Source organism: Carassius auratus, chromosome 16, assembly GCF_003368295.1.
Source record: "Carassius auratus strain Wakin chromosome 16, ASM336829v1, whole genome shotgun sequence".
In the NCBI taxonomy this organism is placed as follows: Eukaryota; Metazoa; Chordata; class Actinopteri; order Cypriniformes; family Cyprinidae; genus Carassius; species Carassius auratus.
Window position 1 is genome coordinate 15,031,270 of NC_039258.1, and position 108,969 is coordinate 15,140,238.

At 37.5% G+C, this 108,969-nt stretch overlaps 9 protein-coding genes across 14 annotated transcripts in view; 1 reads left to right on the plus strand and 8 right to left on the minus strand.

Moving 5' to 3' along the window:
* The window catches only part of LOC113116260 (src kinase-associated phosphoprotein 2-like), a 15,730-nt gene extending 12,825 nt beyond the window's left edge, over nt 1-2,905 (minus strand). For all 3 annotated transcript variants that reach the window (XM_026284318.1, XM_026284317.1, XM_026284316.1), the window contains exons 1-4: nt 2,753-2,905; nt 1,896-2,001; nt 1,776-1,801; nt 145-243 (exon numbers count right to left, since the gene is read on the minus strand). In XM_026284318.1, the coding sequence (XP_026140103.1) occupies nt 145-243; nt 1,776-1,801; nt 1,896-2,001; nt 2,753-2,792 (271 nt within the window). In that variant the 5' untranslated portion in view covers nt 2,793-2,905. The remainder of the gene's footprint in view (nt 1-144; nt 244-1,775; nt 1,802-1,895; nt 2,002-2,752) is intronic.
* An 8,743-nt stretch (nt 2,906-11,648) lies between these two features.
* On the minus strand, nt 11,649-14,255 carry LOC113116261 (homeobox protein Hox-A2b). The gene is made up of 2 exons (XM_026284319.1): nt 13,261-14,255; nt 11,649-12,673 (listed from the first exon to the last, which is right to left on the minus strand). Exons 1-2 carry the CDS (start codon nt 13,622-13,624, stop codon nt 11,943-11,945), a joined length of 1,095 nt encoding a protein of 364 aa, XP_026140104.1. The 5' UTR covers nt 13,625-14,255; the 3' UTR covers nt 11,649-11,942.
* A 7,798-nt stretch (nt 14,256-22,053) lies between these two features.
* hoxa9b (homeobox A9b) lies at nt 22,054-24,467 on the minus strand. Its single transcript, XM_026284322.1, has 2 exons — nt 23,651-24,467; nt 22,054-22,887 (listed from the first exon to the last, which is right to left on the minus strand). The coding sequence occupies exons 1-2, from the start codon at nt 24,177-24,179 to the stop codon at nt 22,649-22,651; spliced, it is 768 nt and encodes a 255-aa protein (XP_026140107.1). The 5' UTR covers nt 24,180-24,467; the 3' UTR covers nt 22,054-22,648.
* A 945-nt stretch (nt 24,468-25,412) lies between these two features.
* On the minus strand, nt 25,413-29,847 carry LOC113116262 (homeobox protein Hox-A10b-like). Of its 2 annotated transcripts, none has more exons than XM_026284321.1 (2): nt 28,408-29,847; nt 25,413-27,398 (listed from the first exon to the last, which is right to left on the minus strand). In XM_026284321.1, the coding sequence occupies exons 1-2, from the start codon at nt 29,165-29,167 to the stop codon at nt 27,124-27,126; spliced, it is 1,035 nt and encodes a 344-aa protein (XP_026140106.1). In that variant the 5' UTR covers nt 29,168-29,847; the 3' UTR covers nt 25,413-27,123. The 2 variants fall into 2 exon arrangements, with proteins under 2 accessions (XP_026140106.1, XP_026140105.1); XM_026284320.1 differs by having other exon boundaries at nt 25,413-27,401.
* Nucleotides 29,848-33,068: 3,221 nt separating this feature from the next.
* Nucleotides 33,069-35,577, minus strand: LOC113116264 (homeobox protein Hox-A11b). The gene is made up of 2 exons (XM_026284323.1): nt 34,362-35,577; nt 33,069-33,602 (listed from the first exon to the last, which is right to left on the minus strand). Exons 1-2 carry the CDS (start codon nt 34,984-34,986, stop codon nt 33,370-33,372), a joined length of 858 nt encoding a protein of 285 aa, XP_026140108.1. The 5' UTR covers nt 34,987-35,577; the 3' UTR covers nt 33,069-33,369.
* A 4,508-nt stretch (nt 35,578-40,085) lies between these two features.
* hoxa13b (homeobox A13b) lies at nt 40,086-42,934 on the minus strand. Its single transcript, XM_026284324.1, has 2 exons — nt 41,926-42,934; nt 40,086-41,623 (listed from the first exon to the last, which is right to left on the minus strand). Exons 1-2 carry the CDS (start codon nt 42,551-42,553, stop codon nt 41,382-41,384), a joined length of 870 nt encoding a protein of 289 aa, XP_026140109.1. The 5' UTR covers nt 42,554-42,934; the 3' UTR covers nt 40,086-41,381.
* Nucleotides 42,935-48,264: 5,330 nt separating this feature from the next.
* On the minus strand, nt 48,265-56,943 carry hibadhb (3-hydroxyisobutyrate dehydrogenase b). Its single transcript, XM_026284325.1, has 8 exons — nt 56,803-56,943; nt 56,053-56,213; nt 55,688-55,797; nt 55,322-55,443; nt 52,148-52,281; nt 51,980-52,056; nt 51,350-51,506; nt 48,265-49,245 (listed from the first exon to the last, which is right to left on the minus strand). The coding sequence occupies exons 1-8, from the start codon at nt 56,870-56,872 to the stop codon at nt 49,087-49,089; spliced, it is 990 nt and encodes a 329-aa protein (XP_026140110.1). The 5' UTR covers nt 56,873-56,943; the 3' UTR covers nt 48,265-49,086.
* A 430-nt stretch (nt 56,944-57,373) lies between these two features.
* On the plus strand, nt 57,374-80,022 carry tax1bp1b (Tax1 (human T-cell leukemia virus type I) binding protein 1b). 3 transcript variants are annotated; one of them, XM_026284327.1, is made up of 18 exons: nt 57,374-57,526; nt 60,046-60,242; nt 67,647-67,749; nt 68,161-68,351; nt 68,468-68,626; nt 69,353-69,501; nt 69,932-70,022; nt 71,056-71,241; nt 72,356-72,607; nt 72,860-73,015; nt 73,117-73,186; nt 73,278-73,393; nt 73,477-73,602; nt 75,978-76,064; nt 76,686-76,869; nt 77,598-77,749; nt 79,188-79,267; nt 79,526-79,721. In XM_026284327.1, the coding sequence occupies exons 2-18, from the start codon at nt 60,066-60,068 to the stop codon at nt 79,719-79,721; spliced, it is 2,475 nt and encodes an 824-aa protein (XP_026140112.1). In that variant the 5' UTR covers nt 57,374-57,526; nt 60,046-60,065. The 3 variants fall into 3 exon arrangements, with proteins under 3 accessions (XP_026140112.1, XP_026140113.1, XP_026140111.1); XM_026284328.1 differs by lacking the exon at nt 75,978-76,064 and having other exon boundaries at nt 79,526-80,022; XM_026284326.1 differs by lacking the exon at nt 57,374-57,526 and having other exon boundaries at nt 60,066-60,242; nt 79,526-80,022.
* Nucleotides 80,023-82,099: 2,077 nt separating this feature from the next.
* On the minus strand, nt 82,100-101,385 carry LOC113116268 (juxtaposed with another zinc finger protein 1-like). Its single transcript, XM_026284329.1, has 5 exons — nt 101,206-101,385; nt 90,173-90,245; nt 85,621-85,817; nt 84,923-85,092; nt 82,100-82,969 (listed from the first exon to the last, which is right to left on the minus strand). Exons 1-5 carry the CDS (start codon nt 101,318-101,320, stop codon nt 82,793-82,795), a joined length of 732 nt encoding a protein of 243 aa, XP_026140114.1. The 5' UTR covers nt 101,321-101,385; the 3' UTR covers nt 82,100-82,792.
* Between the last annotated feature and the right edge of the window lie 7,584 nt (nt 101,386-108,969).

A 108,969-nucleotide genomic window follows, 5' to 3' on the forward strand; every position in this document is an offset into this window, starting at 1 on the left:
TTTACTTCCTGGAGAGAATTCAAGGGTACAGAACAATGTCACATGACATTCCTGTCTCACAAGTTCTCCTAAAACAAGTGCAGATGCTCCATGCATCTCTTCTCTGGAAACACTTTTACATAAATCACACAATTTTCCACTCACCATCATAAGCGCTTTCCTCATCTCTTTCGTTCTGCTCGGACTGCAGTGATCCTCCGTCGTTAGTGTCTGCTTCATCAGGCTCTGGAAGCTCTTCATCTCCTACACAACAGAGTCTTCATCAGCATTCTCAAAAAGGCCACATTTTCAAACCTCCACCAGAAAGACACATTAAGACTGTCTAATTCAGATAAAATGTAAGCAGATATGATATCTGACAGTGCAGGAATTTGGACATGGTGCCTTTGATTGGCACTTGCTTTGCAGAGATTTGGAACATGAAAATATTCTTCAAATATACTCCGGCCTTTCAAGATGTAGACAAGTTTGCTTCTTAAACTTAATGGATTTGGGAAAAAATTAGCATTACATCACTTGCTCACCAATGGATGTGAATGGGTGACATCAGAATGAGAGTTCAAGCTGATATAAACATCGCAATAATCCACACAATGTCAGTATTTTATTTAATGCCTGAAACAAATCCATCATAAAGTCATTTTAACTATAAATTGTCGCTTCTGGTCAAAATACTCCATTATAGTCTATTTTCTCCAGTGAGTCCATCTCCTGTTGTTCTCTCACATCCAAATCCACCAACATATTTGTTTAGAACGGTTTTGGATTGTTTTCACTAATAAAAGTGACTGATCTGTTCATATTTCCCTCCTTATTCAGACAAGATGGCTTTTCCACTGGAGTAAGCAATATTATGGATAGTATAACTAAACCAAAGTGATAAGTATACAAATAAATAAATAAATTAGTTTTTAAAAGATGGATTTGTTTGTTTAAAACATGCAGATTCACAAGACGTTAACTGATGGACTGGTGTCAGTTTCTTGTGGATTATTGTTATGTTTTCATCAGCTGTTTGGACTCTCATTCTAACGGCACCCATTCACTGCAGAGGATCCATTGGTGACCAAGTGATTTAAGACTAAACTTCTCCAAATCTGTTCCAAATATATATATATATATATATATATATATATATATATATATATATATATATTTTATAACTATTCCTTTAATAGTTATGCATATGCAGATGTTTGTGGCATCATGTTGATTTTGAGCAAATAACTTCCTGTCCCAAACTGTGATATTGTGGTAATAGTGCCGCTGTAAAGTGCCAAACCAAACGCAGTCCTCTAGCCACATCTCACACTTAAATCTGTAGTAGGAAACACGAAACTGATCTGTGAACAGCTACATGGTGTCTTAAAGGTTATTTTTAAAGCACTTTTTTCATGTGTTCCCATCAGAAGAGAAACCGTGTATGTTATGTGTATTATATATATACATATATATATGTCATGCAAAGATGTTTACATATGAATAGTTGAAGGGTTGTCAAATTCAAATCCTGGAGGGCCGGAGCCCTACAGAGTTTTGTTTCAACCCTGCTCCAACACACATACCATGTATCTTTCAAATACAAAAGCCTGATTAGTTGGATCAGGTGTGCTGAATTAGGGTTGAATCTAAACTCTGCAGGGCTGTGCCCTCCAGGAATTGAGTTTTGACACCCCTGGCCTACAACAGGGGAAGTACTAGTTTACTTCACCATGCTTCAACTTTAGCCCCTCCCCCAGACACATGCACAGACCACAAACATCATCAAAACTTACGTTTGTCCTTGAAATCTTGTGAGTAGCTGAAACACAAATAATTTGGATTTGTTGAATACTTCAGCATAGAGTCACAAACATATCATGTAGTAGCTTTTGCAGGAATACATTTCGTCGTACCTCGATTTCACATCTTTAATGCGCTTGATAAAGGCATCCTTTTTCTCTTTTGCTTTCTTGCTCAGATTCTCCCCTTTAAGGACATCGGTTAAATAAGTTTCCAGATCTGAAAACAGACACTGTTTTATGAGCATAGCTCTTTTTTTCCACCTTCATTAATTCCTCAATCCAAGTATCCTAGGTTTATGCAAACAGGTGCATGTTTGAGGAACATAGCTCTCGACTATTCCAAACTAATGACACTAATGACACTTTACTGGCAAGGCTATCCCTGCTGGAAAGTACATCAACTGGTCTTTGGCCAGAAACAACTAACGTTACATCAAACGTTTTGTTTTTTGGTAACAGCTATTCAGCCAGCTATAACAACCTTGCTCCATCTAATTTAGCTTGTTATCTGGCAACTATCTACCGTGTTCAAACATCGCAAGCATTAAGCTTGAGTCTTCCACAGGTATGTAAGGGCTCAAACTTAAAAAAAATAAATAAATACTAACTGCACTAAATAAATAAATAAATAAATATAAATTTTGTCTGCAGTTGAATCTTAGCATCATAAACTCTCATAAAACGTCATACCTATCGTTGATTTAGTAATTAAAACAACACGTTAAAGCAAAAAACATATATTCGGACCCTGCCTAAAAAAGTAAACAAAAGACCACTTTATGCTCTGAGTTAAAGGGAAATATTCTCAACGTCTGTCGGTAAACTAAACTTCCTTTGCCAGCCAAGTACGAACAGAAATGTAGAGTTTACAACTGAAGACCCAAAAAAAAACTATAATATTCTGACTGCGCTCGAGACCTAAGCGTTCGCTTCATCAACTGTTGTGTTAACAAATATTGCGATAGTACCTGAAATAAGTGTCGCCAAGTCTTCCGGGATGGACCTCATTGTGATAAGCCGCTTGACCCAGTAAGATAGCCTTCGAAACACGGAAGTTACAAGTGGACTATGAAATACGGAAGAAGCAAATAGCCTACCCTAGAGGAACCACTATTCAAATTAGACACTGTTATTCATAACGCCTGCTCCAGTAGAAACTACATTTAACTAGAGTGCTCACCCCAAACAGTGGGGAAACACACGTTTCCTCATCCAGCTTTACGTGCACGATTTGACAGGAATGATACACTTTGCATAAGTTATTCATTTTATTGCATTATTCGTTGAATTTACTTTCACCGTGATGAATATTTACTTGTTTAATGTTTTTTATTTGCATGAGAGAGGAAAAGAATACACGGGAAAGATACAGCATGCCCATATGATCTAATCTAATCTGAATCTTCAAGATTTAAGAAGCTTCACTACTTCCAAAGAGGCAATCCTCTGATACAAACTTTGGTAAGTAACTACTGAAGGTCCTGTTTTTTTATTTTATTAAATGTTTTTGCCCTCCGTACCTTGCCCTCTGTACCACTGCTGGTGCATTAGAGGGTTTTAGTGAGATGATCTAAGGACCTTTCGGCCCTTTTAGATGGGCCTGCTGTTTGGAGTGGGGCCCACTTATACTGAGGAGGGAGACAGGTGAAGAATGGGGGTGATGCACAGCTTTCATAGGAAAACACATAGCTATCCATCTCCATCTGGCTCTGTGTGCTCTCTCTGTGCTCCTCTGCTGTTTCATAGTGATTACTGCAGAGAACAGATCCCTGCCAGGAGACCTGCACTCTGTCACCTTCTCAAAATACCTCTCCTAGAAAATGATAAGGAGTGGAATTTGCTTTTTGAGTCCAAAATATTTTTTAAAGGAATACGGCAAGTTATTTTTGTACATTATAATTAGATCCATATTTTGTGAACAAGCCTTGCTGTGCTAAATCTATGAACGTAAGCAAATACAGCTATTAATAGGAATGACTTAATGAAACAATAAAAGGCTCATTTTACTTTATAAAAGTAATGGCTGATATTCAGCGCTGACATCCTGCCTGCTTGTTCGCTCGGCTTGAGCACTGCTTGAACCTCATTTGACCTGGCCACAGATCCATCTGGTGTGGAGGGGGAAAGAGAGGTGAAGTGCCCTTTGACCTTTTGAAGGAGAGCGGAGCAGCTCCATATCTCATGCTCCTCAGCCGAGTCTGTTTGATCTGGACTCACCTCAGTTCACACGTCTCAGCTTCTGGCCCCAGCCCACAAAAGGAGGAATGTGTGTGAGTGTTTAAATGCAGTTTTACATCAGTATCACAATAACCAGTGATCATCATCTTTATTAGATTAGACATATTGTACTTCTTTTCATCCCAGAGTTTTAGTATTATACTGTCATGCTTGTGCATATGACTGCCATATCCTGAATCATTCCTTTTTTCTTGCAAGCCTTGTGACTTGAACCTGTAACCTTTTCCTTTGCTTTGGTTTTGTTTCAGAGAGCTGGTTAAGAAGAATTGCTTTGTTGGCCCAAAACAATATTGAAATGTAAGGTTTATGGCAGCCACGTGAAGACATATTAGACTTGAAAACATACCTGAGATGGGTGAGGTCACCGGCAAATACTATGACATGTGACAGGTAAGTCATATCTGAATCAGACCACCTGAACAGCCTCCGAACATGAAGGAGGAACATCTGAGGGCACGCTCTTGCCACTGTAATTCACACTGCCTGCAGGGTGCAGGGCTATCTGTGAAGTTCAACTTTGTGATTGATGAGATGGTGTTTTTGCCCCTTGGCCTTTGAGGGATTAGGCTGCTCAGGTGTTGTTTTTAAAAGACTTAGAATTAGCTTACATTTAAACATTTAAACTGTCTTTTGACACCACTTTCACCACCTGTTTCTGGAGAGAGAGAAGAAAAAAGTCTGGGCTCCCTTAGATTGAACCTTGAGTTTACGTTTAATGGCAACAAAAGAATGCATCAGTCATAAGTCACCTCAGAAATGCAGGGAGTTGGTTCTTTGATTCTTAATTACTGTAGATATATTCATGAGGCTTTTGCAGTGTTTATGAGTGAACCTGTGCCTGTCATTTGATTTAACATTGCATAGTGAAGTCTCGGTTGCAGCAGCAGGAGGAGAAACACTTTATGTTGAAAAGAGATGTTTAGGAAGCAGACCACGTAAGTGCAACTAGAAGAAGAATAATTGCATACCTCAGGAATTCCATAAACGTGATCTATGAGATAATATCATGCTTCATAGAGCTAATTTGTTCATTTGTATTCTGTGGCGTTGCTGTGGTTGGCCTTCTACTCGAGCCATTCTGTTTGATTCAGATCCTATGGTTTGAACCCTTAAAGGGATATTTCTCTCAAAAATGAAAATTCTGTCATATTTATGCACCCTCGTGCCATTCCACACCCTAAAGACTTTTTTTGTCAATACAATGAAAATTTAGTGGAGCCCTAAACAACACCCAACATTTTTCCAGATATCTTCTTTTGTTTTTCACAAAAGAGAATCAGTACAAGTGAGTGGGTAAATGATAACCAATTGTAATTTTTGAGTGGAGAATTCCTAACTACATTAATGCACACTTAAAATTCATATGTTTTTTAAATTCATATTATAAGATTAGCATTTTCATGCATCTTGCAGTTTATATTTAGTGTTTCTGCTCTAATTTCACTCTACCCTCAGAATATCTGCATGAAGCCCACCTGCATAGGAATGACAAAAGGGACCACCAAGATTAAATGCAAGGTTTCCATGGAAACCAGTTGAAGGCTGGCTGCACTGAGTTTAAATGCCTGCATACAGACTGAGTGGGCTAACATTGCATACACTCTAAAAAACGCTGGGTTGTTTTTTCAACCCAACTGCTGGGTTGAGGCCGTTTGATAGGACTTTGGGATGTTTTAACCCAAGTTTGGGTTGAAAATAACTTTCTTTTTTAACCCAGCGGGGTGGGTTGAGGACGCGGACGTGAAGGAGAGCACGCACGTCACGTCAAAATCGTACGTCTCCAGTGCGAGCAGCCGCCATTTTCTCAGCGTGATAGAAGCGAGAAGCGAGTGAAAGACTATGGTAAGTAACGTTAAATATTCAAAATGTAAAGTTATCTTTTATTGTTTACCCGGTTGTATGAAAGGCGGAAGGTTTTATGAAAGGCGGAAACAAAGGAGCGTAACGTTCTATACGTTATATATAAAAAAAAACGGACGCGGTTTTCGCCTCGGACACGGAGGTCTTAACTGCCTCATGTAACGTTACTGAACGGAGGATGTACTTTTAATATAACGTCTGTGAATGTATTTTGTCATATTTACATAAGATTTTACATTATCTGTTCTCTTTGAGGCGTTAACAGACGGTTATGGTCACGGTTACGCTCATGTGAATTTGTCTTTTTTTTTCGCGGTTAAACTGAATGTATGTTTGTCTCCTTAAGGAAACGGCATTGTGTAGTAAAGACTAGCATAATTATTTAGAGGCTGTTGAAGTGGTAACTGTTAAAAGTATGTTTTACATGTAATATTTCAGACTTGTCCAGCTCCTATCTTCATTGTCCTCGCGCTGAGAGTTAAAGACACAGAACGACAGAAGCTGTTTGTGTGAGGAGTCACAGACCTGTGTGAGGATGAGGAGGAGGTGTTCTTCTGAAGAGAGGGACAGACGGTTTAAGGAGAGTAAACTTCAGAATAACATCGTTATCTTTATTTTTACTAAGACTAAAATAATGTGTGTGTTTTTTTTAGATGTTGAAATCCAGAGACAAGATAACTTCATTCTTTTGAGACTGATGTGAGTTAAATTATTATTACTTTTTTTTTAGAAAATTAATGTTTCTGTTGTGTCCTGCCTGTTAACTTCACATTTTGATGCAAAAACAGTGTGATTTTATATATGTATGTATGTATATGTTAATATTTTATTGAAACCATTGATGTCCCTCTTTGCAGAACTCAAACTAACTGGAGTTAAGGACACACAAGTCTGCTTGTGTGAGGAGGTGGTTTTCTCAGCTTCTTCTGAAGAGAGGGAAAGATCGTATAAGGCAAGTAAACTTCATAATTTCATGTTATCAGTTGTTGTTGTGTTTTACTAAGAGTAAAATAATGTTTGTTTTTTGTTTTTGTAGATGTTAAAAGCAAGAGACATGGGAGAGCATCATTCCTTTGAGATTTTATGTAAGTTATTTTTAGAAAATAAATTTTTCTGTTGTCTCCTGCCAGTTTACTTCACATTTTGATGCAACAACAGTGTGATTACGTGCTCATTTCATTAAGACCATTGATGTCTGTGTTTTTTATTGCAGAACTCAAACCAACTTTGGAGTTGTCTGATTTGGAGAGTCATTATTCTTGGTCTTCGCTCTTAGAGGTAAAGTTCACACAAAAAATCATTTACTTGCCCTCAAGTCATTCCAAACCTATAAGACTTTTGTCTGTCTTTACAACATAAATTAATATATTTTTAGTTTTCTCATAATATTTGTTAATCCATTTATAGTTTAGATAATCAGTATTTTCAAGCTTCATAACTATAGAGTTATTGTAGAAGTAAATTCTGATATTTATATATGAATACATCTTAAATTATATGATAGCAAACATGTTCAAAATAAAATACTGGTCTCCCAGACCAGCAATGGAGGACACAAAAAGAGAATATTAAATATATTCATATGTTTTCCAAAAAATGAGCAGATTTTGTATGAGTCAGGAAAAACATGAGGAGAGTAAATTATAAACATTTTAATTATTTGGTGAACTAACGGTTTGAAGAGCAGCCCTCCATGTACATGAATATTGTGAGGTATGTGAATGTCATGTCTGTTTTAATGTTTCAGTAAAGAAGCTTTCTGAAAGCAATATTTATTCAAACAATATCGCATGTCCTCACACTAGTGCTGCCATTATAGCATTCTGGAGCGCTGTGGTGGACTGAGACATTAAACAACCGCACAAAGTGTTGAAACTTTAAAACCGATTATTTACCTATCCTTGCGGATGTGAATACACACCTACCTGAAAATGGATAGTTTAATTAAATGTTTAATTTTTTCAAATGTGTTTCTCTTAGGCCACTGATGAAGAACAGGCGGTGACTGGATGAATCCTGGTCAGAGAGGAGAATCTTCTTTCCCCTAAACAGCAGTGGTTTTAAAGGAGGACGCTGCCCTGGATGATGTGGAAGATGTCAGATGCTGTGCTGATGGGGTTTCTTCATGATTACATCAGTTATGCTAAAGAGATCATGAAAATTGACTGTGATGCATGATCTGTATTCATGGACTATGAAACAAACTGTAAGTGTATAATTTGTTTAAAAAAAAAAAGTTAAATGCTTTTTCTGTGTTGTTTAGTAGAAGAGTTTACACTCTGTCATTCATGCACCTGCTCACATTCTTACACACACACACACACATGCGTCTGTTAAATGTTATAATATCAAAGTTAATGTTGTGATTTATTTGTGTACTGTCATGCCAGAATAGTTGGGAAAAAACCTAACTAATTGTAAATTTATTGTATGTGTTTCCGTATATTTTTATACAATATATACAATTGAACAAAGTCCAATTTGATCTTAAGTTATATTCATCAAATGTTCAATGCTTTGTTGATGAACTCTGTAGCTGTTAATGCCATCCTTTTCTGCATTTCTTCTAACATGTTACTTTTTGACTTTTCTCTTGTTTTTAATAAATATTTTCCTTTTGGTAATTATTATTTGTGTGTAAAAGTGATATTTAAAATGAACATTGTAGGTTTAATGCCTAGCTCAATTTGGGTTAATTTTAACGTAGAAATGCATTGTTTCCCCACATGGCTGCACTCTGCGAGTTTATTTTCTGCCAGCAGGAGGCGCTAAGAGCGGGAGAGGTAGGTTTCTCCGGTAACGGCTGCAGAGCGGTACTGAGCTCACAAACGCTGCCTTATCAAGCACATTCGAAATGATATCGAACATTTTCTAAATACAGTAGTTTTCCTTCTGAAATACACTGATAAAAAAACACCCGCTCTGTTTTTTTAAACCCTGCAATATAGTCATTTTAAACTATAAAAAAGGCAACCCAGCAGGCTGGGTTAAATATGATAACCCAACTGGTTGGGTTAAAACAACCCAGCGCTGGGTTCGTCCCTTTTTGACCCAGCGCTGGGTTGTCAAAATAACCCAAATTGGGTTGTTTTCAACCCAGCAGTTTTTAGAGTGTAGGCATTTCCTCTTTAAGCATTTTATAGCTGTCGGGACAGGAATTTTACTTTACACAGATTGTTCATCGATCCCTGAAGATGCTGGGATGACCAAAAATATGTCAGGCTCCCTAACCAAAGCCATAAACTTAGGCTGCAAAACACTTGAGAAAATAACATTGTTGCAGGAGCCCCAAATTGCATGTGCATATTATGCATACCAAATGGTTTCACATCAGTTTACATTAAGGCAAAGTTGATTGTGCAGTTTGGGTAGGATCATTATAGTTATGTGACTGTCAAACTTTATGGCAGTGTTTAATAAGTAAGCAGATAATTATACTTGAAGTGTCCGTGCAATAACATATTTTAGCAAATGCACTACTAGTCCTAGTACTGGCTAATATGAGTTATTGTGATGCATATTCACTATGGAAAGGCTTTCACTTTCTATTTTACAACCACAGCTTTAAAAATGGGGTACTGCCAAATAAGTGGTAACACAGCTTATTTCCAAAAAAGTATGTGTGTAGAATGTAAAAGGTTGCTTCAGTGAGAGGGTTATATTTATACATATTTACATTATTTTTAAAAAGGAGTTTTCAAAATTGTAACATAAGATTAATTACAATTATAAAAATAAGTTGCATTGTAATTCTGACCTTTCCCTGCATGCCTATGATGCACACATCTCTTTTGGGGTGCTAGTTGGATGTTGATCACTTCTCTGTGCCAAATCTTTACTCAGGCTTTAACCTGGTTAAAGAATGCCGATCACGTGTTTGTTTGTCAAAGGACGTCAGTCAAACTATTTGTTCAGCCTCGATTTGGCGCAACGCCTTTAGAGCCTAAACGATTTTGAGCTTTGTTTTGTTAAATGCGATTTAAAGTCTTTTCTGTACACATCTTTTTGTGTATGGTTGAAAATTCTAAATAATATAACATTTAATAAATCAAATGGAAGATAAGATCATTCAAAAAAACTACTCTGTTAATAACTGAAAAGCCCTTATACCACGACTAAAGTTTTAATATAACTGCATTAGTAGGTCTGCAGTGGTTATAGTGTATTAACCCTACATTGTGAGGGTTTAAAGTTAGCCTGATCTAATGCAAGGACTCGGATCATTCTGCGTCTCTGTGCGGTGTGAGCTCTTGGCCGCTAGGCCTCATTTCCATTTCGACACTTACACAGCGATTGCAACGTGGCGTCAGATGTTTGGAAATTGTAGCTAGATTTCTCCAAAGCTAGGTTTCACAGAACACTCTTCCCGAGGTACCACTGAAGTCGTCTTTTATAAATTCAGTTTTGTGTTGGTATCCTTACAATAGAATTCCCTACAACTTTTTGCACTTCATAGCATTAACAGAAGTGGCTGGAGTCACAGTAATCATTAAACTCGATAAATCAGCCACGGATCAGAGCTAATGATGGTGAAACGATTTTATTTTGTAATTACAGTTGCATCTAATGTGGGACAAATATCAAGTGCCAAAATACTTTAGGAAATATTACAATTTTAAAGAAATATCCTACCTAAATATAAATGTGTATGTTAAACTTGAATACTATAAAACCGGTGTTGATAGGCTTTTTATTGTGCTAAAGGTGAAAAGCGTTTGCCAAGATCCTGGCTTGTAGAAAAATATTAAAATGTAGTTGTTTGAAGGCTGTAACAACGAGCGGGTATCAATCGAGTTAGTCTAAGAGGACACACAGGCCTCTAGAGTTCATATTTTTGGAGAGCAGAGCCGAGGTAATCAAATTATTTTTATTTTTTAGCTATTTATTAAGATATCAACTATTTGGAATTTAAAAGTATTAATATGAATAAAACACAGGCAGAATTTAGTTTTTATGCTGTCAGATCATTTCATACAACGTTGCCTGTTGATAAAACGATACTTCATTTGAGAACTCTTGCATTAGATGTAGTCTACTGATCTGATTCGGGACACAGTTACATCCATCAAATGTAAATTAAATCTTTAACCTGCAGATAAACGGATAATTATAATACATTTTATAACCAAAAAATGAATGTTAAAATGTGGTTTGACTGTTGAATTCCCTTCTCATTCTCGGCGGTGGATTGAATTACGTGGAGTGCTGCCTCAACCCCAACCCCCTGTCGAAGGTTTAATAGGCAATAAAATCTAATTGCTGAACTCCAAAACGTTACAACTCTTGGCCAGGAGACTCTCTGTGTCGTCAGATACAGTAAGGGTCTTATTTGTGTACGCAGCATCAAGTCATCTGTCTCCTTCTTGAGGCATTTTGTTTTAGTCTACTAATTTGATGAAAAAATTCCCATGGGTTCATTTCATAGTACTGTTAAAAAATTAAAAAATAAATAAACTTAACGCCAACTAGGCTACAGGGAAATTATCAAAGATTAATAAAAAGATTGTAAAATGCAATTACATTCCTAACTGCGTATTAATTTTGCGCATAAATAGTTTTCGGTATAGCTGATATTGGTTTTGATCAGCGATTATAAACATACATTTGGCAGCCTTATAAATATCAAATTTTGTCTCTCGACAAATTATAATAAAAATCATTAATCCTCATAAACAAGTAAAAACACATTTAAAAAATCAGCATAAAATGTAGAGTAATATATATTTTGAATCGTATACGTTTAATAATAGGCTAACTTGTTATTTCTTCATCTGAATATAAAAGAAATAAATAACACAGCGGCTATTTTCAATAACAAGTACAAATTTATTATATGAAAATATGGCGCTTTGCCGGCGAACGATACAAAAATAAAACGTGAAAAATATCACTTTTTTTATCCTGCCATATTTTCTCTGTAAACAAAAATTATCACTCGATTATTGAAAAACTTACCTCATTGATTAATGGTCTAGGCCTATTTTTAAAGTCACAATTAAACACACAGACCATCAACGTGAGAAAGATATTGACGTCCCTATAATGAAACTTCAGTTAGAGTTAGTAGCTCAAGTGTTGCAGGTCGATTGTTGTAAGCGTCTCGGAGAAGAAATCAAAGGCCTCCGTAGATAAACCAATGGGGCTGTCTACAGACTCTGACAGACTTGGGGACACGGCATCTGAGAGGTGTAAGCAGGAATCGTTGGAGAAAACGTTGAAGTCCTGTAAAGAGACGTCCAGGGCCGAGGGACTGCCATTGTCCGGAGCAGATGCACAATCCGGGGCCATTGTTGAGGCGCAGATAGGAACAGTGGGTGACGGGTTGGGAAAATGTTTCGGATGTTTGTCATTGCTACCTAAAGGAGAGACAGTTGCGCTTTGGGAATCACTATTGTGTCCATTCTGTGACTGTTGAGAAGTTAAAGTATTCTGCTGAAATGGATAACCTTCTCTTTCCAAAAGCGCCCCTGATACATTGTTTGCCACTTGTTCGAAAAAAGATTTCCCATCACCCCGTCCGCCTGCCTCCTCCAGGCTCGGTGGTTTTCCATCACCGTGATGGTTCTCTTTACACTGCGTTTGCCGTTTGTGTTTCATCCTCCGGTTTTGAAACCAGACTTTGACTTGCCGCTCGGTGAGGTCCAGCAGAGCGGCGATTTCCACGCGCCTTGGCCGGCAGAGATACTTGTTGAAGTGGAACTCCTTCTCCAGCTCCAGCAGCTGCGTGTTAGTGTACGCCGTTCTGAGTCGGCGAGTTGCCCCATTGCCACCATCAGAAATCTCGGGCGAGCCTGAGAAGGGACCACAGCGTTATACATTATTGATACGCCACTAATTATAACTCTTGATTTTTACAACGCCGCTGCGGTGCTTAAAGCTGACCCCACAAACTTGTCAAATATATTGCGTTTCTCAGGGAGCATAAATTGTTTGTGGGAATGGAGCCACGGCACTTTAATAATTTGTGTCCTCATCCTCAGTCATATGCCAGAATATACTGATGTGTCTGGTGTGAGCTCGGAGAGGTCCGAGTGAAGATTAATGAACACACCAGCTGCCGAGTTGAGTAATGGCCATCTATCATTCTTCATTACTGTCAAATATTAAAATTCATGCCCTACACTACAAGTAGCTATAACACAGCGTTTAGAAGTTCAGGGTAGATCCTCCGCATCCAGAAACTAGCAAAAAACTTTTAGATATTAACTCGCATTAAGTTCACATGACCCATGAGGATAACAAACTATCTTGCACTTTCAAGCAGCACGGCCTTGCGCAACTCAGCTTTCGAAATTAATACTAATAATAACAAAAAGAAGGATTTGCATTTCGTTTAAAATAAACTATAAAACAATAAAATTGCATTAAATCCAAATACCTTGAGGGGAGAAGTATAGTGGACCAGGGTCGGTGGTGGTTGTTGCTGTCGAAGTTGTCTGGTTTTTCTTGGATGCTTTTTTCTCCTTCATCCAAGGGTACTCTGGGGGTAAGGATGCGGCGGGCAGCGGGCATGAGCCATTAGGGTTCTGCTTGGGCCGGCTGTGGCGAGGGTGGCTGCCGGGGTTCAGGCTTGGAATGGTCTGCTCAAAAGGAGGAGGAATCAGTGTCGAGTGTGAAAGCGTCGAGCTCTTGATTGATGAACTTTGAAATGCATCACCGACAGGGGGAAAAGATGTCAGGCACTCAGCGAGCGACGGCTGACTATTGATAAAACCCGTCTCTCGCTCGAATTCGTAATTCATCTCCTCCAAGTCTTCCAAATTCGCCGCTCACAAATTTGTGACCCAAGCAAGATAAAATGAAATATCGTGCCGGGTTAAAAAAAAACTATTTTGCTGATTACGGCCGTATGGGGACCGCGGTGCCATTAAACTATTGCTTTCATGGAGACAAGGTTGAAATTGGACCGTATTGCTTGTCACATGATTACCTCTGTCCAATGACAATTTGGGGTTTAATCAAAAGAAGCCACTGTCTGTGTGATTGATCGAAAAAAGTCCAAGAGGAACGCCTCACTCTCTGGGACGGGCTAGTTTATTTACGCATGTATGGTCAGTTTGCCCACTGCTCCTCCGTAGATTGTAAGTATAGCCAGTACCTGAAACAGTGAGAGTGACAGTGAGTCCGTCTGTTGTTCTCCCTTTATGGTTTGACCGGCCCTCGGCTGAAGATCCCCCAACACATCAGCTGGACACATAAACACACCATAGCCACGATCGAGGAAACCCATTAATCCTGAGTCTGTGTTTTTACTACTTTCTTAGAGAATGCGCGCTCTCGTTTGCCAATGCACGAGGAACAGCGCGCGAGACAGTAGGCGCGCACACATTGCGCGCAGACAAATTCTTTGAAAGCCCCAACGCGCCCGCGTATTCACGCGCGCTGACACATTACGCTTTGCATGTGTATTAGTGTTATTTTAGTCTAAGATATTTTGCAGTCCTTTGTTAAATTACTGTAGTTTTTAAACTATATTAACACGGACATTTTTCAAGTTACATTCTTCTACTAATAGTCCAATAAGCATAATTTATATTCAGTGCAGAATTTGTGAAAATAAAATGTATATTTGTATACATTCAGTGTATTATGTAAATAATCGCACATTACACATTTTACCTGAATTGATCTTCACAATTTGTTTGAGCGACGCTAAATCGTCTCACAGACAGACAGACAAACACATACAATACAATGATTAATATCAAATAAAAGTGTGCATTCATTAGACTTTTGCGTTCAAGAATGTGTCTTCTATGTTGTCCTCAGAAGTCTGTAGCTAAGTTGTAGGCCTCGAGCACTTTATTGCTTATATTCCAAACAAAGAGCCCTGGAAGCCTGCACGCTATCAATCTTACACGCCAAAAGGTCTGACAGCTTAGTGCCCTAAGAACACATTTAAACCATCTAACACTCCCTTAGATCATATGTGGCCAGGAAGAAGAGAACAACGTAGTACTCACGGTTGAGAGTTTCCCCAGTTTCTAATTTTAATTTAAAAAAGCGATATTTTCCGATTAAAGGACTGACCTTGGTCATAATTTCAAACCGGATGTTCTTCGAATGGACCAACATATTTCGGACCAAAAAATCGTTCGTTTTATATTTTCGATTTCGGAAAGTCAGCCTTTATCGAAGGTTTGGGGATGAATAGGACTGCATAATGACTGTAAGAGAAACCATGTGTTTTTGCAGCTATACAGGAGCTATTGTGTGTAGATGAACGTGGGTGTCGCATTCTTTAAAATTACCCACTCCTTCCTACACATTTCCACTACGAACGAAAAACCTTCGTCGCTTCCCACGAGCTGAGCATCGAAATTGGTCAAGGATGTATCTTTACGGATACTATCAATTGTCATATTAATTAAATGTTAATCTTTCTGCTGAAATATTAATTCATATTTACAATGCATTGTGTTTATTCTCATTAAATAGGCCTGACAAAATGGATATGTGAGTATCGAAATATATTGCCGTGCTTTGAATGAAAAAAAAAAGCCTGTTGTTAATTGTTTTTGCAAATTGGCAATCGAACTATAAATTTCATGTTTTTGCGAATCTATTAATGCATGTACATGAATACTGTAATTAAGTTTATGTGCTTATCGGAAATGTGTTGATGTTTGTACAATTTGAAATTAATTCGAAAAAAATAAGGCTTTACGACACATTCTTTTTCTAATTGATTAGGTAAAATTCTCAAGTTCGAGACTCTGTTGTTGATTATGTGTTACCTTAATTGAATGTATGTCAAATAAATGCATCAATGTGCAATTGAAAAAAAAAAACACTGTTATGTGTTTATGACTGGCATTAAAATATTAACAAGAAAGTGTTTCCCGAGGTTTCTCGGAGGACAAATCTTAGAAAAAAAAGGAAAAAAAACTACTGTTTTATTATTATTTTTATTATTATTTTAAGATGATATATATATATATATATAATTCTTTAATTATTTGGCACTTTGCATAATATTGTCCACGCGCTGAGTATGTTCCAGCACCATGTCTTTTTGGATATGTCTGGCTCGATGGACAGACCCGCTGACCGTCTGTTAGAATAAATAATGAATGCTGACGCTCATAAAACAAGTTAAGAATGAAAACTTGGCTCGTTGGATCATCTAACAAATGAAGCGACCATTTGCTGCATTCAAAACTGATACATTAATAGACTGAGTACATATAGTTTATATATGAAATTGATTTACGCATGTAACCATTAGGCTATGCGTTAATAATAATAAGAGATAATTTGATTTGCATTGTTTTTACAAAATATTCTAAAATGCGTTTTATTCTATAGATCACAGGTAAAAGTAACTTTGTTATAAACTGTAATTCTCTATTTTATTTTCCGATATGTAACTAATTCAAATGTTGGGGATTTTCTTTTGGGATTTATTGTATTGTCTTAAATTTATACGAATGAATTAGTTCGTTTTTCAATTATGGAGTTCAGATGATTTACGTAAATTCAGAGGCCTGTTTAATAACATAGCTATTTGAATAATGAATGGAGTAAGCTAACACTGTTAAAATAAAATATTTCCGAATATGTGAATGGAGCTGGTCGGCTGAATGGACGTGATCTCAGGATACTGTAAATACTTCTGCTTCAGTCAACCACGTTTCCAAATCCATTCGTTCATGTAAAAATAAAAGGGATTAATCTGTTCGTCTCCCTCTCAGTGCGCTTTGTAAATTAGTGCGAGTGAGGCGTATATGGGGTGTTTATGATGTCTGCGAAGCCAGCAGCAGCAGTAGCTCAAGCTTCGGTTGCGTTTGATGGATGACCCTCTACCCACACACATTGCACTGGGTCGTAAACGAGCTCCAAGCTCCTTTTGTTGTGCTAGAGGTGTATGTCATTTCCGGGCATATACCCCTGCCCTAGAAGAGAATCTTGCCGTTTTATTCAGGATATGACGTTATAGTATAGCCTGTATACCATATGAAGATCACGGCGTTAACAAAAATGTTATAGTTTATCTTCTTCATGCTAAAACAAGACATTAAAACAGGATAAATTCGTAAGCCAAGAATCAACGTCTGTGGTAGGCCTATTGGAAATAAATAACACTTAGGCTACTATATTTTAGTCTCCTAAACTGCATGCGCAAAGATTAGTAACATCGGATCTCAAATCCTGCCGCTGATTAGCAACTTAAATCATTTGAGTATCTTCTTCCATTAGACACAATGTGAATCGATGATTTTACAAACATGATTTCTTCAGCAGTTTATTTATTTTAATAAGTAACCAACCAAATAATTGGAGACCAAATGCATAGGCCTATCGGTTTACGTGTATGGCACCTCCTTACCTGCTGGAAAATTGTGAGTCAGTTGACTGTAAATTACCAGGGTAATGTGATCCAATAGTGCGCAGCTCTAGTATTACGTATCACTAAACATAGTCTTTAGTAACCTTGTCTGATCCTTGGGGGCACGTCATGAATCTCTTGCACCATTAAACGAAAATGCATTCTTGTCTGTTTGCAGGATAGGCTAATTGGATTACAAAGGAGTAGCAACAAAAAGTTTTTATTCGAAATGTTTGAGAAAAGTATATGCCTTCAGTACTTGAAGTAGGAGCCATGAAATAGATCAGTTAATAATGAAACTTTTAGACATGGAACTTCACATGATATTTTACGATTTATGATTAATGAATTGTTTCAGGGTTGTTTGCTCGCACAACGAATTTCTTCCCAAATAACACATATTAGCAACTAAACGTAAAGTAAACTATAAATAAAGCCCTTTAGGCTGATATCCTAGTATAGTGTGTGATAAAGCTATCCTAACATATCTAAAGTAATCACATGCAAAGAGCAGCCTTTATTTAAAATATGCTTGGATTAATATCAGCTGCCTTTTCAGATATGGTTTTCTAAAAAACAGTGTTTGATGAGGCTCAACATCGCCCCCTTTCTGCTGTCCGCCCTCATAAAGATGGGTTTCCCTGTAGCGATTTTAATTTAGACGCCGAGCAGGCATTATTTCTAATGTACACCAATTGTTTTATAATTGTACCAATTATTTATTATTGCACTAACGCTTCTTTTCTAAAATAACACGTAGGCTCTTTAGTAATAGTTCTCCTCTACACAAAAGAGAGTGAAAACACTGACAGTCTTTCTAATCTCAGTTTAGAGATTAAGGAAGCATTATGCACTTTTTACCATCAGGCAATGTGCATTTGACAGCCATGCTACGATATAATTGCAATATAGAAATGTACATTATTAAAAATTTAATAATTTATTATTGATAATAACAAATGAGTTTTAAAAAGGTGCTCTCTTCTCATTTCTCTTCTTCCTCCAAAGCAGGTTTAAATCTGTGTTGTTGTTTTTTTTATTTTTTTTTATTTTTATAGCCTAGTCTGAATAGCAAGGAAGCTGCATATTGTATGTTGCATGACGCTAAGTGTATTTATGCAGTATCTCTCCATGGTTAGCCTAGTTCTCTTCATAGCGAATGTCCAACACTGTGTGCATCTGTTGACTTTCCAATCAAAGGAGCACACAGGCTTAATAGTAATGGCAAATGCCCTTAAAATATTACATAGTGTGTGCAGTTATATAGACCTTAGTCAGAGTAGCAGCATAGCCCATTTAATTTTTACTGCAATGGAAACATGGCTGTGAAGAATAGAACTATGCCTAGTGCATACCACCGTTTTGAGCAGTGAAAATAGTTTGACCGAGGACCTTTATACATTGTGTGCCATTGTAAAGACTGTACATCCCTGCATCCCTCAGCCTAATTTTCATTTGCATTAAATCCAATATGGCATGTAACCTGACTAAGCTCTAAATGTGCGTTTATAAAGCTGAGCAGGTAGCCAATAATATTTTTTTTAAACCTTAGTCAGAATCTTTTAATTATTAAATTTAGAAGATAACAAGCAATTTTCACGTTTTCCACTACTTTCATGTTGAGGATTGTGTGTTGAATGTATTGGCTGAAGCTTCAGTTGTAGTTCAGGATTTAGTTTGGGCGTTACTTGATCATAAATTAACGTCTGATGTTAGTTGAGATGATCCACGATGCTTGTGTTGCAAAGTCAGTCCAGCTCAGAGCAATAAATCTTTTTATCTTTACATATTGCTTCCGATGCATTCATACCTGTGTGACAAGTTAAAACATGTAGATGGGAACGAGATACATTAATGGATTTTACCCTTTTTAGTGAAAGAGGAAAATGACTAACAATTGTCTGGTTTCCCAAAACACTAGGCTGAGTGGGACCTAAAGTAGTACATATAAGTGGTACTTTATCACTGCAGTCTCTTTCCCAAAAGCGTTGTTATGTATATAAGCTTAAGCTACCACATAGAAACGCTCGTGGATTAACAAGGGCCCCAGACCACTCGTAAGAGTGTAAGGTGCTACTTAAATCGCACCTTTTCCCCTCCACCTTGATCTACGACACAATATAAACAATAGGCCTATGTAAGCATTGTAAAACGTTAAAACTAAACTATCAATTACTATTTAATCATACACTGAAATTTTCAAATGTGGACTGAAATTTTTACCTGTGATGTTAACTCGGTTACAGTCTAGTTCCCTTGCATAAATCTTGTATAACAGTTTCAATCATTAGCAGATTGTGCATCATTATTGTCTCTGTCTACTGGTCTCCACTTACTCTTTCCACCCAAAAATGAAAATATTTGTCATCATCACTCATTCTGCATTTTTAAGTCATGCAGTGAAAGTTAATGGGGTCCAGTGTTGTTTGAACCTCAGTGTATATATTTTTCTAAAAGAAAGTCATTCAGGTTTGGAACTACATGAGGGTAAGTAAATGATGACATCATTTGATGTTTGGGAGATAAATCCCTGACACTCAAAAGCAGTCAAGCCCACCTTGTTCTGTGCATGAATATGACACTTGTTAGGTACAAAGTACACTCTGCCACATTCTAGCACTCCCATTATCCATTTGGCTACTATGCCATTTGGATACATACAACATTTATTGTTAAGGACCTGAATTCCAGGCACAACTTATTTGTCCCAAATTGACTCACGAGAGAGTAAAGCAAAGTTCTGGAATGAGCAAGAACCACCTGTCTTACCTGGAGCATTAGTGTGTGCATGCTTCTAGGTATGTAAACTAGTGGCATCCAATTCAGCTCCTGGGTGACAATATGCACCTCCTGCAAAGTTTAACTAACCAAGGTCTTGAGGATCACTAGAAACTTCCATACAGGTGTGCTGGAGCACATTTGAGCTGAACTCTGCAACAAGTTGGCCCTTAAGAAGCATATTATAAAGCATTCCTTTTGTTTGATCCAGATTTATTGCTGGAATTGGAGGAAAGTACATGGTGTCAGATCATCTGTTTGTAATTTCAAGTAAGGTCAGCATCAGACAAGGTCAACATATCACAGATAAACATAGCATTCAAGAAAACTCCTATGTTTTACTTCGATGTGATCTGTTTTCCAAATGTCAATCCTTTATGCATGTTTTTTTTTTTTAATGGTTGGAAAATGCAAAAGCTAACATACTTATACAATTAAACCAAAGTGCTCTTTATGAGTCATTTGCATTAGTATATCATTATCAGGTGAACATTCTAATTGACAGTTAATCGCGTTCATCGTTCTTGATACGTTAACTGAAATATTTGCATCAGTAAATAGGTTTTGTCTGTGGCTGGCCCTCATTAAGTGAGGTTGCTGTAGGGCAGAATCCGTTTTGCCACTTGATCATTTCAAACAAACCGCTGTCTCCACCTGCTGGATACGAATGGTAGTGGCTCATTTGACCCGTCTGTTTGTTAAAACACATTCTCAATTCTGCTCGAGGAGGCCCCACAACACTGCTCAATTTAAATGTCTCACTCTTATCAGACACACCAAATATAGATCATTAAGCTTTTTAATAATGAGCTGATTCACTGATGAATCAGGTGCGTTAAATAAGACAGACGTCCAAAATGTGAAGCGTTCTGGGGAGCACCTTTACTAAAAAGGAAATATTTAGAATTCCTAGTTACGCCATTTAGACGAAACGAGTGCATATTTGTGCACATTCATCTTTACGGTTAAAAAACTAACAATTGTATGTGCTATCTTAAACATTCATGTAATGTATAGGCTAAACATTCACTTTAAAACAACGCTTCAATTTCTCTTACTTGTTGAAGTTTAAATGATCAACATGCAAAGAAGCTAGGAATGATATTGAACGCAAGAAAAAGTACAATGCGACAATAGTTTGTGTTTCCGTTGTCACTTTATGCATGAAGAGGCAACACATGGGTGCTCAGGTCTGCAACGTTTTAATTGTTGCTGAGGAGTAATAAAGTAATTAGCAGAGAAAAAACAGACAGTGGGGCGAGCCCGATTTTACGATGCTGTCTGGGGTAGAGCCTTTGAAGGTTTGGCAACAGAGTTTTTCTCTTCTTTTTCTGTTTTTCTATATGTTGTGTGTTAAATAAGTTATTAAATATGACAATACATAATAATAATAATAATACAATAAAACTAATTAAATAGTTTATTTTTATTTTTTAAATAAAATATATCATGTGTTACTGTAATTGTGATGTAGGCGTTGGGCGTCCAAAAAGTCGTTCCAGTTCCGCCTTCAATCGCTTTGCACCCCATAAACAGTTAAGACTGTGATTGTGGTTTATTGCCGCACAGCCACTAATATCGCTTGCAGGGGCATGGCACAAATAGAATGTGCAGGCCTGTCTACGAGCATCAAGCTAAGCTTTATTTATTCGGATAAACGGCATCCGGGCCGTTAACAAGATAATAAACAGTGGGTTGCAAGATAACGGTAGAATGAGCGCAAGAACATGTGCAAAACTGTTTGGAGGGCGGTAAAATATTTCTCGTTGTATAGCGTAAAAATACCATGGGATTGAAGTCATTGTCAACCTCGTTTAGGAAAGATTTATTTATGTAGAGTCTTTCATGAGTCTGGAACTTTATGTGTTGTATAGCACAGAAATACAGGACTGCAATTATTAGTGACAACTTATTGCAAAACTATCGCAGATTTGTACTTCATTAGGCATGAATGTAACCCATGAAACCCAGAAATTTGCCCAAACCATATAGACAGTCTTAACGAAATGTATTACTTATCAGAAATGTATTTATTTACACAAGTGGAATTTTATTTCTAAACTACTAACACTGATGTGTTGATTTGAGGTATTGGCGTATGCAATTTTATGTGTTCACATAAAACATTACAAGCACGTAAATGTTACAAAATCCACTGAAATATTTAAATGACTAACAACACAACATAAATTAATATTAATACATAGGTAGTTCAAATACATCTAGGTAGTCACATTAAACATTGATACATTACTCTACAAGTCATTTTTTTATATATATAAAAAAACTGAAATTCATGCATATCATCAGCATTTCACATGGCACAACCCATTTCCCTGAAATCATGAACGGATGCTTAAAAACTTTTAAAAATAAAATTGTAACATATGTACAGAATGCGAAATGCTAGACCTACAATACGCACACCAAATAAGAGAACTGTATCACCAACAAGCTGTATACAAAGACAAAATGATATATACAAGCATACCCTTACATCAAAGGTTTGTGCAATGTACATCAAACATTACAAAATGTAGGCTATCAATAATTATCTACTGTTGTTGTGCATGAGGAAAAGGACAGGCTAATTCACAAACACCTTCGCACGAGCCAAATAACTTCATCCACTGCAGTGCGCATTTATAGCTTTCCACTTTTAAATGTCTTTTGGACGATCTTTATTGCATTTCTTCATCTTCATCCTACGGTTTTGGAACCAAATTTTGACTTGTCTCTCGGTGAGATTTAGGAGTCTTGCCACTTCATATCTACGGTCGCGTGAGAGGTACATATTAAACAGAAATTCTTTCTCCAGCTCAAGAGTTTGATGCTTAGTGTATGGACAGCGCTTTTTCCTAGTGGACTTCGCATGCAGCCAGTTGGACGCAGGGTTATCTGCAAGAAGGGTCGGAGAGAGAGAACTAGTCATGTTTCCACTTGAAAAAGACTGCGGCCATTTTACGATCAGCGCGCGAGAAGAAAGAAGAGGCTCATATAAAGGCTACGGTTTTGATATGCTGAAACTGGAAAGCACAATCACGGATTGCATGCATCTGGGCTGCGGGTGGATTTTATATGATCGAAAATTTTATGTGCAAGCTATAATTTTCTTCCCAGCGTCTGGCAATTTTGGCATCACTGAATGAGGAATAAACAAGGGCCTTCCTGTCTATCAGGAAAAAAAAAATCTCAGAAATCCAAATTGTATGTTTTGTGCCAACAATTGTGCGTTGTTATATCCATATATTTTGCGTAGCATTTAATGTAGTGTGTAGGACAGCATATTACATGACATGCAGTCTATAATGATTACATACTGCAAATATGTGTCATTTTTTAATACCGGACACATTCCATTGAAACATGAATATAGGCTGTCAGATGCAAATGCAGATTTTTTTTCCATACACATAACGAAAGAAGAAAGAAAGGCCTAGTTAGAAGACATTTAGCCTTCCTCATAGGCTAATCTATACTGAAAATACTGCACAATATAGGAATATTTTACTACAATAAACTACAATTTACTCACAAAAAGACTATAGCTTTAAAGCTACTTTATGTATTGCATAAAATGTGTTAATGTGTTAAGGTAAACATAGCCTAACTGAATCCTACATATTCAGACGCATTCTGATATAAAGTTAGCTGCACTTACTAGGGTCTAGATCCACCTTCGTCTCTGCTGGAGCTTTCTCGTCCTGTGATCCGTTGGAAAGCGCATCGTCTGTTATCTTCCTCTCTGCTTGGGTCGTATTGTTGTCAGTCTCGGCCACAAGCAATGTATGCGTGGTGCACTCACCACTCCCAACCAGTGGTTCAAGTTTTATATCATGGTTTGTATCTGTGGATAATCCCGTGAAAGGCAGGGCAGGCAGCGGTTCTAACGCCCAGGAACGCACGGATGCTGCCTCGGTTTCTCCTGTTGAGCAGGGGTGATAAATGTACGGGTGGTAGGCGATAGATGTGCCTGGGGGCTGCACGGGCACGGGACTCCATGACGCACCAAAAATAGATGATTTGGCTTGGAAAGTGTACTGCTCCTGCTCGCCATATTCAAGTAGCGTCAGTTCCCGAGCCTGCTGCTGGACCACGGGTCCAGATGAGAACCTCGGTGCCAAATGATCGTCATTCTCGTGTGGAATGTGTGAGTCAGCGTAGTAACTCAGTGTCCCCAATGTCGACATAACAAAAACAAGCAAAGAGACCCCAGGAGAACAGATACACCCACAATGAAACTGACACAAAAGCAGAATCCGTTGAAATCAAGTAACTAACTACTTGACTCCGCTGTGAACTACAGACCTCTGATAAGTTGAATCACTGCAGAGGTTGGATTGGATGTGCGAGACACGTGACTGTGGGAGAGAGCGTGGGAGATAAAGGGGAAAGCCTAACCAGTGCACACGGTTAAATGGCCTCCATTTTACAAGTCATATTTTTAATGGTATAGCCATATGTTTTTATGAAGGTGGATTTTATTTTATTCATGTTGTTAAGCTTCAGTATCTAATAACCGAGCGTAACAAGAATGGTTATTTGAGAAGCGTTATTGTAGAATTTCCTTATGCAGTTTTTAATAGAGTAGGTGTAGGCCTACTGTTTGGAATAATAAAATAAAACCCCAAACGTGTAGGCTAAATGCGTCGCCATGTCATTTTATAAGCATCTAGCCAATACACGCAGTCCAATTCAACTCCTTTTTTAGATATAAATTGTGTTGCTTGTTGTTGCTTTTTCGCCCCAGAAATTTTGCAGACCCCAAAAATAACATATCTATGATGAATGCACGTATTCCGCGCGGCTTAGTCTTGCGCAAAGAGACATAAAATAGTTCAGACAAAAAGAATCTTAACGTGAGTCATATGTATACTTTATATGGCAATAAGTGCCACTGGATGGTTGAGATATGACCTGCTAAGTGACCAGTCAGTCAGTAACAACGCGCTCAAACCTTTAGTCTGCTCCTAAGCAAGGCAGATTGTGATGTGCAGACAAGTCAAACTGAACTAAGTGTGGAAAAAAATCAAAAAAGCTTTAACCGACTCTTATCAGATACATGGACAAATTAGACCGTTTATGTTGTTTAAGATTAAGATTTACGCATTAAAACTTTACAACAATTTAAAAGGATTAAACCATAAAAATGAGTGAAAAATATTTAATAACATTTAAAATGTGTTTGATCAACACTACAAAAAATAATAATGATTATAAACATGATTTTCATAGCAACAGTATGTCACAGGCACAATGTTATTACAATGTTATTATGCTATTATATTGTTAGTGTTCTTGAATAAGCTGATACAGCACAGAAAAGCTTTGTTTTGCAATATCACACACATTCAGTGAAATAGTGACTGTATGCTTCATAATTCAAATGTTGCATTTGTAAATATATTTGCAGTGGCTAAAGGTAGAGTTGCTCGGCATGTTTTATTCAGAATATAAACAGCTTGCATGGCATTTGGAAATCAGCAACGTAATTGTAACAAAGCATGCATAAATACAAGGATGTTTTAATAGAAAATACATTTAATCCTGATATTTTTTAGTTTTAGCCATGAAAACATTGACAATAGAGGACAACCATGGACTACCAGAGCTTTCTGTCCCTCTGGTCAATGAGCATTGCTCTGATCTTGTCCTCGGAAGAGTGGATCTCTGGACACTTCAACAGACTTTGTTTATAACGGGCTATTACTCTGTTTTTCTTCGGGTTATAACTTGGCTGTCTGGCCTAAATATGGCCAATAAAGCCTTTGTGTTTTTTTCCTCCGGCCCAGCAGACGCATCCGGCAATGTGGGCGTGCTCTCAGTCTCAGATGCGCACGCGGCTTTGGCCAAAGTGCATTGATCGTAACCGAGGCCTTGCTAACTACACCTGCACTCCAACATTTACTTTTTATACAACTCTAAAGATTTCACTTCAGGCGTGCAGCTCACGCATTAGAATTGTGTCTGTAAAATATATGCTGCTTTTTTTCAAGATAAAATATAGTTCTGGAAAGACTTTTAGAATTCGCCGCAATGTTTGTCTTGTGTTGTGCTGAATCTCACTGCGAGGCAATTAAGACAGTTTCGTGTCGTGGGGATGTAAAATAGAGCACAACAACATGAAACTACCTAAATCACTTAGCAGTTGTCTTTGTTTCTTGCTTGCGAAGATAAGAAGGCAACGCCGTATAATTTTTTTTTAACTATTTATTTTCTGCACAAGCAAACCAATACAATAAAATGTGAGTTTTTGCCGACACTGCTGTGATAACCAATACAGTCCCATACAATTTTCATGGAATATTACCTTAATTAAATTTAATTAGAAATAGAACCCGAAAGACAGGACTATATAATTGATATGGGAATGATTGTAATATTTTTTTTTTGTGTGTGTGTAACTTATCACGGGACTAGTATTGACTGTGTTGATAATTATAGAAAAAAAATTGCAAAGTCCTTGCTTCTCAAAAATCCCCGTTATAAAAAAGCTCAGAAAATCAAGAGTGTTTTGGACTAATAATTGTCTTTAAATGTAGGCTAAGATGATTTTAGGTACATGCCTTTATGTATTTTCTGCCATGTGTGAATAACTAATTTACATCTGAGACCATCTCTTTTGAGTGCTGTTCAAATAATACAAGGAGTCCCGTCAAGTTGAGAAGTTTCTACATTTTAAGAACCGGATTTTTCCACTTATGCCTAAAACAGCAAATACCTGACCAAGGTCGTACTTCCAAGAATCGTGTCGTTATTATTTAAAAATGGTTTCATAATAGTTATTATTACAACATGCAAATACCGCAGTTATATACAATAAATGTACAATATAGTCTGAATGCTATGTACAATGAACACCTTCAGCATTCGATATTTTCTTTTCTTGCTTTTACAGTGAAGTACTCTTGACAGTTTATAAATAACCATGACATGTTATGATGACTGGCTTGTCAAATAAAATGATACATAAACAGATAAAAACGTCAACAGTATACGACACACAATAAGTTATCAATAGTATCTTGCACGAGTCACATATGCACACACATACACACACCTACGGAGACGGGTTGTAGGCTACCACTGCAGCTGATGGAGGAGGGCGCCAGAGATCTATAAAGCGAGGAGGCTTCATGAAAAACTGAAGTTGGCCGACAACTCTCGGATTCGGTTTTCTCGACTCATCTTCTTCAGCTTCATCCGTCGGTTCTGGAACCAGATTTTGACCTGTCTGTCCGTGAGGTGAACGCTGCGGCTGATCTCGAGGCGACGCTCTCGTGTCAAGTACATGTTGAAGAGGAACTCTTTCTCCAGCTCTAGAGTCTGGTGTTTGGTGTAGGGACAACGCTTCTTACGACCACTCTTCGCCATCAGCCAGTTAGCTGTATTGTCACTTTTGGAATCTCCTGCTGAAAATGATGAGACAATATTAGTCCAAAATGTCCAAACGCGGCTACCATTTCACAACACTTTACAATGGGATGCAGTGACCACATACGCCTAATGAATATTATTTAATCACTAAAACTAATAATGCTATCAACAAAGTGTAATATACATACAATAACTCCACATGCTGTTGTACATACATTTTATTTTTGTTACTGCAATGAAGATACTTTATCGGTCGTTTCTTGTGGGAAGAGTAATATAATATTTTAGTAAACAAACTAAACTGCAAGTAAACAAACTATCTACATATGCAAGAAAATGAACACTAAGTGAATCAAAGCATGTGATTACAATCTCAAGAGGTCATAAACAGCATGATGAAAAATAGGCTTGCTAAAACCATATACTACATATATAGACATGAACGACTCTATTTGCTTTACGATTTTTTTAATGTAATCACTTAAAATTTTTAGATAACTTTTTTAGAAACACTGCCTTTAAAATTTTGCTATGTGAAGGTTTGCATTGAATTGGTTAAATATTTCACATTTACCAAATTAGGGTCATTGAACTCTTAAATGAGATCTTGTGAGCAATACATTTTAATTATTCTTTATGCTAATATATATTTTTTTAAAGTAAGCTTTAAAAGCGAAAAAAAAATAGTCAGTCCAGATTGCATTTGGCACGAAGGAATGCTGTGTTATTTGTAAAGACTTACAGAGACGACTACAGACGTAAGGACTTAAGCTAAACGATTTTATTATTATTATTATTATTATTATTTGTATAATTAGAAGATTATCGCACATGATTGTGCTGCCAAATCTGGCCAGTCTTAAGCCTTGTAGGGTGTTTGAAATAAAATCGGAAATATTAATGTAATACTACATGGAATTAAAAAAGAAAATCAATAAAACAGTCCCATAGGCTACATGTATCGCGCGCGCAAATGCATGGTTGTTTTTACGCGCCCAAAGAACGCCCGAATTCTTTGGACTGGGCAACAACAAAACTAACCTTTTGTAACAGTGACCGCTTTCTCTGGACTGTCCGGCGGTTCGGGAGATGAAGCGGTGCCAGTGGACCCCCTTAGCTCCTTGTTTCTTGCCGGGGCACATGGTGCGCATGTGGGAGGCTCGTCGTTCTCTTCCCTGCTCTCTTCTCCTCCTATGGCTGAAAGAGAGCTGTCAAATCGGGTAGAGCGCTGAGCAGCAGCATGAGTCGACTGGTTGTCTGGAAAACCTTTAGATGTGGTGCATGTCTGAGATAAACGGAAGTAACCAGGTACCGGAACACAGCCGTTATTGTTGCTAGATGGACACGAGTTTGGTGTCAGCCGGGAGTACGATATGTCCTCTGTAATGGTGTCTTTTGGACACTTCTCAGACTCGTATAAGCAGTAAGAGATTTCCTCTTTTATGGTGGGCGAGAACGACCGTGGGGTAATTTGGTTGTTAGGCTGTTCAATGCGACAGGACCTCGACGTCTCCAGCCATGTTTCCATGCCTTGATATGGCCCACACGTAGGTACTACATTTTGCGAATTGCTCTCGTTCCGTTTGAGTCCAGAAAAATAGCCACAGTTAGACAGTCCATAAGAATACTCGGAGCTCGGCTGCAAGTAGACTCCGCTGTTTTGGTAGTAGTGTCCACTTCCCTCGGCCCTTCCGTGGATCAGGGAGTCTACCAGAAACGAATTTCCAGATGGACTATCGGAGCATGACATCTTTGTGGTATAATTTGACGGTGGAAGAAGATTGCCCTTTCTGGATGACATTTCTTGTGCAAAACATGCTGAATATAATTACTGATAACTATACAACTCAGTGCGCGCTAACAGCCAATTAAATCGCAACGAGCACCGATGACTCCTCCCCCTGTGTGCACGTAACCCTTGTGTCCCATATCTTTTTCAAGCTGCTAGATTCTTTTAAAGTCAAATCTACATAAACCCGATCAGTCGTTTTTGAATATAAACTAATAAAAGCAGAATTTCACGCGAACAGCGTAACGTTTACGACCACTGGCTTCGTTAACGCTGACGTCGCCGCTTAGCCGCAAAGCCTTGTGAGCCACGTAGCCTATACAAAACCAAAAAGCAACAAGGTAACGAAAATGAGATCAAGTGCTAAAATAGTAAACCTTTATGATACACTGTAATTGCCCCAACAGCCCTTTAAGCACATAAACAGTGAGTTACAGACTGCTCTTCTGGTTTTCATGCATGCGGTGGGTCAAAACTATTTATTTACTACACTCAAGTTCAAAACGAGAGGCGGATTTCAGTCTGCTTTTCAGAAACACTTTATGTGGTGGATCTGGATTTCCGTACTCGAATGAAGATTTAGCATGTGATAATCTTAAAGTTACATATAGGCCTATATAGTAGGCTAAGCTTTATAATTACAATACTGAGTTATGGGTTAACAGTAAAAAAGTTCATTTAAATGCTGTTTTTTTTTTAAACCTAGAGATAAATCTAACCACAATCCCATAACGTTTACTAAATTATTTAACAATAGCCATTTTACGCAAATGTTGTATGTGATTAAATTTACCTTGGCCACCTTTGGCGTTCAGGAGATATGATCATTTATCTGAAAATCAGCCTGTGTGATGTCGAGGCCGCCGTTGTTCATTTGTCATTTGATTTGCATTTAATTATTTGAAATATAATTCTAAATTTCTCTCTCAGGTTTGTGTTTTTTCATAAGGTTATGTTTTTCGAAATGTATACGTCACCTGGAAGCTGAATAAATAAGTTTTCCATCGATGTATGTTTGTTAGGGCAATATGTGGCCGAGATATAGCCTAACTATTTGAAAATATGGAATATGATGGTGCAAAAAAATCTAAATATTGAGAACATCGCTTTTAAAATTGTCCAAATGAAGTCCTTAGCAATGCATATTACTAATCAGAAATTAAGTTTTGAGATGGGTAGGTAGGGAATTTTCAAAATATCTTCATGGAACATGATGTTTACATCCTTTATACCCTAATTATTTTTGACATAAAAAAATGGATAATTTTGGCACATGGCATGTATTTTTCGCTCTTGCTATTACACGGGTGATACTTAAGACTGGTTTTGTGGTCCAGGGTCTCATTTAAGTGTTTGTTTGTTTTTTTTTTGTTTTTTTTTTTGGTCAGCCTATGTTGCTTAATGTTATGTGGAAAATGGTCATTTATTGCTCTATCTCTGATCTTTCTTTCCAACGGTTTTATATTCACAAATAGGCCTGTTTCTTTGTTCATAGAATCGCCCTATAGTTGGAATTAACATTTATGATTAAAAGAAAAAATGCACAAAAGCATCAGCATGCACTTTTAAATATCGACCATATACAATGTATACAGTAAATGACTCGGGTCGAAAAAAAAAACGTTGCAAAAAATAAGTATGCTCACATCAAAGGAGTCTAAACCTATTTTTCTTTTTTAATTTGTTTTGATTCACTCTGTCTAGTGGAGGTTTTACTGTAAATAACTAATGACAATGTTACCATAAAATAAGTTCTTAGCACAAGTCATAAGCTGAAATGTAGCCTAGTCTATGTCAAAGGAAAAAAAACTTTAATTTAATTATTATTTGAAATGGATCTTTTCAGCTATTGAAAAACATTTATTTGTACTTTATGCATTAAGAAATCAAAGGGACTTAACACGGCTATTGTCTTAAAAGTAATTTTAATTTTAATTAACCAATTAAGATTAGATCATTTTGTTTTTTATTCAACGCATCACAATTTGCTGAAGGCTTCTTGATTTTATATGGCGTAGAAAACATTTGAGAACAATACAAATAAAATGCACGATTGTAAAACTGTAGCAAGCCAAGAATCAAAACATGTCTCCAATTCTTAAAAAAAAAGAAAATAAATAAATTAATAAATAATAATCTCTGGTCGATTTGTCAAATTGTAACAAACAAATACTCTGAGACGAATAAAACTGTTAGAAGTGGTGTTACTTTTAGAATAACTATGTTTTTATCATTAAACAAACTTTACTTGCAGGCTACTTTTTGAACATTAAAATGTTAGTCTATATTATCATCTAAAAATTACAATAATTGAACGCAATCCTGACAGAAATTCCCGAATGGTAGCTTGGCTATTTACCTGCCTTGTATGGTTCACGAAGACGTAGTCCTTTGCCCGTACACAAAGTAAACATGTTTCAGCATTGGATTTTAGATTGCTGCCCGGCAATGACATTGATCTAAAGTGCGCCACCCAGTGGACAAGAAGTGTATCATCCAAAGCGCGAAACAGTGAGCGATGCAGCCGTGGTGCCATGATGGGACACTGAGACAAATGATGGCGGAAAAGTCCGTGAACACAAGCTTTCAGTGGTTCCAGCCGTTGTTTTCTAGCTCTTAGTCACAGTTAATAACCTTGGTTCTCAGACGGTTTATGGTACCTCACTCCAATTCTACAAATGCTCCAGACTAAGACGGGTTTTATGACCGAGTTGCTGCAGCAACGGGGGGATGTGCCGTAATTAGGGCGAAATTCCATCGAGCCTCAAAGGATGCGCAAACCGTCAGGGTCATCACGTAAAACACTCGTTATTATCTTATGGTCGACCTTTTTTATAAGACTTGCATAAGGCATAGCCTATCAGATTTGTGATCCTCTCGCAGTGGATCATCGATATATTGATGCAGGGAAACTATAAAATTTGCAAGTAAAAACAGACTTTTCATGCTCAAGAAAAAAAAATGTTTCCTTAGAGTTTAATTCTCAAGAAATGTTAGTATTGATGCTACATGTCACTCTCAAAATAGCAATATAATATAAAGACTTATCTGGAAGGTCGACACAGAACCATTTGTTGAAAGGCCGTTTGATTCATGGAGACATACACAGCTATGTTTTGGGCAGTTCCGTAATGGATACTAGGCATTAATAACAGCAAACACTTGATCCTTGAATCAGAGAAAAGCGTGGAGGCAATATAACGCAAGATCCATCAAACATTTGATCCCGCACCCGGAAAAAGAGAGAAAACACACGATATTTCAACAGACTGATTTATATAACACTGAAGAGATGTAATAAACATGAGAGATTATCATGAACACGAATGAGCTCCTGCAACATCGATATACAGTTTCACGCGAGAAACACAGAAATCAAGAAGAAAATCCAATTCAGGTTCGGGGTTTCAGAGAAGACTCGAGCAGTGTCCGTGCTGGTTCAGTTATTGCTTTCGCTTTAGGTAATGCCAAAATGTCCGTTAAAAATAAATAAGAATTTCTCTGTGTTTTTGGACATTTCTGAACACACCCGATTTTGCTGGAAAAGTCGCAGTAAAGACATGTAATATCAAATATGCTCTTTCAGTCCACACGATTCAAGTATAAAAGAATAAAGCTGGCATGATGCATTTAGTTTTTAATAAGCTCGGGCTGTATTCATGTGCGTTATTCAATGATACAAAGTCTAATAATATAAACCACAAATAGGAGTAGGCTATTAAATAACAGATTAAAAACCACATTCGTTTCAATTAGTATTTATATTTCGGCCTGCACAATTGTTTCTTTCTTTCTTTTTTTTTTTTTTCTTTTTTTTTTTCTTTTCCCAACAAAATAAATTTCAACAGCCTTTAGCTTATTACTGTTATGACAAATGCGAAAAGTAGCTACAGATCTTGGTCAGATAATAGTAATAAAAAATAAAAATAAAAATAATCCCTGTAAACTGAATAGTTATTTAACTGAGTAGAATGGAATAATAATAATAACACATGACAATACCAGTACAACAACAACAACAATAATAATAATACTAGTTTTAATTCCAAACGGTAGAGATTACTGAGAATATAAATCTAAGTTGAAGTCTATGTCGATGAAAAAGTCTCTGAGAGGAATGAAGGTCACACACATCTCGTCTCTGGAGCCGGAATGTGTTTCCACGAACTTGAAATTAACCATCTCTCCTAAATGATTTCTCAGCAATAGACGGTCTAAAGCAAAGGGTTCGTGGTGTAATACTGCAGGCGGTCTCTGTTGAGTTTTTTTTCTTTCATTCTTCTGTTTTGAAACCATATTTTCACCTGACGGTCGGTGAGGTTGAGCATTCTGGAAAGCTGTAGCCTTTTTTCCTTGTTGATGTAAACACTGAAGAAAAATTCTCTCTCCAGCTCTCTGATCTGATATTTGGTGTAAGGACACCTCTTTTTCCGTGTCTTCTGTCCATCTGAAATGTAAAGAAGAAAGATTGTCAGTTTCTGACTTTAACGTATTAATCCATAGAAATAATATAGCTGCAATCACATTAAAAGAATACAGCAGAGACGACTGACTAGTTGATACAGTTTTATTAACGACCGTTTTACAGAATTATGCACAAACTGTTGCTGTTCTCTAAATGTAATTATACTAATTAAACGATAAATCAGTAATAATAGCCTACGTTATTAGCCCTAAATTAATGAAATATCGAGTTCTACAACGGAACACTCGTCGTGGCTCGTTTAATAATAATGAGAAACCTTTAATAGAGATGAAAATGTAATATGCATCACCTTTCATTGACCACAAAAGAAAAATAAAATAAAATAGAAAAACACTTTAAAAGATTTAGCAGTTAATCTTTAAGAAGAAGAAAAAACTCCAGAACAATATCTAAGAATTCAAATGGACTGTAAACACGTGCAAGCAGAGGGGAGAAATAAGCGAAGGATTTCTATGATCTCTTAAATTAAAAAAGGCCAAACTGTAGGCTAATGAAGGCTGGAATACACACTTTTGAAGACTCTAAAAGGAAATGGCCTATCATTCACGGCCAATTTCAATTTCGAGCACGTGATCACGCGTTTATAACAAAGTTTTGTTAGGGTAAATATACAGGGCCCTCTATAAACCTTATATGCTTATAAAACAGCATATAAAACCTTTAACCACAGCACGTTACATCAGAAACTTTCTCACACAACTGCTTTAGTAGGCTACGTACTACTGCTGCCGCTGAATTTCTCCTCGTTGTTACCGGAAGATGGCTCCGGGCTGCTCGTCTCTTCACAGCGCTCCGTCTCCTCCGTTCCCCGACAACTGTCGCTGGCTGTTTCCGCGGGCGGGGGCGCTTTACCGGTTGCTCTGTCCACCGGCTGCTCGCTCGGCTGATTTTCCACGTTCCCGTACGCGGTCTCGAAAAACTGGTCGAAGGCTTGGGGAAGCACTCCGTTCCTCCCTACGCTGCCATACACGTTGGACGTGTGGCTCGCGTGGCTGCTGGAGTGGTAAAGAACCGAGTTGTTTTTCGATAACATGTCCCCCAAAGTCCCGGGATTGGACAGGCAGTCCCTGTGCACCATGTCCTCGGTCGCGTAGCAGTGTGGTAGATTGCCCCTGGAGTGCCACTTGCTGGACGTGTCAATGGCATAGTCCCTGAAAGATACCTCTCTAACGCTCTGAACTTGTGGCAAACTGGACGTGGAGTATGAGTAGGTCATGGGGCACGAAGACGGGGTCTGGGGCAGAAAAGCAGGAAGGCTGGAGAATTCCGTTCCAGACACGTAATAAGCACAGCCGGGCAAATACATGTTAGACCCAACGGGTACCCGCTCATCGAAATCCATCATGACACTTGGTTGGGCAAGCCACAACCATAGTACTGCCTCGCATCGTAGTACAGAACTGCTTCAGCTTCACTGGCTTTGAAGCAGATCCGCCGAGCAGAAATTTTGAGACGTGAGCTGACGTGGAGATCAATCTCCATCCATTCCAGAGAGCGCCAGTCATGTGACCAAGGGCAGAAATTGACATGTACCTCTTAGAATATTGTATGCCAACATGTGCAAATGTTCAAGGCGAGGAGTGAACGATGCTTTTCATTGATGAACGCGTGCTTGCAGTGGACCACAGTTGGTTATGTTGACACTTTGGATTGCTGGAGAAAGCCATCCGCATGCTTAACCGCCAACGCGCCTTTTAGTAACATTACCAGGGCTTCTGATGTTTGTGGATTTGCTCTAGTAACTTTCCATCCTTTTCTCGCTGTATATCTACGCTCTTAAAAAAATAAGTTGCCAGGAAGAAACATTAAGAGGGGTTTGCTGTGATGCATACTTGCAATATGAATTCGCAAGTGATGCTCTTTGTTATAGTTGCATGTAGGCTAATAAACTTACTCGAACGCAATGTTATGGCCGTGCATGTTGAAACTGAAATAAAATTACGTTTCTGGCCTCATTTATTTGCCTTTATTTCACGATAATCAGTTCGGAATTATTTTAAACGTGGAATAGCCTACCCTTCGACCAATTGGCGTACGAATACAGTACACTTTTATTCATAGTTTGTTTGAAAACGTTGCTTGCCTGTGTGTTAAAACAAAACAAAACCACAGTTTAAAGTGTGGTCAGATATATTTTAAAGCCCAAGATAAAAATGAATTTTACAAAAGTCACTAGGCCTATTATAATTGCGTTAATATACGATTTTGGTAGTTTTATGTTTTAGTATGAGAACAAACTAATTTTAATTAATTACATAATATGAATATACTAGCCTACACTTCTTTCATGACTTTAAACAAGTCTCTCTTATTTGGAGCTCCATTTGCGTCAAACATGCACTATTCATTAAATTATCATGCAGAAGTTTTTTTCGCTTGCCAAAAAAAAAAATATTTTAATGTAGCTAAGTAGTTAGACATGAAAAAGACAGTATTTGCCCGAGTTGGGCACTAGATTCATGATGTGAAGCGGCTTGAAAACACAGTTGAGGCCCATAAAGCTTTAACTTGCTGTGGCCCCCGCAGAATTACATTGGATTAACAATGGCCGAAATTCTCAACTGCTAACATTTATAAAGAAATAAAAAAGAGAGACTAGCTATTTGAAAAAGAAGATTGCGCAACAAAATCTAACCAGGAATATGCCGTAAAAACCGGCTGCCATGTTCAACAACGAAAACGCGCTGTTTTGGGTGATTTCCTTTATCAATATCGTCATATTAAGGCTTTTAATGAGTAATCTTGCGCTGGGAGCCGATGAAAACTAAAACCAGTCTAGGACATACGTGGTTTTATGGTGCTCTTGGTATCTTCCTCCAGCCATTGTCAGCTCAGACAAGCCATGGCCGTCGGAGAGTGATCATGAGACGCCACCTACTTGGAATTCGTGAACTTCAATGAGACCTGAAGTCACGGGTAACAGTACTAGCTATAGTAAAGAGAGACAACGGCCCCGTGCGTTGTATCGGGTGAGAATGATGTTTTTAGCGCATCTTCCAGGTTTAAAAACATAAGATCCAATGCACGTTTAGATAGAAGGTTATCATGCATGTTTCGATCAGTAGCTAACTTTTTATATTATTTATAGGTTATAATAGAAGATGTTGTTCAGTGTAGCGATACTGCCACTGGTTCCACGTGACTATACAAAGTAACAGATTAAAACTTTGCATTTCCTTTTGGCATGTTTAAGAGTTTGAGAACAAGACCTCAAGTTCGTGAAAGGGTGAGGGTCACTGGTTGTTTACAAATAGCCCAAACAGCGCCCCGGGTTTCCACCAGTAATTGTAATATTGCACGAAACTTTGGCATTTTCTTGCAGGATTGTTTTCGACCCACTGGAATCAGGGAATCACGCAAATGACCGATAACTTTTCGCACTGGCTCAAGTTAGCACTTCTTTCTTGAGAAGCACAGTAATTGGTACAGTTCAAGTCAATTTGTCATCACTTCATAGGCTACATAGGCTACTACTAAGAACAAACGAAATTTGTTCTGTGTTAGACGCCTTTTTCAGTCCACTTTGAAAAGCTGTGGCTTTAGATTTTTCCTCCCCCAGACTTCTCATCTGAAATTGTACTAATACGTTCAGTTGTATTGTAAAAGCAGTAAAGCTCGCGTATAATTGCATCCAGTTGACAATTGACATCCAGTTAATTCCACAACAATTTCAATTCTTTTTCTACAGATTTAGAGTGTTTAAATAGCAAAGGTCTTTGATTGGAATTACTGATTTATAGATGTTCTTCAGTGATGTCTAGAAATGTATTATTATTGTAAATATAAATAAAACTTCAATGCCATTTAGAAATAGGCTAAACGTGCCGTTTTAATAATTGTTAATCATGAAAAAAAAAAATGCATTCATCGATTATAGACCGCTTTTAATTTTCTTGAAAAAGCGGTTTAATAGTAGACCATTTGCTTGTGATTAATAAAAAAAAAACGACAATGTCAGATCGATGTGATATTACTGTCGAGTGGCCTTATACGCTTTGGTGCATTTAATTAGCTCAGATCGTCTTTTCCCTGCATTTTGCCGCAATGCAGTTAAGGTCCCACTTTTAATTTTTTCCTCCACTATAGAATTGACACGATGCTGCCATTATAAAGGCTCTTTGAAAATATAGGTTTGGACAAGGTAGGTATGTGCATTTGTAGTTTTTAACTCCGTAACCGCTTAGTAGGTGAGTTTGTGTGTAGGCTATATATATATATATATATATGAAGAGTTCACATGCAAAAGCCTCTAAATGCCATCTGAAACTTTCATCTAAAATTAGGATTTTTATCAGGCTCCTATATTTATTTTCAGTTATTTCAATTTAATAGTCTGGCAAAGGACCTGCACATTGCCATTAAAGTAAAATGACTCAACCTAAGCATAGGAGCTTGATAAAAATCCTAATTTTAGATGCAAATTTCTGATGGCATTTAGAGGCTTTTGCATCTGAACTCTTCATATATATATGATAGATAGATAGATAGATAGATAGATAGATAGATAAACAATACTGCTCAAAAAATAACTTTGATAAGAAAGGGTTTGTGCGTCCTGCACTTAAATGCCATAAAATAGAAAAAGAAACTATTAAAACACTTTTAAAGAATGCTTTCGTCTCATTCAGTTCATTTTTTGACTTAATATAGTATCTAAATATTAATTATAAAAGGCATGTTAATAAATGATAATTTTCTCTCAATAGTAGCCTATCTATAAGAAAGGATATTATTAAACAGGTTGTTAGGTCATCTTTTTAAAGTAAAAACACAATAACACTTTGTGCGACTGTAAACAAAAACCGATACGGTTTTAAACTTTTATACAAATTTTGTGTTCCTAAAGTGCTTATCGGTTTGATAAAAAAAATGAATATATAAAGGCCTTATATGAAATCAGATTGTGTACGATAAGTTCTTCAAAATGTATGCTTAATTTAAACATTCTTGTTGATTCTGCAGTAGGCACCTAATGTTAAAATGTTGTTTTTCGTATGAGCAATAAAAGAAAACGACAATGGATTTGTTGTCGTTGTTGTTTTGTTTTTACGGAAAAATAAGCAGGCAACAATACTATCATATTACTTTTCACATTTCCCCTAACTTGTGTTCGGGGATTATGCTACATTATAAGCTATATTTGTATAGCCTTGTAAAAGGAATATATCCTTCATATCCAAGAGCATATAAACATCAAATATTTCATTTGACCAAAAAGTACAATTTTATAACATGAAATATTGTTACAGGCTATACTGAAAATTACTCAAAAGTATCATATTTAATTCTACACAGACCGTCTCCAACACTTAGAACCGATGGTTTACTAATATGTCATTTCCTTTAATGCCGTTGGGTGGCAGCACAGTCCAAATTAAAATGCGTGTTGAAACGCAAACAGTGTGAATCCCGTCCATATGCTTCTCTCCACATTTTCCGTCTGCTCAGACATTTTTGGAGACCACAGCTCATAGGCTGCCTTCCTTCACATCCCACAGAGAGATCATTTATTTGTGACTACTCAGCAGTGAGAAACAAATTACGAATTACTGGTGCAAATTCTCTTTAAATGTAAAGGTTTGTTATTTTACGCATTTGTAGAATAAAATAGATTCGAATCAATGGGAATTGTTAATGAAACAAACGATTAAGGTGTATCATCTTATTTGAAATACAATTGTATCATTTCTGTGTCAAGCACAATAAGTAAATGAAAAATTACATCTTTCTGATTCTTAAAAAAAACGTAGACTACAGAGATTAACTGCTGTTATCGTTTTTTTTTTTTTCAGATTAAAGATGTTGGTGGTGAAACTTTACACGTTGTGGTTTGATAATTTTGCAAATGCAAACATAAAAAGCCAAGTAGCCTAATAATCTAGATTATTTAATATGATTGCATTTCATTTCTGGTGCTAGTGTTTATTGTATTCTTAAAACTACTGATGTCTTAGTGGCACTGGGTTTGGATTTAATTTAAGCAATTGGTGTACCAAAAGTATGCATTTCTAAAATGCATTTGTTGGGTTAACAATAATCAATTTCTTAAATAATGACATACACATTTGAAGCTGTCACTTTACCAGTTTTCCTTCGCGCGTTTTTATATTCTACGTCTGTTTATTCGTTTTCGGTTTTTCTAAAGGTTTCTTTGTTTCCTTCTTTCTTTCCTTCTTTCTTTCTTTCTTTCTTTCCTTTTCTTTATTTCAGATATCCTTTTGTTAGGGTTGTCTCTTATGAGTAAATTGATTTCAGCAAGACGTTTTGATGCAATTTATTTATATTTTAAATTATAGTGTCACTGTAAATGCTTGCTAGTTGAAACCTGAAAGGAGGAAAAGGTTTCCACACTATTTTGTAATTTTGTTTCGGAAAGCCATGGCACAACATGGCAATATGGCAAAACATACTTCAGTAGCCAACTCTAAAAGCTGCCTTCTTTAACTGTATTTAGGTCGTTGCTATGCTTTATAGGCTAAAGATCATTCGGAGAAGTAAATAGTCTACTAATATCGGACTGCATACTTTTTCCTCTGCCTTTCACTCCCCTCTTTCTCGAATTTATATTTTTGACTGTATGATTCAGATTCAAGTAGGTTCATTTACACTGCAAAATAAATTGCAGAAAGCACAGAAAACATCGACTCAAACACTGATTTTATAGCTATTTTACTACAGACTTTTGGAATCCAAAGTCATTGTCAAGTCAGATGACTGGGAATACGCAAAACGGGTTATTATACAAACTTTTAACTTCTTTGCTATTTAATAACGCAAACACGAATCTAGAGTTCTCAGATTTCAGAGGTTTTTCGCAAATACTTCTATGAGGAACAATGAACCATCTGCGGGAAGTTAAGGCAGATACATATTTTTGCCACTAGATGGCAGCACCGTTACGCTCACGGAAATGGGCTCTTGGAGAACATTTGTTCTGGGACAAAAAAAGAAATCACTTTTCACGTCTCATCAGTGATTTGGCTAAAGACAACAACATCACATCTATTCGTATTAGCAGCTGATATCCTTCTATTTTACTCATTCTTTTCTGGGAATTGAATTCAATCGATACATTAAAAAGAAACTGATAATTTACAATAAACAATTTGGCAGAATGTTGACATTCGTAATAATTATAAAGATACAAATATGGCAGTACATCATTTAATATGGGGAGTTTTATTTGCATACTGTCTGGAGTAACACATTAATGTATTTCCACGGAAGCCACTTTTGCTATATACAAATGCACGGGTAAATAGAAAATAAAAGCTCAAAACAAAACTCTGTCACGACTTGGGGTAAATTTACTGTACAGTTAGCGTAGCATGCACATCTACAGTCTAAAAGGTACAGTTGTTTCTGATGTGTAAAAATAAAAAATACACGAAATTCCATGGTTTTGTTTGTTTATACTTCACTGATTTTCTAAGATGAACGTGTATTTTACATTCCTCCCACGTCTTTGCCTTAATATAGCTTGCATTATAGACCAAAAAATAAAAAATAAAAAAACAAGTGGTGAATATGGGTTCATTGTTCTTGAGCAGTATCTTCGCCTTTTATCAGTGTCAGTGTCTTGGCAATTTGTAGGCTACACAGGGAAGTAAAATATAGATTTTCCCCCCTGCGCATCTCGACGTCGAACAGATGATGATGGAATGGATTTCAGAATAAATAATGTTGAAGGTCCTTCCATTTATACCCCTTTGGTATCTCAGTTTGTCATTCTTTCAGACCTTAACTGATGCCCTTGTACTTGTTGACCACTTTCTTCTCCTTCACCCGTCTGTTTTGAAACCAGATGGTCACTTGCCGCTCGGTCAGGTTTGTGTGAGCAGATATCCTTCTTCGTTTGTCCTTGGTTATGAACTTATTTGTGGCATATTCTCGTTCTAGTTCCTTCAGCTGAACCTTGGTGTAGGGAACCCGCTTCTTTCTTCCTCGACGCACTGAGGCTACATCGCCACCCGAGACGGTGTCTAGGGGGTCAGAAGGAAACCAAAATAAGGTTGGTTCAAGCGTAATGGAAATGTCAGAATTGTTAAATAATTAAACTGGAAAATAAAAACACAATGTGTCTTCAAAGCAATGCAACAAATAAAACATCTAAACGTCGAATGAAATAGGCTTTTAACATAACGGGGAAGTTCGTTTTTAAATAACACTTGCTATTCGTAGGCCTAAAGGTCAATTTTACGCACACTACATTTTTCGTTTAAATCCCTAGTGCGTTGGCTATTTCCCTCCCTAATATAATAAAACAGATTTTTTTTTTTTTTACCTTGAATAGACGATTTCCATAAGCTGTTTGACTGTGTTTGGTCTTTAGGACAGTACATCGGACTGCTCCATCCGTTCGTGATTGCCCAGGGCTGGTACGTTTCGACGGGCAGAAGAGACTCGTGCCTGGGTTCCGCAGGGGTGCTCAGCGCAGGGACGACTGGCACGTCGAGGTAACTCGCCACAGGCTGGTAAGGGCCAGATGAGTAACCTTGGTAGAAGGCAAATTCCTTAGCACGGGAAGGGAACTCCTCTCCAGAAACAGACGTGTCCATGTATTTTTCCCCATAGGAGCTGGGCTGCGTGCAGGACTTGGGCATCCTACACGGGTAATAGCTGCCGCCAAAATATCCATAGGGCAAAGAAGCACTGGGAGAGTTCTGTACGGCTGAACACGGACTGCATTGTTTGACAGGTTCCCCCATGCCCGATCCTGGCACCTCACTCGACGTGTAGGTTGTGCTCGGGGCCAAAGAAGACGGGTGCGCAATAAGGTTCCTGCACTGGTTAGCAGCGAAATTGCCTCCCACAAATCCTTCCATGTTTTTGCTCATATCCTCCAAGCCGTTGTCATAGAGAAACATCACCGGGTCAATCCAGCGGGAATGGAGGAGTAAAGACGCTGTCATAGCACGCCCTACATGGAGCCTAGCAGCTCTTTTAGAATTCCCCAAGACTGAAGGGGAAGCAGTGGATCAGTGGAGTAACAGATACCCACGCGTCCCGTGTGCGTCAGGATCCAACTATTATTGGACGAGTGGAGGCACGTGACATGCAAAGAGGCTGATAAACGTCTAAACTGGAGATAACGCCGATCTAGCAAGACAAGCGTACTGCACTGAACTGAAACAAAGTGGAGGGATTTGGTCAAAATAGATATAAAGATTCTGGCGATAAGCTTTATCTTGACGAGGAAGCCAAGTGCCATTCCATTGCGCAATGGGACTGGAATATATTACGCACCTTCATTTATAAGTATAGCCTTCAATTTAACAGTGAGATTATTGCACATTTGTAAATATCATTTTCTCACATACTATTTAAACAGTTAACAGTGATGAAAACGGGACATCTTAACTTTATTGTATTTCTTTTTTAATCTGGTGGCGTTTCGAACTCACCTTCTATTCCCATGCTGTTTTTTTATTTAAAAGAAATGCATTTGCTTTTCTTCCAAGCCATTTGATGATGTGAAAATTAAATAAGGAAGCATAAAGTCTAAAAGCGGCTATTTTCTTTCTTTATGTATTTTTGACTATACAGCATTTTGCACAGCCTCAGTGAACCACCACACAATCGACCATTTCGAGCCCCATGAAATTGTCAAATAACAAATCACACTTTATGAAAATGACCACCAGTTTATTACTCTATACGGCTAGAGATCCAGCCCACAATTTGGCAAGACTCGTTTACATACGAGTTACACATGCACGGCTGGAGGCCAAGGTCAAGTTGAAAGTTGCAGTCTAGCCAGGGCCCTTGTTGTCGTTGAAGGCTAGACCGTCTGGCAGGAAACAACCACACATCTCCGGGTGCATTGTAAACAGGAGCACAAAGGTATTACTACTGCTTGTGATGCCACAGATTCAGCATGAACGTGTCTTCATTGCAGCTTTGGGTATCTGATGTCTTGGCACAGTGGTCTGACACTGCTGGAATTATAGCAAGACGATATTATTATATTATTATATTATTCGTATAAATAACAATAATAATAAATCAACGATAAACATTGAAATATGAATATTATTATTACCTATTAGGTGTCGATTATTAGTGTCATTATAAAACAGTGTAATATAGGATGCATTAACAAATAATCAAATTTATTTCAATCTTATTTCAAATCCGTTATTTTATTTTTTTCTGAAATTGGCTCACAGGATGAGCGGCTATAGTGTCCAATACGAGGATATCGTCGGCTACTCTATGACATAAATGGTAAAAAAATTTTTTATTGTAGCCTATTATTATTATGTTGAAGTGAATTGAAGGCTAACAAACTCAAACTCAAAAATGTGTTGCGGTTAAATGAATAAACCTACTTCGTTTTGGAATTATTCTTTAAAATAGTCAATAATATTGTTGACCATTGGTTATCTGAGAAGCACCGAGTTACATTAATGTTGAATAATATCAGCCAGTGAGGCTATTTAAGGGGATTTAAAACAATAGATTAATTCCTAATTTAGTTTTTATTGTCATGTGCACGCAGCATAGCTGTTTATGAGGAGCACAGAAAAATGATAAACTGATAAATTGGAGTGCTATTAAAGAATAAGGCCTTTTTTGGTTAGCGGGCAGCCGTTTGTATTCGCTCATATCCAGCAGAGTCCACAGGAAATCAGCTCGCTGGTGGCGTGCAAACACTGGCTTGTGAGGCGCCAAGTCCCTATTTGATCTTTTTAAGGTTTCTTGAGCTATTAACGTTCAGCGTTGTTCGAACCCTCTCACAATAGCTGAGCTGTGTAAAAAACAAAACAAAGTCAACATGTGTACAGACGGACGTGAGAATTGTTGCTGCACTAGAACCAGAAGATTCAATGCACTTCTGAATTAACCTTGAAAATAGATGATGCGACCTTTTTCATTCCTCAGCATTAAAAATCTATTGTTTCCAAAAGATTTTACGTAAACACGGCAGCCCTACTGTTTTTAGACTATATTAGGCTACTTTAGTCCTGTGAGCAGGCCAACTACGGACTATTTAATATGTATAGATATGCTACTTTACATGTACAAATTCAAAGAGCGTATTAATTAAAAATTAGATATTTCAATATTTTACTGCTACGTTTGTGGTATTAAGATTTAGGATCATTTAAATCACTTTGAGGATAGCATAAAAATAAAATAAATAATTCTTTAAATGTGTCTCTAATTTCAATGGACTGAAATAAGACTTGGTGTTAACAGTTTCAACCACCAACAAAGATACAGCGAGGCATGGATCTAATATCTCCCCAAAAACAGAGCAAACGAACGGTGTGAAATGCAAATTTAGCTGCCTATATCTTTTTTAATTTCAGGTTCAGATTCTGAAAGCGGTATAGCTTTTACTTATCTTGTTGTTACACTCACGAAAACCAATGAACACAAAGTTTTAGGGGCTTGAGTAAATGTATTAAAAGCAAATAGCCCATTTGAGAGGCACGAAGCCTTGAGATCTTATTTTGTACGTTACGTTATAAAATAGCACATAATTAGATCTCACTTAATGTCACCTGCGCTACATTTCAGACACATACTAACACTGCTGTCGCCTACTAATTATTAATGGGTTGATAGAAATGTTTGCAAATGTAGATAAAATTGTCATTTGAAATAATGGCCAGAATTAGCCTACTTTCAATTTAAATCATTCGTATGACGCTGTTTGACACAGTTTTACATGATCAGATAAAGCGTAGACAACTTTTTAAATGTGTGCTACGGAAATTGGTCAGAAATATCTATAAAAAAAAACCTGCACGGCATTGGTATTGTGGAATGATTGTGGCCACACCGATCTAAAACACTAGGTTACATATTAATCAAGTAAATGTAATAGACTATTAATACCATTAATTATTAAAAATCTAATGCACGAAAAATTTAATTAATGCAGTAATCAAATAGGCTTTTGGGAACAATGTATACATCGCCTTTACCCTGTGCTACAAAACAATTCAGATGAAATCATATTGAAATATGGAATAATATAATTCGCAGATAAATAGTTGAAACTGAATTTGGATAATTGTGTTTTCCTGCAGGTTAGTGTTGCTTTAGAATAAAACTGTATTAAAATAAATGCAAATGTTTCATAAATGTCTCAACTTCGATGCTTTAAAAGCAGAAACTCGAATCATTGTACTCTCAGTGCTGATAAAATATTTCCAACCACCTTTATTATGCAACAATAATGAATGAAAAGTTAAGCCCAAGCATTAAAAAGAGAGAAAATATTTTTTTACAATCTATTTTTTCCCCTGATTTAGGCTACCAAAGAGCGCATTATCTTAGTTAATGTTTTAATGAAGTGGAATAAATAGTTTTATTGGCACATCATGATTCAAAGTCCAAACATTCGTCATAGGAATAATTATCTTTCTCTGAAGCCAAAGAGTTTGACTGAAAAATATTTTTGTGTTACATGCGTGTTATATGTATAGGCCTAGATATTGTAGCGAAAAGACTAAATAGACATTTTTTTATTTAACTCGTTTAATGGCTATTATAAGAGACGAATAGATTCCAATTAACGTAAACATTAATTGTCCTAAATAAAACAAGTTTGTAGATAAAGTGCTGGGGGTGGATGGGACCCCAATAAAAGAACTTTCTAAAATCCTTTTTTAGAAAAACATTTTTCAAACAAAAGTTTGGTCCCATGCAGTTTTTGAATCTCAAAGATTATGAATCTGAGTATTAATACTTAATTACTAAATACAATGATAATTTATAGAAATTTTTTTAATTAAGCAATGTGTGAAAATAATGAAATAAAACAAAGCTTGTTCGGATAAATATAAAGGTAACGAGTGGGATCGATTCACTGCATGGGATCCATTTTTAATTTTATTTTATTATTATATATATTTTTTACGATAAACACACCGGAATTCTATATCGTGGTTTTATTTTCTGAGTCATCAAACCTGTCTGTTCTGGAAATCCAGATAGTGAGGTCTCTGTTGGCATGCTGAAGCTTATTTCAAGTATAGTTAAATCTAACAACCACATTACACCAAACTCAAAATCTAAGTAGTAGGACACATATCCTCTTTCGACCACACCTTCTGCACGTGTCAAGGTCCATACAATTAAATAAAACACTTGAAACTATACTGTACGTATTTGTCACATGAGAATTTTAATTAAATCAAACATTAAATATTATTTGAGAGAACTCGTCGTTCACGGAGCATGACGCAGCAAGAGTTTTACTTTGAATATTGAATAGGTGTCTTGTCTATGTTGATCATGTCAGAAATTATATATATATATATATATATATATATATATATATATATATATATATATATATATATATATATATATATATATATATATATATAAACAAGTGTTACCAAAGTGTTTGTCTGAAACGAACTGCTGTACAAAAATCGTGTCAAATTACAATATAATTACAATTACACATAAAGAATGCGCACACTTGTGAATATTAACTCGGAGATCTCACGTCTGAGCTGTACCATAATCATATAAGAGTTCCCATCAGTCGGATAGTTTTAGAAACGTTTTATTCAATCGATACACCTTTAACAGCTAGGCAAAAAATAGGTTAATAAACAAAAAAGAAAAAGAAAAAAAAAAAAAAACGAAGAAGAAATTGCCATTTAATGTTATTGTTCACCACGTGGCCTTTAGTCAGTTGATGATGATTGTCCACATACTCCGATTCTGAAGCGACTAAGCTTGACAAAAAAAAAGAGAGAAAAGAAACAAAACAACGAATAAAAAAGATATACAATTTCTTTTTTCGGTCTAAAAAATCTTTAGCTCTGAGAAATGATTATTATTATTTTTTCAGTGACCAGAGGGACCAGAAAGGGTCATGGGTGAAACCGGAATGGGATTCCGGGTTTTGGGCTGCTTGAAGTCTAACTACCCCATAGTCCTCTGTTTGTAAGACCTGCCAACTAGATAACAACACAGCACTTAGGCCTCCATGCTTAATGGACTTTTTATGGGTTTGTCCTGTGATCATGTGACCTCTAGCATTATGGCCTCTCTGTGGCTCTTTGGTGGGTAGATCAGAAACATACCACTGACTGCTTTTTCCCTCGTTTTGGAAAACCAGGACAGCAAAAGTGAGTTTGACAAAAAGAGGCGAAACACAATGAGAGATGATGGGGCATCAATGAACATTTCTGAGGGAAAAAGTTAAGAGTCATGAAGCCAAACCTAAATGTGTTCCTCACAATGTATCTAAGATTGTATCATTATTAGCTTATCGGAAATGTGATGGAAACCAACCAGGGCACACAAACAGACGAAATTACATATTTAATGATTGCTTGAATATAATTTTTACTAGGCTCCTGACCGGTTATCATCTAATCATTCTAATGGCTTTCCAAGCCATTATGAATTTATATTTTAGAATACAACAAATTATATTTTTGTCCATACAATTAAAGTCAGTGGGGTCTTATATTGTTTTGATCCGCGCTGACTTGATATAAACACTTCAAAACATTCAGCGAAAGATGTTCTTTTGCAGTCTATGAGAAAAAAATTTGAATTGCAGAATTATTTGTGGGTGAATTATCCCATCCAGTCTAATACTGAGAACATGAAACTTAAATGATACAATTTCCTTGATGTGTAAAAGATTTGTAGTGTTGATGAGTCATCTTTATTGTGCATGTTACGTGCTGCTGAATTCAAGGTGAGGCTTCATAAAGATTCACTGCTTGACCTTGAAGAGAGGGAGGAGACCAGGTAAAACTATGTGCTTTGTTACATCATTTTAACTGGTCAACCGCATTCATCAGGATTACCTATGCAATTGTAAATCTTGCTTAGTACCCTTACAATACAACTTCAGTTTCCAGGTTTGTGAAGAACTGAAAAAATAGGTGTTATAAACATGCATCAACACGCCAGTCTTAACATCAAAACTACAGGTATTTCCTGCTTTAATTTTCAGGTGTTTAAATGTACATGAATACAACATGTAGATCAAACACCATTAACAATTTCAAAGACTAGCCCACAGCAAGATATATTAAAGACATACAAACTAAAATTGGACATATGCAATGAAAAGGAGTGTAACGGCTGATCGGAGTCTTGCGAGTTTGTGGTCTTTACATTTTTGTTAGCCTACAGAACCGCAACTAAGGCAAGAACAAAAATTTAATTCACAGCATCTCATCAAGTGATTGGTGGATTACTAATTGTACATGAGTGGGCCCACAAAGGTAAGGAACTCACAGCCTCAAACATGACACACACACACACACACACACACACACACGTCTTTCCCACTACCATCCTATCTAGATATGTGTTCACTCATTCATTTATGGCTCCCAAGCACACGCATGCCAATGAAATCACATAGTGGGGTCAAAGTTTTGCATGTCAGCTCATGTGAAAGGCAGGCAGTGCTGGGTAAGGCTGTGGAAGGGACAGAGAGGGTCGCCGTCTACTGGCCCTCCTCTTCTCGAAGGAACTGGAAGACGGATGAGAAGTCCTTGCTGGCGTAGCCGCGTGCGCACATCATGCGGTAAATCTGATGGGCCAGAGAGCCCAATGGCACTGGTGTCTTTGTGTTAGTTGCTGTATACTGAGCAAGTCCCAGATCCTGAGGATAAATGATAGAAAATGTCCATGAGATATAAGCATTTGAAAAGTTAACTATTAGATGTGTTCTTGCATTTAAAAATAAGGTTATGTGCATCGGAATACGGGGTCTCAAGGCAATTTAAAGAAGAAAATAACTAAATGAAAATGCAGCCCCCCCCCCACCTCACAATATTTAACAGCAGTGGGAAATGTGACAACAGCATTAACATTTATTAATGTATCAGTGGTAGCAGTATATAATAAGTGTTTATTTAGCAGTGGAAATACATTGACAAAAACAATTATTGGCCAAGGCAGAAACCAAACAAAATGAAACACTGGGCAGAAGGCTGAATACTGATCATGGTTTTCCATGTTTTCTTTTCCCCCCATGCGTTTTGGCAATTATTATTATAATTTTGTACCACTGCATAAATTAAATAGCCAAAATGTGTTTTTTACTGTTTGGTCTTGCTTTCCAAAGAAAATAAATCAGTTACCAAACAACAATTAATTTTTTTTTTTAACACTGAACATTTTAAAACTTTCTAGCAGACATTATACCGACAAACCATTTTTGAGACCCCCTTCTTGAATCAGTTTTTTTTTTTTTTTACTGTACAAATAAATGCATCCTTGCCGAAGAAAAGAGAATGAGCGGTTGTAATTGTCTTTTTTCTATTTTACAGAACAAAGATTACAAAACTAACACTTATGAATGATGATGGAGTTGCTTTTTCTCAGCTTTTATTTTGGCAGATACCACAGGAAGACCTCAGTGCTTCTTTTTGTGGACAACAGCAGATTTAGAAATTATTCTCATTACGAATTTGGAAAGATGTTTGTCGCCCGTATCGTATTGTCCCATGCCTTGTAAAAATACATAAATATCATACCGAGCAACTGACGAGTAACACCGTTTCAGCACAGATTTTGGTCATGCTTTGGACTTTGAACCCTGACTAACAAACTCATCATCACTGTCTGAAAACAGGCAATTTATGTGTGTATTACAAAATATAACATTCTGCAGTTTATTTACCAATTGTTTAAGGCCATTACGCAATTTAAAGCATCATACAGTAACCAGCAACAACCACCCCCTCCTCTTCTCGTTGAAGGCCTGTGATGTGCTGTAAGTGCTTAATGATTTTTCCATCTTTCTCTGACAGTTTTAAATGTTTCCACACTGCCGACAAGTTTGCTGCATTATATAGTGCAAGCCTCTCACTCTGCACTGGTTGCTCTTTTGAGTGCAACATCTAATTGTTCGGTACAATTTATTCAGTATTTTCACTTATTCCGAAATTAAATGATAAATGTTGGCTGCTGAACATCCCTATTTAGCAGCAAATCAGCACAATAGAATAAAAGATAATTCAGCAGGAATAAATTACATTTTAAAATATTTTCACATACCATTTTTACTGTTTTTGTAGCTAAACAAAAACGTATGAAACTAGGGCTGCACGATTAGGATAAAAATCATAATTGTTGATTATTCCCTTGAAATTGTAATTATTAATTATGATTACCACAATTTACACTAAATGATGTTTATAACATTGTTCGATGCAACTGCATGCTGTAGTTTTTATATGAAAATGAAAAAAAGCTGAAAACACTAACTGAAAAACTTTGTGCTTTTCTATTGTATTAAGCCTTAAATGTCCTATACATTGGATTGGTTTCTTGAATTTTTTTTTTAAAAACTAAAATAAAAATAAATGGGAAAAACCCTAAAGGTAAAACGTAGAAAGATAAAAATGCAGAATAACATAAGTGGATTTTGAACGATTAATTGCCCCTTTGAACGATAACATAATTTGGCATCCATAATTGTAATTGCGATAAGAAATTCGATTGTGCAGCCCTATACCAAACTTCTCAAAAACACTTTATTCCAAACATTTGAACACCAATACAAAAAGTGGACTTGACTAATTAGCTATTTTGTTTATTAGCTACCCCTTATATTAGTAGTAACCACAGTAGAAATGAATATTTTATATATATATATATATATATATATATATATATATATATATATATATATATATATATATATATATATATATATATATATATATATATATATATATATAAAAAAAAAACATGCAAACCTTGGCCATGAGTGTAGTTCCGAAGCCACCCTGGTAGTTGTTTGCCGAGGGCACTCCCTCCATAACTCCCGGGACAGGGTTGTATGTGTCACTTGACCAGCAGCGGCCAGAGCTCATGTTCAAGATCTTCGCCAGAAGTTTAGGGTCAAGCCCTAATCTGTGAATGCACAAATCAATACAAAGCCATTCCGGTTAAAAAGTAGAAATTAATACAATCTGTAGAAAAGTAAATGCACCAAGACAGCTGTTTAATTGAATCATCTGTATTATAGTTTTAGCTGAAAATGTACACATCCACGATGTGAGTGAGTTTCTTCATCAGAACAGATTTGCGAAAAAAAAAAAAAATGTACTCATAATTTTGCCAGAAGTGAGAGTTTTAGGTTAAAATGCAAACACATTGCTTTTCACTTCACAAGATGTTTATCGACAGACTGAATCAGTGTAGATTATTGTGATGCTTTTATCAACTATTTTGGGTTCTGACGGCTCCCATTCACTGCAGAGGATCTGTTCTGAAGAAGAAACAAACTCATCTATATCTTGGATGCCCTGAGAGGGAGTACATTTCCATCCAATATTCATTTTTGGATGCACTGTTCCTTCAAGTTATTCATCTGTGAACTGCACCTGATTCCCAAGTTCATGGTCTCTGCTGTTCCAATCATCCCAATGGCCAGCAGCATATTGTTGCAGATTTTAGCTGCCTACAAACAAGGAAGAGAGAGATTATGACCAGAAATAAATCAGCACCTTTCTAAGAATGGCACTATATTCTTAAAAACATCCTGTTTGTACCTGTCCAGTGCCAACTTGGCCACAGTACACCACATTAGCACCCATACAGGTCAGAAGTTCCTTGGCTGCATTGAATTCTTCCTCTGGCCCACCAACCATAAAGGTGAGCTTACCTGAAGTGGCAGCACCAACACCTGAGAAATATAGAAAATGATGCAGATCATATTGTACATTACACACACTCAATTTACAGTTCCCACCAAAATTTTTATTTTGTAATTGATCCACACTTATGTCGTTTCAAACGTGCATGAGTGACTGACTGACTATAAAAGGAGCATCTCAGTCTTTGCAAGCAAAGCTGGGTCATGGCTCTCATCACGTTGTGCCAAATTTCATGAGAAGTGTCAAATCAAAAATCTGAATTTAGGTCTTTCACCAACTACCACACATAATATTGTGTAAAGGTTCAGAGAATCCAGAGAAATCACAGTACATGTAGGGCAAGGCAGGAGACCTCAGTTGAATGTGCTTGACATTTGAGCCCTCCCATGGCATTGCATAAGAAACGGTCATGATGCGGTGTTAAATATAGCCACACAGGCTCAGGAGTACTTCAGAAAACTGCTGTCACTTAACAGTCTGCTGCTGCATCAAGAAATGCAACTTGAAACTCTGTTACTATAGGAGAAAGCTATACATCAAGTCTGTGCAGCGATGCTGCCGGGTTCTCTGGGCCAGAGCTCAGATAGTCAAAAAGACAGTGAAAAGGTGTGCTGTACTCAGGAGTCCACATTTCAACTTGTTTCTGGGAAAAATGGTTTCGAGTTCTCAGTCCCAAAGACCAAAAAGAAACATCCAGACTTTCAGTGACAGATGCAAAAGCAAATATCTGTCATGGTATGCGAGTGCGTCAGTGCAAATGGCATGGGTCACTGGCATATGTGTGAAGGTGCCTTTGACATGGAGACATATATATGCCTCCGTCCCAACTTTTTAGGAGATTTTTTTTTATTTTATTGTATTTTAACAAAACATCCCAACTTCTCTGGATTTGGGGTTGTACAAGTTCCACAGAAGACCACCGTAACAATAACAATGGAAGTGAAGTTTCGATCAAATGTGTGACTGAAGACAAGTGACTGATTCTCTAATGTGATTGTTTCCACATCATCATACCAGTAACCTCTTTAAGCTTAAAAGATTGAGAAGACGTGTCTTCAAAATGTAACACCATCGAAGTGCCATAATTACTCTCAGAGAGGAAAGTCCTATAAATACACAAGCACTCCACCATCTGCCGTGAACACAGACACGCATGACGTCAGGGACAGTTTGTTGTGGCTCACGTCTGATTAAGCCTCCTTCACAGGCGCTAACACGGAGCTGGGAATAATGTCTGGAGGGTCTAAGTAAAGAGAATGAGCAGGTCTGTGGATTTCTTATGACTGCTTCACAAACCAAGAGTGGGTCCAGCGGTAGGTTAGCCAAACCCCACTGACGCATACGAATTGGGAGAGGCAACAATTTAAGGAAAGCAAACTAGAAGCACATTGTTTTTATGTGCCCAAAGACCAGAGGAAACAACTTCCTGATTAAAAAGGAGGATCGCCATAAAGCACAAACTAGCTGTTGACTGAGTTAAACCTTGTCGACAACGCAGGTAGTTTTCACACCTCAGGCAAATTTATAAGCAGCATAAAAATTTGAGAAAAGTATGTGCATAGTACACTAGACTCATATAATTCTATTTTTACACAAAGGGATTGCTATTTAAAGGGGTCATTCGCTTTAATTTTATTTCTGTGATTCACTTGCATAATAATAATTTAAAAAAAATGTAAACATTTGCACATCAAAGAAACAAGGATTTATTCAAACACTTTTGGGTTTTATATATTAGTTGACTTTAACAATTTGGGTCCTTGGAACCACTGGAACAAAATATTGCTTGATTAAGATTAATGTCTAAAGCATCCAATTCATAAAGTATAACAAAGCTTTTCAAAACTAGTTTAGGTCCAAGCTTTACCCAGTGCAGTTTTGATACTAACAATATTAATCCAAAGCAGAAAAAAAAAAAAAAAAAAAAAAAAATATATATATATATAAAATTTTTTATATATATATATATATATATATATATATATATATATATATATATATATATATATATATATATACACACATACACACTACTTGTGCATGTACGATCAGTCAAATCAATGAAAATGAACCGTGGAAGCATTAATGTAGAAAAACAAAAGGAACATAAGTACTTATGTACAGCAAATCTGCTGCCTATATTAGTGAAGTTTCTCTTCTCAGTTTACATGTCTTGGTAATTATATAGGAAAAAACCTTAGTAGGTACATGCAATTATTCTTACCGATGCTCTCTTATATTGGATACTGAAGAATGTACCTCTGCACAGATTCAGATGGCCCTATTTGCATACGATTCAAATCCAGTTTATTGTATAAATCATGTGAGTAGTGCACTTCAAACACTAGATGAACATTCCAAAAAAAAAAAAAAAAAAGTGGTGTGGGAATCACAGCTATGCTGGTTTACAAACTTACCTTATAAATTTGTTTGCTCAAAGTCTACACCTCAGCTATATCTGCCACAGCATTATCCTTTACAGAATAGGTTTCTAAATAAAGGGTCACGTGAGATTATGGCATTAAAGTCACTGATTTTCAGCACTTGTCTCCATTTCCACCATAAGTTGAGGTCACAGGATCTATTCCCAGATGCTGGCTTTTGATTTAGTCCATAACTCAAAAGGTCCACACCAATGGCTGGATTAAGAAAATGGACAAGATGAAGCAGGTGATAAAACGCTTTCCTATCAACAAAGCTGCAAATCACCCATTTCAGACTGAAACAGAGGACAGAGAGAATAAAACTTTGGGTAACTAGTGTATCCTGAAATTTGACTTAGCGAATTGTGATTGCGAAAACCACAATTCTTGAATTGGAGCCAAAGATTCTTTAAGACATTTGTACCCATTCCCAGACAGTGATTGGTTGCGTAACTGACTATGGGTGTGTGATTTATGAAACCTTTAAGAACATGCACTAACAAACATTGTCTGCACTTACATATTCATTTTGTTGGCAGTCAGGTTTCAGGTCACGATGATAGCATAACATAGTATGCAATTTACTGCATCTATGTCTAGCATTCATACCGTGTTGGGTAGGAAGTGGCAGTTTTTGTAATCTCACCTCCAGACACTGGGGCATCCATGAAAACTGCTCCCATTTTCTCTGCGGCAACTGCCATTTCCTTGGAGACAGCTGGATCAATAGTGCTGGAATCAATGAGTAGGGATCCCTTCTTCACTTTCCTGTTGTAAAGTAAAGATATCAGTAAACAAGATCTGTCCAGTACATGCGTCATGTCTTTAAAATACTGACTTTAAACATTTCTCACCACAATTAATTCAGCTAAAATATAATTTAATCTGGTTATCGTTATCTAAATTTAAAGTATGGATGAATATATGTTGGATTTGACTTGGATTTTTTTTTAACCCTCTATTCTATTTTTCAGCTAAATCTATATAGACTTTTTAGTTAAGACTTCCTTACTTCAGGATGCCATTTGGGCCTGTATACACATCTATAACATTGGGGCTGGAGGGAAGCATTGTGATGATTCGATCTGCTTTGTCTGCCACATCCGCAGGGCTGTCCAGGATCTGAGAACGGGGAAAAAAAGTATGTAGGTCTAATTCAAGCAATGTGACAAAAAAAAAGTTTTCTTGTACTGTCAGACTGAAATAATAGAATAAGACAATATTATCACACAAAGATTTTTGCAAAAGTGTGGAAAAATACAACTTATTGAAACAAATGGGTTCTCTATACCGTCAGAATACAAATGACTATGAACATCGCAGGGTTTAACACAAGTCAGATGTGACCAAGATAAGTTTTATGTCTGTTATCCTGACCTGAGCTCCTAGTTCCTGTAGCTCTTTGCAGGACTCTGGAAATACATCTGAGGCTATCACTGGATATCCATGTTTCATGAGGTTCTTTGCCATCGGGTTTCCCATGTTCCCCAGGCCAACGAAGCCCACCTGGGTTTTAGAGGCCATGGACCTGATGGAGACTAAAGAGAGACATGAATTATATAATCAGTGTCATATTTAGAATTTCACATCAGCATTTAACATATGACTGTTACAGATTAAATATGACGTACAGAGTCTAAGAATAGATCTTAAGTCTTTGCATGCTGAGCTAGAGGCAGATATGTGCAAATACACTGGATATTAGATTAAAAATGTCATTTTTGTTATCAAACAAAAAAAACGAAATGATTCCGTAAAAATAGCATCACAGAATGTTGATCAAATTTCAATCCGGTTAGATGAACTTGACGTATCATGATACTATATATTAAATCTCACTCATAGATATATCAGAAGAGAAGACTTTGCAATTGCAACAATTTAACAACCGTCCACCATTTAGTTAAACAGCGGCTGAGTCTGTTCACAATAAGTATAAGTTAACTTAATTGTCTTCTCGTGTTTCAGTGGCTTAATTTACACACAATGACTTTAGCCTAATAGCTATTACCGAGAGTTGCCAGTGCATTGCATTATATCAGATGTTTGCCGCGCGGAAAAACTGCATAGAAGTGCACAGTAGTAGACAAAAACATCATTTTTAGGATAAAGGTGCAAACACATTACCCTGCACGGCGTTGACATGGTTATGATACTTTCCTACAAGACAGCGCGAGCCCCTTAAAAGAGCGGCCATGCTGCTTCGCTCTTGACCTTCGACTTACAATGACGCCATTGGATAATCGATGACTGACACGTGTGCCTCCATACGTTTCATGGATCTTGGAACTCTTCGTCCAATGACATTCAAGGGAAGGCGGGACATCCTTAAAATCTCATAATAGATAAATCGAAAAAATAATAACAAAAACCATGTAACTGCCCTTATTCAGTCTGCTATTTATTTTCATTTGTGTTTAATACAATTATTTAATCGTATTTATGATATGTAAACAGAAACATTTGTCTTATTAGAAAAAGTATATATATATATATATATATTTGTGTGTGTGTGTGTGTGTGTGTATGTATGTATATTAATTTTTCTGGTTAACTAACTAAATGTGTTCGTTTGAATAAAAAGGTGCATCCAAATGACATCAAAACTACCCTAAAACCCGTATAATTCTCGGTATAATGACACACGTCAGTCTGTGAGTGGAATCCACCTGAAGATGAACACTGGATCAGGCTGTTGCGGATATGACGTGTGTGACGCGAGCGGTGTTGTTGTTATTGTGTCGTTCCGGGAAACCACAGACACGAACAGATAGGGGGATGTACTTTGATACTGGAAAGTGCGTCAAAAACTGCGCTGGGTTTTTCTGTGATACTTCAGCTTGAAAATGAGGTATTGTGCCGTCTTTTATTCACTTGTATTGTCTGTCTATATGTGTATTTGTCTTAAATATCTACTATGAGTTTATGTTACTGACTTTTAATATAATTTGAGCTCTGTTGTGGTGAATGGATGATAAGGGTTGTTCCTGAACTATCGGCCTCACACTTTTACTTGACTTAGGATATTAACTGTTGCATTTTTATACAGAAATAAAGACCAGATAATATATAGATTTGGGATGATTAAATGCTGATTGAATTGCAAAAGCTAATAAGCTGTAATTGTCTTGACTTCATGGTTTGTTATTGTTTAGCCAGACGGCTAAAGACGAGCTAAAACCTGCTAGCAAGCTACATCGCTAACACGAGCTTAGCTAATATAGAAAACTTGATGTATATGGAGTATATTTGGTATAACCAAATATTTATTATACCATTCAATATGAAATATATATGTTTATTGAACTTTTATTGAACTTTTCTTCTTTACAACATGATAAACAGTAGGAAGTTGAAATAAGTGTAAGTGCTTATAACTTCGGCCTATTAGCAAAACATTTATGTTTAGAAAACCAGTATGAAGGAAAATACGTTTTTTTTTTTTTTTGTTCAGCCATTTACTCGTATAACTAATTAGTTTTAAGCTGCGTAATCTAATGTCACATTTATGTTTGTGTTGTGCTATTTTCAGACAGACGACCTTTGGATTGTCGGGAAAAATAGTGTCAAGGAAGTTATAACTAAACAGCCGCAATAAATGCAGTTTTTTGTTGTTACAGGGTTAAATGATCGTGTAAACGTGAAAAAAAAACGACATTTTAACAGTTCAAGTCAGTAAGACACGTCATCTGTGACGTCACTACTCGGATAAAGGACATAATAATTTTGATTTAAGAGGAAACAGTTATTTTATTGGCAAAATATTTTATTCATAAATGCAAATTTGCTCTAAGAGTACCCAAATTAAATAATTTTCTGTGTGACTTCAACTACTTAATCAAGACACTGAAAATAATTAACAACAAAAAAGTGTCAAACTTTTGAAACTGTATGATGTTTTGTTGAGTGAAATGTAATTTTGATTTGATTGACAGCAAATAAAAATATCCTTCGGGTGCTGAAATGTGCCGTGTGAAAAATCTTTTTCTTTCCTTTTTTTCAGCAGCGCTCAGCTGTTTGTGTAAGCTTGACGGAATCTCTTTAGTTTCAGGAATTTCCTGCACTGTCGCTGTACTCACTGCGCTCTTATACAGATGTTTCTTTAGATTAAAAAAAAGAAAAGATGAGCAGTGTGAATGAATTTGTGTGGCAGCTTAGTGAAAAATAGTTAAAGAATGTTTTTATGTACAGCACAGTGTTCCTCAAATCATTTGCAATGCTCATTTTCCCCCAAGCAAGACAAACTGAAGAAACTGGTCAGGTAAACCAACATGCAACTTGAAGGTTTTCTCTGCTGACATATTTTAAAGTATCAACGTGATTACAAAACAAATGACCTTTTCTTATCAAGTGCGGTTAGTGTTCACAACCACACAGAAAAATCTCGACAATCATCAGACTCTGTTTGTTCATTGCTTAGTGCTTACTGAGTCATCACCTTATGAGTGTGAGATGTGACGAATGTTTCAAGTCTGTAAAAAGTACATTAGTACAAAACTGGTCCATTTCCCAGAGTTTGATAGATGTGGTGGTCATGATAATTGACCTACCTCATTTTAGCTTCGTTTCAATAAATGCAGTTTACTTTAATAAAGTATTATGCTTTGAATAGTCTTTATTTTACATTAAGGAGGTCTTTGAGAGGAGTTGAGAAGTGGCTGAGTGCTATTTAATTTAAGATGATATTGGCTTGTTTCAGCCAGAAATTAAAGTTATCATCATTTACTCACCCTAAAGTAATTCCAAACCTGTATGCATTTCTTTCCACTGTTGAACATTAAAAAAAAAAAAAAATGTTTTGAAGAATGTGATTAAGTAAACAGCTGGTCCCCATTGAATTCTATAGTTTGGAAAAAGAACACCATAGAAGTCAGTGGGGACCAGAAACTGTTATAGCAAGGATTCTTGAGACATGGGACAAATATACAATATATGTATGTGTGTGTGTGTTTGCGTGTGACAGAATGAACCTATTATTAGGCCATTTGATTTATTTTGAAAGAGATAGTAGGCATAAAATAAATAAATACTTAAAGAAATGACAAATCTAAATCACATCAACACTTTAATTCATCAAAATTAATTAATATGAATTAAACTAGTTCATAAATAAGTTGACTTTCTTGCAGTAATAACTGATACATTATTGTGTGATTTTGAAACTATTAATTGTGCAGCGATTATCAGTAGATTTAATAACATGTAATCAGTAAAATAGACAAAATAAGTTGTGTGATCTGTTCTAGCCAATGAGCGTTTCATAATGATGCCTAAAGATATTCACTCTAGATAACTGTAGAATCTGGCACGGAATATTTTCAGGTGTCTCTTCTGTGTTTCATTTCTTATATGGGTCTTGTATTCCCACAGACGCAGCTGCTGATAGACAGATGGCATTATTCCTGGAGGGGACAGCAGCAAGCAGCACCATGGAAACGTCCAATTTTGCCCATGTCATCTTCCAGAATGTGGGGAAAAGTTACCTTCCTCACGCAGCATTAGAGTGCCATTACACCCTCACGCAGTTCATTAAACCGCATCCCAAAGACTGGGTCGGCATATTCAAGGTGACAGTTGTTTTTATTCCTTCTCTCTTCTGCCATGTTTTGCAGTGGCTACCAAAAGAAGCATAGATATTAAGAGATTGTAACTTGGCTTAGATTCTTCTGTTTCATCTCATCACCATTCCACCTTCAAACAAGTCACTTACATTTAAGATTTTATATGAAGAAATATAATTCATTATAGTAAATGTAACATTTTAGTATATTAAAACAGCAATTCTTCGTAATGAGTTGCAGAAAATGTAAAAACCTCTAGTATGAAGGTAGATTGTATCAGTATTTCTGTCCCATTGCCTTCCTCAGTAGACTTTAATCATATTGAATTCAAGACAGTTGAAAACTAGGCCGTGAGGAATAGACTTACATAGATACAGTCTTTACAATGGCACACATTGTACTATAAAAGTACTAGATCATGTCATTTTCACAACTTTCAAATCTTTTTTATGAGGTGTTTGTCAACAGAGAGTCGTTTCATCAGCTAAACAATTGGTGTGTTGTTAAACAGCTGCACCGCCTCATTTTCATTCCTGTCAAAAATGAAATATGGCGCTTACCCCAGACTAATGTCCCACCCCTGACTATTCCTGCATTTTCCAGTGGTTTAGATTTTTACTTGCCCTGCCAACATTTTCATTTCCAGTTAACTTTTACAATTCTCTATTCCAACTTCAATACCACAGTAAAAACTACAAGCCTACCAAATATAAAGTTCAAACATTATTAACTGAACAGTCAGTAATAAAATATGAACAAATAAACAAATGACAAGCAACAAAACAAAGATACAAATGAAACAGTGCTTCAAGTTCTTCAGATTTATAGGTGTTTAGGTACAGAATTTTGTAAACAAATGAAAAAATAATGCATAGTATTCACTGTATAAATTAATTACAGATTAAAAATAGTTCAAGTTATTGGGTCAATTTTTCAAATAGTAAATTTGGCCTATTCCGTGTTATTTTTAAGACACAAATATGGATCCAATATAAGCTTAAACATCCCATTTCTTTCTCAACTGTTTATGTTCACTCAAGACATAAACCCTTTTTTTGAGGATAATCACCGAGATGGGAATGTGTGTTTGTCTGTTCAAGAGAAAGAAGACATGAAGTGAAACTCATTTCTGTGTTTGCACGCATCCTTTTGCACTTGAATGGTCTCAAATCACATGAATGTTTGAAATTGGCAAAGTTTAAAAATGATGAGGACCCGATCGGGCCAGTGACAAATCCATCAACTGTCTCATGCATCTTTCCCCCTGGTCCCGGGCCATCGAGCACTGACTAGTATGGCCTTCTTTTGTGGTTTGGTCTACATTTTGTCCATTTTTTTTTACATGAAGCCACTGTTTACTGTGGTGCTGTAAGCTGTTAACAGATTAAACCAGCGACAGTTGTTTGGCAAATACAGGCTTAGTTCTCTGTTTTCTTTTTTTAAGTATGAGCCGCAGTCTAGTTGTTTCCTTGATCCCATTTTATTCGACTAAATCATATATCAGCTATTAAAGTGAAGTATTAGAATTCAAGAATTCCAGTCAACACAATGTTAACCTATTGGACTTTCAGCCCTCCTTTTTTATGTCTGCTACCCTTTTGACTTATTTCAAGACGGTGTTGAAGTCAGCCAAGTTGGTTTCCTACCATTTTATAGGAATCATGTGTGATGTTACTGCAACATTTAATGTCTTGATTCCATTTCCCATCTTCACTTTCCACAGTGTGGAAATTACAAGGCCCTGCTGTCATATTTGGCAGTGTAATGTTTGGGGAGTCGCCATTACTGCTGCTTAACATAATGTTGGATTTCCTGCCGGTCACTTAAATGTTTCCTGCTGTGAAATATTTTCAGAACCAGATTTTGAGTCTAACTCTGAAAGACTGCATTTTTTTTGAAGGTTTCACTTTAGAACACATTACTGCTGCTGTTATATATAGTGTAACCAAAATGTCTGTGCTTGATGCATACTAGATGCATTAAAATGATCACCTGCTGTGGTTTTTGAGGAAGATGTTTTTATGGAGAGCTAACTAGGAAATGAATCTCGTTTAAAACCTGTGAAATGTGGAAATGTGGTGCGACTCCCTGAATTGATGGGCTATGTCTTATTCATGTTATTCGGGAAAAACTGTGAATCATATCCAGGAAAATCTCAGTCATGACTCGTTCCCCTTCTAACAAGGTTTTCATCAAGTGAACATGAACATTTACTAGCGGCTTGTATAACAGAATGCGGTTTGAGTATTTGCAAAAGATTTTGGCAGGTTGCTTGCTTGGCAGAGAAAAATCTATATATTAAAACCCACTGGTAGTTTGAAAAATTCACTGTGTTGGCACAAATTGGTGCGTCATGCTGGAGCGTAGTTGAACTCGCGAGTGTGGTCACGACGGTGTGCACGGGAATGAAATATGTGTGTTGGCAGGATAAGTGGGGTGTTTTGGCTCCATCTGCTTTCTGGGGTTCCCCAGCTACTGCTGGACGGGAGAACATAAAGCAAACAGCATTTACAGAATTATGGATGTGGACTGTACGGAGAGAGGAAATAAAAGGAACATCTGACTGCTGTAGGTTAGTGGAGAGGTAGTTGAGTGTGGTCACTGTCATGGTTTAGTGTCTGGGTTCAGATCCAACCAGATCAAAGTGGCGTCTTAGAACTTTTTACTTTGCGTGTGATATAGTGAGTCTGATAAAGCTGTTATTTTATGGCCGGCTGTCAGGAGGGCTTCTGCTTCTCAGCAGTTCTATCACATTCTGGCCAATGTTTTTGATTAAAAGGGACAACCCCCCCCCCCGTGAGAAACAGGTACAACTTTCAAATTCTTGGAAGGTGGATTTAAATCTCGAGTTCGAATCTCGGCTCATGGACCTCTCCCAATGCCACCCTCCTCTCTCTCTCTCTCTCTCTCTCTCTCTCTCTCTCTCTCTCTCCCTCTCACCCCCTCCCTCCAATTCACACTGTAAAAATCATTACATACAGGAATGGCAATTGGTTCTTGAGTACATTGGTTCTATATAATTGTACTTAGTGTCCAATTGCAATCTTTGTTTATGTTTTCCGTGAACTTACATTATGTAGTCTGACATGCCACGGGATCAGAGTGTCTTCATATACCCTGAAGGGAAGGCGTGTTCCTCCAAACAGAGCTGGCTGACTGACATGCATTTGTCTGCACCCAGAGACACAGAATAACCTCTGGCAATGAAGGGCACATGATCATAAATCACAACATGGCTCTGTCTGTGTTGACAGACAAAAGGCAGCCATGCCAAACACCAGAAAATTGCAAGACCTGTTCCATGAGTCATTTGCCTGGAGCGGCAGGCAGTCGCAAGGCTGTTATTGCCACCTAGTGTTTTTAACAGGAGATTAACTGATCATACCTGAACGCCAACTTTATGAAAGGAAAGTCTTGGTACACTTATTGGAATCACGAAATCTTAATATAGCGTAAATGCGATTTAAACAGTGGAGAACTCCAACTACTTCCTCCTCTTAGTCACCATTATCTGAGCCATAACATTGTATGTTATGACATAAGATTATGTGTAAGGATGTTTTAAAGCCTCTAAATGAGAAATGCGCCTAGCATCATTGAATTTGCCTTTTGCCTATTGTTTCTTGTTTGAGCAGGCATGCTGCCTGTGGCTCACTTCTGAAGTTGGAATGGTTACAGAGAGAGTCTAGTTGAAAAACTAGTGAGCGTCATGTTGGATTGTCAGAACACGCCATCAGACTAGCTGTGAAGAAGGTGAACACTGCTTTGTAATTATCCTGTCAGTGCAGTAGGTGTTCTCTGTACTGCATCCTGATATATAGACTGGTTGTACCCATTGCTGCATGAAGTCAGCACAGACAGAGTCATGGGCCAAGTCCGTGCGTCATTGCGAGTCAGGAAATTAGGTACTTTCTCACAAACACTGGGATGTTCTTTTATTCTTTTGAGTTGTATTCATTATATGCAGTAGTTCCAGAAAGTGTTTGTACACTTGTAAGATAGTTACTGCACTAAATATTAAACTGCATGGCTTTTATAAACAAATTATGCTATTTTTTTTATTTTTATTTTACAGTCTTCCTCTTAGTGTATGTGGGAGAATTCAGATTCACATTTGCCAAAAGATGCAACATTTATTTAGTTATTTAGTTTGTTTTTTGTTTGTTTTTTGTTTAGAGTCAGGTGAATAAAAGTAATATATTGTTATAATATTATTATTAAAGTTTAAATGTATTTTTTCTTATACACTGCCAAAAAGTTTTGAATTTTTTAAAATGCTTTTAAAATAAGTATTTTACGCTCACCAAGGCTGCTTTTATTTGATTTAAAATATATGATCAAATTTATTTTTGAGTTATTCTTGATTTATTTTAAATATTTCACAAATTACCGTTTGTACTGCGTTTTATCACATAAATTCAGCCTTATAAAAGAGTATAAATAATTTTAGATTTGGTGAGTATAAAATTATTTATTTAAAAATAAAATACATACTTTTTCCAAACATTTGACATAGTGTATAGTAAAATTATATTTATATATAAGTTTAAATTTAATCATTTAGCAGATCCTTTTATCCATTCCAAAGCCACTAACAAAGGAAGACAATAGAAGCAATTGAAATCAACAAAAGAGCAACAATATGTAAATGCTGTGACAAGTCTCAGTTAGCCAAATGCAGTACACAATTTTTTTTTAAATATAATAATTAAAAAATAAGAACAATTAGAAAAAGATTAGGGAACATTAGTGTAAGAGGGTCTTTTTTAAATAAAATTTAAAAAGTCAAAATAATATAGAATGTTAGAATGCAATTTTTTTTATAATCAAGAAAAAGAAAACAAGTAGTTAGTATAGAAATATAATAGAAATATGTGTGTTATGTAATTTGTTTATATGGATAGTGGTTATATGTGGAATATGTATATGTATGTTTTTTTTTTTATTCATTAGGTTTAGCTTTTGTCTTTGCAGTTTTTTATGTAATATAATATAATATTACTTTAAGTAATAAAAAGAACTATTTTTATATATTTTATGTTTTTCCCCCATCAAAATAGTTAGCCAGTGAATTATAGTTATTGTACTTATTAGTCATTTTTTTTGCTCTGTCTTATTTTTATTTAATTTTAAGTCGAGATTTATTTGTGCTTTCATCCTGAATGTTCTCATGCCATTTTCATTCTCATCCATCTTTTTTTTCCTTTGGTTAGCATTCCCTACTCAAACCTAAATGAGAGACACACAGGGGCTTAATTGTTGCCCTCTTTCACCCTGAACGTCTCTAATGAGTGGAGTTTGGTTCGGGCAGTAATGATGCTCTGTATGGGTCATGCCTTTTAATGGCTTCCTGCTATTTACAGCTCCAGCACCTCGGGCAACTTTCTTGTACAATCAGGGGACTTCTGCAACACTAATGTTGTTGAGGACATAGAGGACAGCTGTATGGTTTGAGCAAACAAGCCACACAAGCTGTAGTGAGCTGTAGTGAGTTTGCATTTTTTAGGGTGTGTGTGTCTCTGTGTTACTTCCAGGATGCTATAGAGTTCCCACGTAGATGCCAGTAGCAGGTACCAGGCTTGTGCTTTTGCATGTTCACAAACACAGTCAGCCCGATGTGAGTCTGATTTTGTTTGACAGTTTTATGACAGAGGGCTGAAATTATGGATGTATTTTCTGTACTCCCCCTCATCAACCATCAGTTAACAACACATAAAATTCATATAATTACATCTTGGTTTCCATTCTGAAGTATGTATAAAATTTTCACCTATTTTCTTCTTCCTGTTAAGGCTGAGTTGTAGCCGCGCTCCCTCAACCGAACATATTCACGAGGCTTTGGCCAGAAACATGTGGTAGATAGGCTGAGGTTCACTTGCCCCCGTAAAACACAGTCGAGTGCATGTTTTTATGTTCTCATCTCAAAGGGTTTCTGCTAGGCCTCATGGAGATGAGAAAAATGCACAATGTGCCAAAGAATCTTACAACATGATGTGAATCAGGCAATAGTCAAGACCACGACAGCCTGACGAAGCCTTTACAGTCTTCCTATTAGTGTATGTGGAAGAATTCACATAAAACCTTAGTTACTTAACAGCTTCACATTTGCCAACTGCATCATTATTTATTTATTTATTTTTTGGGTTTTGATTTTAAAAGGCATGTGAATACATTTTTTTTTATATGTTGAAATATATATTGTTATTACAATTGTATTATATATATTTTTTCCAAAAGTTTGGAATAATGAGGTATAAAAAAAAAATGTTTTTCATTAATTCATGAATATTTGAACTTGTATTAAAAAAGAAAACATTGTATTTAATAATTAAATAAATGCAGCCTTGGTGAGTATAAAGGATAAAAAAAAGATGTATGTAGTATGTATATTGTGAAATTACGGAGATGTTATGTTAGGTGTTTATATGGATGGGGGTTATATATGTGGGATATTTATGTATGTGTGTATTTGCCAGGTTATACAAGTACCAAACATTATACAATTTATCTGCTGTACATTTTATAATGTTTTTATCCAACTGGAGGGTATCTAGAATTCTGGACAGAATAATTATATATATATATATATATATATATATATATATATATATATATATATATATATATATATATATATATATATATATATATATATATATATATATATATATATATATATATATATATATATATATATATATATATATATATATATATATATATATATATATATATATATATATATATATATATATATATATATATATATATATATTATTATTATTTTTTAAGCAGTATAGATTCATAATATTTTACAGCAAAGTTCTGTTGAATGCTTGATTCTAATTGGTTGTCAGATGTTCTAAGAAGATGACTACTCTTGCGTAACTACACAGCTGTAATTTGTGGCAAATCTTGAATGTGTTACAGTTTCATGACAATTTGCCAAATTATTTCATTTATTTAAAAAGTGGATTTCATTCTACCACAACAAAAGAGCCACAGAAAGCAAATACACTAACCAAGCATTTAAATATGACAAACAATAGGATATAAATATCAAACGACTTCATTTCCAAAATGACTTTTAATGCTCTTTCTCTGTCTCACACACATCTCATAGAACCTTGTTTGAAGCATTACCTCTCTACTTTATGACTGAAACAGTTTCACTATTGAAACATAACATTTCTCATTTCTACAAAAATGGTGACATTATCTCCCTGAAGGCTCGGGCTGTTTATAAGGAAGCAAGAAGGTACACAGAAGTGTTTTGGTAATGAAAACTAAAAAAACAGAGTCAATGTGGACCTCATTTACTTGAATCTAAATTATTGTTGTGGAGTATAAAAAATACCAGAGGTTAAAGTCAATTATGCTAACCCTTTAAAACCTCTCTGTCTCTGACAGGTTGGCTGGAGCACCGCTCGGGACTACTACACGTTCCTGTGGTCACCTCTTCCAGACAACTACACAGAGGGAGCCGCAGTCAACAGATCTGTGGTTTTCCAAGGTAAAATGTCAATGGGGTTTCATGCTAGCATTTCTTCAATGAATTTCATGCCAGAGAGAAAGCCCCTCAAAGGTTCGTTGAGGGCTTTTAATATGTAGTGATGGATGCAATAAAATAGGAAACACTGAAGCCTCCTGTTAGAGGGCTGAAGTGTTGATGGGCCAGTTTTACTGGAGTGGTTCAGGTCACATGGAATCTTTGTAAGGGATTACAGGGTTTTCATGGCATGAGTCCGGATTCCTCACAGCAATTAAGAAAATATAAAATGACATGAGTCTATCATAAAGCTGGAGTGGAACTGTAAAACCGTGATGTAAATAATGGACTTTGGGCTAGTTTGGTGTAAAATACTCCATGAACTGCTCTAATGATAGGATTGTTCTCTCTGCTTGATTCTGGGGTATTTTACAGGTTACTATGTCCCAAATGACGATGGGGAGTTCTACCAGTTTTGCTATGTCACACATAAGGGAGAGATCCGTGGGGCTAGCACTCCATTCCAGTTCCGCGCCAACAGCCCCACAGAGGAGGAACTGCTGACAATGGAGGATGAAGGAGGGTCTGATATCCTGGTGGTCACCACCAAGGCTAGTTACCTGGAGGTAAGGGGATTCTGTTTCGTAACTATTGAACTCAAGGTTTCTTGAACTGTAGTTGAACTATTTATTTCTTGTCAGTTTTCACATGCCAGGATTGTTACTTCTGGTTCTTTTTCCAGCAAAAGATGGAACAAATTCAACAGGAAAAGAAGGAGCTCTTGGAAAACCTGAACTTACTTCAGAAAGAGAGGGATGAACTGATTGATGAGAAGAACAGACTACAGAAAGAATATGAGCTGGAGCGAGAGAGCAGCGCTCAGCTCAGGAAAGATGTGCAGGTGAGAGGACAGAGAGAGAGAGAGAGAGAGAGAAAAAAAAGCTTGAGTTAAAAAAGGAAAAGGAATTATTTTCCAGATTTTTGTTACTGTCCTTGCTTGAAATCATTATATTGTGCAAATGAATTGGAAATAGAAATTTAAACATTTTATTGAATGGGTAAAAGACAGTATTTTGTCCTTTCAGATATGATGTGCAAAAAATGAAATTTTTTTAAATAAAATTCACAGGTTCACAGGCTGTCAGCACCCTCTAGTGAGAGTCTCTCTTTGGACTCTTTACATAAAAAAATACAACAAATTTAATAATAATAATTTACATCTTTACAGACATGACAATCATCATCATCATCATTGCCCATTGTTGCTTTTAACTGGCAATTTTCATAAAGTATACATTTATCAGCTCTGAGGCAGAGCTAGTTTAAAGATGAAAACAAGCACACCCATTTCTGGCTGTTAATTTTATGACCACACTTTTATATGTTGTTTATGCGCTGCTAAAATAATTCTAAAAATTCTGCACATGAAGTGGTATTGCAGAAGAGACTGGAGTGGGATTTTGAGACCTGCTTTCCCATTAGTCATGTTTGCAGATTCTCTGAGACCACACTCAAGTATAACTTAAGAGCCAATAATCTATTCTGCAATAACTCTGCAGCAGCTGTGGCGACAACATGCTTATGACCGAGGGAATTTGCTCTCTTATCTGTTTTTGTGTGTACACAGGAGTTGCAGCTGTCTGCCCAGAGCTTGCAGGAGGAGAGAGAGGAGGTGAAAAGGAGAATGGAAGAGAGTACGGCACGACTGTTGCAGTTAGAGGAGGATCTGATCGGAGTCACACAAAAAGGCCTGCAGAAAGAGACCGAACTAGACTGGTGCGATTTCCCACAATAATGAAGTAGCCGCAAAGAAGCAATATGTATATTATAACAAACTAGGGTTGTCATGATACCAACAGTTCCATAATTCAAAATTTCGACGTTCTCATTTTCCAGTGCCACTGATAAAACAAAATACTATTGGTCCACAGTTTTTCTTTTTTCAAGTAAACAATCAGTACTAGTGATAACTGCAGAAATACTGATGTTTAGTTACTTACAGTTTATTACTTTGGGATTGAAATACCTGTAACAAACCATGTAATTGTTTTACATATCTTTAAATAGGATCAGGAGATGTCATATTTGTTAGATTAATATTTTTAGGAGATTCACTTGAGAACTTTGACAAGAAAAGAGTTTTTAAACATGTCCTAGATATGTTCCTTGTGTGACTGAATGATTGATAATGGCTCTGATTTGACAGCCTGAGGGATCGAGTGAAGAAGTTAAGCCTGGAGAAAGAGGCTCTTGAGTGTCAGCTGAAGAATGAGAAAGATGAGAAGGAGCTCTATAAGGTAATGCCACTCACTCACTACCTCACGCACGTCTCTGTTGGTTACCTAAAATATAAGAACACTGTGCCCTCACAGTATATGTTGTTTATACCAGGAGTGTAAGGTACCAGAAAAATTGCCCTTTGTTATTGTACATAATACATTTTTGGAGAAATGACTTCCCTGCTGTTGAAACAAAATATTTGTACTTTTACAGTTCACATTACCAACGAATAAAATAAAATACAGATTTCTTCCTCCATTTTCAGCTTTATTTAGGCCTTCAAAGTACAATATTCATTCGTCATCGTGATGCAGATCTTTCCCCTTAATAATAAATATACTTCTATAACAGAGCTAATGAGATAAATTACATTCCTGTGAGGTTTTTCTTTCCTTGTATTTAAAGGTTTTGTTTTACTTTTATTTTTCAGTGTGACATCTGTCAGTTTTTTTTTCAAAAGGCATTCCTTAATTTACCAACTACATGCAATAGTCAAACATTTCAGAATAACCTCTGATTTATTAGTATTTTTATCTCTCTTTTTTCCCCTTACCTATTTAATTTACCTAAAACCAACAAACAGACAATTTTTAGTTGTTGATTTGAGAAGTGTAATGCAGACCATCATTCTTTTCCTAATTACTCTTGTTGCACTGTGTAATTCTCACTCTCCATCACTCACTTTGACTCCACACTTTCTTGTGGCGGGCACAGGAACTGGGCGTTAACACTGGGCTGTTGTCACGGAAACACAGCCGGCCCTCACTTCACAGCAGCTGCCTGAGGCCGAGAAAGAGAAGGGTGGGGGTGGAGCAGAGTTGCTGCTCTCTTACTGCTGCATATAATTAGGTTTAGCTTGCATACTTCCTCTCCATGTGGAAATACACCTCATTTTAGAGATCGTGTGGATAATTGGGGGCTCGTCCGGGATCTTGACTTGCTTTGGTACACTGCTAATTTTATGTGCCATTGGCCCAGGTTATTACTCAGCAGATGTTCAAAGAAAAAGTCTAACAGTCTATTTGAATCAAGTGTGTGTGTTTGGCACAGATTCACCTGAAGAACCGGGAGCTTGAGAACACTAAACTGAGTGCTGAGCTGCAGATGCTGAAGTCTATGGATGTGAATAAGGAGAACACCATTGCTCAGCTGAAGGAGGAGCTCACTAGAGTCAAATCCTGCCTGGCAGAGAAAGAAAAAGAGCACCACCAACTACTGGCCAACAGTTCACCTTCGGTACACACACACAAAAGCTTCTGCTTAACCTATACTTCATATAGAGTACTGCAGGAAGGAATCCTAAAACCCAGGAGTTAGTTACCATTTTAATGGGTTTCTGATCAGATACCTGAAATAAGGTCCGTGGTTGAAAAAAGCTCAAGATATTTTCAGACTGCATTCTGTGACATAAAATACATCAGTAAATCCCGATTCTGTTACGTTCTAAAGCTTTTTCTTGTATATTCTAATTGGTTAAATGAGACTACAGAGGTATTTGGAGACATTAAACGCCAACACAACAGGAAAACTCATATACACACTAGTCCATTTTTTTTAAAGCCTTGTTGTGTTTATACTCACACTTTTGCAAATTATTCAACCTCAGACTTTCAACTTGTCAATTTGTAATAAAGACTGAAAGAGCTGTCGGAAACTAGCGGAGGTGATGTTGAATTCGTCCACGGAGTAGTTTGTTTACAGCTTAACTTTAGTTTTACTTTTGACAGTTGTTTTTAAATTAAATTAAATTAAATTTATGCATTTAGCAGACGCTTTTATCCAAAGCGACTTACAGTGCATTCAGGCTATCAATTTTTACATATCATGTTCCCGGGGAATCGAACCCCCAACCTTGCGCTTGCTTGCTTGCTAGCGCAGTGCTCTACCAGTTGAGCTACAGGAACACTAAACATTAAGTATTTGAGCTTAAACGTTCATAAAATCTGTGTTCATTTGTGAATATTATCTTCATGAATGAAACGCATCTGCAATAATCCAAAAGCCAAAGGAAATATCTTCAATGGCTTTTTAAGGGTTGGCCTACAACACTACGTCATCCCTACAACACTATATTGGGATATTGCTCATATAAAAGCAGTGTTACAGTCAAAGCTGTGGGCTAGTGGTTAAGACATGGTCCTTGATCCTGTTTTCCCCTCTTGATAATTTCCTTTACTCATATGTTTCAATGAAAGGTGAAAAAAGGCCAACTTTCAGAAAACATATCAGCATGATAAGCAGTTGAAGCTGAATTTTTCACTGTTAGCTTCATTCGCAATAAATATATGACAGTGAGTGCATATTTGTGAATGTTTGTATTATCATAAGTGTTATTTCTTTTGTTCGTCAGGGGGAAAGTAAGGCTCTTAGGGAGCAGCTCAGGCAGAAAGAGGAGCAGTTGCAGGCAACCCAGCAACAGGCAAATATGCTAAAAGCTGAGCTACGCGACTCGTCCAACACTCGTGACAGAAGCATGGCCGACCTATACCGCATCCGCCTGGAGGCCGAGTCATTAAAGAAGGGACAGATGGAAGCCCGGGCTGAGTGTAGCCGCATGGAAAAGCAGCTGGAGGAGATGAAAAACTCAACACAACAGGAGGCGGTAAAGAGATGCACACCTGTATGACTTAATATTAAAAAACTGACCAGGCCACAATTACAGTTAATGCTTGAATCTAGTATGCCTTAGTCAGGAAAGCCTATTGTGTTCTGGAATAAGTCTGGTCTATTACCCAGATTGCACACACTGTTTACCACTTATAATTATCTAACTAAAGAATAATATGAACAGTTGTATTTTCCATTGTTTAACTGCAGACCATTTTAACGAACTAATCTCTCTTTCTCTCAGCAGTGTAAGGAGTCAGAAGGGTTAGCTGTTGCCGAACTGCAGAAAGAAGTTGAAGATTTACGGCTCAGGCTGCAGATGGCTGCTGAACACTATAAAGACAAATATAAGGAATGCCAGAAGTTCCAGAAACAAGTGGTCAAGCTCACTGAACAACAAGGAGTTAGTAAACCGCCAAGTTATATAGCTTTCCCCTTTGCAGAGTCTTGTGTTTTGAGTTTTTAGCTGTTTGCTAGCCTCCCCTTGTGTTTTGTGAACCTCAGGTGAAGAGAAGTCCAGGGTCTGAACCAGCAGCTGGACCTTTATCTGCCAGTCTAGAGGCATCTGCACCAGGTAAGTTCATGCTAATCTATACAAACCACAACTTCCAGGTGTTTTAAGACATTGTATGGACATGTTGTGGTGTTCTCTGGACTGCTAACAGGAAGCCCAGGTTCTTCCGATGATGTGCTAGATGCCATCATTCAGGGCAAGCTGAAAAGTGCAAGCAAGGAGCCAGACAAAAATGACAAATACAGGAAATGCAAACAGATGCTTAATGTGAGTACTTATCTTTTGCTTTTCTCTCCCTGACACACTGAATCTGTTTGATATACTAAAGTACTAAGCGTATTCCCCCGCAGGAGGAGCGAGAGCGTTGCAGCATGATAAACGATGAGCTTACAAAGATGGAGGTGAAGCTAAGAGAGCAGATTAAAACCAATGAGGGCCTGAGAATGCAGTTGGCTGCTGAGGAGGATCGCTACAAGGTCAGCGCCACCTACTCATTTCAATAGGAATCCATGCATTCAGGAATTTCATTTGTGAGTGAAAGGTTTTCCAATGCAGATTTCGCAACGGTTTGGAGTTTGCCATGTGGATTCACTGCTTAGTTTGAAAGCGACTTCTGTGTGAGCTGTGCTTCATACACCACTATACTATAACTATAGACCATGAGCTTTTTGCCTCATGAAATTTTCCTGAAATTCTGAATACAGAAGCTGGTTCCGACTATATACCTTAAACTAATAGTTTACTTCCAGAATGAAAATTTCCTTATAATTTACTCACCTCCATGTCATCCAAGATGTTCATGTCTTTCTTTCTTCAGTCGAAAATAAATGTAAGGTTTGTGAGGAAAACATTCCAGGAATTTTCTCCATATAATGGAATTTAATAGTGGTCAGTGGGTTGAATTTCCAAGATTCAGTGCAGCTTCAAAGGACTCTACATCTAGCGAAACGATTGGTTTAAAAAAAAAATTTTTTAAAATATATTTTTAACCAAAAATGCTCGTCTTACACTATCTCTGCGATGCGCATATGTGTCTTCATGCATTGCATATTCACGTTGGAAAGTCACACAGGTTAGGTTAAACAGGAAGAGTGGGGCGAAAAACTTCTTCGACTTCAAATATCGACCGATATCATTGTTTTGCCTATGTTGTTTTAAAGGGTGTTCGACTTTCTTTGCATGTTCACTTTTTAAACACTGGGTCGATACTTCCGCTTACATCACGCATGTGTGATTTTAAGAAAAATTCCAATTGTTTTGCTAGATAAGACTCTTATTCCTCAGCTGGGATCATGTAGAGCAACTGCAATTTGGAGCTTCAGCCCGTTGATCCCCATTGAAGTATACTATATGGGGGAGAATGTTTTCCTTAAAAACCTTAATTAATTTATTTTCGCCTGAAGAAAGAAAGACATGACCATATTGGATGACATGGGGGTGAGGAAATTATCAGGAAATTTTCATTCTGGAAGTGAATTACTTTTTTAAGACTGCTTCATTTTTATAGCTATTATTATATAGCTAACTTCGAAGTCAAAATAAAATAAAAAATCATGCTCTAATTTACATTAATCAATCAATTTCAGATTCTGTTTATATGTACCCTAAAAGTTTCATGTGTAAAAGAAGTGCATGTCTATAATGTGACAGGAAAGTGTCCTCACGGCAGTTTATTGGGTATTTAAATGCATCCAGCCACAGTGAGTGTTTTGTGGTAGGAGAGGAGGAAATGTATCACAAAGTCTGACTCGTTTTTTGACCCAAGAAAAATATGTTCTCATCTTGTGCAGTCATACAGGACAAGCGGTTTGTGAGTAAATGGGTTTCCCTCTGACAACATCACCAATGGGAAATAGATTTTTAATAAAGTCTTGTAAACACTGTTTACTTGCACTGTAAACCGGTAAAACTGAGGTTTATTTATGTTTACCTCATTATATCACGGAGTAGTTTCTTTCTGTTATAGCATCTGGAACTCAACAAAAGGAAGCTGTGCTGTGTTCTTTTTTTCCTTGGGTATGTTTTGAACAGTATGACTCAGATCAGAGGGAAATGTGATCAGAGATAAGCAGACCTTCAGATGTTCTGATAAGACAACCTTAGTACCATTTTCTCCTCCACACATTTTACGGCTGCTCCGAGTCAAGCCCGATATCATTGCATTAGCACAAATACACTGACAGTGCTGGTTTATGAGCATGTCACTGAGGAGACTGACTTTTACTGCTGTTTACATGAGACATGGAGACAGTGGAGGAAGGACAGTTGGGAGTCCTGGGATCAAGACAGGATAATGCATCTGCTGGCGGCCTCCCTTCAGAGCAGGAGACAGAGCGAGGGACTCAGTTCTGTTTAAGTAGTAAGGGCAGATCAGTGCTAGTCTTTAGGCTAAGTTTACAGTTTTTCTACGTGACTCGTGGAGTCATGCAAAGACAGATATAAACGAGTGGTAGAGAAGCCATCTTTTTTTTTTACTACCAAAGTCTTTAAAAGCGTATCAGTTGCGATTGGAAAGCATTTGCAAGACCATTTTTTTTTTTTTTTTTAATAATCGTTATTATTTTATTTCTCACATTTTAAGTCACATTATTACATCTCTCTGTAATACATAACTCTGATTGGTTAATCATACAGGCAGATATTTTAATTTAATAAACTGTATACTTAACCATTGTGCCAGGCTACCAGTTGATTATTATTATGTTTTAATAATAATGATGTTTAAATCTTGTGCAGCTCAATTTTGCGTGTGCATTCATGCAGTAATTCTAAAGTAAAGTTGTTTCTCTTTTCATTTTGAATGATGTTTTTAGCAGATAATCTCAGTAAAAGCTTTGTTTTCTGATTCCAGAGCCAGGTGGCAGAGAAGGGCCGAGAACTCAAGGAGCTGAAGGACAGTCTTTTTTCGTTGACCAAAGAAAAAGAGAAGCTAGAGAGGGTGCGTGCTTTCGTTGACATTTTCCGCAGGCCTCTGCCAATCTAAAAATGCAGTTGTTTTTCTTGCCTGTTGTTTTATTCTCAGGATCTGGTTTGGGTTTAACATATCTTTCTAATTGGGCCAGCAGTGCAAGTGAGTCCTTATTTTCCATTCAATTACCCTGGACCACAGAGAGGGACGTGTAGTCGAGGTACTACACAAAACTCGACGTTCTAGAAGCAAAATGGCCCAATTTGAGGTTCAGACTAAATGAAATTGGCGCCTGCCGAAGACTTCAATAAAAGGCAGAGCTCTGCCTCCCTTTGAACAGGCAGAGGAGTTTTAATGAAGGGCCTAATTAAACTGTTTGTGCGAGGGTGGCGAGTTACTCTACTCTGCTGCCTCTGCTCGCTGTGGTGAGTGATGTATTGTCTGGACTCAAAGATAGAGGAAAGGATGAAAAGAAGGATGGAAAAATGGGACCTGACTCATGGCTGGTTTAAATTAGACTTTGCTTTCAGTTTGGTCACCTTTGGACCAATTTCACTCCGTTTAGCTTTTAATTGTTACATTTAAGTTTCAGTTGAAATGTGCAGGTCAGACTGATTTCAGCAACCTGTTGCGTTTCCTGTGTCCCATCAGGAGTTGAAAAGGGGTGTCAGCAGGGATGAAGAACATGAAAACAAAGATGGCAGTGTGGATGCGCAGTCAGTTTTCTTACAGTACCCGATGCCGTACCTTCAAGATGACCCATCTCCTCTGCTGGTGCCCCAGCGTCCCACTGATCTCATGTTTGGGAACCCGTACTCTTCTACTGATTCCAGGGGTATCTATGCAGCTAATTCACCATTCATTTCAAATTGCTCATTCTAAATAAGGAATAAAATATATTGTGTAACGACACAACTACCGATTATGATTAGGGCCAAGCAATAATATATATATATAATGCAACATTAAACTCGTTAAAATTAGATTTTTTATTTATTATTAAACACTCATTATGCAATTGATTACCACTTTTCTGATGTGATGAAAAAAGGAAGAAAAGCGAGTTTGGCAAAAGACGGATTCGAAGACGGACTCGAAATTGTACTTTTTTTCTCGTAATATAATTCGTTTATTCTCAGATTTTTTTTTCAACTTTTTGTTTCTCTTGAAATTTAACTACTTTTTTCTCGAAACACGACTTTACTCTTGAAATTAGTACTCTTGAGTTTATTCTCAACATTTATTTTGAAATTTAACAAGTTTAATCTCGTATTATAATGACTTTAATCTCGAGACTTTTTTTCTTCCTGCTTGGCCTTAATCCTCTTCCATACACAACACTCTGAATTTCTGTTTCTTAAAAATAAATGCCTTGGTTTGATGTTTTGTACTGAGTATTGACTGTAAAACGTTTCGAAGTGTGACTTTTTAGGCTCCCAACACTTTTAAGGCAGCTGTGCATGTACTCCTTGATTGCTCCTGCTCACGTTTGTTGGAGCTACAGGGTTTTCTTGAGGTATAAATCCAGATATGAAGGGATTAAAGAGTTTCCTTTCCTGACAGATGGAGCCGATGGAGAGTTCTCTGATGACCAGATGCCCCGACTGCCCCCAGTTGGGCCTCCATCCTGGGATAGCAATGTAGTGTGCATACAGCCCGCCCGGAACCTCAGTCGCCCCGATGGATTGGAGGAACCAGAGGAGCCGCAGAGCACTGTGAGTTCATTATGGCTACCTCTACATTCAGCTGTTAGAAGTGATATAGAGGTGGGAGTAAGGTTTTAATCAAGTCAGAACTGCAGATGTTCTTAAACGCTTCCTGAATCTCTGTCTCCCTTTTATCTGGACTTCTCTCTCCGCTGTGCTGGCCTCCGGTAGGGCTTAGCTAAGCTGGCTTTATTCAAGCCCTGCTAACCCAGAGCCGAGTCATTAAGGAAGTGCTCATGCTCTCAACTAATAGAGTTTGTTAGTCTTGCTTGGATAATGGTGGATTTACCCAACTAAGCTTGGAAGAGCTTCAGTCAGTTGCTTTTCATCTTAAGTGGGCTGTTCACATTAAGTTTGATGTGACTGAAGTATATACAGATCATTTTGTGTACTAGAGCTATATGCCAAGTCGTTCTTTAAAAAGTTAGAATACCTAAAAATTCTGACTTTTTACCCTAATGTTGTGCTAAATTTGTTAAAATGTGAAATGCACAACAGAGCACACTGTGCTGAGGGTTGTAACCCATTATGCAGTGCTCTGAACTTGCACCTCCATTTCAAGATGGTAATGAATGAACTGGAAGTAATATCAACCAAAAACTTCTTAAATGGATAGATTCACCCAAAAATGAAAATTCTATCATTTACTCACTCATGTCATTACAAGACTGAATGACCTACTTTAGTTCCAATCAAATATACTTCAGTATATCTTTAGTTGGACTGAAGTGTGTTCAGTACAATATTAGTTGGTCCAATTTAGCAGGCTTTAAGTATGCCAGTTTAGTATACTAGAAGTACAAATGCAGGGTAATTTTAAGTTCATAAATATGTAAATACGATTCATTGCTGGTTTCCCTTCTTATTCCATACACTGCGGTTCCCTTATGCTTTTTACGCATATGCGCACTTTTAAAAAATGACACAGATTGTTGACATGTTTTACTATAGATTAGTAGTTAGGTAAAAACTGTTAGCCTGAATGTACTGTAAGTTGCTTTGGATAAAAGCGTCTGCTAAATGCATACATTTACATTTAGATTTAAATGTGTACATAATTATAAATAGTATGAAAGCTATAGAATAAACTGCACCCAAGAGCATGATCTACATGTCATACTAAGAAAGAAATATGCTTTAGATCCAACCACATATGCCTGCAAATATTAATTAAAAACCTTTTTTTTTTCTGGAAATAGTGAATGTTTTTGTTTTTTTTTCAGTTTTTTTTTTTTACTATGTAGGTAACAGCAGACAACAGCTAATGATGCTTTTAGGAAACGCACCCCAGATCATTAATATGCTGAGACTTTCTCCTACATAATTGCATGTTTGGAGCTGTCTTATATTGCTGTACCAGCAAGATTTCCTACGATTATCAATCAATCACAGTTAATGGCTTAATAGAGGTTTTCAGGTGGTTTACAGTTCCTCTGCTCTCCCCCAGCAAACCAATGATCAGCCAACAGCCGCTGTCCCCGCAGAGTTCCTCAGTGATGGACAGATGCCATTCTGCTTTGAACCCAGGTAAGAACACACACAAACACCAAGCTCACGGCTGTTACCCATCATGTGGTTGAGCTTCGTTGTGGTGTGACTATGTGCATTCGCTCAACGGCCCACCCACATCGCCTTCACACAGATGCTGTTTTACTGCCCTTTACTCTCCTGTTGTTCCAGCACCAGCTCATTCACACACAAACACACCTTACCACACTTTGTTTTCCTTTATTTTTGTGTTTTTATTAGCCTTTTCTCACCCAGTTTAATTTCTCCATCTCGCAGTGGGGAGCAGAAGCGATGTCCGCTGTGTGAAGTGATCTTCCCTCCTCATTACGACCAGTCCAAGTTTGAGGAGCACGTGGAGAGCCACTGGAAGACCTGCCCCATGTGCAGCGAACAGTTCCCCCTCGACTGCGACCAGCAGCTCTTCGAGAAGCACGTCCTCACCCACTTCGACAGTAACGTGCTCAACTTCTAGTCGAGAACAAGAATCCTCGTCTCCACTTCACATTCTGCTCATTTGTGTTACAGTTAACAGCCACTTTAAACCGCATGTTTAGCTTTGAGATTTCATCTGTAGAGAACTGATCCTTTCTTTAACACAATCAAGGTAGTCTGGATACTGTTAACGAATTCCAAATGACTGAAAGATGGATTTTGGGTGACGCTTTAGGGTCTTTATTTAGGTCCATTTTAGTTGGGGATTACTTCTGTCAATAGGACTTTTTATTCTAACTCACTTCTCATATCAAAGTTAGCATTGCAGGTGGTTAAGAATACTTTAAAAACGCTGAGCGTCAGGTTTCGTAGTGTAAGTCAGGTATTGCCTACTATACTTTGTGCAGGCAGAGCACAGCTAAGAGGGTGATTCTATATTATAAAATTATTTTAGAATAAGCTTTTAAAGATAAACCTTGATGATCAAGTTATTTGAGTTAAGTGTTTTTCCTTTATCTATTTAAATCACTTATTTCAATTGAGTCGCATGCTCACGTTTCCTGTGCACTGAAATCATAAACCTTTTATTTTTGTTCCATTTCTTTAGTTGAATACTTTTGGTCTCTTACTGTGTGAGTGTGTCTTCTATACTTGGATCTAAACCAATAAAGATTTGACTGCAGCAATATTTATGCTGGTCGTGCTGGTCATGTGGAGTTGTTCAAATTGAAAACATTTAACGTACCAAAACCACATGGTAAGGCTTAATTTCAAGGATTAGCTGTAATTATTATTATTGGAAAGTCTTGAACATACTAGTTTTAAATAACTGTTGTTAATGAATTTAGGTTTTTGAAGTTGAAACACCAGAATTTTTACTATAAATCTATCGCAAAAAACAATATGTGACCATGGACCATAAAACCAGTCATAAGGGTCAAGTTTTTGAAATTGAATTTCTGAATAAATAAGCTTTCCATTGATGTATGGTTTGTTAGGACAGGACGATATATTTGGCTGAGATATAACTACTTAAAAATCTGGAACCTGAGGATGCAAAAACTTATTGAGAAAATCGCCTCGTCCAAATGAAGTTCTTAGCAATGTATATTACTAATCAAAAATTAAGTTTTTATATATTTATGGTAGAAAATATACAAAATTTCTTCATGGAACATGATTTTACTTAATATCCTAATGATTTTTGGCATAAAAGAAAAATAGAACATGATCTAATATCTATCTATATACAATGTATATATACATATATACATATATTATGCATACATATATAAACACACACACACACACATATATATATATATATCACTTTCCTCTATCCTTATACTAAAATTGACCATGAAGAAAAAAAGGCATAAAAAACATATCAGAGGCCAATTTGATATTTAAAATCAGGTTTACAATTATGAAGCAGCTTTTTTTTATTTATTTTTTTAGTTTTGTTGCAGAAAATGTCACCAGTTCCAAAACAACCCCTGCTGTCTGACTTCATTACATGTTGGAACACTGTTGTCCAGAAACTTAAGAAAATATAATTTACAGCACTCACATCTAAATACATCAAGTACACAATATATCAAATACTTCCCTCTGTCCTGGCAGTGTAATACTCTTCCAATGTTGCATCTAAACCGATCCTGCAATTCCAACAACATTAACGTCCATGCAGTGATGTCATCATGAGTGATTGGCAGGCCCTGATCTGGCCGGCATCTCTGGAGTATCTAGCGACTCTTCATTTATACCACCCACAATCCAAAAGCAAATCAAATCAAGCACCTTTCTGATTCAAGGTATGTGTCCACACTTGGATCTCTTTGGGCTGTGACTCTACATCATGCCAGTGACCGGTTAGGGGTATAAAAGTCACACGGATTCATCAGAGACGAGCCAGAATCAGGATGGATACACAATCTGAATAACTTGGCTACACATATACTGTACTGGAATGCTGTGGTGTACCACAATTCAAAGGCAACCAGTTTCAATAATCTCACATCTAACAAGCGCACTGGAGGTATAGTGAAATAATTAATTATTTCCCTTAGCAAGAAAAAAAGGAAAGAACTTCAGAAAGAGAGACCTCCAAAGCACCATATTAGTTTTTAGAATTTCGCAACGGACTTGGCAATACAAAATGAGCTGAACAGGTTGGCAGCTGGTCAATACAAAGTGCTTTAGGTTCTTCTCCAGATCGCTGTGGAGTTCTAGAACGGTCCGGCCACAGCGGACCTGGGAAGAGTGTAACAGCCTACTCTAAAATACTATCAGATCAGGATCATGGTTTTGTAATGCTGGTGATTTGTCACCTGAGAGTCATTTGGTGCTATAACTCAAACTTTTTCTGAGATTAACGGAAATGGTGAAAGCACTACCGAAAACTGGTTCAAACGGTTGAAAATATACAAAATAAAATATGGGAATAAAGTATAGAATTAAAATGTATAGAATATATAGTTATATACACAATCTGTAGCTGTGAATGTTGCTTATACAGGGTAGATAAAGATTCAGACTATTCAAAGCTTTCCTATCTTTTGTTTTTCTCACACAGAGACTCGGGTTCACTCACGCGAGTCACCTTTCCAAACATACTGTCAGTCTAAGCACCTCGTATCAAAAAATAAAGACGAGGAAAATAAAAAGATTAAGCAAATGTGCAAAAATACAAAACTGTGCACGCTAATAGGATACAAATAAGCAAAGGAAATAATAAAAGCATGCAATTCAAAGTGTAGTGTTTTGATAGAAGGTTGAATCAAATCCTCCTCAAGGAGGTACGGAATGATACAGGGATCTGGGAGTCTTCCTTGAGGAAGAGGAATATAAAAAGATTCAAGTTTCCTCCTCATGCGGAGTGGAATGAAAAGGGAGGTGAAGGAGAGTTACTCTTAAAAGAGAAAAGTAGACAAACTGTCCTCCAGACAAATTTTTTTTGGATGTCCTCCAAAAAACCGAGGACAAGATGGGTCAAAGGCAGAGTTGGAGTAATGGACAGCCATAGCTGCTGTTGTGGATGGATGTGGAGGTGTATATACATGTGATGTGTGTGTGTGTGTGCGGGGATGTCGAGGAGGATGTTGGCACTCTCTACTGCTGCATCTTGCGGATGATGTCGGCAGAGACGGGTGGGTGGAAGTTGATGGTGTGGTGTCGAAGCCCCTGAGAGCTTTTGTAGCTTTTACCACACCGGCACTTGAAGGGCTTCCGAACGCGGATCTGACTGCGGTGGCCGTTCTTGGCGTGGTACTTAATACCATTCACATTCTGCAGAGAAGAGCGGAAACAAGAGAAGCATTGTTCAGGTTAGACAATAACTGACTACACAGGAAAAACTAAAAATAATCACTGCTGCATTTCGTTTCATTTTATATAAAGTTTTTACTGGTTCACGAAAAGAAGTGTGACTGAAATTGAAAATTAAATAATAATATTTTTCATTTATTTATTAAAAAAAAGGGCACCATTTTATGCTGTATTTAATGTATTAATATTAAATAACTATCTCTCTCCCTATATAGGTTATATTTAATATTAATAACATAATTAGTGATTATATATTAACCCTTCCTATATAGGAACCCCTGGAGGTGTCACATGATACTATATATATATATATATATATATATATATATATATATATATATATATATATATATATATATATACATACATACACACATACACATACACACACATATATACACATATACATATATAAGGTATATATATATATAGGTGTAAAATGCATTTTTTTTTCATATAATTGTTCTTTTGAACTTTTATTATGGTTTCCACATAGATATTAAGTAGTACAACTGTTTTATTATTGTTATTGTTGTTCAATTATTGTTAATAATACAAAAATGTTTCTTGAGAACAGCATATATAATTTTTTTTTTTTTTTAAGTATCATATGACACTGAAGCTTGGAGTAATGACTGCTGAAAATTCAATTTTGTATCACACAAATATATTACATTAAAAATATTTGAATAAAATTTAAATAACATTTCACAATACTTTTTTTCTTGTATTTTTGTCAAATGTATTCAGCCTTGATTAAAAATAAAAAACAAATGTAACATTTGCATATAGGCTAAGCTAGCAGGCTAACTGGTTAATGCTAGCTAAGCCACAGTAGTTTGTTGAGTGTTTAGCTCGTAATACATAAGCTAAAAATCTATATTTACACAATCTGTCTGTAATAACAGTTCAGATGGCAAACATCATGAAGTGACTTTTCTAATCAGGAAGTAATAACAGTACACATTAAAAGTACTTTCAGCCATTGAAAAAATGTGTACATGATTTTACAATTCACTTATTACAAGTTTTAAATTCCTATTTATCAATAATTTCAAGGCAAACAAAACGATCTGTGCGTAAAAATGCACTTTAATAATTCCAGACATGAAAAGCATCCAGTGTTGTGTGAAATAATGAGGAAAAGCATCAGCTGCTTGACATCAGTGGAGACCAGGCACCCACTGAACCCAAATAAACCCAAATCAGAGCCACATCTAACAGTACATCTGAACACGCAGAGACACCCTCGTGGCTGTCATCATCCATTTCCTCTCCCTCTTATTCAATGCGGCTCTCAAAGGCTGCACATCATTTATCTCAGCAGCCAGAACCAGATGGCAGTGGAAAATCTCATAAAACGCACAGGCCTTCAGTGGACTGCATGTATGCCTTTAAATGTATGTCAAGCTTCCAGCTCTTAGTGTTAATAAACTCTTTCTGACTGCTAAACAGTGAGAGCCCAGCATTGATTGTGCCACTGGTGATTGCTATTGTTTATGGATACAGATGTGTGCTGTAAACCTGCTTTTTGGTGAATGAAATGAAATAGTGAAAAGTAATCAGCTTTAAATAATGGTGCTAATAGATTTGGGGTCTGTAAGAAGAAAAATCTCCTCAGCATCAAATCAGCATATTACAATGATTTCTGAAGAACCTTGTGACACTGAAAAAAAGTCAGCTGTCCCATAAAAAAATAAAATAAAATAAAATAAATAATAATACAAAAAAAATATATATATATATATATATATATATATATATATATATATATTTTTTTTTTTTTTTTAATTCATTTTAAGGAATTTTTGTGTTGCATGCTTTCTATGCCGTCAGTTTTTCTCCTGTCTTCAAAAATTATTCACAAACCTACAGTAAACAGACAAATGAGAGTAGATATCTAAGTCATTTTACCTTGTATCTCTTTTTGCAGCCAGGCACGGGACATGCGAACGGTTTCTCATCGCCGCCGTTCATGCACATGGAACTGAGGATGGATTCAGAGCTAATGGCACGTTCGGTGGTCCACGACTCGTCGCTGTCAGACTCTTCGTATTCTGCTTCCTCCTCATCATACTCGCTGCCTGAGAGTACAGAACAAATAATCATTCAGTAACTGCTCGTGTTATGACACATCAGACCTTTCAGATAATTAACCACTACACCGCTAGAACAACAAAACAGCATTTCCCATCAGCCACCGCAGCAGACACACAACAGCTTTTAGGACAACTGGTAGAGTTATCTTTCTCACAGTACTGTGCCCAGCCAGCAAAGTTTTTGCGTTTTATGAGAAAGAATCTGGAAGGCATAAGAAGGTCTAAGGGTTAATGCACAGTAATAGTATGATACAAGCAATTTGGAGACTATTTCGTTTTTGTTCCAAACCCACACAAATAAAATCCTTAAAACATTTAATTGTGGGAGAGAGAGCACATGTTGCTCTAGAGAGGGCCATGGGAAACTGCAGCGATGAAAAAAAAACTCCCAATGTGATTACTGGATTATCTATAACAACAGAACATCAAACACTATGCACTGCAGGGCCAATAGAGTTATTACCAAAATTCATCTTTCTAGGAAACTTAATAAGCGAGCTCCTAAAGAAGTACCTGTGGGGGTGCTGCTCCTGAATGAAGAAGAGGGCGTGATGGGCGGAGTCACGGGCGGGGTCAGGTTGCCGCTGTTGTGGCGAGGGGGCGTGGCCACGCTGTTGCGTGAAAGGCTGCCCGTCAGAGAGAGTGACAGCTTTGGCTGAACTTTCTTCTTCAGAGACTCATGCTCCCGCCGTGCTGCATCTGTCATAAACCTAGAGAGGGAAGTGAACTTTTATTAGATGAAGTTCTTAAACTGATTCACAACAATTTATAGCCAAACTCAAAACAAAGACTTTTTGCCTATTGGGAAGCCGAACATGTAAAGTAACAGTCATAAACTAAAATACTCTAATCCAGCCACACAAACTTCAGTACATTTGCCATCACACTTTCTGAGCAATTAATTTCCTTGACATTTCTAGCTGTATGTTATTACTGGATACAACAACACAAAAAAGTATAAAGACTGCACACAAAGGCTTTCCATTCGATTAAATTTACTCACTACAAAAAGCTACCTGATGTTTCTGGGACAAAACAAAATTCCAGCCCTTTATCTGTCCACTATCGCTGAAAGTAAAATACCTTGATAAGATATAGTCTCTGAGCACAATGTAGCAATGAAAATAAGCTGGTGAAGAAAAAAGCCTGTGGCAACAAAATGAAGTGCATTTGCATTTACAACCTACTGGAAGAACTCAGGTTAATCATCATGTTTTTGCACTAATATATTAATACATTACAATAATACATTCATTCACCTTTTTTGGGTTCTCGATAAATATATCATATAAATATGAGTATTAGGGGTGGAAAGGTGGGCAATTATTTTTTTGTTGGTGTTGATCAATGTACACCTGTTTAAAAGCTTGCAGTCGGTAGGGATTTTAAGACATTAATAGTGTTATTAAGATTTCCACTGCACATAAAAGCTTTTTTTTTTTACATTTTCTATTTCACAAAGAATCCTAAAAAAGTTTCATAGTTTCCACAAAAAATAAACATAATCAACATTGATGAGAAGACCGTACTGGCATATTATTACTTTTTTCAACAACATAAAAAAAAAAACTTGTAAAACTTTTGAATGGTAGTGTATAGTGGTCGACCGATATATCGCCAAGGCCGATATATCGGCCGATATTTAGCATTTTTCAAATATTGGCATTGGTCGAGAAGTTTTTCTGCTAGGCCGATGTGTTTGAGGAGGGACTTTTATTTTGATGCCACTGAGAAAGGCAGTGACTGAGCAGTGAGTACACAGAGCTCACACTCTCCCTAAGGTTCACTGTCGTTACTTCTGTCTAATAGGGATAGAAGTCGGCCTAATAATCAGAACGGTTAAACAAAGGAATTAATGTATACAAAAAGTATTAAAACGATTGCTTTTATATTATTAGTAACAGAAAGGCAAACATTATAATACTTTCTCGTTTGCCGTCAGCATTAAGCAAATACGAATTTATATCATTTAAACAAATCTTTGAATGGCTAATAAACATTTAATTTCACAAACCTTGCTAACTTAGTCGAATCCAGATGTGAGATCTTGTGAAGTGTGCATTTTTATCCATCATGATTGCGTGTTCTCTGCCTGACGGTCGGTCCGTGTGAACTGAATGCTTTACACTTTAAACTCTTTTTTTTTATTATTATGCTGTGCTTTATGTATTTTCCCACTGTCATATTCATGTAATTTTATCTGTGTGCTGTATGTAAAATGAGTGTTACCCTGGCTTTATTTGAAAAATATGATTCTCGATGCCCACAAACTTCCCAGAATACTGAATGCCCTGTTGGTTACAGTGTTTACTTCCTTTAATTATATTTTTATTAAATATTTATGTATTTGTAAAAATTCTTTGTCATCTGAAGTATGTTTATTTTACACATTTATTTTTTTCATCCATTTTCAAATGATTTAAAGTTTCTTAAATATTAATAAAAAATTATAATAATTATATCGGCTTCATATTGACTATTGGCCCCCCTGCTTTCCAAGATATCGGCATCGGTCGACCACTAGTAGTGTACATGTATCAAATAGTAGGTTAAAGCTGGTTCAACTTTATTAAACATGTCTCAAGACACCTGCGTTTTGTTCCTTACTATTAGTTGCACTCCATTTATGTCCTGTGAATACATCCCCCAATTCTCTCCAAACAAGAGTGATGTGCATGTACAACTAATGTCCCAAATTGAACAATTGTAATTTGTAACCATTTCTCTAAAATAACTCAAATACCATGCCAAACTGCTACTAGTTCCTGCAATACAAATGAACCATCTGTTATAAGTCTGTCATGATTAAACTGCTTCAGTGAGGTCTTAGCCACCTTACAAAAATGCATTCACTCCAACATAATTTGTTGTATTATAAAACTGTCAGTAAATGTATGTAATAAAGCACACATGCTCACAAAGACATTATTAAAGCTGGTGTGGAATTAACAGATTACCAGCAGAAGCCAAATAAAGCAGTAAGAGATGGACAAAAGTGTCTCCTCTTTGTTACACAAAAATATCCACCAACATTTGGCCTATTAAAGCTTTTTAACACTGAAACTGCTTTCTGTCTCTTAGCTCAGAGTATTCCTACACAAACTACATTCAGAGTTAAATTGAGTGTATATAATGATTTGGGTGCTGGTTTGAAGTAAATTACAGCTTCATAAACTAACCAGATCCCTAAGAAGATGTACAGGAGGACTTGACCATACAGCGATTTTCCAAAAACTACAGAATCCCATTAAGGAAAATACTGGACTGCTCTCAGATTAATTTTTGTCATTTGGTTTCTTTTGTAGAGTTTCAAGATTGAAAAACCCACCCTTTAAGAAACCCATCTCATTTAGAGAACTAAAGACTGTTTTTTTTTCTTCCTTTCATTGCAAAAACACTTGAACGAGCTGTTTTCAACCAAGTCTCTGCCTTTCTCACACAGAACAACCTCCTTGACAGCAACCAGTATGATTTCAGAAGTGGACATTCAACTGCCTTGCTCTCAGTTGTTGAAACCCTTAGACTGGCAAGAGCGGATTCCAAATCTTCAATACTCATCTTGCTGGATCTGTCAGTTTCTTTTGACATGGTTAACCACAATATCCTCCTGTCAACCCTACTGGAAAAGGGCATCTCAGGAACCTCACTCCAGTGGTTTGAGTCTTATCTCTATTTCAAGGTATCTTAGAAGTTGCAACATACTGTTAAAAAAAAATGTGTATCTTGAATGCACTGTAATTCACTTTGGATAAAAGCTGTTAAATGTAATTTATTATATATATTACTGGGGTGCCTCAGGGCTCTGTTCTTGGACCACTTCTCTTCTCTGTCTACATGACATCACTACATTCTGTCATTCAGAAACATGTCTTTTTATACCACTGCTATGCTGATTACACTCAACTCTATTCCATCCTGATGATCCGATGATAGCTGCTCGCATCTCAGCTTGTCTAACAGACATTTTTTGCTGGATGAAGGACCATCCCCATCAACTCAACTTAGCCAAGACAGAACTGCTTGTGGTTCCATCAAATATATAGTTTTATCACAATTTCACCATTGAGTTAGACACATCAACCATAACTCCTCCTAACCTTGGAGTTATGATTGATCATCAGCTGACTTTCTCATACAACATTGCTAAAACTGTCCGGTCCTGCAGATTTGCTTTATTCTACATCAAGAGGATCAAGGCTTTTCTTTCGAGACATGCTTCACAACTCCTTGTTCAAGCTCTTGTTCTGTCCAGGCTGGACTACTGCAATCCTCTCTTGGCAGGTCTTCCAGCCAGTTCTATCATCAAACCTTTACAATTAATCCAGAATGCGGCAGCAAGATATATTTTTAACGAGTTGAAAAAAATGCACGTCACACCTCTGGTTATCAATTTGCACTGGCTACCAATAGCTGCTCCCATTAAAATTCAAGGAATCAATGTTTGCCTACAAAATCACCACTAGATCTGCACCCCTTTACATAAATTAATTACTTCAGACTTATGTGAAAAAAATACTATGGATGTCAACGGGGACCAGAAACGCACATTGGTTACACACATTCTTCAAAAAAGCATAAGAAAGAAACTCACAGGTATGAAACAATCTGAGGGTGAATAAACGATGACAGAATTGTCATTTTTGGTGAACTATCCCTTTAATGTTTACCATGCCTTATTGTTATGTTTTATCTGTATGTTTGCATTTTGTTTTTAATACATGGTGGTGAAAAGCCAAAAGCAGTTTACATTGTGGACAATAAAGAAAACAAATTTTTTTTAATTTGACATCTACCAAAAAGCACACCTTCTTTGACGCTTAACAGTAAAAAGGAGTGTTAAATTCATATTATATATATTTTTTTTAGTAAATGCTGTAGAATATACAATGATTTTTATTCATAAAATAAATAAACAATACACAGTACATTCACAAACATATTGATGACATAGATCTCTCTCTCTCTCTCTCTATACAATAAATAAAAACATTTGTAAATAATACCACAAAATCAAAAATCATAATTAGATTTTATGGTGTGAAAAATTATCTCATGACTCATGTACCTGTTAACGTAGCTGAGGGCGACATATGTGGGCTGCTGCAGTTCCTGTTTCTCCAACACGCGAGGATCTGTATCTAAACAAAACAGAGAGATGAATAATTCACTGACTGACAAAGACACCACAACATACCACAAAAGAACAACCAAGAGCACTTTGAGGCTTTAAGGGTTTCTGTAGTATAACAATAAACTCTAAACAACATACACAAAAAGAATATATAGCTAAAACTCTCTGGTTGACAGCAGTGTTGTTTACCTGTTTAAAACTGTGTCACCCCAGAAAGTCATTTAGTGGCATTAGAATCAGTGAGTTTGTGGAAGCTTACGTGTCATTGCCAGAGTGAAGCAATTACTTTATTGTTAAAGTCATTGACTTTCAAACTCAATACTAGATTCTGCCACACAACAAATCCACAATCACTTGCAGATGGCAATTAACTCCATTAATCATGTTTTTTTTCATTAAACTCTACTTAGTGGCAGAATAAATCCGCACTTCTGCATGGGAGAGAGATCGGACTGGGCTATGAAGAGCGTATCCAATAGCTGTTTGGTAAAACTTGAGACAGCCATTTGGTTAGTGTCACACCACACCACACTGAACGAGCTCTCTGCCATTCCTCCCAGATGTGCTCATTTTCTAAGCAGGGCCACCCAGATCACCCTCCAACTGGATCCAATGCCCGCACGCCAGGGCAAAGATGGTTTTATGTCTGGTTTTTAGTTGTGCATATTAAAGAGTCGACTTCAAAAATAAAGATATCTGTTTTGGGGCTGTTCTGTCAAAACTGCCTCTGTCTCTATGTGGTCAATGCTGTCACTAAGCTGCACCACTGTGGACTACGCTGCCACCTTGTGGCGAATGTAGATATACATACATTTAAAATATGTATATATATATATATATACACACACACACACACACACACACACACACACACACACACACTTTTTTCCTAAATTACAGACATAATCATTCAAGGTTGAGTTAGTTTGTTCACTTGCTGTTATTTTAGAATCTATTCGAACACAAACTAGCTAAAATGTCTCTAAACAGCATCTCATTGCCTGAAAGCGCAAAAATCTGCTTAATGTCCCAGAAACTGTAACGTCCCTTCTGTGGTTGGCGTTGCCCGCATACCAGCAGCTATGCCAGGGTAATAGTTTTCAGATGCCTGTCTCTCCGGGCATTCTCCAACACCATTAACACGGGCAATGCCAAAACACAGTTTCATCTAATGAGCCTCCCTTCTGCACCCCCCTGTGATGCATCTCTATGCCTCTGCTGTGAGTAAACACATTTCTTTCTGCCCCATTTAACCTGAAACACATTTGTCTCAGCTCTCCGAAACCACGTGTCACTCCACGTGTCAGAACTGTGATTCTGGCCAGCGAGGCATCATCACACACTCACTCCGGCTCGGCCACCTTGTAATTACGCAGGCATGCAGATGCTGCCACCTGGTTGTTACACCATGGCGACGCCAAACAGGCAATTCCTAACTATTTTACATTTTGCCGTTCAGACCAATGCGGAAATAAAGGTGGGGCTGAATGAACATGTAGTTTCAGTCTCTGACAGTAGGTGACGCTTATAGAATAACAGAAATACAGCGTTATGGAAGACTAATCAGTCTTCTACTGATCACACATCTGGATGCATGATACAGATTTGCAGTTCATCAAATGTTGGAACTAGCGAAATTTGCACTAAGGTGTAGTTCCCGTTCACGCCCACTGACGTACAGGTTTAGGGGTTGACCATTATGGTAAAATATTTTTTTTTTACCGCACAAATAATAATTTAAAAGTATGTTTTTTCATGAGACTGAATCGTGATGACATTGGAAAAACGTAACTTCATTTAGCAATTGTGTCTTAATTTGTTCAATGTGAAACATTCAAAAACATACGTTTTTTTTTTTTAAAGTAAGCAGAAAGGTCCATCCCTAAACATAACCATCACTGAGGCATAAGCAGATTATATGAAAAGGTACAAATGACATTGTTCCAATTAGATTGCACAGATTTTTTTAGAGACAATGTTGTTATATGAACCATTATGGGGTTGGTTTCAGTTGCCATTTGAACGCTGGGCTTCCTGAAGGGCAGGTAGGATGCAGGCGTGTCGTTCCGTGTCGGTTTATTGTTTAAAGCTTTCAGCTCGGCCTGCACCTCAGTTAAAGTGTTTCATTAGCATTGATTTAACTACTGCGAGAAAGACCCCACACCTTTCTGCCAAACACATACACACAAAAGATGCATTAGGCACCACACTGTTCCTTTGCCAAGAAAAAGGAGTTTTGTATGTGTGCATTTGACCCGTGCAAGGGAAAAGCCCCAGAAGAAGAGCTGCATATAGTCACACACACATGGATCAATCCACACACTCCGTAAATCACACACAGAATTGCCCGGGCTCCTTAGGGCCTGAAGTCACTAATGGGCCCCAGAGCTGCTGCCTACCAGGACCCCATTACAGGGAGAGGTGGTCCACAAGTACACAAACAGGTGGTCTACCATGGTGGTCTCTCTCTCTCTCTCTCTCTCTCTCTCTCTCTCTCACACACACACACACACACACACACACACACACACACACACATGCAGATTATTTCACATTATAAGACTTTCAGTTTGAAGAGATAAAAGAAAGGGTAAGCAGAATATCCTAATAACAGACAGATATAGGTGATTGGTTAGATCAATTACGCTAACAATTATCTGCATTATCTTTGTTTAAATTTCAAAAAAGTTTTTTTTACATTTTAGTGAATTAAAGAGATAGTTCACTCATAAATGAAAAGTCGGCTAATCCTTTAATAATCATCATATCAATTCAAACATGTTTTAATTACTTTCTTCTGTGGAACATAGAAGATATTCTGAAGAATGTTGATAATCAAGACATTTTGGTTACCATTGACGAAAAAAAAATGTTTGTTTAAAAATGTATGTTTTTGCTGAAGTAAGAAAGTCCAACAAGTTTGAAAATATACTGTATTACATATGTATCTGCATATCAATATTATATTACGGTCATTTTGGTCAACTTGCTCTCTAGATATTGGTACTGGCTATTAAACTATTAAAACCACTACTTTTACAACTATTAAAAAATTCTAAAGATTACCAGCAAAATATGCATTTTGAACATGACAAGTAGTATGATTTATTGATGCAAAAATATATTAAAATTCTCCTTGATGATAATGCAGGGATAATTATTTGCATGTTTTGGCAGATAACTGAAACCATTGCAATTTTATACCATTTTGTTTAAACAGCAACAAAAATAAACAAACCATTTCAAAAACTTTTCAGTAGTAATATGGATTTTTAGTTTGGGTTTTGCATGAGATTAACAGTTTTATCATGTGAATAAATGTTAGATGACATTAAACGCAAAAATAATAAGCATGCATAATAACATTTTCAATATTGACACATAAATTGAAAAATCCCAGTGGAGAATTTATAATGTACCAATATATCATGCATCCTGTGTGATTTAGTGTATGAAACTGATAACACCTTTCAGATCCACACTGCTATTGATTGTGTAGTTGTGTGAATGTGTCTTTGTGTTGTCTTGCACTGGCTGCATTTTTCAGCCCAGCTGGAGATCTAGTCATTACTGTATTCTCTACACACGCACTGTTTGTTCCCCACCCACAATCCTCATTCTACTGTACCAGACACATTAGGGTAAAGGAAACTCCACCTACTCAAAGCATTATGGGAAACCATGTTTTTGATATTGTTATATATTTACACCAGGCAGAGTGGTCGCATCCTATGTGGCTAAAAGAGGATCATTATTCCCTTCAAAAAACTGTGGAGAAAGAAGTCACGCTGGATTACATCAGCAAAAACACTCCAGGATCCAAACCGCACTAGTAGCTGCTGCTATGTAACCTCTTGTCATTCAGAAGATACAACATTTAGCTGCTCCTTTGAGCATGGGTGGTCTTGTACAAGTGAACATCACAACACACACATCCAAAACACACAGACACACACGTTCTAAATCAGTGGCAGCCCCCTGCCACGAGTAATCCAGGTAATATCAGCTCTTCCTGTCATTAGCTGGCCTACACTGGGTTTGGATGGAGGGCTGGGAGGGAACGGGGTGTTGGTTTGAGGTAATTAGGTCCACCAGGTGCAGCTCTGGGGGCACCAGTCAATGCTCAAATTTATTATTTCCGTTGAATTTTTTTTTCCATGCCATTGCAGGAGCCCTCAATGTGGTGAAGCTCAGAGGTTCATTGTTCAGAGGCCTGTGGAGCTGGCATCTTGAAAGCAGAGGACCTCTGCAGGGTTATTACAGTTAACTAAAACCATTAAAAATAAATATGAACTTAAAATAAGGAAAAACTTGTATTTTCATGTTTAACAAAGTACTAAAATAACTACAAATAGAACAAAATATGAATGATCAAAAAATCAAAAAATATAAAATAAAAACTGGACCTCTATCCAAAACGGTGGAGATAAATAAAAAAAAAAAACACATATTTTTAAAAACAGAATAAATAATAATAAAACAAAGCACATGCTTTTTTTCAGCACATGGCGTAAACTGTATTTTTTATGACAGTCTCCAAACACCAGGAGGATTTAAGCTAGCTAAACACTGTAGTTGCAACTAGAATAATTCTGTACGCTGTAACCCATTCACCTCCCTAAATCATCTCAACGTCATATTAACACTTTTAATGTGAAACCCTCGGAGGCCGCGACCTGCCAGTTTTAAATTCACAATTTTAAGAGCTGGAAGTCGAAAAAGCATCGCATAAATTGTCACATCCAGCGAGAGTCTCGGAGGGATCTTTTGGTTGCTTACAGAACCCACACGGCTGAAGTACAAACAGTAAAAGGTTCAGACACACCCTCTTTCCTTGTATTTACATTGTTGCCATCGTAATACATATAACAATCAAACCCTAGAGAGCGTTTTAACCACAAGCTCGAATTTGCTTGAAGACGGAGGAAAATTCAAGGTGATAAAATATTACAACCTTAAAACTTCACAAGCTCATTTGTTGTAAGCAATGAGGCCTATCGGTAACATTTCTCCACCCGACCTCGCAAATCTCTGTTCTGGTAGCATGCCATCGCCCCCTATTGGTCACAGGAGCATCTGTCAATGAACCCACCTCACCCGGTAGAATGTGAGCTTTGTTTAGCCAGCCGTTAATTAAAGCAAAGAATGTTTTTAGCAGCAGGTCCCCAGATGAAGAGGAAGAGAGGCCAAAATCACCCATCCCACTTTGTAATTAGGCTTGCTCCAGGCCTATGTGGGGCCATGCCAGATTTCACACCTCGCCAGGAGCAGGGCTGTGGGTTAGGGAGGGGTTCCATGGGACACTAATTGCCTCATTACTGCGCAATAAGTCACTTTAGCCAAACTCTCCTTTAGGTAACACCCCGGACACATGCGAGATGTGCGATCAGAGAGCAGAAGAGCGATTAAAACAATCTCTGCTCAGGTCAGCTGCCTGGAATTGATCAACCTCCATCTCATCCAATCAGAGAATGGGCCACCACAAAGTGTTGACACATTTAGTTTAGATGTAAACATGATGGTCCTGAGGGCAATTTAACCTGGTACATAAATCCTATGGTGAAAATAAGCTAAACAAAGGCAGGCAGCCTAAGGCTATCAGTTTTCAGAATGACAGGTTTAAGAGTGCTGAGTGGAACGGCAATGTTTTTCTAGGTCATTTTATTTGGTTTGAGTGGGGCTCTTGTGTGTTGCCATTGTGGCAATTTTGTATAGCCTGCTCTCAAACATTTAGCCACAGCAATACCACAGCACACATACACACACACAAATGCAAAACAGCCATAGTGGAATTTAAAAGGGCTAAGCAGTAATTTTTTGCTAGTTAAAAAAGCTTTACACTCAAAGGAGTGAACACTTTTGGGAAATATCGTAAACATTTTGTCCATTCACATGCATCAGTTTTCTATCAAATCTTGTTTTCTCTCTCTCTACATCGCCCCTCACGGGAGCTGCCATGTTGACATCACAATACCAGCTGTGTCATAAAATGTACAGTTACTATACTACTAATAGTATGAATTGTCAGTTATAAGTTAATGAAGAAACTTCATTCCTCCAGGCCAACAGGTGTCAGTATAAATTCCTATTCAAATAAATAACTGCTAGATAAACTTAAGCCAAAATTTACCGGCTGCATCTGAAAGCTTATACAGCTAACTTGTTGCCTTGCTGACTTCAAACAATAGCTGCTTTCACACAGTAATACCAGTAAATTGCTATAAAATTACCGAAATGCACCATGAATACATTAATACATCAAATACAAATTAAATGTCATCATTTGTTAATATGGATGTTTGTTGATGTTCTCATTTTTTTGTAAGATGTCCACATTTATGCAGCTGCTTTTGGGCCAGAGACATCATTTAAGATGACTTCAAATGGAAAGTGAAAATGACGTGACATACAGCCAAGTATGGTGACCCATACTCAGAATTTGCACTCTGCATTTAACCCATCCAAAGTACGTACGTACGCACGGAGCAGTGGGCAGACAATTATGTTGCGGCGCCCATGGAGCAGTTGGGGTTTAGGTGCCTTGCTCAAGGGGACCTGAGACTAGAACCCAGAACTTTAAGATTAGGAGTCAAACTCTCTAACCACTAGGCCATGACATCCCCCTACAGTTAAAAAACATCTCAGCTTTTCAGAATGACGCAAGCGCACCAGGTCATGTGAAAAGAACCAACTCAATCAGCTTCGAGAATAAATCTTGTAGCAGAGTTACAGCAAGGGTTTTTGGTGGTGGAAATCCACGGTGGTGGAAATCCATTACTGAAATGTCCTTGTTGTAACGGAGATCGCAGCAGATGGATGCTTAGCAACGACGGACGCCTCAGGAGCGCAACTGCCCGAGCACAGAAGGGCGCACGCGTGTGTGTGTGTGTGTGTGAACTCACTGGGCGCGTTGACACACGCAACTACACGCCTACAGACATATTTAGCTGAGCAAGCCAAACGAAGCGAGCGAAAAGTAGGCCCATTTCGAGAGAAAGGGCAACAAAGTTACTTGCAAAATATGCTATGAGGTATTAAAATAAAGCAGTAGTGCAAGTGCTGTATCACTTGAGACGCAAACATCCACAAGCAAATGAAAGGCGCTTCCCAAAGCTGGTCTCTCTAGCGAGACGTTATCTCTTTATTCCCGGGACATCTGTGCCATCGGAGACGGTGTTTTCTACCACGGGGTGTCCACAGGCTGCGCTCCAGACTAACCCCACATCATGACATGTACATTTTTTTTTTTTTTATTAAAATTGAAAAAATAAATTATCGTGGCCAAAAAAATTTACGAGCTGTATTTTTTTTATCGTGCGATTAATTGATTTATCAACTATCGCGACAGGCCTACTTGTAACTTCTCATGCCGGTAATCTCGTTTCGCGTTCACAGAGAGCACATTACTGGTAATGTTACAACTTCTCATACCGGTAAATTGCCAGAGCGAATTTACAGGTATTTTTAAAAGAATCCAGTTCACAAATGATCTCTTAATGGTAATCCACCGGTAATTTTCCAGTAGGGCTGCAAATTAAATTGCAAAGGCAATAAATCGTGATTAGACAGAAGCTGTGATTGTCATGCATATCTTTCAGTGAAGGACAGTTCTTTGATCAGCAGTAAATCTCCATCCAAAGGCCAGAGGGCACTCTCTCGCTGAAAATCCAAATTTGTCCCAAAGAAGAAACCCAGGAAATGAATATTGCTGCAGCTAAATAAACAGATTTAACTGCTTTTATTGATTCAATGTGACCACGGTGATATATGGTTTAACTGTGTTCTTATTATTATAATTTTCAACATAATAAAGTATATCTGTAATTAAATGCTAATTGACATAGCCTTTATCAATGATTAGAATACAATCCAATATGGTGTGCCTTAATTATTCTCTGTAAGAAGCCACATCATCTCACAGAAGGAATTATTTCAAACATTTGACTGGCGTTATGAAGTGATTTTGGAGTAAAAACGTTATTAGATGTGGTATTTTCACGTACCACCTGAAAGAATCAGATGTCATTATCGCAAACGATTTCATAATCCTAAAATTATATCATCTGCGATTTAAGAATGCGATTTTGCATAGCTTGTCAGAGAACTAAGGCTCTTTGTAGTAAATGCTGCTCCACCTGAAAGCAGATGATAGAGATTTACTACTAATCACAGAACTGGCTTTTGACAAAATGTGCATGACAATCGCGATTAATGGCGTTCAATTAATCATGCAGCCCTATTTACCAGTAAAGACTTAATGTGTGAAAGGGGCTAATATCTTTGTGGGAAGATCGCAGATTATACCCAAACTAAAAAATGTCGGCATCCATCTAAAAAGCTCTATGAACAGAGACATTAAAATGCAGATAAATCAACTTTCAGTGCAACGCTCATTGCCTTCCATTGTCAATTCCGCTCATTCCTGTTGAGTGTCCTCAATCTGGCAACTCGTGCAGGTGTAAAGTTTGAGTAGAAGGGGGCAGGAGAAACCACTCTCATATATTTTGAATGTGGACTGCAGTACTCTTTTTTTAATCGCTAGCTGTCATATTACATACTGCAACTTTAAAATTAACAGGAATGTTGGGGCACTTACCAGCTGGTGGCACCTTAGGCAACCACCTAGGCTGTCTATGCCTAGAAACAGCTCCGATCTCTAGGTAAAACATCCACTCACTTTGTGATTCCACTTCAGAATAATACCACACAACTGATCATAGGGTGCATGAACCCAAATCACTGATTGGGCCTAGTAGATGCAATAAAAATAATATATAGAAGTGTAAAGGTGAATATAATTTGTGCAACTGCACACTTTTGTCTTAAGAACTAGGTCAGCTGCAGATGATTTAAAAGATTATGCAATGTTTAGTATGCAAAATTTACCCTCACTGTATCTTCAGTATGATCTTTATGACCTACATGTAAAATGTCTAATTTGAATTTTGCTTTGTCTCTAGAAATCAGGTTTCTTCTTACAAATTCACTCCATGCAGGCTCTTGCCAGAGTATATATTGGATATGTAGTCCAACGGTGTTAAATTACATCAGCAGAGTCCAGATCCAGCCCCCATTGACTGAGATATCCATCAGCACTATAGAGACCGAATCAGTGGCCGTAATGAAAAAGATATCACGAGAGCATTTTGATTATGACAGATAGGTATGTAACATACTTTTTCAGCTGTGCTCAAAGTAAACCTGCATTCAGTCTCATGCTATGCTTACATTTTTGGACTTCTCTGTCATCTTGTGTTGTCAACTTTTGCTACGTTTCTGTGTCCAACAGCCAGAAAAAAACAAGAAAGCACTATTGATTTGCAAAACTGTAACAACACATTTAATTTATTACACATTTACAAGAACACATCCATACATTTATTTCTACATTAACATAGCCTTAACACTAATAGTGATTCAGTGGAACAATACAGGCTATAAAGGGCATTGACCCTATGCATCTGTTCTACTGGATATAAGATCTGCAGGCTGGGACTCATAAGGATTCCTGACCCCAGTGCGATCCCTGCTCCAGAATGACAGCAAATCAGACCCTGACAGGCACCAGTGCAACCTTATGACCTACATCTGCACTTATACAAACCACTACGAAGTAAGGTAAAAATGTGCCTTAATTTAACCACCTGTGATCAAAGATACGAGTGCAAGACAGTGTAGGAGACAAGAACTCAGCAGTAAAACAATTGTTGTTTGTTTTTGTTTTTTGCTTGGAAATGGATTTATGATATAACACAGTACATTATAGAAGACAATTTATTGCTTAAATTGTGAAATTGTGACCTCTTTATTTGATTTCTATACAAAGTACCATTCAGGTATATAATACTTTTATTCATTAAGGATGCATTAAATTGACTAAAAGTGACTTTTATAAAGTTACAAAAAATTATATTTCAAATAAATGCAGTTATTTTGAACTTTCAACTTAAATAATCCTGGGGAAATGTATTTAATAACTGCAACTTTATATCTCACTTTACTGCAACTTTATTTCTTATACATTTTACTATTTCCTATAGCATGACTATCTTTTGATTACAAACTTTTATCTCGTAATGTAAATATTTCATGTAACTGTGACTTTGTTTTTCTAATTGCAATTTTATGTCTCATAATTTCAAGTGTGTATCTTACAGTGGTGTTACATAAATCTTTATTTCTCATTATTATTATTAGTAGTAGTTGTAGTATTGTATCTTACAATGTGACTTATTTTATCCTTTAAAACGACTACTTTTTTTTTTATTCCAAGAAAACTTTGATATCTTTGTGATAAGACATTTGAGATCTAATGGCTCTGAAATTCAAGCCACCATAGTGTCATATTTCATACAGGACATTGTGTAATAGTGGATTAATGCATACAAACCATAGGCCTACTCATGATTCAGTAAGTGAACACCTACTTGCATAGTCATCTGATCCCAGTGCTTTTGTGCATTTAGTCGTTTAGCTTAATAATGCATTTCTGGCATGACCATTGCTTATTATTATGACGCATAATGGCCATCCACACGTAACCGTTACCTTCAACCATACTAAGGAAGCTCTTATGCTGCATTAGTTAACAAGCATTTAATCACTTTTGTATGGAATTTAATCCTTATAATTCCTGCATTTCGTGTTTATAAACTGCTCTGAGATGGTGAGATTGACACATCTCCACGAAGCTCCGCGTCTGCGGGCCTTGCGCAGAAAATAACATTCCCACTGTAGCACTAACGCTTGTGTTTACGCGTTCAGAAGATAACGTTATATTAGTTTGAAGCGGTTTAACGACGCCCGAACGTGTTCATATTTTGTGCTATCGACACCTAAAATCGTCCCGTAATCGAGCAAAACTCACCGAAGTCCCATCACTTCATACCTAGCAACAGCGCCGCTGCGATGCAGGAAGTGGAGCGCGAGCTGCAGCGGCACAAGTGTGCTACCGCGAGCGCACTTACCGATGTGATTGCCCTCGATGTGCACGATGAGCTCGGCCAGCGACTCGAAGTGCAGCCCGCAGCCCCCGAACTGGCAAATGTTGGAGAAGAAGGAGGCAGCGGCGATGCCTGTCATGGTCTTTGCTACATTGAGGAGCAGCAGCACGGCTCGAGCGGAAAGGAGATAGCGCGCGCGCACGCACGCACCGTCATCAGACAGACAGCGGAGGCAGCAGCTGGAGCAGCGCAGCACGGGAGGGAAAGAGAGGAGGACCCAGCGCGTAATACTGTATTGTGATTGGGAAATAATGTCAAATTGCACAGTATAACTATACAGAATTTATTTTCTTACCTAATGAGTGGAAATAAAAACTTATTTGCTGAGCCCTAGCTATGCCCTGGTGTGACATCATATAGGTGGGTGGGGCAGGCATCAAACAGGAAGTTGACCGTGAAATGCATTAACTAATGTTCCCTTTCATAGGTCACTTCAATGCTGCGTTGACGTCACCGTATGGGAACACCTTTCAGTGTGACGAATGTCTGAAGCCCTGTATCATCCCGCCAACCCTATTGGCCAAATAGCGCTTGGCGCCGGCCTACACATGCGTACGCATACCCACATAGCAAATGTCTTCTGGCCCAGATCCGGGCCACACAATGACTTTTCCCTCAGCCCAAGTACCGCAAAGAATGACTGCCCGGAAGTGGCCCAGAACTGGATTAAAGACTCATGGGCCACACATGAATCTCAGCAAAACAGGTTTTATTATTGGTGCCAATTCTCAGCCTTAAGTAAACCAGAATCCCCAAATCTGAGCCACTCCTGAGCCTTATATAGCCCAGAGACCCAACCCAGACAGCAAAGCAGTGTCGTCCCAGATCCGGCCAGAATGGATTTCACGCAGGCCAGATGTGGGCCAGATCTGGGCCAACACTATGCTGTCTGGGAATTTTAATTTTTCATATTATTACCTTGTATATTACTAAGATCACAATTATTCATTTTGTGACATGCTTTAATGTACACACAATCTATGCCAATAAAGTACATTAAACTGAATAGAAAATCAAACTTAAAACCCACACATCATGTAACTGTGCAATAAAAAAACATATTGCATTGGTTTTTCTATTTATTTTAATAAAGAGCAAATCAACCAATAAAGAGTGAGTGTGTAAAGTATACAGTCTATAAGAGAAATGTAACAGATGTATACACATACATGTAGACACATGTAACTTAATCATAATAATTTATTACAGATGTGTCAAAGAGCAGTACCACAGTAGTCCAAATGACGATGCATTGCAGCTGCAGTCCACTCTGGCAGAATATAATAGTAGTGTTAGGAGCATGGCATAATTTAAGTTGTTAAACCCTGGAAATACTATCCTGATCCACTCCCTCAAGGCGCGCGTTTCTCATTCAAAATATGCATCACCGGAAACACGGCATGTCGCAATCTTTGACGAAACCAACGAGAGCCAATGAGTGTTTGATATCGCTGCCGTAAAACTTGTTGTAAAACTTCTTAACGGCACATTTTTAAATAGTTACTATAGCTACAGAGGAAGGAGACATATTGCCAATAAATGCTGTTTGAACTTGGATCTGTTCCTCACACCAAGCATAAAATGGATACAGGATTTAAATAAAAATAAAATACTTTAATGATCATTTTGTTTACTGCTTGTGCATGACAGCATACTAATAAAAATGATGTGCCCCCACTCTCTATTATAGATCAGTATATGTCACAAAAATGTATTAGTTAACCAAACAAATATTACATGATAACGTGAAATACTCTCTCTCTCTCTCTCTCTCTCTCTTTATTTTCATGTAAGGATTCTAAGATTATTTGTACCAAGAATAATAATATAAAATTTTATAAAATTATAATTAAGTGCAGTTTAATGCACTTGACTGATTTGATACATTTTTAAATTATAATGTTTCATTCTGTTTTGAGTTGCCATTTCAAAGACTACATATTAACAATACTACGCTATACATTAAAATGTATGTGATCATTTAACCATTATCATGCAATATTGTATTTATCTTGTTTATCATGGGTCACATAATATGCTGCCAGATCTTAGCCTGATTTGGGCCACATATCACCTGACTGATCTGGACCACACTCCTCCCATCAACAATCGGCCCTCATGTTGTTTGCTGGATCCCCACCGTGCCGTCATTGTCACATATGGCCTAGCTCTGGCTGAAAGGGTACATTCCATTGCTGACAGGATGCCAGCAGTGCCACCTTGAGGCCACATGCACATGCCTGCAGCTAAAGTTCTGCACTCGGAAGTATTCATTTTCTCTAGGTCTTCCTAGCATCTAACCCCCACCGTACGCTTCTGTGGTTGCTGAGGCGCCGCACGAGGTGGTGGTTTGGGGCGATGTGGTTTGTGGTTTGGACTTTAGTACAGTGATGTGCTGTCCCCCACTCCAGTGTGTTAAATCAGCAGATTTGCTTTTACATACGATTTGTCCACTGCGGCTTTGGTTTCAGAATACGTTCTGGCCGACACGTGCGGCTCTCTCCCTCCGAGGGGACAGGAGAAACGCACCTCCCCTTCCTATAGTGAGCTGTTGGATTTGGTTACCCATGTGGTGGATAAACTATCCCTATCTAAGCTGGACAGCCTTTTTTTTAACTAGTCGTGCACCTACCTAGCTGCTACCCTTCTTCACGGATCTCCACCAAGAGGCTTCGAGGTCCTGGAAGTAGCCTTATCAGCATGCGTCACAAACACCACGGGTTTCACCACCATTGCTGACATTGCGTACCACAGGTATACAATGATGCTGCAGGTGGACTCTAGCCGAACATCTCGCGCCGAACTCTGCCACGGCCTGAAGTCTTGCCCCCTCTCGAGGAAGTCATGTCTATCTCGGCAAAATTTACTCCACTTATGGTGGTTCTTAACGACACCAGAGGCTGTGAAAGAGCTGCGGTGGGCAACAGATTTGGCGCTAAGTGCTACCAAACACACTGGCCGAGCAGTGGGCCATTCTATGATGGGATGTTAACTGTCGAGCGACACCTTGAGCGCCCCCTCAGACACTCTGCACAATCCAGCCTTCAGAGTTTGAGGGACAGCAAAGAGGCTGACTATGACGGCCCACACAGCTGCCGTGATCTCGCTGGCAGCGTGGCCCATGTTCATCTGTTGGATTAAATCCTGCCGTGGATACGCTTCAGGATTATACGCAAAGAAAGGCAGCGACTTTGACGCATGTGCTTCCATTAGTGTTTGCCAGGGACTATGCCCTCCACCAGAGAGCGCTGTTGGACCGCTAAGGCACATCCAACACTCTCATTGCAGTCCCCACGCTCTACATTGACTGTCTCGCAGCAAAAGGCGCCTCGAGCATCATTGCATTGAGCAATCACTTTGAGCGCCTGCTCAGACACTCTGTGCAATTCAGCCTTCAGAGTTCGAGGGACGGCCCAAGAGGCTGACAAAGACGGCACATTTATGACTGCCCACACAGCTGCCATGATCTCGGTAGCGGCGTGGCCCGATGTTCATTTGTTGAATTAAATCCTGCCATGTATATGCTTCAGGATTATACACAACGAAATGCAGTGACTTTGACACATGCGCTTCCCTTGCTTACGGATGCCGTGAGCTTCCGCGCTTGGATATTATAATGCATGTGGGAACGCTGCAGCCACAGGCGGAGACTTTGAAATCACTAACGTTTTCCGGGCTGCAGGAGAGTGTTTGCCTGGCATTTTCACTATGGGTGGTACGCACAATTGTCACGGATACACCATTCAGTTCGAAAAGGCCACGGAAATCTCCCATGGTTGTTAAACCAAGGAAATTGTGGTGCTGCGGTGGGAGATGTCATCTCTGCTGGGAAAAGGGGCTATAGGAGTACACACCTTTCAGATGGAGTCAGGTTTTTACAATCGCTATTTTGTTGTTAAAAATAATAATAATAATAATTGGCTGTTTACAACCGATATGGACAATTGGATGGTGTTAGCACAATCGCAGACTCAAGCACACTCACATCGGGATCTTGTGCTGAATCATCTAAACAGCCTGGGCTTACGCACAAATTTCTAGTTACACTATCTCTCCCGCGTGTTTAGTCTCTCACATCATGCCTGAGTCATTTCAAAGCAGGTCGCGCAGTGACGGTTAGTTTGTGCTTCAGACTTTTGGTCTAATAGCAGTGGCATCACTTGTAATCCATCTGGGCTTACTTCACATGCGCCCACTTCTGTGGTGGACGGAAAGCCAAACATTTCACCCCGTTGTTTTCTGCATCTATTGATTCGGTGAAATGGAGGTGTGAATAAATAAAACTGTGTCAATAAAACCATGGATGTCGGCCAAATTCCTTTAACAGGAGTTCAGCTGGGGATTTGTGCTTCCCGCGAGACTGTCATGACAGATATGTCTTTGACTGGATGGGGAGCAGTTGTCAAGGATGCCCAGCCCATGGAGTATGGACGGCGACACAACGCGGCTGGTATATTATCAGGTTGGAATTGCTAGCTCTCCAATATTTCTTGAATCTTCTGATCGGCCGTCATGTACTAGTCAGGTCAGACAACATTGTGGTTGTGTCGTATTTGATTCATCAACGAAGATTACACTCTCGCCCCATGTGTAGGCTGTTGAGGAATATTCTTCTTTGAATATTCTTCTTGGAACAGATTCTGTCGATCCGAGTGGTTCATGTCCTTGGGCATTTGAACTTCGGAGCGGATTTGCTCTCCAGACAGAGCCTAGAGCTAGGGGAATGGATGTGACAACCCCAAAAGGTGAGCCTTATATGGCGAGTATTTGGAGAAGCGAAGTGGCAAAGCACAACTACGCATTGCCCGCTGTGGTTCTCCCTATGCCCTCCATCGCCCCTAGGCTTGGATGTGTTAGCTCATGATTGGCCCAGGACCAGCTATATGCTTTTCCTCCAATTCGACTAATTCCAGCAGTGCTATCCAGGATACGGCTGGACAGAGTGGAGTAGCTGCTGTTGGTGGCTCCGTGGAGGCCTACACAGCCGTGGTTTGCGGATCTACTCAATCTGCTAGCGGGCTCTCCATGGAGATTCCCCTCAGAAAGGACTTACTATCGCAAGCAGAGGGATGATTTGGCACCCAAGGCCAGATCTATGGAAGCTGTGGGCGTGGCCTCTAAGCGGAGTGAGTCAATATATCACAGTCTTTCAGTTGAAACCACCGAGACTATAATAATTCTAGGGCAACTTCTACGAGACACTTATATGGTTTCAAATTGGAAACTGTTTACTGCCTGGTGTGGAATTCGTAATATATATCCAGTTTACTGCCCCGTGGCTTCAGTACTGGAGTTTCTTCAAGAATGTTTTATCTTTTGAGTAACACCAGCCACTCTTTAAAGTTTACATGGCAGCCATTTCAGCTAACCACGTGTATATATAGATGGTACTTCAGTGGCTGTCTTCTGCTGGTCTCTCACTTATACAGGGTTCTCGATGGCTAAGGCTTTTCCACCCTGCAAGAGTTCCTTCATAGATTATCTTACTTTTAAGACGGTTCTTCTTGTGGCTTTATCCTCCCTCATGAGTTGGGGATTTATAGGCTCTTTCTGGTCGCCCTCGTGCATGGACTTTGCACCAAGGTTCGTGAGGTATTGCTGCGACTAAGGCCTAATTATGTTCCTAAGGTCGCCTCAGACCCTTTTTACTTTCAACAAGTGGTCTGGGAAGATAGAGGGCTGGGGCTAGGAGATCTGAGTCTTTGTCCTGTCAGAGCGCTGAAGACTTATTGTTAGAACAGCTCCATGGGGTGAGTCCGACCAGCTGTTGTCTGTTTTGGACACACAAATAGAGACCATGCTGTCACAAAGCAACACATGTCCCTTTGGTTGGTGGAGGCTATATCTTAGTCTATAGGCGTGCAGACTCGCTTCACCCTTAGGAATTAGAGTTATCCACAAGAGCAGAGGCTTCATCACAAGCTTTTCTTAGTGGATCTTCTATGGATGATATCTGTGCTGCGGCAGGTTGGTCCTCACCGAGCACTTTTGTTAAGTTTTACAGTCTGGATTTGAGGACAGCTTCTGGCTCCCGGGTTTTCTCCGCTTGAGCAGATGCTTTCCTTGGATCCCAGCTATCAGGTACATCAGGCATTATGGTATAGGGTTCCCATACGGTGACGTCACCGCAGCATCAAAGTGACCTACGAAAGGGAACATCTCGGTTACGTATGTAACCACGGTTTCCTTGAATAGGGAACGAGATGCTGCGGTCCCGGCCGTTCCGTAACTTGATAGAGGTTTTCTTCAGTTCATGAAATCTGAGCAAAATAGCGCGTGGCACTCAGGTATACTATGCGTACACATGTGTAGGGTGGTGCCAAGCTCTATTTGGCCAATAGGATTTGCGGGATGGTATAGGGCTTCAGACATTCGTCACACCGAAAGGTGTTCCCATACGGTGACGTCACCGCAGCATCTCGTTCCCTATTCAGGGAATCGTGGTTACATATGTAAACCGAGATGATAATGACAAGCTTTTGGTAGTTTTCATAATAAGGTCCTTAAATTGTCATAGCTACTATAATATACAAACTTTTGATGGAAAAATTAACACGATGCACTACTTCTACAAAATCTGTAAAAAAATGTGCTAATATCATGTTTTTTTTTTTTCGCATCGGGACAGCATGATTTTTGGTGATTGGGACAGTGCTTAAAGGCTTTTCTAATTAAGAAAATGCATTAATGCATTAATTAGCTTATAATAGAGAACCATTGTATCTGATATATATGCTCTAAATCTGTGGTTTTCAACCTTTTTATTTGTGCAAGCCCTAATCAACCACAGAAGTATTCATAATGATAAACAGAAAATGAAATATTGCATATAAAATCATATCAAAGTATGAACTAACTTGTGCAATTCAGTAAACATTCTAACACTACCCTAAATCAATGAAAAAATGTCAGGCAAATATTGTCCTATCCTAACAAATCAGAAATACATCAATGGAAAGCTTATTTATTCAGCTTTTATTCATGTATACATTTGAATAATAATAATAAAAAAGTTGACCCTTATGACTGGTTTTGTGGTCCAGGGTCACATTTGATATATTGATCTATATATTGATTTGTAACATATAAATGATATAGCCTAATTTACCCTTAAAACAATACAGTAATTGTTCTTTTTTATTATAGTAATTAAAAAAAAAAGGTTAAACTTTTCATTATAGTAATTTTAGTTTATTGGTGTAATCTCTGTAGGGGATAAAAAAAAGTTCCCCAGCTGAACCGAAACATTCAGAATCTCTGTTATTCGTAATGTGGCCACATTTTCTTTTTGTTTTTACAAATTCATCTTTATATGACTTTGTTTTAATATGTGGTTTGACAGTGTGGATGTTTTGTTTGCAAAGCGTGAAACCGACTTTGCATGTGTTTTGCAAATACAGACAAACAAACAATAAATAAATATTCTGTGGCTGGTCGAGGTATCTCAAACATGGTCGGACTGCAAATGTCTGGAATGTGTTTCTCATTAACAAAAGTAAGTTAGTGTAAAATGGTAAATAAATGTTCACAGGAAGTAAATGCAGTGCAGTATAAATCCACATGGTGGCAGTGTGGAATTACACACAAATTCTCCTCTCTACAGCTCGGACACTTTAGATTCGTATAAACTCAAAATCAATTATTACAAAGCAAAACAACCTCTTAATAAACATTGTAATATCACAGTACTAGAGTACTTTTTGGGTTACACTTTATACACTTTAAGTG

Excerpts from the sequence above, each read along its gene's own strand:
- LOC113116261 (XM_026284319.1), bottom strand. The coding sequence starts at position 13,624 with ATGAATTACGAATTCGAGCGAGAGACGGGTTTTATCAATAGTCAGCCG. Across the intron at positions 12,674-13,260 it reads ACTATACTTCTCCCCTCAAG|GCTCGCCCGAGATTTCTGAT; the intron begins GTATTTGGATTT and ends GTCCCTTCTCAG.
- LOC113116264 (XM_026284323.1), bottom strand. The coding sequence starts at position 34,986 with ATGATGGATTTCGATGAGCGGGTACCCGTTGGGTCTAACATGTATTTG. Across the intron at positions 33,603-34,361 it reads GAAATTCAGCGGCAGCAGTA|ATGGACAGAAGACACGGAAA; the intron begins GTACGTAGCCTA and ends TTTACATTTCAG.
- tax1bp1b (XM_026284327.1), top strand. The coding sequence starts at position 60,066 with ATGGCATTATTCCTGGAGGGGACAGCAGCAAGCAGCACCATGGAAACG. Across the intron at positions 70,023-71,055 it reads ATGAGAAGGAGCTCTATAAG|ATTCACCTGAAGAACCGGGA; the intron begins GTAATGCCACTC and ends TGTTTGGCACAG. Across the intron at positions 73,394-73,476 it reads AATGCAAACAGATGCTTAAT|GAGGAGCGAGAGCGTTGCAG; the intron begins GTGAGTACTTAT and ends ATTCCCCCGCAG.
- hoxa13b (XM_026284324.1), bottom strand. The coding sequence starts at position 42,553 with ATGACAGCGTCTTTACTCCTCCATTCCCGCTGGATTGACCCGGTGATG. Across the intron at positions 41,624-41,925 it reads ATGGAAATCGTCTATTCAAG|ACACCGTCTCGGGTGGCGAT; the intron begins GTAAAAAAAAAA and ends CTGACCCCCTAG.
- LOC113116268 (XM_026284329.1), bottom strand. The coding sequence starts at position 101,320 with ATGACAGGCATCGCCGCTGCCTCCTTCTTCTCCAACATTTGCCAGTTC. Across the intron at positions 85,818-90,172 it reads GCCCTCAGCTACGTTAACAG|GTTTATGACAGATGCAGCAC; the intron begins GTACATGAGTCA and ends TTCCCTCTCTAG. Across the intron at positions 85,093-85,620 it reads CAGGAGCAGCACCCCCACAG|GCAGCGAGTATGATGAGGAG; the intron begins GTACTTCTTTAG and ends CTGTACTCTCAG.
- LOC113116262 (XM_026284320.1), bottom strand. The coding sequence starts at position 29,167 with ATGTCATCCAGAAAGGGCAATCTTCTTCCACCGTCAAATTATACCACA. Across the intron at positions 27,402-28,407 it reads AGCGGTCACTGTTACAAAAG|CAGGAGATTCCAAAAGTGAC; the intron begins GTTAGTTTTGTT and ends CATCATTTTCAG.
- hoxa9b (XM_026284322.1), bottom strand. The coding sequence starts at position 24,179 with ATGTCGACATTGGGGACACTGAGTTACTACGCTGACTCACACATTCCA. Across the intron at positions 22,888-23,650 it reads GAAGGTGGATCTAGACCCTA|ATAACCCTGCGTCCAACTGG; the intron begins GTAAGTGCAGCT and ends CCCTTCTTGCAG.
- hibadhb (XM_026284325.1), bottom strand. The coding sequence starts at position 56,872 with ATGGCCGCTCTTTTAAGGGGCTCGCGCTGTCTTGTAGGAAAGTATCAT. Across the intron at positions 55,798-56,052 it reads TACAGGAACTAGGAGCTCAG|ATCCTGGACAGCCCTGCGGA; the intron begins GTCAGGATAACA and ends CCCCGTTCTCAG. Across the intron at positions 52,057-52,147 it reads GCCAAGTTGGCACTGGACAG|GCAGCTAAAATCTGCAACAA; the intron begins GTACAAACAGGA and ends CCTTGTTTGTAG.